Genomic DNA, 144,179 nt, shown 5'->3' with positions numbered 1-144,179 from the left:
AAAGTGTGTGCATAAAAAATGCAAACAGGATCCTAACAATGTGGTGCGGAAACAAACCGGTTTCAGCGTGGCGTAACATCAACTTAACGTTCTATAGATGGGTACATTTTAGATCTTTTGGACAGAGACGTGCGTGCTGTTTTTTTTTTTTCTGTCTCCTAGCTGTATACTAAGCTAAGCTATCTTGCTTTTGGTTCCATCTGAATATTTTAGCAGGTATCAGTATGTCCTTCAGACACTTTAGAGTATGCGCCTTGTTTGATGCGATCACTGGTGCTAAGGCCTCAAGCTGTTTACATAATGACTGGAAATGACTGAGGTCACGTGACTTATTAAATATCGTTTGATGAATTTTTGTCTGAATTAAGGTTACTTTTTGTTTTTTATTCAACGTTGCTGCAGTTTTCCGCTGGCCTTTGTGGCAACATATTATTTTCTTTTAAATAAATCGTAATTCCTATTGAAACTGAGCTGACAGACTCTTTGGTTAAAAAATTAAAACATGCATGCGTGTGTGCTGCAGGGTGACAAGAGCCTGCATGCAGTTCAGGGGACCAAACCAGCCATCATCACTGCCTCCAGGCCGATTACCAAGATGATCGTCACCCAGCCCAAAGGCATGAGCTGCGGATCCCAGTCCACCGCCACCAAGATCATCCCAACCAAGATCGTTTACGGCCAGCAGGGCAAGACCCAGGTGAGATCCGTTTCCACCCACAGCAGCGCTTCATCGGTTTAATTAAAGGGATAGTTCGCCTACAGACCGAGCTGTATATATCTTGACTGGGTAAATCCCATTGTGTAAGTTTTTTGCCATGTTTTTGTTTTTTTTTGTGGCCATGTTAGCACTTTGACCTAAAACGTTGAGGACTGAATGAAAACAAACACCTCTAGTAGTTGCAGATGTCATTGTTTCAATTTCGAACTCGTCACTCCTGTCTAAATATAATCTGAATTCAGTTTCAGTTTTCTCTCATCAAGGGGAAACTGAGGTCAGTGAGTCAGCTCGCTGTCTATATATGTACAGTGAATACTGTATGGGACGCCCACACATGATCCACTTTGCAGTTTCAGATTAATCTAAAGTAAATCTGGGTAAACTGAGAAATCACCTGATATTTTTAAGTCGGTCTGACTTGTAACCATAAAAAAAAAGAAAAAAACAATTTTTCCGATGACGAAAACGGCACCAATTTACCTCCTTTTGTTTGTAGGCTCTTAACTGTTTTCCACAGAGTTTTTTTCATTTTTATTTTTTCAGACTAGTTGACATTCATGCAGACAGAAATATGACTGTCGGCTTGCCTGAGTAAGAAACTTGTTATGTTGAAATGTATTTATCATCATTCAAACTGCATTTTTCCACAGGACTGTGACTCTGTGTGCCAGTTGGTTCCTACTTATGGTGAACTATCTGCAGAGCACAAAGCGTGACACTCATCAGTGTGGATCAACAACACTACAACACTGATGCTCACTATTGTTTTTCATTAAGCCTTAATTAATACTTAATAAAAATACTTAATACTACAAAAACGCAAACTTAATAAAAAATACTTAATACTGTGCAGTATTCGCTGTGTGTTATTTGAAAAAATGTATTGTTATTGTTACCATATTGTTATAAGCTACTATGCGAGTGCGAGCCGCCAATTAGAGCTGGAGGAGCCGCGCAGTGAGTATCTCTGCACTACAAAATGAACCCTATTGTCACTCCAGAAGTCACATTTGGAACATGACGCCTGGTGTTAGTGAAGGAGCACCTGCAAAAGAAAAGACACTGAATGCTCCTTTGGTTTCACCTCCAGGTTCTCATCAAGCCTAAGCCGGTCTTCCAGGCCGCGGTGGTGAGCGAACAGACGAGGCAGCTGGTGACCGAGACGCTGCAGCAGGTGACCCGCTCTGCAGAGATCAGTCAGGGTCAAACCTCGGGCCAGGACGGGTCCGCCAAGGACGAGGCCGCCAGCCTTCCAGAGGCCAGCAGCTTAACCGGCGACACCTCCCACAGCGGCAGTCAAGGTACGCCGCCGTTTACTTCTTCTGTGGTTTAAAGGCGATGCAAGACGAGGTCAGACAAATCAGTCATTGCTGCTTGTGTTTTTGTTTTTGTATGAAAAATCTCCTTTCAGGATGATTTATTATGGTCTTGGAAACAAACTTGCAAGAATGGTTCCAGCTAAACGCGTGGAATCATTTTCCCTCGTTGGTCTGCAGTTAGTGAGTTCGTTCAATCCTGAACTTGCGCCTGAAGTGAAGGCTTCATTTCCCAACCCTGCCCCATCCTGACACGGAGGCTGTAAAATTCCTAGTTTCTCTTTTCTCCCCAGAGCCGCAGCCTGCGGTGCAGACGGTGTCCTCCAGAGAGCGCGATTGGGCTGAACAGGAAGTAGCCGTGGAGTCCAGCCCTACTATTATCTACCAGGAGGGGACTGGGGGGGAATCCCAGTCTGCCACTTCCACCATAAAAGCCCTCTTTGAGCTCCAGCAGACAACAGGTGAGCTTTTATGTCACTGGGGGGAAAAAAAAAAGGAGGAGGGGGGGGGGGTCATAACCACCTGTATACATGCTGAGGACAGCAGTGTTGACAATACGCACAAAGGATTTCACCTAAAGAACAGCTGGAAAAAGCATCTCAGGTGCTGAAATGCGTGGACTCCACATCCCCTTTACTTTGCCACCAGATTCCAAGTTTCTTTGGAAACTCTCCCCCAAACGTACGTTTATGTCCTTTCATGAACTGCTGTGGCTCACAGAGCCGACGGCTCACGGTAAATAATGTTTTCCGCTCGAGGGCCCTTACTCCACAATGAGCTCACCGGACAGCAAACCTGAGGAGCAGGCTGGGGGAGTCCTCGACGGGGAAGATTTTCCTGTACGATTTGAAGGTCGAAACAAGTCTTCCACTTAAATGGCGTCATGCGTTAAAAAAAAACTGTCAGTGATGTTATCTACTCCTGACTGAAAATCCCCTAAAAGAGGTCATTACTATTTAGCTCATGAAACCACGGCTGTTTATCAGATCTACTTATTCCCAGAGCTGATGCCCAGCGTTGTTGTCCTCCGCCTTAAAAACACGTGATATCCAGATGTTTATACTAAAAATATTGTGATTTCTCAAATATTTGTCCTTAAGCGCAGGGGACCAGCCTTTTATTTAAAGCAGGCTCGTGTGAGAGAGGATTCATTTGACATGTTTTAGGCGAATCTCGTCATATTTAAAGATTAAAACATCTTTTTGATGTTGATGGTTGGAATATGAATAAACCTTTCATCGGCACATCAACAGTGGTCATAACTATCAAGTTCTTTCTACGAACTGTTCAAAAGATGCACGCCAGGATTAATAGATGTTTTTTTTTTTTCCCTCCCATCAGCGAAAGAGAAGGCAGAGTCCAAACTCAGGCAGCACACCATCGACCTCAGCCAGATGGCTGTGCCCATCCAACGGGCCCAGGAGAAGAAGCCCAGCCCCGAGTCCCCCAGACCCTCCACCTCAGAGGCGGAGCCCAGCACTGAGCACGCGTCCCCAGGTACACCTGCAGTCTGTCCGCGGCACACACCCAGGCACAATATCCACTGTCCACTTCCCTTTTCAGTTGGCCAGCCAACAGTTTCTCTGGAACAAAGAAACAAATCAACAAACTAAAATCTCCAATCTGGCACATGGTTCCCTTTTGTCCGACTCCCCTGTGTGAGTATGTGGATCCTGTCCTGCGTATTAATACTGCGATTCCACTGCAGGTAAAGCCAGCAGAGTGGGGGTTTCCTCGGAGGAAAATAACGTGGCCACGCCCTCCAATCGGCATCCGGGGAAGCCTTTTAACAACAGCAGCCAAGTTACCGTGGTAACCAAACCAGTGGCCGTCTCCTCTGCGGCGTGGCACACGGTGAGGGTTCCTCAGAGCAGGAAACGCTCTCTTGTTTACAGGGAAAGCGAAGTGGTTGGCAGGTCCAGGTTTATAACTAACTAAGTGGGCACTGTTTACTGAGGAAATACGAGGCCGAGCTTTTTTTCTCTCATGGATAAATACCTCTGAATGTGGTGCTGAGACAGTAAACGGTCGTCTCACCAAAGAAGACTTTCCAAATGAATGAACAAATTGAGCTAAATAAACGGTTCAAATATTTATTCATTTCCAATGACGCCTGTCTCTGAGACTGCTTTGACAACGGGGGCATCGGAGGTGTGCGAGTTCGTCGGTAGTAGTACGCTTCAGTCTGCTTTCACAGGAATTAATTCTCCGCTTGAAAGCACTGCAGTTTCAGCTGAAAGCGTTCTGAGAAAAGTCTGATTTGCTGCTAGATGTGCAATGTTTTTGACTCTTTTCCATAGTTGTCACCGCTTGGTGCCGTGAGCCCTTTTCAAATTTGAAATGCATGAAAGAATGTTTTTTTTATCAATCCCGTTAAAGCAACAGCGTTGGATCATTTAGACGCTGATCACTTAAACCAGAAGCCATGAGCCATGGCACTCATGCGATGGTGCTGTGTGTGAGACTGGACACTACAGCCAGAGCTCTGGTGGATTTAAGTTTTCGTGCACGTTGCCGTGCTGCTTTGGCACGTTACAACATTGCCATGTTGCTTAAGCATGACAAAATGTAAATGGAGAGAAGAACAGAGCTGAAGTGAAACTGAAAAGAAAACTTGCTATCACCTGTGCAGGTGGGAAACTCGATAGCTTATCGCTCTTTATGCGAGGACAAAACCGTTCCAGGGGGAAAAGTCCCTTCTACTTCTGCTTTGCCCTTTAACCAACCGAACATGGTTGAGTGTCCAGATGCTGGCTTAGCCGTGAAATGAACCAGTTCCCAGGCTTAGTCTTTCTCCGTGATTTACCCAACATTGAAAGCAGAAAATGTTCCCCCTAGAACATTTGATATTTGTCTCCTAACGGATACAGCAGAGGAGTTAAGGAATTACTGAGCCACAGCAGCCACGCTTCAAACACACAGTTCCTTCAACACTTTAATCTAGCCGGAGTGCGATAACGTCGGTGTATAATCTTTCCTTCGGCTCGTCTTGCATATTTCCCACAATCGGACAGAATATTTGAGCATTTTTCCCACATTGCAGAGATTTCTGCCATTCATTTGGCTCGGGTGACGGGATGAAATGCCAAGGCAACTGCATTTAACAGTGATAGGGGAACCTGTGTCAGAGGAAGATTTGGACAGCATTTATATTCATTCAATCACTCAGAAGCCTATCATAAGCCATATGACCCTATCGGCAAATAGGATTGAACAAAGTTAATACTTGTGATCCGTGAATATAAATAGGTCCAACCTGGTGAGATTTCTGTTGCAATGACATTGTGTACAAAGTGGTTTTTGTGAGTGTCTACATAAAGAGCTAAAAGAATGTGCTTAATGTCTCTTGCATTTCACTTGAATGCCATCAGATTGTCTTGTTTCTGTGCATAATTGTGCTGCTGCCCCTGCAGAGCCCCTCACAGCGCTCTGGGGATGAGTATAGTGCCCCTTTTATGTGCCAACATCCTTCAGCGCTCTTCTTTGTTTGGTTTTAGCCCTCGGACAGTAAAGGTAAAACCGAGGCCGTGTTAGAGGTGGGCGAGCTGGAGGGCGACACCTTGGACCCTCAGACAGGCTTGTTCTACCGCTCCAGCCAACCGGCGTGGGATCCCATCAAAGCGAGCGCTCACTCTGCCGCAGCTCAGCCGCCCCCCTCCAGCCAGGCAGAGGCCGAGCAGAAGCGGCACGGCTCTGCTCCCACCCAGCCGCCGCCGCCGCCACAGCTGCAGAGCAAACCTCAGATTAGCCCGTCTTCCTCCTCCTCCTCCTCGGCCGCTCCCCTGATGAAGAAAATCCCTAAACTACGGGAGCAGACTCAGCCCAAACCCCAGGCCTTAACCCAGAGCCCCAAGGACAGAGCCCTGGCTGCACCGCCCCAGGCCGCCGCAAAGATGGCATGGCCCGGCGCGCCCAGCAAGCCCTTGGTGACACCACAGCTCCCAAAGCTGCAGCACGCCCCCACTTCTCACCACAGGCCCCTGCACGCGCCCATGTCCCAACCTCCTCCACTGCAGGCGCACCACCCTGTCGGCACTGAGAAGGCCGCATCCAGCCAGGTGAGTGCTGCCCACCTGGAACCGATTCAGGCTGATAGTCCCAGATTCTGCTCCTCAGAGGCTAGCGCCTCAAAAATGGTCACTCGCGTTGAGCTTCTGACGAGTGTCACGCAGTAATTGTACGATGACGGCTGCAGCAGCTGCCGCTGCTCTTTTAGGCCTCGAACTACACAGGAGAATGTCACTGAAACATGGCTTTGACAGACATGAGCATGTGATGTGTGTTTTTTTTTCCTTTGAAATATCTTGACTACAGCAGCCAATCATCACGCAGAGTGCCACGGTCACCAAGATTACCTTTGGCAGTTCACAGCACCCGTCGCCGGTCTTCAGCAGCGGGGAGGCAGCTGCCAAACTGATCCCAGAGTCCAGCTCTGGCCCCTCGGGGGACGAGCCCTCCGTTTCGGACATCCTGAAGATCTCCATGATGGAGGCGGAGATCGATCCCAGCACGGAGCCCATGGTGGTCGATTCCTCCAGCGACTGCGGCCCTCTGGGAAAAGCCCTGGCGGTCCAGACCGCGTCGGGCATGCTGGACTCGGGCCAGTTGGTCAGCAGCTCGGAGGCCGGCACGCGTCACACGAAGCCCCAGCAGTTGGGCCGCATGCAGGGCCTCGCAGCGCAGAGGAGCAAAGACGACCTGGAAGTCATCGAGGTAAGTTTCTTGTTACAACATGATTGGGGTGATAAATCCCAAAGCCTGAGCCTGTCAGTCCTGTGCTGAAAGGCCATATGAATCAGTCTTTGCTAATAACAGTGAGTGGGATGATTGTCAGCAGATTAAACGTGCTGCACTGAGAGCAGAAGATGATTATGTTTCCAAATGGAAAGCTTTTTTGTAAATGTTGGACAACTCTCATTGTGAAATGTAGCACTATCTTTGGTCTTTAGCCCCTTCAGCAGAGTTCCACAGACTTGTAGATTCAATCCCGAGATGCTCTGAAACTTTGTTCATTTTTTTTCCTCTCTGTGAGCTCACAGAGGCTGTGTCAGTTTCTAATTTCACAGGCAAATTCTCAACAAACCAGGCAGTAAACACAAGAACATTTTTAGTTGGAGTAGTACTAGCGTTGCACCATGTGCGCAGCCTCCTGCTCTGCTCTACAACATGGAATGAGCAAACTCTGATGGGATACTTGGACGTGTATCCTGGAGAAGTTGAAGATGAAAGCAGCTCTGCCTCCTCACTACCTGGTTATCTCACCGGAGATGAATATCATTTCAGCTCCACCTCCTGCACATATGGTGGAATTAACTATACAATAAAAGCTGAGTCCAAAAATAGTAGCGTACATAGGAAAGAGCTTATTTGTTTCAAATGAAAAGGAGGAAGTGGTAAATTCGGCCTTTACCGGTTCAGAAAACGCCAATGATGCGTGACACTGAATTATTTTCCATTGTGATGTTTTTAATTGCGAGCTCATAGCACCAGCTCACCTGTTTACCCACACGTGTACGGGAAACTGGACTGACATCCTAATGTGATCCACGCAGGTGATCCCCCAGTTCTCCATCCTGCCGGACTCCAGCCAGTCCAACGTGGTGGTGGAGCCCAGCGGCTTCCTGGAGATCAGCAACTACACCAGCCAGCAGCTGGAGGAGGACAGCCCCACGGAGCAGGAGGTGGACAGCAGCAACGACGAGGCCGCGGCCGCCAGCCCCCCCGACCGGCCGTAGTCTGCCCAACTCAGGAGCGTGGCACTTTTTTCGCTTGGAACCAGCAGACCGATGATTTGTTTGAGCCGACAAAGACTTGCTTTTGTTTGTATGAGTCTGTATGTATGGGTGTGTGTGTGTGTAAAACATTAGTTTCTTTTCCTCTCCACAACTAATGGCACCATGTGTTTCTGATTGCCAAATGTGGGAGCGAGGTGAAAGGATTAGTTTTAGTCCCAGACAGTTGGAAAGCGGCCTCTCCAAACATGCAACGTTCCAGCGCGTTAACTCCGTTCCTCGCAGGACTCGGTGAGACATTTACACGCTGGTGATGCCGAGCATTTGGAATCATTTGGGCCCACTGTACATTTCAGAAGACGTACAGCGCATATGTACTGATGGCTGTCCCGAGCGGCTCCCCCTGGGTAACGGACCGCTGGTGTCATCAGACAAAGTGTGTTTTGTAACGGCAAACCCTCCAAAACTTTGGAGGCTTAAGTTTTCTGAAAAGGGAACAAAGCTGAAGCTGACTGAATTTTTTCTGCCAGGAGCATAAAGCAGAAGCAGAAGAGTCCTGGAGGACAGATTGAGTTCAACATATCTGCTACTGCGAATTGTATGGTCAAATGAAAACGATGTAGGCTATGTACTTTTTTTTTTTTTTTTTTCCTGTTGTAAGATATACTCTGGAGTTTAAAAAACAAAAAAAGCTACAGTGACAATTTCAAGAAATATGCATTTCTTTTGCATAGCGTGTTTAAAGCGTGTTTCTTTTTTACCTTTACAAACTAGACGACTAGTTGAAAGAAGTCATTTAATCTGCACAATAAAACAGCTGAGTAGAGCGTGTGTTGTAGTTTTTTTCTTTTTTGTTTATTTGTTTGTTTTTGGTGGCGACAAAAAGAAAAATCTTCCGAATAAATTTGTTTTTAAAAGTTCAAGTCATTAAGTCCATTCAGTGTTGAGTTGCTGGAGCAAAATTGCGTCCCCGACAGGAAGTTTGGAGGGTTTTTTTCTGCACTTTGTGTAAGCTCGATGAATCCTCTATGGTTGCTTGTTTTTAAGATGAGAGGCACAAGCTGTTTGTTTTCACAGATGAACTGGAGCCTTGCAAATTTGATACAAGAGCAGCCCCACACACGCAATGTCCTTTGCTCTCTTTATGTTTGGACGCAAACAATTTCTTTGCAACACTGGAACGTACGGAGCAATGGATCAGCAATGCTGCAATGAGATCATTTGCTTTGTAAAATTCATGACAACTAGAAACTTCCTTGTCGTGGAAAGACTTGCGTAACAGTGCGGTTGCTTAAAGTGAATCACCTGCTCACGTCATTGGGTGGAGGGAAGGAGTATCTCCCAACTTTGTTCCGAAAAAAGCAAAAGTCCATCACGACATCCTTAAATATGCCAACAACTGAAAATCTATAAACTGCGTGTTATGTTATACGGCTTTTTTCTGAGTCTAGGAGTCACTTGGAGAGAGGATGTTTTTTTTTTGTTTGTTTTTTTTTCAACAAGGAAACAGATGACGAGCTCAAAAAATGACTTCAAATTGAATAATACTGAAATCAGTCCCATCCGTTTTCTATACCCGCTTAATCCAGCTAAGGGTCACAGGAGGCCCCTCCCGGCTGCCCTGGGGTAAGAGGCAGGACGCACTCTGGATGGGTCACACAACAATGCACGCTCACACCTTGGGTTGAGTTTAGAATCGCCAAGTAACGTAACATGTATTTGGACAGCGGTAGGAAGCCGGAGGAGCCAAAGAAAACCCACACATACATGGGAAGAACATGCAAACTACACAAAAAGGCTGAGATTGGAACCAGGAACCCTCTTGCTGTGAGGCAACAGTGTTAAAGGGATAATCCGGAGTAAAATGCACTTTAGATCAATTTACGGGATGTTGGGAGTACATACGTTGAGTTGACATCAAAATCATGTCATTCGGATTTGTTTTGAGAATTTCGATTTGACCGTTTTTAGCCAAAAGTCGTTAGCCTGGAAGTCAGAGGGGCATCGAGTATCGCCGCTACAAAACGCTATTTTTATACCTCTTCTACAGCTCCAAACAACATAACACTTACGTGGTAGTGAGTAGAGGGTCCCTAAAGCCAAACCGAAGTGTCCCGAGGTCTTCATGTGGTCGGATAGAGAGTCCAGAATGAATTTAATCAAGCCAGTACCTTTCCGGAAATGTTGCTGCTACAGCTGCCGCTACAGACCGTGGTGAAGTTGGTTTGATATTGGATATTCGGCAGATATTCACAATAAGGAAATAAGGTGTCTTTTTTTTCAAACCAATATCAAACCAACTTCACCACGGTCTGTAGCGGAAGCTGCAGCAGACACATTTCCGGAAAGGTACTTATCACGTAAGTGTTATGTTGTTTGGAGCTGTAGAAGAGGTATAAAAATAGCGTTTTGTAGCGGCGATACTCGATGCCCCTCTGACTTCCAGGCTAATGACTTTTGGCTAAAAACGGTCAAATCGAAATTCTCAAAACACATCCGAATGACATGATTTTGATGTCAACTCAACGTATGTACTCCCAACATCCCGTAAATTGATCTAAAGTGCATTTTACTCCGGATTATCCCTTTAACCACCACACGCCCCTGCAGCCCTTTAATCAGTCCCAAAAAGGAAAAAAAATTCCGGCATCATAAAGGATCATTAATAGTAACTAGTAGGGGTGGGCGAAAAAAATCGATTCATGTACATATCGCAATTATTTTATGGGATGATTTTATAAAGAGATTTTTCTCCCCTGAATCGATTATATTCCGTCATATCCGTGTCCAGAACAACTTCATCAATTCATTACATTAAAGGTGGGGTAGGGGATCTTTTTCTGGAACATTTTTTACATATTGCTTGAAATATTCTTCACACCCCCATTGCAACCAATTAATTAAAAGTTTTGACACAAATATGAAAAGTTTTAGTGGCCTCTAGAATGTACAATCTAGGAAAAACAGTATCCAATCATACTGAACGGACCGTTCACAATGATTGGATACTGATGCCGTCTGTCAAACTGCAATCTGCTCCTCCCTCCCCCTCCTCCTTCCCCCTGTGCAGGTACCCTGCTCCGTGAACGAATTACACGTCCAGAAGCTTGGCATGAAGCTAAACTAGAGCCAGCTTGGCTAGCACCTAGCATTATTAAACGTATAGTTAGCATAAACTAAATACTAAATACGGCAACGATCGATGCTTGCTGTCAGAACAGCGCTCGTGCACCTTCGTGCTCGTTCATGTACTCTAGAGGCGTGGCTTCGGGGGGAAAGTGAAGAAAAGGGTTGGGACTTTTTACCTGTGTATTTTCAAAATGCAGCTTCGCTGGACTCAAAATCCAGGATCTCCTACCCTACCTTTAAGCTAGCCCACATTTGTGCTGTGTGGACATTTAAATTCATTTTGTAACTGTAAACTTTAAAAAAAAACTATTTTTGTCTCAGTTGAAATAAATGTCAGCTGCTGGACTGACTGACACAGACTGATGTGCATCGTTTATGGGAATGACATTCATTCTAGAAGTGTATGATTCAACTTGTTTGTTTTTTAATGAGGAAGAAAATTGCAATTACTGATTATATCGAATCGCAATACTAGTAGAAATCGCAATTATCAAGAATCGTGATACAATCAAATCGGCACCAAAGCATATCGTCCCACCCCTAGTAACTAGTCAATAGTCCTTCTGAAAAAATGTTTTCCTCCTATTCAACAACAGTTTTTTCCTGGTTCACTTCATATCTTTCCGGTCGTACCCATTCCATTCAGGCAAGGAACTATCAATCAGAACCCTCCCCAGTCAGCTATGGTGTACCCCAGGGCCCTGTCCTGGGGCCTCTCACTCTTGGCAATATTGTGAGAAAATATGGTGTCCATTTCCACTGTTAAAAGGATGATACCCAGCTCTACCTCTCCTCCAAAACCACCTCCACACTTCTTTCTTCTTCCCTCCTTGACTGTTTACAAGCTATTCAATCTTGGTTTTCCCACAATTTCCTCAAGCTCAGTAGCCTGGCTGACGCGTCCACATCTCGATGAGATGGTGGTCTGGGAACTAGGTGTGCATTTTCTCGTATTTGAGGCGTTTACGAATGCCTAGAGCCGTTTATTGGGCGCTACGAATGTCTATCAAATGGCGTCTGGTTCTTCCCATGCAGCGTTGCGCGCAATTCATAGCCAATTGTATCACTTATACCAGATGACGTATGTAGAGCGACAGAAATTCGACGAGGCAATGAAATCTTTCAATACCAAACGTTGCTCTTTTTTAAAAGTAAACTTGCGTTCTAAGCTACTCAAAATGCTTTCTAAGGCTGCATTGAACGGTAACGTTGTGTCCGCTGCCATGTTGGATTAACACTCTACAAGCTTCGGTGTCGCGCATAGACTTCGTCATCGTCTTGCTGCCCCCCCCCCCCCCCCCAATCAACCGCCTCTGGCCATCACTTTCCCCCTCCATCAATGTCAGCTGGTCCAGAACCTCCACACAACATATTACCCCTGTCCTCAAAGTACTTCATTGGTTGCGTATACATTTTAAAATCCTGCTCCTAAGCATTCACCGCTCTCCATAATCGTGCTCCTTCATATCTCATTGAACTTCATGAAATATATACACAGTGCCATATGCTCAGGTCCACCTCTGCCTCCCTCATCTCCACTCCTCCAGCTCCCTCTGCATATTCAACATCAACATCTCTGTCCACATTCAAGTCACGTCTGAAAACAATTATTTTCAGACAGGCTTACCACACATGATCCTTCCCTCCTCACTACCACTGCAGCACCTTTTACCCGTTTTGTGTATTTTCATTCTGGGGATTTATGGTATTTCATCTGGATCATTGTTTTTGTTTTATTTCTAACAATTTAGCTTTTATTTTATGTTAGTCATCATGTGAGGACCTTACGAGCCTTGAAAAGGCACCTATAAAAATATATATAAAATGTAATATATTATTTTTATTAAAACAGGCTGTAGTTCACAGTTTTGGTCAGTTTTATTAACACGATCACAACTAAGTGATGATGATTATGTTTATTTTAGGCATTCACATCAAATATTTTAGAACCGATTCCTTTTTATTCCCAGTTTTACAGCTTTGAAACAAACAGCTTTGTGAATTGTTCAAGTGTTCTTCATCTATTTACAGTGACGCTGCATTTGGAGGTTCTTTTTTTCTGATTTAGCAAGTAAAAGTGAAGGATATCTTTATGTTTCCAGATGCTATTCCAGCGAACTTCGACCTCATCTCCTCAATAAATTTAGATGAAAATCAGCAGTAATAGCAGTTCAATAGGCTGCAGTGACTTAACACAGAATAATGTGTCAGTTTCTGAAAGCCGAAACAGATGTGTGCTTAGAAGTACCGTTCAGTTTTAAAAGATTTTTAGAATCCTTATTGTAACAATAGTTTTTGTTGTTGTTTTAGTTTGCAGCTTGATGGAAAATGACAAAACAGGAACAGATAATGCAGTGTGTAGGACAGATTGTATCTTCTTGCTTCACATACACACACACACACACACACACACACACACACTCTGAGAAGTGATACTGAATGTGTTAAAAAAAAAAAGAAGGCTCTGCACAGTTGGATCCAAAGTTAGTAAAATGTCTGATTTGCTCTATTGTGTCATGAGAGAGCTGAGATTTGGAAAGCTAAATTCTGTGTGCTGACCTCAAAGACATGTGGATTAGCATTCACGCTCATGGTTATACTTATCTAAATAAGAAGTTTTATTCATGATGTTATTGTTTTCCCCCCCATCGTACTGATCTCTTAAAAACACAAAGATCAGGCTTTATAGATTATCTTAACCCATTTTTGGTCCAGAAACAACCATCATATATTCCCTTACACTGCATTAAATCTACTCACAAAATATATTGTGGCTCCTACAGGTAAATATAAAAACCTATTCGCCACATGCTAATGGTCTCCTGAGCCAGGATTAATGCTTATTGGACACTGTGCAGCTGTGTCGGAGGTTTTTCTGTTTGCTTGGCACACTTGCAAAAAGCCTTACTGCACGCTCGCTGTAGAATCCGGCCCCACACTGGCCCTTTCCCTCTTCATGTTGAAAGTGATCCAGTGGGCTCCTGGGGGCTCAGATCCAGCCTGCGATGTGTGATTGGTTGACCTCAACCCGAAGACATGTGGCTCTGGTTAAGAGCGTGCTGACTTATCGTCCCTCCACCCTGCACCCCCCGCAAGGATAACGGTGCCGGAGTCCCACAGGATATCGCAGTTTACATGCTCGGCTGACTCACCTGACTGAGTAACGGCTACGTGGAAGAAGTCTCTGACTCCTCTGAGCTCAGAAGGGACCACAGAAAAAAAATAATTTCTTTTCGTCTTCATGGTTCTTAGAAGATGAACATTGCTCTGGGCAGAATTATTGGCACCACTAATTTGTTGATACAAACGATACAAATTGACACAATGTTGTATAATCTTTTATCTGGTTAAATAAAGGTTAAATAAAAAAATAAAAAAATAAATAATCATGATATATTGTCTTGAAAGTTCTTGAATAGCAATTAAAAAAAAAAAAAAAAAAAAAAGAGGCTCTCCATGCTGGAAAATCAAAGTTAAAGATTTCAAATGTAACACAACTGATGGAGAATGAATGATTATTCAAATATCTCCTATGAGGAAAAACAAAAAGTTGCGGTCATGCGTACAAAAGACCGAAATCAAACCAAAGAATAATGATTTGGTTGCATATTGTAGAAATCAAATGATGGCTTCCAGTTTCTTTTTCACACTAGTGCCAATTTAAACACCTGGTGGAGATGCTGTTATCAAACGCATTTGTTCCTGAGGCTAAAAGCCAGATGCCAATTATGACATCCTTTCTTCAACAGTTTATGTAATCTCAAACATTCAAAGACATAATAAATATAAAGTATATATATATGTATATATATATATATTTAACCCTTGTGTGGTCTTAACATTGTGTTTACTCCCCTTGTCCTATGGGTAAAAAATGCCCCGCCCTACCAAAGCCCCAAAATAAAGCAACTTAATTTAATTTTAAATCCAAAATCTATTTTGTATGATGAAACCACCTGTTATTTATCTATTCAACTCAATTCAATACATTTTTTATCATATATTTTTTTGTTACACAATACAAAAAGACAATCACCAGTTTTCAGGATTACACTTTTTTTTTTTTTTTTACCACAAACCAACTGTCAGTTGGACCAACAGTTTTCTTGTTTTCTCAGTTTTCTTTTACATAATAAAGGTTTCTTATTGTTATTATATAAATGTGAAGTAATTACTTCTGAATTAATTATATTGAAAGGGAAAAAAACAGTGAACTTTTTTCTGATGTTTAAATGTTTTTATAATTCACGGGTCAAAAATGACCCATAAGACAATCTTTGTACCCTAGTGGTGTACAGCCCACATGGAGACATATATATATATATATATATATATACACACTTTAAGAATATAGTGCTTGGAAAAACTCTGAGAGAAGATTGACTGTTGGTGTTCATCTACATTTTTCAGAGCCTCAGACAGACCTGGAGTAATCTGGAGTGGTGCTTTCAGTCCATACCACACATGGAACGCTGAACAACCTAAAGAGTGAGGGCCGAGGAGGGCACAAAAAGACAAGCCTATACGTAAAAAGGATCTCTTTTTCACTAGATAAAAGCAAAGTGGGGTTCTTTGGGCACGCAGGGCATCAGTTTGTCTATGAGTGAAGTCAAATATGTTGGCGCTGCAGGGCTGCTTTGCTGCATGCAGTACTGGAGATGAATGAATAAACCAAAGGAACGATGAGATTTTAAAAATGTCTTTGTGGAATGTGTTACTTAGTATTAGAAAATGAAGTCGGAGGCAGAGGCGTTTCAGCAGGACAACACACCCAACGTCCCAAAGAATGACTGAAAAGGAACAGATGGATTGTTTTAAACTGTCCAGCAACGAGACCTGACCCGCTGAAAACTTTCTGAGAGCTGAAAACACGAGTCTCGCATGTGTGACCACAAAGCATGTGAATGACTGGCAGAAACTGATTTAAATTCAATTGAAATTTTGAAATTATGACTAAAGCACTTTAACGAGAGGGGATTTTTGCTTGATAACATTTTTTATTTTATTTTGCTTGATGTGATTTGATATGGCCGTAATAGGAAAAGCTGTTTAGCTTTATATACAAATGGAATCTGTGGGAGACAAAATTCTTCTTGTGTTTCATGTAAACCTGGCTTATTGTTTGGGTCTGTTGCGGATTCATACGTGGAGATAATACACTCAGGCTAAAAGCCCTGACACATTTCCCGTTTCTACTGAAATGATGACAGTCTCGCCTGAAAGGTTTCACCATTTCAGTTGAAAATCACTGATAAAACTTTTTAAATAAGGGATGAAACATCCACAAAGCCAAACGGAGCTGCCTCTGACTTGGTCACCAACCTGAGTAAGATGACTCCTGGCTTTATGTGTGTAATAGTCTGTTCGCATTGTTTTTAAACAATTTCCGACAGTTTAGCTCCGTAGTAAAGATTGCTGGTCTACAGAGGTCGGTAGAAGCTCCCTCCAACATGTCTGTCATTCATCATGGGGGCCAGGGCAGCATTCCTCGAGCTTTACTTTACTTGATTTAATTTCTTTTTGCCCTTTAGTCAGCGTAAGTGCAGGATTAGTCTCTCAGTTCTGCTTGGAAAACTCACACTGGGTAAAGGCTAAAGATGAGTGAATGCTAAACCAAACAGAGATTTGTTTAAGAAGAAATTATGGTATATTTACAGATATAATATACAAAGACATTTGTGGTGTTTAACAGGACTTTTGCAAGCAACTGGGGTTCTTCGTTGGGGCTGATAAACATCTTGCCAGGTTATTTTTCTTTGATGGAAACCTATAATTTATGAGAAATTATTCATTACTTCAGGCAAGAGCAGTAAGATGGAAAAAAACAACTTTGACATATCATCTCATTGACTTAATATGATGAACTTGTCAGTGAGCATCCACAGATACATTAAACAAAGTTACTCGTCCAGCCTTTTTTTTTTAGGGGAAATCCTAATGCATGAAAAGAATCACTGATACGTGGATCATGTGCTTTCACCCAGAAAGACCTTGGTACTAACTTCTAAACATTTTTTTACTACATTGTCAGATGACTCACATTACCTCATTTTTTCTCGGAATTTCAGAAATGAACATCCTGGACAAAATTACATCCAACAATAAAGTTCAAAGATTACACATGTATTTAAAGGCCGTCAGTTTCCTCTTATTTGTGCCATTTCTTTATATACTCATACATTTGGTTATACATTACTCACAAAAAATGTGCATACTGTGCATCATAATTTTTAAAAGATACTTGTAATGACTCTAAAGTCTTTTAACATTAATTAGCCACAAAGCTGAACAAAGTATTATTTTGAACTTAGAACTGTTTTTCAGGACATTGTAGTAACAGTTAGGTCTCGTGAAACTCTATTCAGTAACCGTTGAGCTATTTTAGTCTGGACTAATGTGGTGCAACAGTGCTTCTATCTCTTTTTTTCTAAAGCTAAACAATCTGGAGACCTCTGTGTCTCTAAAGTCCTGGCGCAACATTAACAGTCTGAGAGTTTTCTGTGGAGATCTGTCGACTTTTTCCTGGGCAGGACGCATGAAATATATTCGAATAAAAACAAAATGTATCTCTAAGAAACCAACACGCATAAGAATGTGGAACCATCCCTTCAGCATCGGTACATATCCAGATTATTTTACAGGAGAAAAAACTCTTAGTCCTGCCGAAGAGTTGAACAAACTTCCTCTGGCCTTGAGCTTAACTTTATCTCGGTCAATAAATGAACCCTTCAGCTTGTGCACAGCTAATAAAATGGCAGATTTGGCATTGCGTTGCGGTTATCTCACAACCGCATGCCCAAAATTTTGCTCACTGATCTTCTGCTTGTAAAAACGAAACAGCTGAGTCGAATCAGTTTAAAAAACACAATAAGAATGTTTTTTTGGAAAGACCACAAAGCAAGCTGAGTAAAAATGTTTGCTCTTTTTTGCAAAAACAGCAGATGCCGGATGTATGATAGCATTGTCCTGAATGTGTGTCCTGTTTGCATTTAGTCTGCTGCCCTCCGTAGTGTTTCAAAACAAATCAAGACATAAAAGCATAAAGCAATACAAAGAAATGAAAGTTTACAGCAAAATATATCGAGCCCATATTAAAATCCATGTATCCACGAGAAGTAGTCAACTCTGACCTATCTCCTGATAATAAATCAGGACAGTGAGCAAAGAGAGGGGATAGAGGGATTACTGCAGATGAATAATAGGATGCTGTCTGCTTCCAATCTGCCAGGCAATGAGGCCAGAGCTCATGGAGCAAGGCACAGGCAATCACTACAACCACAGAGAGGCCAACATGAATATTTATCTCCGCTGAGATTGCGCTCTAAAACAGATTCTTGACATGAAACAGACGGAAATAGAGCTGAATCACTGACACACTGTATTTACAATAGCATTTTCTGGTATGACTTGAATGCAGCAAAGATCCGCTCACATCCTGCAGAAACATGAAAGATTGGAGGATTTTCTTTTATGGAAGCTGTGGGATGGATGGATGGGGGAGAGACAGAGAGGATGGATGGATGGATGGATGCATGGATGGATGGATGGATGGATGGGTGGGTGGATGGGTGGGTGGATGGATGAGGGAGATAGACAGAGAGGATGGATGGATGGGTGGGTGGATGGGTGGATGGATGGATGGGTGGATGGGTGGATGGATGAGGGAGATAGACAGAGAGGATGGATGGGTGGGTGGATGGGTGGGTGGATGGATGGATGAGGGAGATAGACAGAGAGGATGGATGGATGGGTGGATGGGTGGATGGATGGATGAGGGAGATAGACAGAGAGGATGGATGGGTGGATGCATTGATGGATGGATGGGTGGATGGATGGATGGATGGATGAGGGAGATAGACAGAGAGGATGGATGGATGGATGCATGGATGGATGGATGGATGGGTGGGTGGATGGATGAGGGAGATAGACAGAGAGGATGGATGGATGGATGCATTGATGGATGGATGGGTGGATGGGTGGATGGATGGATGAGGGAGATAGACAGAGAGGATGGATGGATGGATGGATGGATGCATGGATGGATGGGTGGATGGAAGGGTGGATGGATGGATGAGGGAGATAGACAGAGAGGATGGATGGATGGGTGGGTGGATGGATGGATGGATGGATGGATGGATGGATGGATGAGGGAGATAGACAGAGAGGATGGATGGGTGGGTGGATGGGTGGGTGGATGGATGGATGAGGGAGATAGACAGAGAGGATGGATGGATGGGTGGATGGGTGGATGGATGGATGGATGAGGGAGATAGACAGAGAGGATGGATGGATGGATGCATTGATGGATGGATGGGTGGATGGGTGGATGGATGGATGGATGAGGGAGATAGACAGAGAGGATGGATGGATGGATGCATGGATGGATGGATGGATGGGTGGGTGGATGGATGAGGGAGATAGACAGAGAGGATGGATGGATGGATGCATTGATGGATGGATGGGTGGATGGGTGGGTGGATGGATGGATGGGTGGATGGATGAGGGAGATAGACAGAGAGGATGGATGGATGGATGGATGGATGGATGAGGGAGATAGACAGAGAGGATGGATGGATGGATGCATTGATGGATGGATGGGTGGATGGGTGGATGGATGGATGAGGGAGATAGACAGAGAGGATGGATGGATGGATGGATGCATTGATGGATGGATGGGTGGATGGATGGATGGGTGGGTGGATGGATGGATGAGGGAGATAGACAGAGAGGATGGATGGATGGATGGATGCATGGATGGATGGATGGGTGGATGGGTGGGTGGATGGATGGATGGATGGATGGATGAGGGAGATAGACAGAGAGGATGGATGGATGGATGCATTGATGGATGGATGGGTGGATGGGTGGGTGGATGGATGGATGGGTGGATGGATGGATGAGGGAGATAGACAGAGAGGATGGATGGATGGATGCATGGATGGATGGGTGGGTGGATGGGTGGATGGATGGATGGATGGATGAGGGAGATAGACAGAGAGGATGGATGGATGGATGCATTGATGGATGGATGGGTGGATGGGTGGGTGGATGGATGGATGGGTGGATGGATGGATGGATGAGGGAGATAGACAGAGAGGATGGATGGATGGATGCATTGATGGATGGATGGGTGGATGGGTGGGTGGATGGATGGATGGATGGGTGGATGGATGGATGAGGGAGATAGACAGAGAGGATGGATGGATGGATGGATGCATTGATGGATGGATGGGTGGATGGATGGATGGATGAGGGAGATAGACAGAGAGGATGGATGGATGGATGCATGGATGGATGGATGGGTGGATGGATGGATGGATGAGGGAGATAGACAGAGAGGATGGATGGATGGGTGGATGGGTGGGTGGATGGATGGATGGGTGGATGGATGGGTGGATGGATGGATGGATGAGGGAGATAGACAGAGAGGATGGATGGATGGATGCATGGATGGATGGGTGGGTGGATGGGTGGATGGATGAGGGAGATAGACAGAGAGGATGGATGGATGGATGGATGCATTGATGGATGGATGGGTGGATGGATGGATGGGTGGATGGATGAGGGAGATAGACAGAGAGGATGGATGGATGGATGGATGCATGGATGGATGGGTGGGTGGATGGATGGATGGATGGATGGATGGATGGATGAGGGAGATAGACAGAGAGGATGGATGGATGGATGTATGGATGGATGGGTGGGTGGATGGATGGATGGATGGATGGATGGATGGATGGATGGATGGATGGATGAGGGAGATAGACAGAGAGGATGGATGGATGGATGTATGGATGGATGGGTGGGTGGATGGATGGATGGATGAGGGAGATAGACAGAGGATGGATGGATGGATGCATTGATGGATGGATGGGTGGGTGGATGGATGGGTGGGTGGATGGATGGATGGATGAGGGAGATAGACAGAGAGGGTGGATGGATGGATGGGTGGATGGATGGATGGGTGGATGAGGGAGATAGAGAGGGTGGATGGATGGTTGGAGGCTGTTGAGAGAACATCACAAACAGAGCTCAGTTAGGTGCGTTTATATGGACACGTTTAATCTGATTAAATGCACGTTTAAATTGATTACAAGTGTAAAGAGATTAAATATGCGTCATGTAAACAGTCTAATAATCTCTTTAAATATAAACGGGTTAAATATTTAAACCGATTACAATAGGTGGTTGGGACCGTTCATATAATCTGATTGAAGGAGGAAACTCCCCATATATCCAGGCGCACCTGGATAAACCAATTATTAGAACACGTTTTGTGTTACTGCGCAAGTGTAAGGGCGCTAGATAACGTTAATAAAGACTGTGTAGTTTTAGTTAAACGGCAGATAACGGAAGATATCGAAGTTAAAGTGACGGCGACGGTGAAGAAGAACAAAAATCGGTCGGGGGAGGAAACGGTGTTTTTATTGAAAACGTTGCAAGAGCAAAATATAATGTCAAAACTGGACGGGAGGAAGATGAGGAACTCGGAAATCTTTAATGATGTCCACACAGCCTTGAAAGAGGCAGGGTTTGACCGGTCCGTTGACCAGATTAAGTCAAGATGGAAAGCACTGAAGGCCGCCTACTCCAATGCCAAAAGGCAAAATGGTATAAGCGGATCAAGCCCGGCCAATTTCGCGTACCAGACGGAAATGGACGACATACTAGGAGGCAGACCACTTTCGGACGTCAGCCATTGTGTCGATGTCGGATTTGAGGAGGAGATAAATGTTACTAGTAAGTAGCCAAAGATCTTTTTTCTATGTGTGTAGCACCAGTATGTAGGCTATAACAGCCTGTCTGACCAAGAGTGGAAGTTAGCCTGTGTCACCACAACCCGCTACATGTTTTAAGTTGTCCATACAATTAATACAATCAAACCCATTAAATCCAACTGTCCTACCTGAAATCGGTGTCTCGGTCACAGGAAAGCTCACAATTATGTCAAACTAATCCACTTGAGACTTAGGTGAAACTGACCATTTGTAGCATCTAGCTCCATTGGACCCCATTCATTCTGGTCTCCACCGACGCCCCCAGTGGAATTCTGGTGGAACTGCAGCCAAAGAGCCGGTACAATGGGGCTCAATACAGAGTGGCAAGGCTGTTCGTTATAATGGCTGTGGTTCTAGTCGGGATTTTAAATGTTATTTTATTTTTTTTAAAGAAAAAAAAAAGACAGAGCACCTCATTTTTTCATGTAACACAAAGCAAAAGAAACAGCTCAGACACTGCAACATTTGTTAAAACATCGTCCTATCGGATTAAATTGCTGTACAAGGATTACAGGAGTGGCTGAAGCTAACTTCATTTCATAATGAAGTCACAATGATCATGATAATTAATAACAATCACAATTTCACATAAATAACAAAGTCTCGTCTTTTTTTTGTTCTTTTTTTGTTTTTGTATGTAGGCTATAACAGCCTGTCTGACCAAGAGTGGAAGTTAGCCTGTGTCACCACAACCCGCTACATGTTTTAAGTTGTCCATACAATTAATAAAATCAAACCCATTAAATCCAACTGTCCTACCTGAAATCGGTGTCTCGGTCACAGGAAAGCTCACAATTATGTCAAACTAATCCACTTGGTTTACGAAGATGAAGCAACTGCAGACGTGCTAGCATCCTCATCAACTGAACAGTTGTGCACAATCATCTCAGTTTATCCGTTTCTTCGGCAGATGTCATTTTTAACGCATATTATGTTTTGTAAAGAAGAAGCGTTGTGTAACATAATTTAAAATCAAACAAAACTGAAATTAGATCCATATTTGCGATAAAACAAAGGAGGGCAGCTAATAAAACGTACGCGACCAAACTTGTGTATCCTAGGCTACTCCAGTTAGAAAACGGTTAGAAAAACAAACCGACAGCCTCGCGCGACCAAATAGACATCTTTGCGTGCGAGTTCTAGTCGGGATTTTAAATGTTATTTTATTTTTTTTTAAAGAAAAAAAAAGACAGAGCACCTCATTTTTTCATGTAACACAAAGCAAAGAAACAGCACAGACACTGCAACATTTGTTAAAACATCGTCCTATCGGATTAAATTGCTGTACAAGGATTACAGGAGTGGCTGAAGCTAACTTCATTTCATAATGAAGTCACAATGATCATGATAATTAATAACAATCACAATTTCACATAAATAACAAAGTCTCGTCTTTTTTTTGTTCTTTTTTTGTTTTTGTATGTAGGCTATAACAGCCTGTCTGACCAAGAGTGGAAGTTAGCCTGTGTCACCACAACCCGCTACAAGTTTTAAGTTGTCCATACAATTAATAAAATCAAACCCATTAAATCCAACTGTCCTACCTGAAATCGGTGTCTCGGTCACAAGAAAGCTCACAATTATGTCAAACTAATCCACTTGGTTTACGAAGATGAAGCAACCGCAGACGTGCTAGCATCCTCATCAACTGAACAGTTGTGCACAATCATCTCAGTTTATCCGTTTCTTCGGCAGATGTCATTTTTAACGCGTATTATGTTTTGTAAAGAAGAAGCGTTGTGTAACATAATTTAAAATCAAACAAAACTGAAACTAGATCCATATTTGCGATAAAACAAAGGAGGGCAACTAATAAAACGTACGCGACCAAACTTGTGTTTCCTAGGCTACTCCAGTTAGAAAACGGTTAGAAAAACAAACCGACAGCCTCGCGCGACCAAATAGACATCTTTGCGTGCGAGTTCTAGTCGGGATTTTAAATGTTATTTTATTTTTTTTAAAGAAAAAAAAAAGACAGAGCACCTCATTTTTTCATGTAACACAAAGCAAAGAAACAGCCCAGACACTGCAACATTTGTTAAAACATCGTCCTATCGGATTAAATTGCTGTACAAGGATTACAGGAGTGGCTGAAGCTAACTTCATTTCATAATGAAGTCACAATGATCATGATAATTAATAACAATCACAATTTCACATAAATAACAAAGTCTCGTCTTTTTTTTGTTCTTTTTTTGTTTTTGTATGTAGGCTATAACAGCCTGTCTGACCAAGAGTGGAAGTTAGCCTGTGTCACCACAACCCGCTACATGTTTTAAGTTGTCCATACAATTAATAAAATCAAACCCATTAAATCCAACTGTCCTACCTGAAATCGGTGTCTCGGTCACAGGAAAGCTCACAATTATGTCAAACTAATCCACTTGGTTTACGAAGATGAAGCAACTGCAGACGTGCTAGCATCCTCATCAACTGAACAGTTGTGCACAATCATCTCAGTTTATCCGTTTCTTCGGCAGATGTCATTTTTAACGCGTATTATGTTTTGTAAAGAAGAAGCGTTGTGTAACATAATTTAAACTCAAACAAAACTGAAATTAGATCCATATTTGCGATAAAACAAAGGAGGGCAGCTAATAAAACGTACGCGACCAAACTTGTGTATCCTAGGCTACTCCAGTTAGAAAACGGTTAGAAAAACAAACCGACAGCCTCGCGCGACCAAATAGACATCTTTGCGTGCGAGTTCTAGCACAGATTCTATAATAGGACAGATACGCCACTCACGGTGCATTTCCCGTTTCCAACGAGGCGATTTTGGTTGCAATTCCACCCTCTTTCCACGTGGGGCGCTCAATTTTGGAGACCAGAATGAATGGAGTCCTATGGAGCTATACGCCCTATCGTGCCCTTATCTCAAGATATAATTTTTTCTCTAGTAATTCGAATGTTGTTTTCGAAAGAGGGTGTTTAGAAAATACCCATGGCTGAGTTTTAGATTTTTAGAGCCACTCATTTGCTTAAAAAAAGGATTTGAAGTGTATATGACGTCATACATAGCTGGTCGACCAGCTGTCATTAGCACAATGCTAGCGCGTTGTGGACAACAAGAAGCCAACCTGTAAGAAATCAAAGGGATATATGTACTCGTTCAGTAGATTTTTGACTTGAAACCCATGTTGAGCTCTCAGAAACTACATTCAAATCTGAGCGCTCTTGAGGAGACTTATGTGAAACTGACCATTTGTAGCATCTAGCTCCATTGGACCCCATTCATTCTGGTCTCCACCGACGCCCCCAGTGGAATTCTGGTGGAACTGCAGCCAAAGAGCCGGTACAATGGGGCTTAATAGAGAGTGGCAAGGCTGTTCGTTATAATGGCTGTGGTTCTAGTCGGGATTTTAAATGTTATTTTATTTTTTTTAAAGAAAAAAAAACAGCACCTCATTTTTCATGTAACACAAAGCAAAGAAACAGCTCAGACACTGCAACATTTGTTAAAACATCGTCCTATCGGATTAAATTGCTGTACAAGGATTACAGGAGTGGCTGAAGCTAACTTCATTTCATAATGAAGTCACAATGATCATGATAATTAATAACAATCACAATTTCACATAAATAACAAAGTCTCGTCTTTTTTTTGTTCTTTTTTTGTTTCTTTTTTTTCTGAGAAGCACAGTAACAAAAGAAAAGCGTAAAAATTACAATAGATTTTGCTTAGTTTTTTTAAAAAGAAGATAGATAGATAGATAGATAGATAGATAGATAGATAGATAGATACTTTATTGATCCCGAAGGAAATTCAAGCATCCAGTAGCAGACATAATAAAGCAATAAAGCAACTTCTCAACAGCTTCTCAACAGCTCAACTTCTTCTGGTTCTGGAAGATGTTTCAGCGCTAATTTTGAAAAACTTCTACTATTGGCTGATTCAGTTTCAGGTTTATAAGCTGTTGTCGGGTTAATCACACTTAAAGGGATATGCCACCTCCAGGCCAAATTAAGTGTATCCCCGCATTCCCGAGACATAAATAAGTGTGTGGGAGCGTTTTCCTGGCGACCCAGGCATTGTCCGAATCTCACAGTACTGACCACTGCTTGGTTGCGTGTAATACATACATGCTAGCGTCGCCAATCGAAATATTTCGCTTAACGTGAATTAATTCACTTGATTTACCTTCTAATTACTGTGTGAGTGGTGTACTTTCACATCGAGTGCAAATGACTGTGTAAATCTACACGGAAGGCTTGGTTTGCTCATGTCGGTTTGGGAACTAGTTTCCAGTGCGGAAAACACAGCCGAAGCACACTCCCCGCTACGTCATTGGGAATCCCACTCACACAGTAATTAGAAGGTAAATCAAGTGAATTAATTCACGTTGGGCGAAATATTTCGATTGGCGACGCTGGCGACGCTAGCATGTATGTGTTACGCGCAACCAAGCAGTGGTCAGTGCTGTGAGATTCGGACAATGCCTGGGTCGCCAGGAAAACGCTCCCACACACTTATTTATGTCTCGGGAATGCGGGGATACACTTAATTTGGCCTGGGGGTGGCATATCCCTTTAAAGAGTCACAAAGGTCACTAATATTATCATCAACACACCCACCCATCATGCGAGTCAATTAGGTCATTGCCACCTATGACGCTTTACCAGCCTGACTGACATACTAGACGTTCGATGGTTAGATTAACGGTGTGAACTGTCCCTTCTCCTCCTACCTGCACTGAACTGCATTTACTACATCGCTCAGATATTGACATATGTATTACTTTGCTGGAAAGTAATACATATGTCAAGCTCTATTCCAACATTGCCTTTTTCTTTTTACTTTTCTTATCACTGTTAAAGTTACTGAAAATTCTATATAGAATTTTCTCTGTTGTATATGTGGATACAAAATCAAAGTATGGCCACATGCAAACTGAAACTTTAAAAAAAACAAAACTCCCTTCAAATGGACAGTTGATAATATACCGGTAATCTAATTAGTTATTTGTTGCAAAATGGTCCAACGTTTTCTCAATAATAGACTAATTATTTACAGAGAATGGGGGGATTATTTAGGGGCTTCCCCAAAAGGAAAACAAAGATGTCATATTTGCTTGTTTGCAGCTGCTGGTCCGGCTCGTTTTCTTTTTTCATTTTCTACTCTGGTTGTTCATCAGCGGCTAAGTGGCCTGCTGCTGCTTTGATCCAGCCCCCCTACGATACACGGCTCCTTTGATCTGAGCAGGACGCGGCCGTGACGAGTACAGGTTCAATTATGAGTCAGTGTGCGGTCACAGAGGAGAGGAAAAGTGACCCAGGTCTGCTTCCAGTTTAGGAACCACAAACATTTTCCACAGCCTTCCTTCGATTCTATCCCTGCTCATCCCAAACACAAGAAAAAAGAGACTGTGGAATTTTTACAAAAGGAGAACAGGAAAAGTGGGGCGGTACAGCTGCGAGAACCCATCAGAAGTTTGTTTAGTCTCGCTTTGGTGTGGGGATGAAGCTGCAATCCAGTGCATGCATGCCTATTTTGTAGATTTGATCTGAGAGAAGACAGTTTCCTTTCAGAGGGTGAACGATCATGACCTCTCCCAGAGGAAGAGAGACTTCTATTATTGTCTATTTTTTACGTCACCCTGGAGGGCTGATGCAGAGCTGGAAAAATAAACAGAGCTATAGAGCAGAAGTCTAATTCAGTCTCTCAGTAGTTCGCTTGTGTGGAACCATGTATGTAAGGGAAGAATTTTCTGTGTGCTTCTGTAATTCAGTCAGTTGCAATTAGTGTTCAATGATCCGTTAAGCCATTAGTTTGTGTTGTGCCTCACTGTTGTGCAGTTCATTAATCCTGCTGTCGCTACCTGATTTTAGATAAACACTGGAAAGATGAAACTGGCTGGCTGGGGTGCAGAGCAGGAATCGGACAGAGAAAATCAGGGGTCGGCTTTCAAAGGGTGTAAAGAAAAAACTAGCGCAGGCAAATTGTGTCATGATTGAATCCATAAAATGGCAGTGGAGTCAGGCAGAAAAACAGATCAGGGAAAAAGACATGTAGGGACGACAAGAAGTGGAAAAAAAACGATGCTCTGCTTTAGATTAGCCCCTCTCCCAACTTAGGACAAATAAAGAGAAATTAACATTGTGCTAATTTCACAATCTACCATGAGGCAGGAATGCAAAGTGTTTTCTGATCGTTTTCCATTGTTTGTAACCCCCATCCAAAGTATCACACAGTTTACTGACCTGTAATGCAAGTGTTGAGGCTGCAAAAACTAGAAAATATTGGAGAAAGACTGTGGTCATGAATGGCAGAAATCAGGTGCTGATTTGGTGCATTGAATACTGACATTAGGATATGATAAACAAGGCCCCCCTCCTGTGTCAGTTTACTTGTCTAGAAAACTGAATAATTGTGTTAACATGTTAGTCCAGATGAAACTGTACAAAACTGAAGCTCTCAAAACAGGAGTCACGCACCCAAAAATGGATTGTCGATCAAATCACTCCGGCATGACAGCGATTTGTAAATCATCACTCAACTACACTCAAAGGGGCCATCTTTTTGTAGCGTCTGTGTCTATACAGCCAAATAATAGCTACTCTCATTCAGATAGCTTTCTATTTCTATTTCATGTATCAAACCGCCAAGGAATGACACATTTTGACTAAAAGAATCAGCCGATTAAAGCTACATGCCAACTCGTGGTCACTTAAAACACTTCCAGACTGGAGGCTCCATTGAGATTCTGATTTTATAACTGCAGCTTCATCCGGCAAAAATCGCCATCCAAGTAAGTTAAAGACGATGTCTGTGCTGGGAATTTGGCGATATTTACATTGGACAGTGGCCCAACTGACAAGACACGTCGAGCTGTAACAGCAGATCAACTCATCTTTGTGTGTTACTGTGCCGACCATCCTGCAAACAATCAGGGATCTCAATTTATGCCGACCCGATTGGAGTTTATCACTTGAGCTTAAACATACGCTCTGCTGAAATGATCATACAAAAATTTCCCCATGAAATATCAAAATCTAGAGGGAACCATTATCGTGAACTTTTACATCCTCTGAGGACGCACTCTTTCCATTTTGGACTCTTCGTCAGCTTTAAGGCCAAAAACGTTAAACTTGCAAACCAGATCATGTAGAAAGCAGATTGTTCTGAGCACTGCCTGAATCCAGATCCGGTACCACAATGTTCGGATACAGTAATACTGATAAATATGATCATGGCAAGAGGCACCACAAAGATAAACAACAGGAGTCAATAGTCAAATATATTGTAACTAATTCAGTTTAAGTCATCTGTTTTGAAACTTGAATGAAAGGAACTGAGCTGCCTTTGTTAATTAAGGCAGCGACGAGACATCATTTTCACTCATATAAACACAGTCTAGATGGGTCCAGATTCCAGATAAAACGGATGTAGATTACTGCTGGGGTTTCCTGTAACTCCACACAGCGAAAGTTAAATAAGCGTAATCCAACCGAAACCACTACAGTTAAACATGTTAGACAGAGTCCTTTTCTTTTCCATGCTTCAAACAGCCCCACCGCGTGATTAAAGGCGGTATTTTGATTGAACACAAACACCTGAGAAGAATGCTGACAGCCACGCCAAGCTGGGAACATACCAGTTAATTAACCAATTAAGTGCTGCTTTATGAACACAAAAGCCCATTTCTAATTTAATACTTTGCAAGCAACTGTGACATTGTAATGTATGCCTTGACAGTGATAAAGAAGCTTTTCCCATTTTGACGTAAAACAGGATGGTCAGTGGACAACATCCTGGACCACCCGAGACAGTAAATTAACTCCGGCAGTTCTCCTGGGAGGGGGAGCGGGTGGAGAGTCTGAGTCACTGGCTGTAAAAGCCTTTCCTTTTTTTTTTTTTTTTTTACTGTTCAGATAAAGCTGTTCAACAGCACTTTGTCTCAGTCGCAATCCCAAGGTAAACACAGAGAGCGAAATGAAGTAGTAGGGCTTATTAAAGGCCACGGCTCAGGAGATGCAACAGCGAAAAGGGAAACAAGAGATAAACGGCCTTAATGGTTACTCTGGAAGGCCGATTGTTGAGCCTGCCTTCACAAACAGTTAAAGTTTGATATTGTTTAAAAACACTCACATCTTCAGACTGTCTATATGACATCAGCCTGAACACTACAGGCATCATAAACATAGACTTCACGGCAGAACAAATGTATAACCATGTATCAAAAAGCTCATGGCTGGCCAATAAATATTTTGAGGGGATTGCCCCTTTAAAGCAACAGTAATAAACAACTAGGCTGTCCAGAGATTTAGACACAGCCAGGGTTGCTGTTTCCATCTGCTCCCAGTCTTTATGCCAGTGTTGACACCCATCTCCTGCCGAAAGTAGCTGAAGCCTAACAGACTATAACATTTGTTTGCCTCTCGCTTAGTTTCTGTTTTCACCTATTCTGTATTTCAGTACAGCCAAAGGATATAGAAGAGAAGAGACATGGAATAGTCTTGTTTGATAAACCCATGGGCGTCTTACCCGTGTGGGATGGGGGTGTTTTGACACCCCCACTTTTACAGAAAGATGATTTCACCCCCCCCACATTTTCCAAAGGTAAACCCATTTGCTCCATGGATGTATTATATTAACGGTTTGCCCACCCTCGTAGTGCACCAACATACAATGTGCTTTAAAGACTCTGTACCCTCTTTAGAATAATTCCATCCAGATTTGAGCAGTGTAACTATTGTAGTTGCCGTACAGGACCTAGTTTAGGGTGATGAGAATACAAAAAAAAGCTGTAAAATGGCCCTGTTCTGCATTTTAACAAATCAGAAAAAGGTTTCACAAATCCCAAACAAAGTTTTAATGAATCTACAGCCTCTTTAGAATAATTCCATCCAGATTTGAGCAGTCTCACTAATGTAGTTTCCATACAGGAACTAGTTTAGGGCGATCAAAATGCAGGGAAATGGCCCTTTATGCCCATCCATTTAATTCACGAATCGGATGCCAACTTCAGCGACGTGTCTATGGGCTTGATGTGGGGAACACCCCCACATTTAAAATCACTGCTCCAGCCCTGGATAAACCCATCATATTTCCATGTATGTGGCCATAGCAGAAGTTTTGGTGTAATTGTGACACATATACCTTACTTGGCATGTTTTTTTTTGTTGTTGTTGTTTTTTTTCATGTAATTTAACAGCAAATCCTAGTCATCTTTGAACATGAACTGATCAAAAGTCTTTTTCTTAACCAATTCTGGACATCAGGACCAGTAAGAGCACCTTTTCTGAAACAGTTCCTGATGTCAGTTGACGTCCACGAGATCACCTATGGCGACGTCTTTTCTCAGTCCCATTAATTGACTGAGTCTGGTAGTCAAAAGACGTTTCAATACTGGCCCTGAACAACGGATATCAAACATCCTGCATGTCCATAGATGCCTATTCAGCCTCAGTAGCTTGAAGAGGAACGCTGAGAGGGAGCAGTTTTAACCCTTTGTGTGGTCTTAACATTGTGTTTACTTCCCTTGTCCTATGGGTCAAAAATGACCCGCCCTACCAAAGCCCCAAAATAAAGCCACTTAATTTAATTTGAAATCCAAAGTCTATTTTGTATGATGAAACCACCTGTTAGATAGATAAGTACTTTATTCATCCCAATTTGGGATGAATCAGCAGCATACAGTGAAAGATATGTAAACAATCAAAGTGAAAACAAGCAAATAGAATAAAATAAAATAAAAATAGTGAATAAACATTAGGTATATACAAATTGTATACAATTGATCAATGTTATTGATCTATTCAACTCAATTCAATACATTTTTTATCATGTATTTTTTGTTACACAATACAAAAAGACAATCACCAGTTTTCAGGATTACACTTTTTTTTTTTACCACAAACCAACTGTCAGTTGGACCAACAGTTTTCTTGTTTAATCAGTTTTCTTTTACATAATAAAGGTTTATTATTGCTATTATATAAATGTGAAGTAATTACTTCTGAATTAATTATATTGAAAGGGAAAAAAACTGTGAACTTTTTTCTGGTGTTTAAATGTTTTTATAATTCACGGGTCAAAAATGACCCATAAGACAATCTTTGTACCCTAGTGGTGTACAGCCCACATGGAAACATAAACAAAAATAAAGTGTGACTTTTTCTAATGATGGGGTCCCTTTGGGAAAAGTCATAACATTTCAAGTTGGAAAAAGATAGTTTAAGGTATTTTTTTCTACAGCTAAACATGGTAGTGGCTCACTTTTGACCCGCAAGACAACAGGAGGGTTTTAACAATTAAACACGCACACACAAAAGTTTGGCTCTGCAGTTTTTATGTAATTTTGTTTGCATGTTCTCCCCATGTTCTCTCCGGGTACTCTGGCTTCCTCCTACTGTCCAAAAACATGCATGTTAGGTTAATTGGTGTCCCTAAAATTGTCCTTAGGAGTGAGTGTGAGTAGAAAATGGATGGATGGATGGGTGGGTGTCACTGCTCTCTGGTTATTTACAATCATGGAATTAAAAGGCATAACTACTGTAGGATTATTTGCATACAGTTACGACGGCTGAAAGGAAGTTATCTATATATTTACCATCAACCGTGATCCTCATGTGTGCTGAAATATTACAGCTAGTATTATCATGCTTCTAAGTGGAATTCACCTCTCTGTTGGCTGTTAGGGAGCAACAAAATACGGGTAGATTTAGAAATTTCCCACTTCACAAAGGCCGCAGCTGTGCAGCCGCTGTAAAAGTACCCGCGTCATGTGTTTGTTGAACATTACCTTGCCTTAAGGGTTGTTTGAATAATGAAGGACAGCAGGCACCAGCGAGCTTAGTGTTTGGTGGTAAAAAAAAATGAAAATGTGTAGGGTTGCATCTTATCATTATCAAGTCCTTAAACAATTTGTCTGATACCAGAATACCAGAACAGATGCTGGTTGATGTCTTTCTTTATTCAGCCCTGACAGAAAAATGAAAGAATTTAATCATTTATAGGGAGGGCATTGTTCAGCTCTGTTACTCTACAACTTGATGGTTCTTGGTTGGAACCCGCAGGTCAGCTGGGGTTTCCCTGTTATAAATTAGCTTTATTCTTAGACTTTATGTATTCATATTCTGTAGTTCACTAAATAATCTATGTTCCTAGTTTGTACGTTTACACTCTGTTCATACAAACGAAATGTATGTCAGACAGGTCTGGTACAGTAGATACACGCCTGAAACAACACTCACACACACACACAATGGGCCTCATGCAAGAACCGTTTGTGCGCACAGATTTGTTCTTAAGTCGTGCGTACGAGTGATTTAAGAGAATTTGCGCATTCACCAATCTTTTCGTATTTTACGTTTTCTTTCAGGTACGAACAGAATTTACGAGTGATCCAGAGCTGTCGTAGGAGTTTCCTAAAACAGTCCGCTGTTATTCCAATCAAGGTTGCTTGACTAATGGATTGTATATTTAATTACTTTGAAGCAAACATAAATAAATATATACATTATACCCCATAATGATGCTGACATTATTCTGTTTGACTTAAATTATGCACTAATCGAAGGTTAATTTGAGTCTGTATATAACAAGGTCAATGGGAAGTGTAACCAGCGGCTGATTTTCTACTTTTGGATGCCTTAGCGCGTCAGGCTCTTGGAAGAGAGCGTGTAGATATCCTGCGGAGACAGACGAATGGCTGACATCGCGATTAAGATTCCCAGGGACTGTGCTGCTGCTTGCTAGAGCCACAACTCCAAAGAGAACCACGCCGATCAAACCCAATTCCACCACACGTCCAGGTCCTCAGCACGCTTGGATTTTTGGCCACTGGAACCTTTCAGAGGGAGATTGGAGACAGATCGGGGGTGTCCCAGTCCTCTGTGAGTTGTGCGCTCCCCTTGGTCATCAAAGCTCTCATCAGTTTATCACTCATGGTACAGTACATCAGATTCCCATACACCGCTGTCCAACAAGTACAAATGAAGAGGGACTTTCATGCCGTGGCTAGACTACGAATCATAATTGGAGCACTAGACTGCACACATATACGCATCAAAGCACCCGTGCTGTTGTGGAGCGCACTGAGCTGAAGGCCATGTGGGTGTGTCTCCATACAGCGGGGGGGGGGGCAAACTGCTCTATAGCCCAGAGAAAGCATGATTAATTTGCACAATATTGCCATGAACGAGGGTCTCCACCTGAACCAGCCCAGGCAGACCAGAAGGTGTGGTGCCAGAAGACCCCCCTCATGGACCGCCCCATCAAAGAGCCATCATGATGAGGCAACAGCTGAGAGCACGGCTTTAGTTGCAGTCATCGAGCGCCTGGCCACGGTGAGACGTTTTTTTTTCAAGCTATTTTCATATCAAACCATTTCTTTTTTATTTCGGTGACATTACGAACCACAGGTGACATTGAATTAACAGCACTCCTAATTGCTTCCCATTTCTTCGCTTTAGCAGGTCCCGTAATTCCACTGCTGACACTGCTAAAAATGACAGATTTTCCTTTTTGGATCTCTGAAAGCAGAACTTCAGTCTCAGAGCGCCTAAAGTTGTTCTTTATGCACCTTGATGCCATTTTCATGACTCAACACTCAACACTTCCTGGCACAGAAGAGAGGAAGCACAGCCTTATATGGTATCATTTTGGGCGTGGAGTATGCAAATTTACTATCCTCGTGCACGTGCAATTATATACGCACACGTGGGATTCATCATTTACGCAGGTCGTTTACACACTTTTTCCGAAGTTAAGAGCGTTTGTTGAATCTGACGTGGCGTGTTCGTACGAGACCTTACGAAAAAAGTGAGAGAAATTTAGAATAAAAATACAAAAATGTTCTTGCATGAGGCCCATTGTTTATCACATCCAAAGAACATGACAAAGACGGTGGATTGCCTGCTCACATCACTAGCAAATGTCCAAATTATACTTTGTCGAGTGTAAGTACAACCTCTGTGAGATAATGGTGGACATAAATATGAAATGTGTCCGGATATTGGGGCTCTCTCTGATGGAGGCCCTGCGAGGGCTCGGTCTCTCCGAGTTCAGCACGGCTAAACTTCACGTTACCACGAATAAATACTTTGTTTAACTTAAGATTTCTCCAGCTTGTTCTTGGGCTTCCAATAAAAGAATCGGGCTCACATCTCTCTACAAAGCCTGTGCATGTTCTCCCTGAGCCTCTGTAAGTTTTCCCTGCAACAAGTCCTCCAAGTGAAACAGTGACGTAAGTTATTTGGTGCTCCTGGTGCTTCCCACAGTCCAAAAAACATGGATGCTAAGATAACTTGGGATTCTGAATTGGCAGTAGGTGTGCACTGGTGTCTGCCTCTCTGTGTTGGCCTGGTGATCTGTCAAGTGTGCAGTCTATCGACAGTCAGACGGGTCAATTCTTGTATTTATAGTATACAAATATATATACAAATATATTTTATTTGTTTCTCTTTATGTTCTTTTATGTATTTTAATGCTTCTTCCACTCCCTGCTGCAATGCTTTTATTTTATGTAAAGCACTTTGAATAGTTTTTACATGAAATGTGCTATATAAATAAATTTGATTTGATTTATTCTGCAATGTAACAAAAAAGGTGTGCAATGTTCACCTCATTGTACTAACCTCAGTGAGATGCATCACATTTCGCAGATGTTTGTGGTTCAACTCAACAGCTGACACGTGTCCTGCTGCTCACTTATGTTCTATGCCATGTAGCCTATTCATCACTAGAAAAAGCAGCAATAAATATTCAGCCTGCATGTGGGATATTTCTTACACTAAGTTTTTCATGACTGATAAAGAGACAAGCGTTAGAAAGATAATTCAGTTTGATATCTTATCGACTGTCGCCACTTCCTTATCATTCTCCTTAAAACTTGTGTAATTTGTGTGCTAATAATCAAACGTTGGACATTGTTGCTGAGACGATGAGGAAACTGATGCCACAGCGGTTAGCACTGTCGCCTTCACAGCAGGAAGATTCCTGTTTCGAATCGCAGCCGGGGCCTTTCTCTGTGGTGTATGTATGTTCTCCACGTGTATGTGTGGGTTCTCTCCGGCTTCCTTCCACCGTCCAAAAACATGCAAGTGAGGTAATAGGTGATTCTTAATTGACCTAGGCAATGCCGGTTTGGCAATGGTATTATCCGGGACCAATCCCGGCCCAAACCATCGACCTAGGCTGCTTGGCCCATGGGGAAAATAGTTGTAACTAATTTTTGTCACTTATCTTATTCTTGCATTAATATCAATTCAACTGTAGTCTGCATAAATTCACCATTGCAGCGCAGCCGCCTGCTGCATCACAGCAGATTAAATAGGTTCTACCATGTAAGGGAATTCTCTCCTCCCAAATGTTTCAGATGGTTTGGCCCATGGCTCGTCTTTTAAATAACAATGGCGCGACACAGAGCGCGTCAGTGATGGAGGGTAGAAAGAGGCCAGGTGGAACAGAGAGGGCTAAGCTAAAAAAAAGACAGATGGCAGCCAAGTGTGCCAAATTGACAGATATCTTCTCAAGACAAGCTGGTAGGTTACTGAGAGATATGGATAATAGGCCTGGTTGTGAATTTGATCAAATAGGCTATAACGTGGCGAACGTTTGCAATGTCAACTCAACTGTCATCTGACAGCTTTTGTTGTTAAATATGTAAAATCTCACAATTTATGTGATTTAAAAGTGTATTCCTATATTCAAAGAAGAACCGAACAATTTCTTTACATTCCAGTTCTGATGAATAATTGCTTAACGCTTTATCTCCTCATCAACTGTAGCCCACATTCCCACAGGAGCGCACATGTGGTTACTAACGCAATATTAAATAGGGGCGATCACATTTGTTGTTTGATATTTGTTATTAAATGCATCTCAAACATGCAATTAAAATAAATATAATTATTTAGAAGGGCTGTATGCAAATATTGTTCATGGTTCGCGTGCGCAGTGACAGGGCAGTATGGCAGGGCAGGGGCAGCGCGAGCACGTTGGGGTGTTTAGTTGCCTTTTTTAATTACTGGAGAGTCTGCACGCGCGTTCTATCCGCGGGAATCAGCATCATGTTTCATGTTCAAGCCTTCCCCTCCTATTTATTATAATGTGAGGCGAGCCCGCTCACGCCCGTGCAAGGAATAGACTGTTCTATTTTCAAGTTGCAATGAGCACTTATCCGGACACCGCGCGGGCACGACGCTTTGATGTGAAAGGAAGAATCTGTTTTCTTGTTGATTTCTATCCATTTCGGACTGAACACGAATGTTTTTTGTTTGTTTTATCTTTTTTCATGGACTCAAATTCCTCCTCCATATCAGAGTGGCCTGAATTTGAATTAAATTCCCGGACTGAGAAAATGGCCCACCCCGGCCCTGGACCTAGGGGTGAGTGTGCACGGTTGTTTTATCCCAGTTTTGCCTGGGATAGGCTCCAGCACCCCAGTGACCCTGAATTGGATTATGTGGGTATAGAAAATGGATGGATAGATTAATGCTTGGACTGTTAGCCTGTTAGCTTAGCATAAAGACTGAAAATGTGAGAAACCACCAAGGGGGTGACTCAGGGAAACAACATTCACACAGGAACACCTCTAACACTCACAAAACTTAGACTGACACCTATTTATTTTTTGATTATCACAAAAGCCAGAAAATTAGCCTATGATTCAAGCCTTTGTTGTGTCTATGCATGAAATCTGCACGCTATCTTTTAACTTATCTAGACTGTTGATTGTTTTTAAATTTATTTAAATGATTTTATTTGTTTCTCTTTATATTCTTTTATGTATTTTTAATGCTTCTTCCACTCCCTGCTGCAATGCTTTTATTTTATGCAAAGCACTTTGAATTGTTTGTACATGAAATGTGCTATATAAATAAATTTGATTTAAGCTAAGCTAACTGGTTGTAGCATGATCTCTAGTGTTCAAACATGAAGGGGTCAGTATTCATCAAACTTCTGTTTGAACAATGTTCAGGGTTTACATGTTTGTGTAAAAAAAAAGAACAAAAAGTCAGTGTTTAGAAAATGGTATTAATTTGGTACAAAATGGATACTATTTGCAAAGTTACATGACATGACAAGGTCATTTACAAGTTAGACTTGTAGATAAAAATAACATTAAAATATCGCTTTTAAGATTAAACACAGTCACACAGATCATGTCAAACTGTCAATCCTGGTTCAGTCCACTAAATACAGTACAGGATTTAATATTCATTTATGTGTTGAAAAGGATATAGGCTACCATATATTTATAATTAACATATGAATCAGGGTATCACAGTTATTCACGTCAGAGCTTTGCCCAGCAAAATTAATCCATAACAGGACATTTATATTTTTATACCAGATCAACAGGGAGAGCACCAGGGCTTTGGTATCCACATGGGAAAAAAAACAAATTGCTTTAAAAAAAATGTCCATCTTAGCAAAATAAATTATATTGGCATATCTTCGGCATGGAATTCTAATATTATTCAGCTCTTAGTGTTAACAGTCACAAAATAAGATACAATCACACAAACACAAGGACGTTTAAAGTGCAAACTATATAAAGATTAATAGCTTGGATAAAAACCTTCATCTAACCATACTTAAAGAATAATATTCTGTTTCACAAACTTTAGTAGTGTTCTTCATTTCCAGACTACAGGAAATTCAATGTCACTGCAGATATCTGCATCAGCGTCAATGCTCCTTTCGATTCAACAGTCCCTCCGTCAACACTTAAAAGGTCTATTGTGGCATCATTATTCTAAGCATAAAGTTGGCCTGGTTCTCAGGTGACTAACTTCTACAAATGTGCTCTCCCAGGGTCCTATGTTTCCAAGGCTTCCCATCCTCAGATACTGGGAATGTAGTAGCGAACTAACGATCGTTGGAATTTGTGAACCTGAAAACTGTGGATGTTTGGAACATAGAACCATACAAACATAGGACCCTGAGAGGATAGGAACTTTGGAACATAGGAATGTTGTAAGGAGGATACCCTGGGGATATTCAAATTGTTTTACAGCGATCACGAGAAGAGTTTAGGTCCTCCTCTTCACAAGAGGTTGGCAAAACGATTTTAAAGCACTCCAGAGGTAACCAGCCAGCACCTCTATAACTAATTACAGAACATGTTATTGCTTTCAGGCCCAAATGTGAAATTGACACATGGAGAAAACTGTATTCATGCCGACTAAATCTGTACTTTTTTTCATGCCATCCTGCACCACTTTCAAAGTAATGTATTTCAAAAGGGTGTCTGCTTCGTAGGTCCAGCACGTCTGGTTTGTTTAGACGAAATGAAGCGAAAATTGTGTCGGCCGACATGAATAGATAGATTGAATTCACAGATATGGCAATTTCATATCTTTCCAAAAAAACCTGAGGGGGTGAAACAATGCAAAGGCATTATGTATGGCATAAACACATGAGGCATAACATTATCGAGTGAGCTTAGAGGTGCAGAGGCAGGTTTTTTTTTTCTTTCTACAGCGCTCCGTCTGATCGTTTTTTTCATAAACCGCAGTTTAAGATGGTCATAATCAGATTATTACGGTCCTTGTAAACAGTCACATTTGGCATGAAGTCGAGAGACGGCCATAAATCGATGCCTACAACAGAAAAGAAGCATGTCTGAAAATCCCGCTGAAATAATTCAGTCTGTTCCGTCGCTACTGTCCTGTAAAAAAGTTTTAGTGTCGATTCTTCATTTTACATTCAATAAACTGGTGTGAGGCAAGTGGCTCGGTACTGCATCCAAACATTTAACACTGCTGGGTTTGAAGGTGTATTCAGACAGAAAAAAAAACAGTTTTTTTCACTTAGTCTTTTACCAGCTGGTGATGAACTGATGTTCTTCTCATTTGAATTTATTCTCAGTTCTTTTTTTGTACGGTCTTTGATGTAAAGTCCCAAAGCCTTTTAAAAAGGCAAAACACATATTTTTTTTTTAAATTTAATTTCAAAACAGTGCAGACTAGCTTTCAAAATCTGTCCCATTCTGTCTGAGCACACCCGGGAGGTCGAATGCTGCAGTTCTATAAACTGTCACCAGATTCTGCATCAAACCTACATTTTAAAGTCCATTAAAAAAAGGCCAAACCCCTCTTCTAAGCAAATGAATATATATATTCTATAAGAAGTGCTGGTTTTATTATTTTCTCCATTTGACTTTTTCCTTCATCTGAGAGTTATTGAGGCTTGTGCTCGCCTGACTGACAGATGTTGTTGCCAATCAGTAGTTTCTTCATAGTTGGCTTTCAGATTGTCCACAAACAAGCCTCAGAGTGGAACGAGACTACACATTCACATTTGAATCCTTCAAGAGTCTCATCCACAGAAACCGGCGCGTTCATGCCGTTGCATGAGAAGTGTTCATTGGCACTATGCAGTAAAGCTCCTGTTGTGCTTTTTTTTCCTTAAATGGCAACATTTAACCAGCACCCCAAACAGGATCATCCCTAACAACAACGTCAAGACTAAAACAATGACGTAGTTTGGGACATCTGCTTGATGACACATTTCCTGGGTCACCTTTTCAATGTTGACCGGCTCTGAATAATCCTCGTGGATGCAGGTCACCGTCTCTATGTCGGGAACAACCACCGCCGAGTGCTGCACTATGTGGAGGAAGCCGAGGTTGTCGCAGCAGCTCAGAGGGTTGGTGCCCATGTAGAGAGTCTTTAGTGAGCGCTCCAGGGCGAGGATGGTGTTGTGATCCAGGGTGACGAGCTTGTTGTTCCGCAGGTTCAGGGACTCGATGGAGGAGTCCTTGTTCCACATCGGTAGAGTGTCGAGCTGGTTGGTGGAGAGGTCGACGTGTTTGAGACTCTTCAGTGAGGACAGGTCTGTGTTCAGGGAGGAAATGTTGTTTTCCCTCAAGAGCAGGTGAACCAGGGAATGTTCAAGGCCAGCGAGGGAGCCTTTGTGCATGTCCAAGCCGGGGTTCAGGGACAGGTCCAGCCACTTCAGAGGGGTGTCCACAAATGCGTTTTCGGGCAGTGTCCTCAAATTATTTTCAGAGAGGTACAGAAAGTGTAAGTTGCGAACAGAAGAAAAGGAGACACAACCCGGAGGATCCCAGTGGTTTTGCTCCATCAGCGGTTGCTCGTGCCGACTTTGCTCAGAGCCACAGATCTTCACGGCGTTCTGCTCGAGATGCAGGTATTTGATGCTCGAGACTCTCTGAAATATTTGAGGATCCAGAACTGTGAGGTCGTTTCCTTGTAAGAAGAGCCGCTTCAGCGATCGCAGAGTGCTTTCCCCAAAATTCAGACTCTGCAGGGAATTATAGCTGAGGTTGATAACCTTCACTGTCTTCAGAAGGCCTTTGTGAGTGACAGAAAACGAGCGGATGCAGTTATTACTCATATTCAGGACCTCAAGTGATCCCATGCACTTAAAGAAAAGATTTTCTGGTATACTTTTCAGTTGGTTGTAACTCATGTCCAGGTATTTCAAATGACTGAAGATCAAGTTTGTCTGTTTGTCCTGACTGCCCGAGACGTTGACGGTCTGAAGTTGGTTTCGGGAAACGTTCAGAAATTCGAGCATGTTGTTTTCGGAGATGTGAGGGAAGTAAAGCATTTTGTTTTCGCTCAGATCGAGAGAGCGAAGTCTAAACAGAATACGCGACTGTGCGCTTTGGAAAATCTCAATGCTGTTCTTGCTGAGGTTGAGAACCTTCAGGTTGTACAGATTGAAGTCATCGATGCACGTGATGGAATTCTTGGACAAATCGAGTTCAGTCAGATGATGCAAGGAGTCAAAAGCCCCGTCTTCGATCTCCAGGATGACGTTATTGTGGAGGCTGATTTTCCTTAAGAACAAGGATCCGCTGAAAGTGGTGTGTGCTATTTTTGTGATGCTATTACCATTCAGGGAAAGGTTTGCCAGCGACGGAGAGTCAGACAGAAAATAATCCGACATGCCCGTGTACAGCCCGTTGCTTGAAAGATCTAGTGACTCCACAGCTGTAAGAGGTCCAATGTTTATTTTGGAGTGTGCAAAAACATTCAGATGATTCATGGACAGGTCCAGCACTCTCAGATCCGACATGTTTTTAAAGAGTCCGGGCTGGATGAAATGTATTTTGTTGGAGTGAAGGTTAAGGCGACGGAAGCCGGTGTGGAACCCCAGAGTTTCCTGGGTGAGGTTTTGAACCTGGTTACGGGAAAGGTCCAGCATTTGGACATCGCGAGGGAGGTTGAGTGGTGCGCTTCTGAGGCTCAGATCACTGCAAATCACATCCATCTGGACCTACGACAAAAAAAAAAAAGACAAACACGCAAGTCTGATTATATCGGCATCCAGCCAGATTTCCTGACCATGACACAACACAGACCAAGTGTTTAAAGCTGAACAAGGAGGGTCAGTTTCTGAGTCTACGGCATGTTTTGGCAGCAAGACAGTCCCCTGAGGTTAACGCAGGACACTTGTTCAGACACAAAATCTTTACCTTTAAACGTTTACCTACGATTGTTTCTCTTTGAGTGCATTAAATGAGTTAGCTGAAATAAGAAAAAAAAGGCTAAAAACTTCTTCAGCAAAGAGGAAAAAACACCTAGCACTTTCATTAGCAATAACCTTCATTTTCTCCCTCTAATAAATTCAAGTATTTAAGTTATTAAGTGCAACGTAATAGAAACCATATGTCCATGAGACCCTGTGCCCAAAGACAGCTCATAAAACTCTCCTGCTCTGTTGTCCTTCTGAGGCAGAGTACATTTTGGCTTCTTGGCATATTTGTGGTTTCGTGAGAGAGGCATTCATTGTTGCTGACACGCTGGCTGTAAACACACTGATTTACTCATTGGAGGGCAAAACATCTTGTATCTGTTATCAGCACTAGGGCAGGAATCAGGAGCATATAAGAAAGGATCATTGAAAGTGGGATCTTTCCTCTTTGGGCTTGCATGTGTTATTAGTGATGCCTCCTTTGCCAGTTCCTGACAGTCATGTAAACGATCACAATCTGACTTTAGGTCTGTCTGAGTAACATCTGATTCAAGTGTGAGGTCTGTTACACAACATTTAGTCACAGTGCTGATATAATAGGTAAAAAAGGTTCATTTTCACTAATTCCTTGTCTCTGCACGGAACTGGGACTGAACTCTGATATAGAAATTACAACATATTAACCTAAGATGATATGAGGCACTGAAACTTGATCGGAGTTTGCTGGCCAACGTGTTTGTTACATTTTTTCTTAAGGTGGGCTAAGTCTAAAACATACCCTGCTTTATCATCTGTTTTACACTAAATAAGATCAGAATATACGAATTGAACATCATTCTCTAATGAGAAAGACTTGAAAGTAGTGACTGAGACCATGAACTATTGAAAAAGTCTTACTGAGATAACAAATAAGAGGGGCAGGATCGTTCTCAAGTAGACCTTTCCATGGAACCAGAGGTATCACCCCCTGTTGGCCAAGAGTTAGAAGGGACTTTAGCATTGGATCTGGGGGCTCCGTCAATCTTTTTTCCTACCTCACTGAGGTTTTTACACCAGTTTTGATCTAAATTACTGATCTTTTGGTGCCTGTAGTCAATGTAATGCGACAGACTCCCCAGACTGCCCTGCTTCCTCTGTACACGTAAAGAGCTGATTTGTAACTAATACAAATGACCAGAGAAGTTTCCCGTTTTCCACGCTGCCTCAGATAGATAAATGACCGGATAGGGAGGGAGAGCGAGACAGGAAATGACACGCAACAAAGTTCACCAGTCTGGACACAAAGCAGGGATGCTGGAGTTCATCCTGACGAGTGCCCGGGACCTTTTTTTTATGCACGTCATTCTCCATGTTTCACTTTCCTCATTTCCTCTGCTTTCAGTTCTCTCAAGAAAAACATGAAATGGCCCAAAATGCTTTTTAAAAAAAGACTTTGGAAGATACCCCGTTTTTCTTTTTTACCCTTTTAGGGTAAACTGATCCACTAAAAAGTGTCACGTCAGATACTAAATGTCACTGCGCCATAGAGCTGCAACACATCAGTGAGCTGTTACTGTTATATTAGGTGCCATGTGCCTTTATTATCATGAACGTGCGCATTCACACTATTGCTTATCACAAACTTATTGCGAAATATACCAACCACCTCCGCAAGCATCCACAGCTAAAGACAAATGTACTGTAAACAAATGACCATTCCCTGCTATTTGAATAACATTTGCAAAGGACGGCAGTGACGAGCTTTAGGAAACTACCAAGAAGTTTTTTGTTTTTTTAAACATTTGTTTACTTAAATGACAAAAAAAAAAGGGTTGGATCCAACAGCAAGTGTTCCCACATGAGATTTAAAAGTATTAAGAGATGTGATATGGTGCTGGTTTTGGTCATTTCTAATGGGATTTGGGCTGAATTCAATATGACTTATTCTAAATATTTCATCCTCTGCGCGACAAACTGGAAAAAACTATCAATCTGCTCCGGATTGTGTGCAAATGCTTGAATGAACTTTTGCTTTATTTTTCAATATGACTTTTTTAGCAGCAGTTTATCATACAAATCGTGTTATGGAGAGGGTAGACACTTTGATTTCATTCAAAAACATTACGCACAGTAAAATCTGTGCAGATGTGAACAGAGGATTTCCAACTGACATTTGAGCATTTATAGACGCAGTGACCAAGTGAGACTAAAGTGACACACTTTTACTTTCAATGTGGGGGCTCCTTGTAGAAAAGATCACTTGAATCAGAGTCTGATCTTGTTTCCCGTTCATGCTTTTATCTTTAATTCTTCCTCCACGAGTTTAACTTTTCTAAATCTCGTTAAGAACTCTGGAGCGTGACGACAACTGAACTCTGTAGACATTCAGTTTCACAAAGGCTCTTCAACACCCTTTCCTCGGAATGATGATCCACATTGCTGTTATCAAACAGTTTACAGCCAAATATTTAAGCACGCCACATCTAAAACATGAACTGCAAAAGATGTTTCACTTTCCAAGGGATCAAAGCCTAAAGTTGCGGAGCTCAAACTGTTCAAGCACCTTTGTTCAGTTCAAAAAACCTCTGAAGAAACTATCTTCAAGCACCTGAAGGATTCTGTGTTGCTGTGGGCAACCCATAAAAATAAAGGGATCACAGATGAGGGAAAAAGAGCACATTCTAAGTTTTCATTGAAATGAAAATCAAAGGAAAGATCCTATAAAACCTGAGAACCACTCAGAGGTTAAAAATGATCATTACTACAAGACATGTGTGTGCCAGGCTTTGTACTTACGACTTGGCATGGAGGGAGATGTCGGGGAGGACGCGCAGAAGCCGCCGCGCAGCTGACCAACAGCAGGAAGAGCAGCTGGATGGCTGCCATGGTGCTGCAGCACAGAGAGAGCCCAGAGCACACCAGTCAGAAAACATATGAATGCAGGAAGCATGTTGTAGATGATACCGTCCAAAAAGGGGAAGGAAGTATGTCTCTACCTACTGTGACATGCTGACCTTTGATGATACTATTAATGCCATGCACAAAAGGGGCTTTCTCTTTCCTAGCACATGCTCTGTCTGGCACAATAATAGCTATTAGATTTTTTTGGAATCAGCTGAACTGCTCCGACGAAGGATGACTAAGCAAACCGTGGGGTTTCGATCAGTTAAAAATATCTCAACTGTGAGTTATTGATTTGAAACAGAACAACAGGACGACTGTTTTGTCAGACGTCGGTGAGTCATCGTTTTTGAGAGAGACGGTCTGTGCCGCATTGTTTCCTGATCGGCTCATCTGAGCACAACAAAACAGCGTTGTCACAGTGCAGAGCAGACAATGTGGGAGTAATTAGTTTTGAGTAATGGCAAGTACACGTGGAGATGTGACGCCGACAGGCTCGTGGAAATTTCAGTGAAACAAAAGGTTTGCATTGTTGAAAAAAAGTCAACCACCGCACGTCAAAAACAGGTTCCCTGAGTCTGAGCGAGACCAAATCTAATTCATGAAGGCTGGCATGTGGCTGAGAGGCAGAGGAGCACACAGGCATCAGTGACTCGGCGCGACTCAAAAGTCTGCCGCTCTGGTTGTTTTTTGTTGTTTTTTTTTTTAAACGCTGGATGGTTTCTTTTTAACGACGTGGAAAACTAAAAGCAAGCTTATCCCATAATTTACTTTACAGAAAGCTTTTAAGCATTTACAGCAGTGGCGATTCTAGAGTCTGTGGGGGCCCTAACGACCAGTGATCGTCCCCAAAAACATCTGACACCAACGAAAAATGTATGAAATAAAACCTCTTTTTATTCCAAACATGAAAAACATTGTTATTTTTAAAATATACATGTAAAGAATAAATAAATAATTAAAAAAGACTACGTTGTCTACGTTGGCACTTGATATTCGCCTGTTGCTATTTATCTACCGGATGTAGCTGGCCATCCAATAATTATTATGTTCATTTAAAGATTCTTTGTGACAAGTAGAGCTGTTCATGATATCGATTTCATAAGGATGGTTTTTATTTTCCACTAGCCTTGAATTTCCGGCGAACGTTGCCAACAATCGCAAACACTCTGAGGGGCTAGTTCTCCGCGAACATAGCCTACAGTGGAACTTGACGTGAGTTTGACGAAGTCAACAATGCAATTATGGAATTATAGAATGGCATGTTAACTAGACAATCTTTGACTAAATCATTTAAATTTAACTGTTCAAAGAAAACATGTTCACCACGAACGTTTGCCACTGTTTGAGACAGTTTATAAAGTAACTAGATAATCTTTGATTGAATGCACCTCAGCTCTCGGGGGGCCCCCTAGTGGCTCGGGGCTCCAAGCAGTTGCCTGTTGACAAGGTGCGCCCCTGATTTACAGTCTGATAAAACACCAACAGTCAGTGAGATCGACACGCTTTCCCTGTGACGCCACTTTCGGAGGGAGAAAAAGCTTCTTTTTTCTCCCTCCCTCCGGGGGGGGCTCGTCACATGTCAGATCAATCAAAGAGACATTTCCCCTCAAAACCTCTCACATGGTTTCACTTATACAAACGTCTGAGGCCAACAGGATGTGCAATGATCCGATATTTCAACTTTAAGTTAAGAGAAAAGTCCAGAAAATGAATAGTTTTGTCTATATAGCTGTACATATAGAAGCTTGAAAGAGTGAGAACATTTTCAATTTGAGGTCAAAGATCCTGTTTACATGTCCTTTCTCACTGAGCACAAGCAGATAACATTTAAGCCTCCTACTTGCTGGTATTTTCTCACATATAACAGTTCTTCCTCGTCACGCAGGTGAAAGCATCTTTACGTTTGCAGAAAGGAGCAGAGGAAGAATTCAGACAGTTTACTTACAGATAAAGTGTTGCAGCACTCTTAACAAACAGAGATGTTATCTGTCATCCAGCACGGTGAGATTATGTACCTTTCCTGACATAAAGCTTTAAACAGTGACCGCTGAGTGCTTATCCTTGTTTGACAGAGCTGGCTGTTTCTGCAGCTTGTGACCAGCCATTCAAACGCCATGCAGCGCACTCAGAGGCTTCCAAACAAATCTAAACAATTGAACAAATAACGCAGTTCTACTCCAAAGTCTTCTCATAAAGCTGTACATTTACCTCACTTTCAGATGACGACTAGTCATCACAGAACCTCCTGACCATGTTGATTTCACATCCCCACACACCCACTCACAGATCGATAGCGACACCGCAAGCGAGACGCTCCTCTCAGCTGACTCCTGCCTCCACATCGCACAGCTCCGGCTGCTGTCCAGGCCATCACATCCTGTGAGAATATCCTGGATCGCTCGGCCTCTTGCCCCCTCCCACTGCTCGCTGGGAAACGCCATATAAGGGGGCTGGGAAGTCCAGTTTTTATGCGCCACGGTAAGGAGACACAACCCCCACAAACTCCTCCAACTCCAAAAATGCCATCCATTAGTCCTGAGCTGGAGCTGGATGAGTTCCTCAGAAAAAGCTGCCATGTTCACACACATCAATCATTCTCCACTTGGAATTTGGGGCATTTTACTCCAAGCAAAAAGCCCAGACTCTCCTTATTTTTCTGTTTATGTAAAGGTTGTGTGAAAGAAAGGAAGAATGTTGAGATGCTTCACGTCTCCACCCAGACAGAACAAAGAGTCAGCCAGCAGCTGGAAGAGAACTGGACGAAATGCGTTGCATCTCCCAGAGGAGTGTGGGTGTGTTGAAAAATCACACATCCTTTTCACGCCTGTGGGAGTCAGCTGAGTTTGTCGTGTGGCTTTTCTCTGGTTCGCCACACGATAAACAAACATCCCTGTAATCTAAATGAGTAACATCGGTTCACACACACACACAGACAATTAGTCTTAAATGACTGTAAGACTGTCTGGACGTCTCGTTTGGCCAGTTCTCCGGTTGAGCAATTACAGTTGTGATTCATATTCTTAATAGATTGGCCAGAACTTACAATCAATGTGAAAGATCTGTATCTTGTAATGTAGCAATAAAACTTTGCAAAGTGGCCTGTTCAGTAAAAGTGCTGCCTTTAGAATTAGGCTCAGTTTAAAGCACAGAAAGTTAATTTCACTCAATGTACTAAAGCAGCTAAAGATAATTAATAATGCTTCCTCTATATTATATTTATTATAGTCTAGAATTTTATTATCTTTTCGTGAAACCCAATTTTCCAACTTCTCTTCTTTGCAGAAAAAATGTCAAATAAGATAATAAGAGATTATAATATGTATATTTTTTGTAAATGCAACTTCCATTTTCAACCAGAATGGATGAAAACTGCTAAAAGCTTATGAGAGGAGCAGCTTTTGTGAATACACTCATTAACGGATCTGTCTACTGAAGAAAACAGTGCGATCAGGCTGAAAGCTCCACAGAAAGCCAGCAGGTGGATCCTGAGTTGAAAACGCTGAGTCATGATTAAAATCCAGATTTCCGAGTAGTAGCACGCCGAATGAAACACCTTCTAAACAAACTGAACATAACCCACGTACTGTAGTGTTTCTGAGAGGCTTCTTACCTGGTCTGTTGTCTGCTGGATGCCACACCGTTTCTGCAGCTTTGGTTTCATATTCACCATGTTTTATCTGCAGTGTCATGTGTTCCCTCATGTGGCAGCTCGGTGCATCATGTTACAAACACAGCGCATCTTTTATTTTCAGGGGTTTTACACACTTTTTGTTTCCTTTTCACTGGCAGCCAGGCTTTAATAACACTGACAGCTGAGAGGAGTTTCGTCTTTCCCAGGTTTTTTTGTTTCCTGGAAACATAGTGACATCAGCAGTGTAATTTACCTACATAAATCAGTCAGTAAAGCCAGGGGCCCGGTGGGGATGGCACAACAAAGGCGCAGCCAGAGGAGCACTCTGCCCCCTGCTGCTCACACTCTGACACTGCAGCTCTCCGGTGGGGGTCACAGTCTTATCTCTTCAGGACTTTTCATTTAGTTTCTGCCTAAATTGCTGCTTGAGGTTGAATATTTTACACAAATATATGAATAAATACGAAAACGTTTTTACAATTGCCTTTTTTCCTTCTTTCTTAGTCATTTTATTTATATAATATTGTATTGCTTTCACTGTTCTTTTATTGTTTTTCTCTTTATTTATTACCTGCTGTAAAGCACTTTGGTACATCGTAAGGATTGTCTGTAAAGGGCTGTATAAATAAAGTACATTTATATTTTGCAACCTTCTCAGATTCATCATGTGACCCTCTGTCCAAGAAAAAAATCTTAAAGTTTTGGTTCCAAAAAAAAAAAGAAAAAAAAAAGTTTAAGTTTCTTAATTTGTGGAACTATTTAATTCTTTATTTAGCACCTTGAACCAGGTGCTGGGCTGGTTCAACTTTAAAATATTGTTTGAGAGTCATCACGGAGCCATCTGTCATTACCTCAGCAGAAATGTGTGATTGAACCTCCGTCTAGCGCAGTGTTTCCCAATCCTGGTCCAAGCCCTGAAAAATGATGCTGTTTACACAGAAGTGCTACTCATGATTCTAATGAAGTGAGGAATCGGAATGCAAACACAATTGCAGTCAAAATACAGAACTTTTACTGTGCAAATTTCAAACATCTTTTATGAAAATCAATACAAAAAAGTAGTGCAACTTGCAATAATTATATATTGTATTATAAATAAATGAGGTGAGCAAACGCGTCTTGAAGTGACATTTGGCTCGACTTTTCTTTTGCTTTCCCCGTGTTACCTGCTGGTGTGGCGGGTGCTAACCTTAACTTCATGCATTCTTCATATTCTAAGACATGCTTACGGCTAAGGCGATGGAGCAAATTGCTCGTGTTGCCACCTCCAGCGACAACTGTAGCCCGACAACACTTGCATAAAATGGTTGTTTTGGTCGACGTGGGATTCTTTGAAACCAAAAAACTTCCAAACTACAGACACGGCTCCTTTTTTTTGTGCACAAGTTCTTCTGTGTCAGCGTGTTCTACTAGTTCTGAAGCTTTGATTTCGGAACTTTCCATGTCTATCCTGTCCACCTTCACCTTCGTGTAACGCAAGTGCTTATTACCACCTCGCACCCATAGACAGTAAACGTGCGTGTTTAGAAGCGCAACACTGAAAAGGGTCCCGTCTCAAACAATGTCGCGCGACGCAGCGTTCCCCCCGTTGTGTAATCAAATACACCGGTAAGGCGGTATATTAAAAATTCATATCATAACGAAATTATAAACCGGTATACCGCCCAGCACTAGTGTAATATGCATGTTACTATTGTATGCATGCATACCTGACATTGTAATCCATTTATTTTTTGTTACGTACGAATCTTACGGGGAAATTTAAGATGCAGAGTTTTAACACGGAAGGAATCCTGGATTTTGCAGAAGTTGGACCTGTCAGCCATCCCCATGTTCATAAACTTGAAAAGGAGGGATATTTTGGCGTAGTTGTTGCCTGAGAGCGATATATTGGTTGCAAGCATGAAGTCCCCGACCAACATCCCAAACTTGAACATGGGCTGTGAACTCCATCGCCACACCAAATGACCCTGAGAACACATCTGAAAACACAGACAAAAATTGGGTGGGGGGGGGTTAACAGAATACATAAAGCAGCCACTTCACCATATGACTGAAATAAAAAAATATATTAAATATGTGACAACTCACCCATTCAGCAACAGCCGCTGTGCCCTGGGATTTGATCCGGATTTCAAAAGGTGCCTTGGCAGAGCACTGTTTGTTTGTCATCGGGTCTTTTTCTGTACATTCGGTCATTGGCAAGGCAACGCACCCCGCGAGCTGCCTCAGACAATCGTGGTACACGATCGACGCAGGATGGCCGATAACATCATCTTCTACCACGACTTTCATCGCCTCTGGCAACGGTGTGTCTGTCCTTGCCGAATCACGGTTACAGTCCACATCATCAAGAACCGATTCTTCCGAGCCGACTGTCGGCAGCGTTTCCAAACGCAAGCTAGTTTTCAGAGCACCTCCTGTTCTGTAGTGCAAACAAGAAACAGAGAAAGTGTGATAACAGCAATAACAACAATACTCACGCTAAGGTAGTGCTACAGAATACAGCTTACCGCATATAATCAGCATCACTGTCGTCACTGTCTGTGTCCATTTCCCTGGTCACGTCTTCCTCCAAGGATGACACAGACTCTTTGTCCATGTCAGAGTCCCAGGTCTCATCGTCATCCCAGTCAATTCTAAAGAATAATGCACAGTATTCAAAGGACGGCTCATTTTTTTTCTTAGCTGTTCTGTCCATAAATTGTTTTGAGAACAACACTTACGTAGAATTTTGAATGTCATTGAACTGTTCCACGCTGACATCAACAAAAGCGTCCGATGTTGACAAACTAATCAGATGAATAAAGCAGAGGAGAGAACATCATGAACTTGTGTCATTAGTTTACAAGGTTCACAAGGTACGCAGTACATTTACATTGTGTGAATACAGGCTGTATGAAATTCATGGAAACGGTACAACATGGACATTGGAGGAAGCGTACACATTACTACCCAGGCTCCGCCCTCGCAGTCACACAACACCTTCGGCTCTGCTGCACTACCTCAGGCAAACTGCTCGTTCAGGTGGATTCGAGTTCCCCCTGGCAGGGGAACTCCACTCACTTTGTCGGGAAGCAATCAACTTTGAGCAGCGCCAACGGCCCAGGGTAGAGGCGTGTTCAAGGTAGTGACGTGGTTGAACTGCCACTCAACCCATGGATTGTACACGGAAGCGCTTCATTCAATATCAACATGGAGCAGCGTCAAGCTTTTGACACTGCTGTAGATGCTGTAATGAAAGTGTTCGACGGGAGATTCTCGTTTAAAATCGAGCAAAGAACAGCCCTTGAATCATTTCTTGACAGGAAAGACGTTGTCGCCTTGCTCCCTACTTGCTTTGGTAAGAGTTTAATCTACCAGTTAGCCCCGCTGGTAGCTAAATCATATGTCAGAGGAAAGAGTGGTGTGATTGGCTTAAGCTTAGGCACAGCCTTTTCTGGCCTCAACCAGTAGCAACCCGAGGGAGGCGGGTTGACCAGACCATTTCGAATCGTATTCGTTATGGTCTTGGTCAGACCAGAATCTTGAAGAGATTTGAAAGTCGATGTTAATCAGGCTAACACATTACTGCAGCAAAAATATTAAGTACCGTGTCATCATTTAGTCTCACAGAGACTTGATCTGCTATGTGGGTCAATTGCGTTTTTGGAGACTCTAATATCGGGTAGTACAACCACAGCTAATGCCCATAAATAAATCAGTATTAATCAGTAGGGCCGGCACAGTATTTGTATTCGTGCCGAACCGTCACGGTACGGGGGTCACGGTTCGGTACGCGCATTGCCACGCAGAATACACACGGTACGGAAGTTTTCTGAACGCGGAACTGTTATTTTGCAAGAGTTTCCTTCAGGACCCATTTAAACACTGCCACATGCAAGCTCTGATTGGTCCGTAGAGATATATATGCATGCCTGGATTGGTCTAGATTAGAGGTGCACCGAATATTCGGCAACCGAAAATATTCGGCCGAAAACGCAAAAAAAAACACATTCGGCTTTCGGCCGAAAGCCAAATGAGTGGCCGAATCGGAGGCCGAATAGTGGTGACGCAAAATTATCCACAGACGGCGGAGTCGACAGAACCAAACTCATCTGTAAACTCTGCCAATATGCCGCCCATTGATTCAATGTGAGACTCCGGTTCTTTTCACAAACGCCACATCAACACCGTAGAACTAAATGTTCGAGTAAACAAAATAAAAGACAACATTAGTTGTTGTAATCATTAAAGAAATAGCACTCTTAGCATTTTCGCTGGTACCAATAAATAATCAAAGTAATACTGGCCACTTTAGCTGCTTCTCAACCAGCGGCAGAGTCATTCCCCAGAGGCAATCTGCAGGGTCAGAACTGGGATTCTTTAACTTACACTTCTCCTCTGCATCACATTCACCCAGTTACAGCAAACACCACAAAGTATGGAGTGATGAAATAAAAATAAACTAGCAGGTAACATCACGCTACAGGTGCTCCTCGGTCTCTGTGTGAAGCTAACGGAGCTAACCGGCGCTACTTCCTGTTTTACTTGTTTCAACATAAAAGCATGTATTTCAAAATACATTTTTAAAAAACTCCTGCATTTACAGCCAAGTTGAATTGTCTTCTCACCGTAGTAGTTTCAGTCTAAAATATCACTAAAAGGCAAAACACACAAACTACAAAAAATGCTGCCACTGTTCCTGAAGGAGCAGGCTACCTAGACTCTATGCCAAAAAGGACACTCAGATAATTTGTTATATTGCATGTTTTTACATTTTTGTGTTGGAACGCGTTTATAATATGTTGTATTTTTTATTGTTGTATGAAATGAATGAAAAAAAACCCAGAATGAATTGAAAATGGGAATTAATTAAACTTATCTCTAGCTATTAGTAATAACTTTTGAAGATTTCAAATAAACATTTATTTTCTTTGAAAAACATGTCTAAACATTTATTGTAAGGCGTAGATTTAAGCAATGTTTAAAAATGGTGAAAAATCTAACTTTTGTTAACTTAACTGAACTGTAATATTCGGTTTCGGTTTCGGTATTCGGCCAAGTGATTAATTATTATTCGGTTTCGGTTTCGGCCACAAATTTTCATTTCGGTGCACCTCTAGTCTAGATAGCAAACTCCACCTTCAAATACAAACTGTACTCTGTGGGAAGGTACCGCTGTTGGGTTGATGTTGCGAGAGAGAGCTAACATAAGCCGCTTTCGGACAGAGTAGTTATAAGAACGCAGTTATCAGAACTGTCCTACTCGAATTTCGTTCTGATAACTGTCCTTCCCCAGCGGAACTGTTTCAGTCTGCATTCGCACATGAGTCGGGACCTGATAGGGACTGATGCGCCGCGCGCAGCCGTCCGCGTCAGTGACGTGTTACGTTAGCCGTTTAGCGCCACATTCAACAACAAAACAAAACCGGTAAAAGTAAGGAGAGTAGAAAAAACACCACAAAGAAGCTAATATGGAGAGCGGGGAGGACACCGTGTTCGTGGTCTGTATGATGGAGATATTAATCATGGACGACCACATCAGGCGCTAATATCGAGGCTGGAAGAGCTCACAGAGAGTCAGGAGATACTTTTTCATTTCATGAAGGAAGAAAGGAGAGCAGAGCGCTGCAGACAAATGAGACCAGTGTAAGTTTAACTTATTAAACACGCGCAGGTTCTGTCTGTGTGGTATGATGAAACATTTCAGCCGTGATAGCATGACATGGATACGAATACATGCAGAGCAAAAAAAATTACCGAAGCAATTGGAATTTACATCGCATCTGCTATGCGCCCATATTCCACTGTAGAAGAGGCAGGATTCAGATATCTATTACATGTGCTCAAACCTCGCTACACGCCTCCTTCGGCACTGTACCGAAAATGTACCGAACCGTAGGGTCCGTACCGAGGTACGTACCGAACCATGAGTTTTTTGTACCGTTCCACCCCTATTTATCAGTAATTAATGTACTGCAATGACTGATAAGCCACTAAAAACAAAATCATTTCATCCATAAAATAGTGGCATTGGCAACCGTGGTGAAGTTGGTTTGATATTGGATATTCGACAGATATTCACAATAAGGAAATAAGGTGTCTTTTTTTCCAATACCTCCCAAGCCATGTGACCTAGTGACTCCAAACCAATGCAGAATAGTTCTCCTATGTAGTACCAAGCACACACACATTTTTTAAAGCCAATTGTATGCACATTCTATTTTATAGAGACCATTCCCTATAGGAAACAATGGCTTTTCCTTAAAAAAAAAAAATCCTATAAAATAGCATGTGCATACAATTGATGTAAAAAAAAAAAAGGTGTGTGTGGTTGGTACTACATAGGAGAACTATTCTGCATTGGTTTGGAGTCACTAGGTCACATGGCTTGGGAGGTATTGGAAAAAAAAGACACCTTATTTCCTTTTTGTGAATATCTGTCGAATATCCGAATATCAAACCAACTTCACCACGGTGCATTGGCAGTGGTTGCACCCTGACCTGTGCCACTACTAAAACGTCACTGATCATCACATGCCACACAAAAAGTAAAAAAAATAAATGGTTTCTCAAGGGTAGAAATAATCGTTTTTCAAAACCCATAGTACTTACATGTCTGAGTCTAAAGACGATTCAGGACCGATGTTCGACAAGGAGGGAGGAGGAGGAGGGAGCTTGAAGACGCTGCTTTTCAATGGAGTCGAACTGGTGTGTGCCATGCTAGCATCATAGCTAACAAAAACAATAAGCAACAGTTATCAGTTTGTACACACTGCCCTTCGGAGTTTGTATAAAGCGTATCTTACAAAATGTTTAGAAGCATGGATTGAACAGGATAATACCTTATAGTGCCACACTAGCACACACAGAGCTACAGTTTTCAGGCGTTCCTTCAGGCAAATCACCAGGAATGGTAAGGGGTTAAGGCAGTTAAAATACAATCAGGTGCTACGTTTTTTTTTTTTTTAAACCTCCCCCCAGCGATGCCACCCCGGGCGCCTGCCCGGTCGGCCCGCCTCTAGGACCGCCCCTGAGCACACAGTAGTTCAGACTGTGCTAGTAAGTTAGCAAACATGCTGGGACATTGCATGTAGTCAATATCTTTAATTTTCTCACGGATAGGGTGAATAAGATACGCGTAACCAATTAGCATCTCAACATATAATAAAACATAATGTTATCTTACCTATCGAGTAGAAACTGGGCCAGCTTAGCATCCGTTTGTAGCCCATTTTCCTCTTTCAGTTGTCGCCAACGTTGGAAAGCCGTACCGATTACCACTCTCGTCTTGTTTCGCTCTTCTGTGGCCTTTATCCGAGCAGTTGCTTTTTCAAACACAGTTTTGCCTTTTCTTTTCGAACCCGCTGTTGTCGTCTTTTCTGCCATAGTCAATACTCTGGCTGCGCGAGATAAATCCGCGGCTTGGGCTTGATGCTTCTTCTTCTTCTTGGGTTATTATTGGCGGTTGGCAAACAACTTTTAGTAGCATTACCGCCACCTACTGATATGGAGTGTGGATCACATAACATTTATCTATATCCCTATATTTATATATACCCGTTCAATATATATTTATTTATATATATATATATATATATATATATATATATATATATATATATATATATATACATACATATACCTATACATCAACACTCATCTATACACCCATATATCTATTTATGCCTACACTTTTACATACTCCCTACTCATATACCCTCATTTATATACTTTATCTATACTATATTCTATTATATAACCTACACCGTTTTAAATAATAAAAAATTACCTGATAACATCTGTTTCCTGATTCTTTTTGCAATAAATCTACTATATCTAATTTAATTTTCATCCTACTAAGCTTTCTAATTAAATTATTTCTCTGAACCTGATAATTCCTACAATATATCATAACATGTTCTATTGTCTCATCTTCCCCACACTCACATTTCCCTGATTGATGTTTTCCTATCATATATAAGTTTTTATTTAATCCATTATGTCCAATTCTAAGTCTTGTTATAATGATCTCCTCTCTCCTACTTCTTTCTGTTCTTCTCATTTTCCCTATTTTCCTTTGTATTTTAAACAACCAACGTCCTTTTCTTTCTTCCTCCCATAACTTTTGCCATCTCTCTTCCATTTCTTGGGTTATTATTGGCGGTTGGCAGCTTAATGGAAAAGGTGCATTACCGCCACCTGCTGGACTGGGATATGGATGCAAGAGAGCCTACTCTAATGCTAGACTGGGGGGATAAAAAAAAATAAATTAAAAAAATTAAAAATTAAATTAAAAAAAATAAAAATAAAATTAAAATAATATAAAATAATATATAAAAAAGCTTGGGCTTGATAGCTAGGAAAAATTCACCTGAAGAAGTTCACTCTCTCTCTCTCTAGTTCGTTTTTTTTTTATTGGCGGTTGGCAAACAACTTATAGAAGCATTACCGCCACCAACTGGTAAGGAGTGTGGATCACATGACAATTATATATATCCCTATATTTATATATACTTATATATATACACCCATATCCACATACACCTGTAACCAACCTGCTCATCAGCATTGTATGGCGTTAAGCTATTAACTGTCTAGGGATGATTACTCACTTTACCAGAAGCCTGGGGTAAACAGTAGAAATGTTTACTGGTGACTGCTGTGCTTTCTAAGGTTGTGCTCTCGAGCCCCCACTCTGAATTACACCTCAGAGATTCATTTAACACACACTGCTCATATTTTAGCTGATCAATCACACAGAAATAATCCGATCCAGGTTTGGATTTGAGTGCCTTGGAGGAGAGGGTGGCTGGCCTGATCGGAGCTACGTCTTTTTTCCTTGAATAACAGAATGCTTAACAAAAGTCAGAATCGCTGAATAAGTTCCTCTCTCCTCCTGAGCGCTCTTGGCTGTGCAGGCTGGTGGAAGGGATCTCTGGGTGCGGGGTCCTCTGGATGTACATCTGGAAATGGCACTCCATTTTTTTGGGCAATGTTATGGAGATCCCCGCATGCAATAATAATATTGCATACCTTTTCGGGCGTATATAGAAGGGTTCCCCCCGCAGCCGAGAGACAGATCCACCTGCCCTTTAGGAGCCCTGTACACCTCTCCACAGTGGCACGCGTGCGCGTATGCGTTCGGTGTGAGGGTGCGCGGTTGAATAATGAGCCATCACTCTTCCAATTACGGAGTTGTACTTGTTTAATTTATTTAATTTGCGTTTATGTTTATTTTCATGTTGAAGTCAAATAAAACATGGGGCTTCTTTGAAGTGATAAGTCTGTAATTTTAACCTAGGGATTTGTTGCGACTCATGAGGCACGCACTAGTGACGCTGCTGTTTATGTATGCTATTGCAGTCACCGCAGGTCAAAATGGAAAAGTGCGTACACGGCTTCAGACCTGTCGTGGCGATTTCATCTTTCCTGCGCTCACGATGGATTTGATAAATGCCAACCTTTGCGCAGAAAAGAACGTACACACGACCTACGCATGTTTTTCGTCTTACGCAAGTTTGATAAATGAGGGCCATTGTGGGTACCCTGATGGCGCGCGATGGAGCTCATACCGTCCATTGACCTGAAGCGCTTACTCACAGACAGCCGACTCTGGCTGTGTTCGAAACCGCCTACTTCTCCTACTATTCCTACTAGTCATACTTTTTTAAGTTCCCGGATGTACACTAGATGCATACTATATTCGCTGAAATGTTGAGTATTCATCATGAGGTTACTTGTCACACTCAAACTACCCAAGATGCAACGTAACGTGACGTCGCCCCTCGCCATTTGAACGGTCAAATTCCGTTAACGGGACGAGAGCAGTCAAAACGGCATAACCGGAAGTGCGTTGCTCACTGCGGCTAGCTTTAGCGCCGAATTCGTGGGAACAAAATTGTAAATAGCCGGTATTTTGTCAGGTTTTCAACACGTTGGGGGTCTAAACGACTACTTTCTCGCCTGAAAATGTTTCAAATGTTGCTAAAGTTTACAGAGTTTAGAGCTTAAGAGAAATCAGCTTTTCAGGCGAGTAGCCCCTGACTGCAGACCGCAGATCGGGGCGGAGATCAACGTTGAGGGGGTGAAGCTCAATGACTCCTTTGCGGGTAACATCACAGCCCTTTTACAGACAGCCGTTCCACTTCCTATTCGCCCCATTATAAAAAATTTGGCTGCAGTTCAGTTGATTTTCTCTGGGGGCGCTGGCGAGCGAGTGCAGAATGACCATTTTCCATAGGGCTGGCGCTAATAACTCAAAAAATGTCCCCGCTAGCGACTGAAACCTGAAAATATTACTGTGATTTCTGACAGAGGGATGTAGATTTATATCAAAAGTACAATAACCTGGGAGTTATATCTTTCTGTTTTCTTACAGGTCTGGCATTTGCGAGTCAGTCTTCGCTAGCATTTAGTAAAATGGAATCTGAAGAACGCACGGCTGATTATGACCGGCTGCTTTACGGCACTCGTCCACTGTGCCAGAGTGCTAACCTGGTGCTGCTAACAACAACCAAAGCTAAACCAGAGGCTAGTCAGAGAGTATGTCAAAGGGCTGTGCTGAAATCTGTAACTATTTGAGCTAACACCTCTCTGCTAGCTCAGCGCTAGGACTGACCATGCCGTAAAGTGATGCCACATGCGTGACGTCACTCGGGATGCAATACTGACAATAAATGTGTATTTTAAAAAGATCTAGTGAGTCTAAAAAATCAAACCAAGTGCCGTTTGAAAGGATAATTTATCCTGCCTTTAGGAAAATTAAAATGAAAAAATTTAAAAAATTCTATCCAAAGCAATGGCTGGATCTAAGGTGGATTTCATAGTACCACCATTGAGTTCGGCGTGCATTGCACTGCTTCGTTGGCGCCCCTAGAGTGCAGTACCACCCGGAAATAGCCGCCAGCTTTCCCTCTCCTCATAATAGAGACTCTGTGGTGCCATCTGGTGGCGGTGCTCAACGTTGATGCTCAACATAGAACAACACATTGAACCACAGAAGAAGACTGTGTGGCGGAGAAGAAGTAGATTAGTTTTTTAATGTGCTGTTTTGCAATATTTGTGACAGACAAGGAAGAAAGTAAAACATTTTTCATTTTAAAATATGCTATGCTCTCAGTGACGATACACTCTCACACATTCTTACTTATTAGCTTAGTTATTATCTTACACCACGGAGACGACTGAGAAACTCAGCGCTAACTTTCAACAGCATGTGGTGACTTCCGGTTTTCAAAAATAAACGAGAACTGTCAATTTTTTATTTAAAAAAAGAAAGAGAGATGTGTGTCTCATAAAACAAGTTATAGGGCTCGGGCACACGCGTTGCATTCTGGGATATGGTCGCCATATTGGAGGCACAATCTCGTAAACAAACCCTGAGGCAAGACGGAGATCAAGGACCAAACAGTGAGAGAAAAGTGAGAGAAAAGCATGTTAAAATCGAAGAAAGGATGTGGGATATACCGGGATACATTACAGAAGGAAGCCAGAGATCGGTACCTCCAGAAGATTGGCGTTATAAACGGACTGGACCCTTATGAAATACCGAGCAAGGAATGGAGTGTCGACGAAGATTTACTGCCTAAGTTCACCCTTTCGGACATAATTGCGTATATAGTATGTGGTGTCAGTGCTTATACTTTGCAACAGTTTCAATTATAATGACACTTTACACTTTTGTCATGTTACTCTACTTGTAAATAAATAATGAAACACACACACTTGGCTGTATCTCAAAGCATATTTATTTCAGACGACTTCAACTTTGCACAACACTCCTGCTCATGGTGGTCAGAGTACAACACACAGACACAATCTTGTCAAAGAATGTTTTGTCTTCACCTTCGCACGGCAAAACTATGTTGATAGGTACTTTTGCTGACAAAAAGTTGTATTGTTTCTGACAGTTCCAATCGCCCTTTCCATGTGAATTTGGAGATGGGCAATTTTCCTTGTATTTTCCACATTAAATTAAGATTAAGATCAGATTTATTGTCATGTACACATGCATACACACGAAATTTGTCCTCCGCTTTTAACCCATTGAGACATCCCTTGCTTCCAACTGACAGTGTCCTCTTGTGAAGGCGGGGATCTTTACCTCAGCACACAAAAGTCTGTAACTTACCAGAATGAAAATGCAGAGAACACACTCTCATCGACACCGGGATTGAGTGGAAAGTTATGCTTGGTCGTCTTACAGCAGCGATCCATGCTAGTCGACGACGCTTTGTTATCTCGGACACTTGGTCTCCGTGGGTGCGCCTCCAAGCAGGAAACCGGTAAAAAGATAAACCATTTACGATTTCCCCCCCATTCCTGTCACTGCTTACGCTATTGCACCCCACGACACAGCAACGTGCGACCATAGTGGCAAAGACAATAAGTAAAATAGATAAACCAACGAAGAAAGTTCCGAGACCAGGCGGGAGTACGTCTGCGCGCAGTGGAAATCAATGTAAAGAAAATAGTTCTGAGCCTCCAGTATGGCCGCCGCTCACGTAGTGACGTCACGTGCCCGAGCCCTATAGTACTATGCCCCTACGCTCGTTTTTTTTTTAAATAAATAACACCGAAGCTTCGAAGCATGCTTCAAACTCGCTGGAGAAATTGTCTAAAAAAAAAAAAGAAACCGTTTGAGCCCTTCTACTGTGCAAAAACTACTTTTCTTGAATAAAAACACGTGAAGCAACACAAGCACCCTCTTTATTACACCAAGCACACTCCCAAAGAAAATATGAATGACAGACCAAAAATGTTCACATTGTTTTTAAATTATTGTGTTATTATATACAGAAGAGATGTATAATATTTGTTTTATTTGGTGCAACAATCGCTACTGCCAGTAGATGTAACCCAAGGGAATTGAATGAAGCTGCGGGTAGTGAACCACTTTATGACACAATGGTTCAAAATGATTCAATTTCCATCACCAGCTGCAGGTTTTCGTCCCAAACAGGCAACAGTAGGATAGTCTTGACTCAGATAATCAGGTGATGTCAGTCTGCAGATAGTTGATTGGTCAAACTGTGTGCTTAAATATATATATCTATATATATATATATATAGATATATATATTTCAAACTACAATTCAGCTAACCACAAAACAGTTTCCCTCTCTGCTTCTCTCTATTTTAAATCAGCTTTGGTCCGAATCAAATCAAAATCAAATTTATGTATATAGCACATTTCACGTACAAACAATTCAAAGTGCTTTACATAAAATAAAAGCATTGCAGCAGGGAGTGGAAGAAGCATTAAAAATACATAAAAGAATATAAAGAGAAACAAAGAAAATAATTTAAATGAATTTAAAAACAAGCAACAGTCCAGATAAGTTAAAAGATAGCGTGCAAATTTCATGCATAGACACATGAGAACAGAAATGTCGGATTTAAAAATGTCTCCATTTGGTGAAAGTTTAATCTCCACTGGCAGTTTGTTCCACTTGTTTGCAGCATAACAGCTAAATGCTGCTTCTCCATGTTTAGTCTGGACTCTGGACTGGACCAGCTGACCTGAGTCCTTGGATCTGAGAGCTCTGCTGGCTTTATATTCTCTGAACAGATCACAGATTGTAAACCATCAGCAGGCTTTTAAAATCTATTCTGTGACTGACTGGAAGCCAGAGTAAAGATTTTAAAGCTGCTGTGATGTGTTCAGATCTCTTAGTCCGGGTTAAAACTCCAGCAGCAGCGTTCTGGATGAGCTGCAGATGTTTAATTTAACTACAATTCAGCTAACCACAAAACAGTTTCCCACTCTGCTTCTCTCTATTTTAAATCAGCTTTGGTCCAAAGAAGACAGATTCTGGATCACGTTCATATATGACTTCTTTTTTGTATGAAAGAGTTGAACATTAGGGATGTCTCTAGATTTTCTTAATGTTTTGATAATATCAAACAATTGCATTCTGTTTTTATTTACATTTCACACACCATTCCAACTTTTGTATGGAATTAGGGTTGTGCAAGCTACCCACATACAATGGGTCTTGGAGTTGATTTTGAATTTGTCAAAGAGTTCCACTTATAAGGTCTGGTCTCAACGTCCTGCTCATTGTCAATACAGTCCATGAAATAATAATATCATGATGATTTAGGGATTATTGAACAGGTTTACTGGGATAAGGTGAAAGTAACATTTAACATCCAGACCACATACAGACCACCTTGCAATGGGAATACACCAGTTCGTATGCCAACATACTCCGGATTTACACCCATCTTCAGTTTTGGCCTTTAGTGTGATATTAGCTATTAGTTTTATGACTTCATTTTGGTTTCTGATGCTGTTATTTTGATCCAATCTGGCCACGGAAACACAAACATATGAACACCTGCCGGAGACATCGAAACCTCCTGGCATATTGCGGCTGTACCACACTTTGACATAATGACACACACGTAGAGGCACACAGGTAACACTGACTCATCTTAAAGTAATATGCAATTATATAACATCCACCGTACAAAACAAATGAATTCAGTTCAGCTTTCTTGCTCAACACTGTCATTAAACTGACTTCCATAATCACTGCATGCTTGGAGTGTCTAGTCACTCACAGGAGGAGGTTTTTTTGCTCATTTTTTTTTTTTAGAAGGAAAATCTTTTAATTCAGTTTAATACACAGTCAGTCAAATACAACAAGGATCCAGCTTTAAGAAACGTTTCATGATGGGCTCACTTCACATATTACACACTTATATTCAGTCAGATTTCTCCTACACAGTAAATTACTTAAACATGATTTGTCTCTTCAACATATCATTACCATATTATCTATGAGGTGGTGTAGTTAAAACATACAAATGAGTCGAAACAACTTGGCTATCAAATAATCAGTGTGTAGCAAGAGGCTAGAGTAAACAACCCCAGAGATTCAAAATAATCACCAAGGCATGCGAAAACATGTGAATAGAAAACTGGAAAAAATAACACAACCACCGAAAGTGCAAAGCCTCCCAATGATTATACATTATTGCAAACAACTACAAAAACAAACCCAGTGACCACTAAGAGACACATGTAAAAGAAAAATAAGAATTAGTTGTTAATACAGGAGGAGTACATCGTCGGCCCAATTAAACTACTTTTCTGTCTGAAGATAGGCCAAAAATGTTACAAATATATCTAATCTTCCAAAAGCATACTATTAGGAAAGGCAATTTTATTTATAGAGCACAATTCGTACACAAGGCAATTCAAAGTGCTTCACAGCAACATAAAATCACAAGAAGGCAATAAAATGATTAAAAAATATATATAATAATAATAATAATAAAAATTTATAATAATAATAATAAAAAAACATTAAAAATAATCATTAATTAATTAATTTAAAAGTGAAGAGTGCAGATAAAATACTTTCAGGTGTCATATGCACAGCTAGACAGAACTGTTTTCAGCCTGGATTTAAACATTGTCAGAGCTGAGGCCTGTCTCACATCTTCTGGAAGACTGTTCCAGATTTTAGGAGCATCAAACTGAAACGCAGCCTCACCTTGTTTAGTCCTGACTCAACAAATGCATCCTGATTAAAAAAACAACTGCATCAAAACTGTACTTAATGCAGTAGTTTTGTAGTAGTAGTAGTTGGCATGTGTGGGTGGGCAGTTAGCTCATCTGGGGGGGCAGAAAACAGTACCTGAAAAAATCGGGGGAAAACCACTACTACTTCAAGCATTATAATAATAATAATAATAATAATAATAATAATAGTATTAATTCAATTCAGTAATGAAAATATGGTCACACTAGCATAAATCATGACCGTCAATTTTGTAAACAGTGTGGAATTTTTTTATGAAGTTTTTTTTTTTTTTTTGAGGGTTTAAATTCAAGTAGATACTTGTCAAGACATCCAGCCAACTCCAGCTGTTTATTACCTTCATTAAGTCTACATTTCAGATCATTATATACAACAAAAAAAAAATTTTCAGCAGCAAGGGGTTAAGGTTGGGGGGGGGGGATAACAAAAAATAAATAAAGCTATAAACTTTGCAGAGATATGCTTTTTTAAAATCACCACCTGCATTTATTCTATCAATACAAGACACAAACAGAGATAATAAATCGTGGCCTTTTTTTCTGGCCAGTTTTCTTTGGATGGACAGGGCATTTCTCAGGGGGGCAGGACTTGTTCCTGGGGGGGCAGTGCCCCCCCCTCCAGTCCCCCTGTAGCCACGCCCCTGGGCACCGGTGAAACTCGTTGTAGTTGAACACAGTAGGGGTGATATAAGATTAATCTTTTCTCATTCTCATTCAACATCTATGATCAGCACAGCTAACGTGCCCCGGTGCAGAAAGAAATCCTATAAAAGCGCTTAATCAGCTTGAAGTCTCACGGTTTAGAAAACTTCGAGGAGCTCCTGAACGCTCTTTTCTCTGCTTTGGGGAGGGGGCGCAAAGCATTTCCTTTTCCCATTTCCATCACGCAGAGGAGCAACAATCAGGGCTGCTTGAGCAAATTGGCGAACATTAAAGTTGAACATATCTGCTGGAAACATCCGTCAGCGCGCAGGACTGAGCGGAAACCAGAGGAGAAAGTTCATTTTGCATTCAGAAGCCAATGTTTGACGCTATTTTTTTCCCCCGGACACCAGAAATAGACTGGAGAATCATCGTGGAAGTATTTCCTGGGGGTGAAAATGTTAGATGAGAATGTAAAAGTTAGGAGAAAAGTTTTCCAGATGTGATGCCAGCAGCGTCTGCTCTCTGAAACACATCCACACCCCGAAGAGAGAGTCCTCACTCTTCTTCCTTTCTGATGGATCTGAGGAAGCATTACCGTTTCTGAACACACATGTCCGCTCACTGTTGGGATTTAACAGGAAAACCATCCTTTCGTTGAGAATAACGGGACTGTTAAAAGCTTCATGTTGGATACCAGGACGCTTTGGGATGCGGACCGACCTCACGGAGTCAGAATAAAGCAGCTGTTTTTGGACAAATACTTTGGACGGGATGGAAGTGTTCTTCGGGTGAAGTGTTCACCAGGGAAGCCCAATGAGTGGCACACAGTCAACACTCACAGACAGGTAGGGGAAAACTTTCCTTCTCTCTCTGTGATTTCTTTTCCTTTTTCTTCGCTTTTCACTTTTATTAAACCCCCCAACTCGCTGTCTTGACACTTTACGCGGAGATAGAGCCGCTGAGCGCAAGGAAATGAGCAACTTTAGAACATTTAACACTTGGCCTCTTGAACTCTTGTGTTATTTTTTTTTAATGACTTTAACATCCAGCTGATAAACAAATCCAAGGCTAAAATTGCGAGAAAGTACAGCGGACAACCGTGGTGAAGTTGGTTTGATATTGGATATTCGGATATTCGACAGACATTCACAATAAGGAAATAAGTTGTCTTTTTTTCCCCAATACCTCCCAAGCCATGTGACCTAGTGACTCCAAACCAATGCAGAATAGTTCTCCTATGTAGTACCAACCACACACACACCTTTTTTTTTTTAAAAGCCAATTGTATGCAAATTTTATTTTATATGTTTTTTTTTTTTTTAAGGAAAAGCCATTATTTCATATAGGGAATGGTCTCTTTCCCTATAGGAAATAATGGCTTTTCCTTTAAAAAATCATATAAAATAGAATGTGCATACAATTGATGTAAAAAAAAAAAAAAGGTGTGTGTGGTTGGTACTACAGGAGAACTATTCTGCATTGGTTTGGAGTCACTAAGTCACATGGCTTGGGAGGTATTGGGGGGAAAAAAAAGACACCTTATTTCCTTATTGTGAATATCTGTCGAATATCCAATGTCAAACCAACTTCACCACGGTCAGCGGACAGTGTCTCCCTCCACCCACACACAGAAGGAGATTGGCAAACCGGAACCAGCAGGGGGCATCTTCTTGGGATGACTTTTTTGGAAAATTGAGTGAAATGTTCCTTTAGTCTTGGAGTTCCCCTATTGTGACTGAAGACTTCTATGTCTGAATACATACTGCACATTCCCCAAATAGGGGCTCTCCCCATAAAGACTTACCTCAGTGAGATTTTGTTCATCACCAAAACATGGACTGGACTGTGGATACCCCTAAAAAGTTTAGCTATCTCATGTCACATGACTTCAGGCTGGGAGTCTCATTGACAGCATGTACTGGAGCACTGAACATAACAGCCACATTAACCCTTAAAGTGCCCATAATGTGGCGTCTCTGATCAGAAAACTCAGGGTTGTTGGCACTGTTGAGCATTTTTTTCTCCTTCACTGTAGGAAATGGTGTGAGGTTAATGATTATAGAAACATTAAAGGTTGGCTTTGTGATTCAGATTCCATCCAACATGAGTCACTTGTATGTTTGTACTCTCAGCAAATCAGGAGCTTCCTTCGAGGAAACGCCAAAAATAAAGGCACACATGACTGCCTCAGAAAGTCAAACAAAAGTCATCTAAGTTCTTGACCTTCAGCCCACAGGTGGGACCGAGCCTGTCGTCTGCTCCACTGCTCTTTACAACAATGGGTCTCTTTCAATTTCCGCCACAAATTCCACGTAAAGATCATGCTCCGTTTTAAGATAACTGACTATAGAAGTGGAAGTCCTCTCTAAGCTGAGGGGGGATGTGGTAGAGATGATTAAGTTATTATACCAATGTTTTACACCTAAATGCAGGAAAGGTACAGCACATCTGGAAAAGAAAATGAAATGATTCAACTTAAATTGGCCTTAAAGTGAGGAGCAGGTGATGTAGTTAGCCTTAGTTTTTATTTAAAAAAAAAAAAAATGTCTCTTTCATGTATATGTTTCTATTTTACTGAGAGTGTTGGAATTATTTCTGGCTAAATTACTTGTTAAATCTTCAATATTTGTACTGTATGTTTTAAATGAATGGCAATTATACACATTAAAGACAAGTAACCTGTAGAAAAAAATGCCTTTTTTTTTTTTTTTTTACAAAACACGACAGTGGCTGTCAGGGAATTCATCAGACAATTATGCTTTTTAACATCACCGTATCACAATATGCCAAATAATTGCTAGCCTCCTGCCATACGGCCACTGCCTCATTGGCCATTTTAAAGAAAGAGATGCAGAAAATTCTCCTTATCAACTTTATGTAATCCAGCTGAAGGTCGAACAGATGGATAAATGGCACAGAAAACAGATGTCCATGTTGGCAGAAGAATACTAATTTTCTTGTAACAATCCCTGGGAACAACATTTCCACATGAATCCCAAACATTTTATGATCTCTCTCTGCCTCAGCTATACAGAACTGTGTGCAACACAGTAAAGGTGACACTGATTACATATTGTCATTCAGTTTTTATAGGTCACACCCATCATTAAACTGCAGAAAAACTGTACAGTGTATCTGAGGTTGTCTTTGTTGCAACTGTGTTTTTCTCTGAAAAACAATGAAGTACATTTCATCATACAAATGAGTTGTCTTTCATAGTGACGACTACCATCTAACTTTTTCCTCTTTCAATATTATGTTTAATACAACATGTTTATTGCAAATCATCTCACCTGTAATAGGAAAGACTCTTTGGGGGGTCCCTCTGAATCTGTAAATTGATCTCATACATATTTGATCTTGATTTTATGCAATATACTTTTTTTTGTTGGTTTGTTATCCAAGCTTGTGTTACAAAAATAGGGTGTTGTTGCTTGGTTACATTTAGTGGTTAGGTCACATCTTGGATGATGTTCAAGTGTCTCTTTGTGAGAATAACTCAGCTTGAGCTGCCTGCAAAGTTTCTGCTGACATTTGAGATATTTCGCTGTCTGGATGTGATGTGTTCTTCTGTCTGCTTTGCTTCAAAGCACCAACCAAATCCGTACTGTTTCTTTGAAGGTTATTGGCTTGGCCTCAAAGCACCTGAAGGCAAAGCAAACAAATTGCAAAAGTTAAAAAAGTAAATAACGATAATAATAATAAAAAAAATTACATTGGTTCATTGGAGGAATAAACTGTTATAAACTGTTTAGTCAGAGAAATCACAGTAAAAACTGTCTGTAAAAAAAACGCTGTATGGTTAAATACCCTCTGCTGAAATACTATGCTGGACACCGGTTGCGTGCACTCATAGTTTTCATGGGAAATTAGGTCTTTAGAGGATATGGACAAGCTGTGAGTTTGTTTGCAATGTTTCTCATCACCTGACTGCTTGTTTTTTTTTTGCTTGCTTGCACAAATCTTTATGGATGCCCTGTTTGTTATCATCTCATAAATCAAATAGCTGACGACAGAGTTAATCTTGTTTTTGTTGTTTTTGCATCTGAGAGCAGCACCACAAAGAATAGTGTTTGCTGTCAAGTCAGTTGAATCTTCTTGCAAACACAAAGGAACCTATTTTACAGAAGCTTGTGATTTTATTTGCATTCTGCAGACACTTTCCGTGTTCATTGAAGAGGTGTAAGTGACATCTAACGCGAGTGTTTGCAAGACGCTCTTCTTTCGCCGTGGCATATATAAAAAAGGACCATGAAAACAGAAAGTGGCAACATGTTCAATTCAATACCCTACCCTTGCCAATTAAAAGAAAGTAGCTTAGCGAAGGAAACCAAACCATTGCACCGAAACTTCAATCCAATCTCCTAATTTTGGCAATATTACGAAGGTGAAAGAAGGCAGTCCTTGAAACCTGTTTTATGTGCATCAATTGATAAATTCTGGTAAAAAAATATCTCCAAGGTTCCTCACAGTAGTACTAGAAGCCAAGGAAATTAGTAACTATATAGCTAGACAGTTTCTCCCTGAAGCGCTCAGGTCCAAAGACAACAACGTCAGTTTTGTCTGAATTTAGGAGAAGAAAATTTTGATTCATCCAGATCTTTTTTTTTAAGACATACTTGTAGTCTGACCAACCTATTGGTTTCATCTGGTTTCATAGATAAGTACAGCTAAGTGTCATCAGCATAGCAATGGAAATTCATGCCATGCTGTAATGAGATTACCTAATGGAATCATTTCTAAAGTGAATAGAATCGGTCCAAGCACAGAACCCTGTGGAACTCCATGGCTTACCCTGGTGTGCGAGGAAGATTCTTCGTTTACAAGAACAAACTGAAATCTTTCAGATAAAAATGACTTAAACCAACTTATGTTTAACGGGAAAATCTCCTTGAACAGTCTGGTTAGGATTGGGTCTAAAATACAAATTGATGGTTTAGATGAGACTGTTGCTGTTGTTGGCTCAGAAGGCTCGATTGGACAAACACATGTTAAATACAGTTCAGGTTCTAAACATACCTCTTAAACTGCTGTACTTGATGACACATCAGTGATAATAGTGGAAAGGATTCCATGAATCTTTGTAAAGAAGCTCATGAAATCATCACTACTGACAGTTAAAGGAATACCTGGCTCAACAGAGCTCAGACTCTATGTCAGCCTGGCCACAGTGCTGAAGAGAACCTGGGATTATTTTTATTCTCTTCAATTAATGATGAATAATAATCAGCTCTAGCTTTACGAAGGGCTTTCTCATATGCTATTAGACTATGTTTCCAGACTAATTGTGACTCCTCTAAATTAGAGGAACGGCATTATAACTTTCTTGCAGTCTGCTTTAAAGCATGTAGCCTAGATGTGAGTTATACCAGGGAGCCAGCTTCTTCTGAATGGTTATCTTCCGTTTCATCTTTAGAGGGGCAACATTGTCCAATGTTGTACGCATTGAAATTGTAGCACTGTTAACAAGTAAAGTTTAGGTAGCTGTCCTCTGTTGTTGCACATGGCAGTGAAGAAAGTGATAATATAATTATTTCCTTAGATCTGGTTACAGCATTCTCTGTTAGACAGCTACTAAAAATAGTTTTTTTCTCAGATGCTCTTTCAATGCCATGTCAGCACAACATCAAGGGTCTGATTAAGAGAAGTGAGTTGGTCTGAGAACACTTTCAGAAAATCCAGTTGAATCTAATATATAATTAAAGTTCATAATATATTCAATATTAATTTATGTTGATGTTAATTATGTTTGTAGATTAATAAGATGGCTCAATATGCCATTAATATTGATTAAATTTATGAAGGCTAAAGGCAAAGTTGCAATACAACCCCCATTGCAAGTTGGGACTTTGTCCAAATGATGTTATGCACTACATATGATGTAAGACGCCAATGTGGAGTATGTGCATCCAGGCAGATTTGGCTTCTAATTAATGTGATATGTGGCCTGTGTGTGAAGTTGTTTGTCTTGCCTGTCTCTCTGTGTGTTGGCCCTTTGATTGACTAGTGACCTGTCCAGAGTAAATTCTGCCTCTCGACAAATAGTAGCGGGGATTGACTTTAGTCCCCTTGCAACCCAGAATGGAAAATTAATGGATGGATGGATTATGTGAAGTCATGAGAGCACCGTGGCATCCATTGTAAAAATAATGTTTTTGTTATGTTTGTCTTGATTTCACAAAGGCTCATGGTTGAAACTGCCGCTTTATGGCTGGTTAAACGTTAGACTTTGACAATGAAGTGATGAATAAAGCTTATTTCCCTGAGAAAAATTGAAGTATAACTGCTTGGTGGGGGGGATACTTTACAGGATTAAATTATGAGTTGTATTTAAAGGTATGAACAAACAACAGAAAAGAGTGTGTTGAATCAATGGCAGTTTTCAGGCATTAGGCAATGTAAAACATTCATTGTACAGAGTTGTTGCTGCTGGCAGGAATGACGTTCCGTACCGATAATTTTTGCCGTGGAGCTGAAGAAGCCTGTGATTGTGACTTATTGTTTGATCACCATCATGTAGAGGTTGGCAGTAATGTCCATTATGTATAGTAACTTGTGCAGTTCAGAGTCTTTGAGTCTCTGGCCCTGATGCTGCTGCTCCAGATGGCTGCAGAACAGATTCCACTCTCCACCCAGGACTTATAGAAGATGTGTAACGTCTTTCTGCAAACATTGAAGTAGCTAAGCTTCCTTAAGTAGTGCATCAGTCTGTTGTCCAAGTAAATGCCCGGGTATCTGTAGTCCTCCATCACCTCTACCTCTTCTTCCTCTGTAGAAATAGTGTATTTCTTATTCATAGACCCCCATAAATCCACAATCATCTCCTTTGTCTTGTTTACATTAAAGATGAGGTGATTGTTCACGTTTTCTTCTCCATGTGGCTCACAAGGTGCATTCCAGTCTTTGGCTTCAAAGCAATCTAGAGTTTCTTGAGTTCCCTGAGACCATTTTCTCAAAGTGTTTTTGACCTTGTTTGCCGCTGAACAGTGAGTATATAAGTGGAGGTTGATTTTCCTAACAGAGTGCAGGCAGAGCAGCTGTCTGCATTGCTTACATTTGCATAGAATGAATATAACCTTTTATTTTTTTTCTTGTGGAACAGTTTACAAAGTGCACCATACTGCACCACTTCACTATGTCAGTGTGGCTTTGCCTCTGTGTACCTGAGTAATAACATATCAACACTCCCTCCCCCTAAGCAGCAGGACCTCGGCTGACATTACTGGAGGTCCCTCCTGGTCTAGTGTGGGAACTCATAATGTAATAAACACCAGAAGCAAAAAAAAAACATACAAACAAATATAAATCCACCCTGCTGAACTTATTTAGAGCACTTAGGAAAGCGGAGGGAAAGCATTCATGTGTAGTCTATAAAGACATTTTCTGAGGACATCATTTAAAGGCAGGCTGACATGCTCAGATGATTGTTTGATGAGATTGTTTATTTCTTTGAGGCCCCTCACACTCTGGTCAAGACAGGAAGTGGTGACATCACAGCTAAACAATGTCCAAAAGGGTCATCAGATCTCCAGCCCTTCCTGACTAACACTGCTGCTGGAGGCTATGACTGCAGCACAGAGGACTTTCTGTTCATGGAGGAGCTGCTTGATTTAACATATGCATTTATTGTATGGAGCATTTTAAGTGATGATTCAGAGTATGAATAGAAATCAACTTAATACATATATCAGACTTGTCGTAACTTACAAAGCATTGTTACACTTGTTTGATCGGGGGTAAACTGCGTGTATTACTTCCAGTCTGATTGTAGAGTTATTGTTTTCATGTGAAATCACCAAACATTTAAAACATACAGCTGAATGTAACATACTGCATTCAGTCCAGGAATTGTTTTTTTAAATTTTCTTTGACCTCTGGCAGTTTTTTAGAGCTCTTTTTCTTGGTTTAGCATGTCACCATTTTGTTTGCTCTGAACACAAAAAACATTTATTCACGTGCACGCAGCAGGCGGTAGAAACATCAAGAAATTCAAATAATCAAATAATCAACTAATTCAAGTAACGGCTTACCAAGATTTCATGCAACCCATAATCATCAACACACCGTGATTGTTGCAGAAATTCTATGTATGATTTTTCATGTTCATTTTTCTTGATTGTTAGAGAGAGGCAGAGAAGGGGCTGGCATGTAGTGAGGGGACGCCAGCCTGGACTCAGACCTGGGCCTCCTGCGACAGAGACTTTCAGCCTCTTTCAGTTGTTGAGCTGAACCATTTATAAGTGGATATATATGAGATGTGAAAGAGACAATAAACCTTCATTCAATACCAAGGTTTTAAGTATACTGACAAGCCCTAAAATTGAGTGAATACGACCTTTTAATGAAAAAAAAAAATGTATGAAATATCTGTGTCATCACTTTGTTCACCAAAACAAAGCCAAAATGTGTCCACCCTTACTGCTTCCATAGAAATGAAAAGGGTAATTAGCAGCCAGGTGTTGTTTGTCAAATGTTCTTCATTTACAGATGTTACTTTACACTTTATGATGATGAGTCCAGTCCCAGTTGCAATCCAAAGAGAGGCGGGGTACTAGCTGAACATGTCTATCAGAGGGCCAACACAGAGACGAATGAAACACAACCCTGCACGCTCAAGCCGGAGTTATAGTTGACGCGTCTGTCACGGCGGTGGCGGACCGTGACGTCAAAATGGCGTTTCAGGCCTGGCGCTTCCCTTGAAAAGACGGCGCAGCGCATTGTCGTGCACCAGACGATTTTTGTAACTTGGCGGCGCCAACAACGACAGACCGGATGGACCGATGTGAGACCAGGCTCAGTCAGGAGGTGCGTTTGTACAGCAGCTGTACGAAACTGCAGTGAAACAGCACAGGGAGCAACGTAAACTCCCAAAACTGGTGCACAGAGATGGGCAGAACTTTGGGGAAAGAGGGAGAGTTCTGTAAGAATGTGTGGAAGAAGCTACGGGACAGATACCTGAAGGAAAGAAGAGGGCAGAGACTCTGATGATGCTGGGGACTTCAAACCTTCACCTCTATTCACTGAATTAAAAAATTAAAATGATCCGAATACTGCAGCAGTATCATTAATTACAGTATTCCTGCTCTTGACAGCGGCATTGTTTTCTTCTCCACTTTTGTGGTTGTAGAGTAGAGGTAACCTTAACGTAGCAGCGCCACCTTTGTGACGGAGAAAATTGCAACTACTGGCGCATCGACTTGCGCCACTATATATAGCGGGCACGAAATCGTGACGTCATCAACACCGCTCGCGCTAGCAGACGCGGCAACCATGCTAGAGCCCTCACACTCACTCAATTCAACACGACCAGCTAACCTACGATGCAAACGTTGCCTCTTTCCTCTAAAAAGAACATGGCAACATGGCTGGGTTTTTTGAGGCTGCATGAACAAAACTACTAGACTTTAGGAACAGTGTCCTTTGGACAGAGGACACCAAAGCGGAGATGTTTGGTCATAATGCACAGCAGCACGTCTGGAGGAAACCAAACACAGCATATCAGCACAAACAACTCATACCAACTGTCAAGCACGGTGGTGGAGGGCTGATGATCTGGGCTTGTCTTGCAGCCACAGGACCTGGGCACCTAGCAGTCATTGAGTCCACCATTAAGCTCCTCTGTATACCAAAGTGTTCCAGAGTGTGAGGCCGTCTGTCCGGCAGCTAAAGCTTGGCTGAAACTGGGTCATCAACAGGACAATGATCCCAAACAATGTCTGAAAAAGAAAAGAATGAAGGTGTTGCAATGGTTCTGTCAAAATCCAGACCTCAACCTGATTTAATTGCTGTGGTGAGGCCTTAAGATAGATGTGCATAAACAAATGCCCACAAACCACAATGAAGTCAGACAGTCAGAATTCTTCCACAACATTGTGACAAGCAGATAACATCATTCAGAAAACAATTACTTCAAGTTATTGCAGCTAAAAGTAGTTCTTTAAGCTCATTAAATCATGGCGTGTGCTTAGTTTTTCACTCATTGCTTTTCTATTCAGTCTTAGTTTTTGTTAAATAATGTTGTACAGTATTTACATAATTTTGATGGACCAGATGATTTTCCATTATGTCATAATGTTTTTACATAAAACCTACAGATTGAAAGGGGACATAGTTTCTTATGGAGTTCCCCGGCCGAGGCTGATAGTTACAAGAAGATAGTTTTTTTTGCAGTACATAAGGCAGTGAGGACCATGTGTGCCGCGTTAATTTCCATGCGGATGTCGCCCAGGTGACCTGGTATACATTGTGTGGGCCAAGCAGGAACTCTATGTTGATAAGTCTTCACATACCTCAAGCCAGAACTTTTGTACCGGTGCCCAAAAACCACAAAGCATGCATGTAGTCATTGGTGTGTTATCAGTGTATGATAATAAGCAATACCATAACCATCACATGGTTGCTGAGATAGATTGCCAACTTGGCAATTTTGTTATAGCCCCCCACCCACACACATAAAAAAAAATAAAACACAAATTTAGACTTTAATTTTATGTGAATGAAGTGTATTTGACCTCAGCATTGGTTGTTGCATAATAATCACAGAAGACAAAAAACAAAGCTTTAGCATGACAGCCTAATAACCAAAGCCACAGATGAATTGAGTCAGACTTTGAAACTATGTTTGGGGGTGTTGTGCCATTATTCCGGGATAAATCAGCCCTGAAAAAAATCCTCCAAGAAGCTAGGGTAAGCTAATGAGCTGCACATAACAACCAATGTTCCTCTCAGTGTACATTTGATTTGAAAATGCAGTTCATGGAATATACCGATTAGCCCTCAATGATTGGCTCCATGAGCGGTCGACAAGATGTAAAGTTCGTGAAAGCTGCAGTCCATTCACCATTTGAACTTAATCAGTTTGTATCCACAGCCTCGTCCAGCTTTTTATTAGATCATTGCTTAGTTCACAAGCTTATATTGAATTTGGATGCTTGTGTTGGGAGCCAAGTGATGTCAGATGATTGAGCCAGCATGACAGCGTTCGTTGTTGAAAGCTCTAAGAATTATGCTGAGAAGTTATTGTTTACCTGTATGTCAGATAAATGGATCCTCCCAGTGATTATTATGTTTGCATTACAAGCCTTTTACATGTTATTCTTCTCACTTTATTTTTGTCCAAATACCGTTAGAAACTATTAAACACATTAAAAAAAAAAGCAATTTTTTTCAGGACCACAGGTCAACATAAGAAGCAGCTTTTAGCATCGATTTTCAGTGTAAACTACTTTTGTCTTCAGCCCCCCCAAACTGTCAGAAACCGGGTTGATTAGGAAGAGCAGAAATCTACTTCGAGATCAAGGTTATGCGCTCATGCCGAGGTCCTGAGCACACGTAGAAGGGTCTTGTATGCAGTAATTTGCATCCTTTCACAAAGCAGGATCTCGTTCACGTGTCCGAATGTGTTGCGCCAGACGGCTGCTTATTTCAAGTTGTAAATTTGTTTGTGTGAAAGATTTAACCTCCTTGTTAACATGTTTTATGGTGCTCTCCACTTATTACACATCTCCACCTTTCCTCCATCAGCCTTAAAGGTGATAGAGAAAGGTTGAATGGGATATGTAGCCCAAAAAAAATTGGTTGGGTCTGTAATGGCTCAGAACCTCCCTAAAAGGCTCTCTGAAACAGCTGTTACTATGCTGGGTTTAGAATGCGTCTTTTGCCCTTATTGGCGTCGTTTCAGAGCTTATCTGGCAACCTCATTATGAAATGCAGGTAGGTGTTGGCGCTATTCGGTTGCCGTTGCTTGATTGGCTGCCCTTGCTCTCACTGAAAAGAAAGCTCATTCCCTTTAGATGAACAAGCCAGAGCTAACGTCCAATTCTCACAACAGGAATATGGCACAACACACATTTAAAACAAATAAAATGTGATACTTACAGGCTGTACTGATTGCTGGGGTTGATTTTGTTGCAAAGTCGGAACTGAGCATTAAATTCCAACTGAAGCCTGCTCGGAATCGTGCAAGGTTTTTGAAACTGTACGCCGTGAAATGCGCAGCGCAAAGGAAAAGTCGGCGGTTGTATGTACTGGGGATGCTGTTAAAAATAAATAAAAGCCATTGATCGCGAACATTGCTTTCCGGGGGAAGAATATGTTACGACCGTAGTCCGCTTTCACAGCCTTGGAAGGCACACCTGTTTATGTTTCTCGCCGAAGGGGCGTGTCTGAAAGGGGGTGGCTGTGGATTTGGATGTGGGGGGGCGATTGCGCCAAAAGATACGTCACTTAATGCTCAAAAACGGATTTGCCCATTTTGTGGCGGCAAATCAGAAAAGGGGGAGTACTTGAAACTGAGGTTCTGACACTTGCTGGCACTTCGTGTGTACTCCCCACAGTGGGGAGACTCAGAACTAACACCAAAAACGTGAAAAAGACGATTTTGATTCTCTATCACCTTTAAGAGCACCTTGTTGCTTTTTGACAAGTAAACACCTCAGAGTGACGCAAGCCGTGTTTGCCGCTGGCCCCTTGAACATTGATATGGTCAATGCATCGGGAGAGGAAGCTGTATCACACGTGCTCATCTCAGGGTTGTGAGTGGCTTCGTCACAACGGCAGAATTTGGCACCTTGGGATTGAGAACGGATTGCAGAGGCAAACAATCAGTCATCCCCATGGCATCAGAATGTTATGCACATCTTTTAGGCCGTGGAGTTGAATTGTATTTCCAGCATCCATTTCTCCGAAAGATAATAAAAAGCAGGCTTAATTGAAATTTAAATGCGAGATAAGAATAAGACGATGCTGGGATTGAACCTGGACCTATAAGGCAAAAAGTTCTAAGACAGCTCTACCACCCCTCATCTCTTATTGTTTTTTTTCAAACAGGAAGTCCCTGGCGTGAGATCAGAGAGTTTTCTGCTGATGTCTGATATTGCAGAAGTCCGGTGTGTTACGGCATCAGCACCAAAGGACACCTGCTGTGTGTCTCAGTGACGCCGGCTGCTTTGATCAAACTGTATTTTTATGCCAGATTGAGTTGGTTGCACTAAATGAATTGCTCTGTTGTGTTGGACATGGATGTTGCTCTTTGCTGCGTCGTAATACACAATAATGATGGGACTGATGAAAACAACAAAACACAATGTAGATTATTAACATTGTTCTAAATCAGTTATCTATCTATACACTGGCATAAATTAAGGTTTATTATGCTGGGAAAATTCCAATTTGAAAGGAAGGAAGCCATACAAAGTCTGGGATTCAGTCTAATCTGAAATTAATTTTGTGTTGTTACTATTTAACTTTCTGTGTTTTTTTTACTCCTTACACAAACTCCTGAATGTACAAGAATAAAACTCAGTTACTAACCGTAATTACTTTGTCTTTAGATTTATTGCTGCTTTCATAATAGATGGTGAACTTTTACTATATTTGGTGTTTTAGCTCCAATGGACGTCCAGTTCTGGAGCCGTTCTGGAGCTTAGTCCTTTGCTGTTATCATCCCAGAGGAATTTTCTGGTATTTTTGGCATCTGATGCTGTGAGCAAATAAAGGGAGTCAGAGCTGCATAATACACAGCTGACTTACACCACAAATATTGATTCTTCTTTGATCAAAGTGGCCGGTAAACTGATCTCAATGAACACTTTTCTTCTGTTTAAGACAAAGGCATCGGCTTTTTGCACAGACTCTCTGTCTTGTTAATCTGAGAGCCCGAGAAGAAATCTCCTGAGCGTGTGTTTTTGGTTCTTGACATTTGGCCTCTAATCCAAAGAGGCTCCCCCTCAGTCCTGACAAAAGTAAATAAACGAATAAAGATGTCCAGCCTCTTTCTAATTAAACTCTTTAATCCTTTTTCCGCCCTGCGCCTCCCGGAGGTGTCAGTTCATCTGTTATTGAAACGTAGTCCTGCTAACCCTTCTTGTAGAGTTCTGGAGAATACAACTGATACCACTATGACTAAAAAGCATATGACTTTAGTGTTCCAGAAGTTTCTGTGATCCATGGAGCCCGGTCTTGTTCAATCTGGGCTGACAGTTGTGCAGCTGTTACTGTGCGACTTTGGGATTTTTTTTTTTGTTTTGTTTTGTTCTGGTAGCCATACTGTTACACAGCTGGTGACTTGGCAAACAGTTGTGACATTTAGGAACAAAGACTTCTCAGTAGAGCCCTGCTGGTTGATTGGAATGGTTATATAATATAAGATAGTCCACTCAGTTTTCCAGTTCATAACTACATTCAGGTCTCAATGTTCAAGAGAAATTACACAAGTGGAAAAAAAACTATTCAAGGTATAGTTTCCTTTATGCTACAAAAGGTCACAAGAGAATTTACCGTGACATCAGAAATGATTGTTGTGGATTCAGCCGTCTCACAGGCTGGGGACAGGACTTTCTCAGAAGTCTGGCGGTGCAACAGATGGTTCGCTTCTGTTGCCGGACAGCATCAGGGTGAGCAGGCTGTGGCGGGAGTTTTTTACTCTTATTAATCTTTTTTTTTATTTGTTTTACCTTTCCTATCCTTTAGGTTCTGTGCAGACTCTTCACCGATGTCACTGTTTTAATCATTTGCTGCAAAGCCGTCCTGTCTTGGCTGGTTTGTGATGTTTTCCAGTTAGAATGCTCTCCGTGCATCCTCTTTAAAAGTTTACAATAACGTGAGTAATGCTGGCTGAAATTGGCCCAAGAGTGTCGGATTTCTTAGATTTCCTTAGGAAGTGCACGCAGTGAGTTTATTTCTGAGTGTTCTCATCAGATGTTAGATGAACACGACATCTCTGTGATATTCAAGCACAGGAACTGAGAACTGTTCACCTGCTCTGCCTCAGCTTTGCAGATGCAGTGAGAGGTGGTCATCTTAACAGCAAAACCATCAGCTGGTTCTGTCGGCTTTAAGCTGCACGTTGTTTTCTTCGCACCGTGTTGCAAGATTTATGACATCCCCTGATATGCAATCTCATCATTGAGCTGGAACTATTACATACTGGGCATACGGACAAACATATTTTACCATTTCTGGTGAGACTAGACTGTAATCCTGTAAATTCTTGTTCATCTGGCAAAAGGAAATAAACTACAAGCGGAGGCTTTTTTAAATAACACAAAACTGTGTTTATGTCACGTCAGCCGTTTCTTACTGTGTTCAACAAATAAAACTGACATTTTTAAATGACTTGCTCTCGTCTGAGTGATTTCATTCCGAGCCAGCCAGTTATGCCTGTATGTTCTGGATTAAATGTTGTGCACTACATTACTGGATTAAGGAATCCAGAAATGGGCCTATCCTATAGAAGATAAGTTCTGTTTTTCTGTTTAGACAGCTTGAATTATATCAGGAGAAAGGTGTTGAACGTGTTATTTGTACCTAAGCGTTACACTAGTCGTGGAGTCTTTGATTCAGATGTACAAGATGCACATTTGAGGTGTAAAAATGAGCTTGTTTCTTTTTTGTTTTCTTATTTCTCTGCTCCTAACTTTAGAGGGTTTCAAAGCCCCGGACCCGAAGATACCCAAAGACGTGTTTGTCTTTTGAATATTAAATGAATTAGATCATTATTATAATGAATATGTCTCACATGAAAAAGTTAAAAACTGGGTACCTCCCTCTTATTCAACACCACTTTAGCTGCCACCCGCTGAGCGGGATGCTGTCTGCCTTCATATCTCCGGTTCTTATCAACTACTAATCTGTTCCAGCCACAGTGTGGAGGCTCCCTAAGTGGGCCTTGAATTTTCAAGGCTCCCACTTTATTATCCTCCTATTAAACATGACTCTAAAGTTGTGTGTTTTTTGTCTGTAATTGTGAAACTAAGGTACAGACTAAACATATACAGCATGTTTAGTCTTAACGGGAAGAAAAATCCTTCTAATTCCCTTCATCTGATATGTCAGCATTTAGTCTATTTCCTCCTCTCTGCTACTTTTGGATTGGACGGTTAACTCTGGAAGCTCAGTGGAAACGTCCCCATTGTAGTCTTCTGTCTTCCCTCACAGACGCCTCCTTCTTCCTCCTCCTTCACATCTCCCTCCTGCTACTTTCCCAGCCTTCTCCCACATTCAGGAAGCTGAAGCCAAGCCAAAAGCCCTAGTCTCTGTTTCCGGGAATCTGTCCCACCAACCCGCCGTATAGTAAGTTAGCTCTGACGTGGGAGCCATTGTTAAAAGCCCAGGGCCCCCATTGTCCAGGGCGGAACAACGGCACAAACAAAATCCCCCTCTTGTGGAACGAGGAGGAGGAGCTGAGCCCGGGGGGGGGGGGGGGGGGGTACCCTCTGCTATTAATAAATGAACTACCACGTTCAACAAACACCAAGAAAAGGGGAGTGCATGGAGAATGCTGTGGCGTATTTATGGGCAGTTTACTTTTAACATGAGCAACTCAGTGGACAGGACTGCATTTTGCAAACAGTGAATCAGCTCAGAGTCAAACAAATTTTCCTTAAACATTTAGTCACGAACATTATGAGTGCAAATTGGCATTGTTCCAGTTCAAGTGTGTTGTAGTTATGTTTATCTATTGGCAGAAATGTACTAAGACAGGGATGCAAAGCTGGTTGCGACTTACAGCTGTGTCACTAAATGTCACCAAAGCCAACACACAAAAGTCCAAGTTTAAACCTCTTTCTACACATTTATTGGACTTTATCATATTACTACCATAATCATTTAGGCTTGAATGTTCAGTGTCAAGGATTCTGACCAACGATAAAAAGAAAGCTGCTTCTGGTAATCATGTGAATAAGGGAGAGCAGGGGCTCAGCATGTGTTGATTTTAACTTAGTCTTGTAACCTAAACACAACCATATAAGAGACTGAAAACAATAGTCAAACAGCTGTTCCATGTAGTCTTCTTTGTCAGACATGAGTCAGGCATCTGACATATCATATCAGCTCCTAAAGTAGACTTTCTTTCTGCATTTTGATAACAGCCCACTGAGCCTGTTAGTTGAGGAGGGCATTTATGGCCATATCTTTGGGAGTGATAACAACTGAAAGCAGCAACTTAACAGGATGATAACATTCAAAGCAGAGGATATTTATAGCCCCTTAAAATGGCTTTAGCTTCTAAAATTCGTTCATAGTTTCATTTGGTTTACAGCTTGATTTAAAATCCTCATCGTTCATCCAGGAAGGATTTTAACTTGGAATAATTCATCGGTTGAATTTAACTTTAGATTTTGAAGTTTTCACTGATTCTTACCTGTCGTTATGTCTCCACAGGACCCCTAGCATTCTCAACAAGGACCCCACAGACAAAAAACCAAAGAATGAGAAATGCTCCGTCTCCCTCAAACATGAGTTTGACCCAACAGGTGAGACTCAGATGCTCTTTGCTCTCTGGTTTAAACGCATTTTAAATGTTCTATCATCAACTTGTGACATGTTTTGTATTTTTTATCCTGAATCTTGTTCTCGTGCGCTCTGTGGTAAAAGCCACGGTGTGAGCGTAGGCAGCACTCGGAAAGAAGTTGTGAGGGTGGTTGCCCGGGTTACAGGGTTGACATTAATCCTTCCTGTCCTTTTGTTCACACTGGAGTCTTGAGGCTCTTCATAGAGTCCAGTAGACAACCAATTATCCACTCAGCTCTCTCAGATGATTCTTTTGAAGTGTGAGAAGGACGAGGAGCTCCAATGCGGACAGATTGTGAATCACTGAACTTTCTGAGTCGCTGCAGGAAGAACATGGAGTTCTCTCAATTAGGCAGATATTTCTTGTTGATTTCACCAAGTTGCTTGCGTCAGTGCAGAAGTGCTGTGGCATGAAAGCTGTAGATACTGAGTGAGTTGAGCATAAAAATCTTCTCTTGTGGTTCCAGCTATTCTGTTTCTCCAAAAAGCTCCATTCAGCAAGTGTTTTACTTTTAAATGTTGATGCACCTTTGGCTCATTTGGATATTTGGTTGGAGGAGTTTTTGACTAGAAGCTGTTATCACACTCGCATCGTTGGTAGTTTTAGGAAACTCTCCACCATTAAAGACAAGAAGAAAATACTTGAGCTATTGATGCATAGCTGCTCAAATTAAAGAGAATGGGGAAAACAAACAAAAAAAACAGCTGCAGTGTGACATGGAACTGGGAAAAAAAATCATCAAGGCAGTGAGGTCAGTGTTATGTTGATTTTCCCTGATGTTCGATGCTCAACGCTGATAGTTACACACACCATTTATTTTTTAGCATTCACAAAAGTAACTGCAAAAACGCAACTTGTGTTTTTAAGAAAATACAGTCACTGCATTTGCATGATGTTAGAAAAAAACATTGTCTTAGTCAACCTAAAACCAGACTTTTATGATGTAAACATGTTATTCTGACTGAAATTCGGACCAACACATCCACATAAACGCGGGTGGGAGTCAAATAACTCCAGCATCAATATGTTCGATTGGACTTAGACTGTTCCAGTCTTTGACAGCCCAAAAAAAACCAAAAAAACAGTAGAACAGCAGAGAATAACCACACGGGATAGCATGCATTTAATTTGTAATAAAGGTAAAGCATACAGCACATTGGAAACGCATAGAGCTGTGAAGCTGTTTGATTCACTGTTGGACAGAGTACCAATTTGCTGGCAGATAAATTGTTTGTCAGAAGTTTTGATCTTTATGGCAATATGTAAATGGAAAAAGCCCAATTGGACGAGGACAGTAGTCCTATTAAATGGTCTAGTCGAGCTACATCCTTAGCCTGACTTAACTGCGCGTGGAAACAAATTGACTGACATATGCTGAGCTGATGGAAAAGTAAATCAGTTGGTGCTCAAGATGACTAAGCTCTGAACTGACACTACTCAGAATCAGGACCCTGTTGGCATCAGCTGGAAGAGTTTCTATGATAAGCTGATGGCTGATGTAAATCTGAGAAATCTACTTTCTTTGTTTAAAACCTGCCAAACAGAGGCATGCCGATGGGGGGAAAAAAAAAAAAAACACATCAGGAACCAGTATTCCAAACAAGTAAAAATGTCAATTTATTTTCCTGTTGCATCCCTTCTAGTTTTCTACCGGCTGACTTTGCCTTTGGGAGAATGTTTTGACTTTTCCAGTTCAGATAGCAGATATCCAGATATTGAGTAACGGATATCCAGGCAAAGGCTTCCTGTTTTTTTGTGGTGTTCATTGTTTGAATACTGATAATTTAACCTCTTCAACCCGGTAACAGGGGTGGGAGGGGAACATGCAATTTGATCTGGCTCTGATGAAGTCTCACAAGTGTTGGCCTTATTATTATTATTATTATTTTGATGCCATGACGATTTACACAGAGTTTGCAATTGAAGAGAAATACTCGATTCATTTTGGGCAAGTCATTTTCGAGCAGGAAACCCCAGAAAGACTTTTGGGGCTGAACAGGTCCAAATTAAATTGTAGGATAGTGGATGGTTTCAAGAGTCCATTCGTAACAAAACATTGTACGTATTACCATGTTTTGTACACATAATGTACATGCAAAACTTAAACGTTCCTGAATTTCTCACAAACTCCATGTCTCCCACACGGTTGCAGTGAGTACAGTTCTCACCAAGGAGAGCAGACTGCTATTTATGAAGCAGTTTCTGTTCAGACTGTTGATTTGTCATTTCCTGTGTAGGAACTTTTTTCCCATCAGTGATTACACCAAACTATTTAAAGGAATGAAAATCAACTTAACATTTCCTCTTGTGATGCAAATCACATATAGAGGAATATGTTCTGAAACTGAATTTAAAAAAAATAAAAAATAAATAATAATAGTAATTTATCTAAAGAAATTCTTTGTGTTGGAAAATGGCAGGTCTGGTCCAGCGCTGTGTGATCATTCAGAGAGATGAAAATGGCTTTGGTCTGACAGTCAGTGGAGACAACCCCGTGTTTGTGCAGCTGGTCAAAGAAGGTGAGCCTCTCTCTGTCGCACACACGCACACACACGCACACACGCACACACGCACGCACGCACGCACGCACGCACGCACGCACGCACGCACGCACGCACGCACGCACACACACACACACACACACACACACTTGTATAAGCAACATCTCTGACGTAACGCTCTTCTGTGTTTGCAGATGGAGCTGCAATGCGAGCTGGTGTCCAGACAGGAGATAGGATCATCAAGGTCAGCCTAATTTTTAAAAAATGTTTTACTTCCCAGTCTTAGCCTAGGCTATAGTATCCGAAAGCCTAGAAATGGGTTACAGGATGACCTGATCAGATTAGTATCATATATTTTACTTTGTGTCAGGATGCACCATTTTTCTTTGACTTCAGAGAGCCTTCCTGAACTCAGATAATCTACTGATGCCAGGTATCAACCAAGTCGTTATTCGTTAGAATACCTTTGTTTAAGATGGGTAAATTGTAACTAATGCCTGACATGCTCACCGCAGTCGGTATCTAGCTGATAGTTACAAACTTGTGACTTATTAGACTACATAGTATTGCCAGAGGGTAGCGGTATAGGCTACGTTGCTTGTGGTTGTAATTCTGTAGAAGAAGTAGTTCTAAAAACACGCCTTGAGAAGGAAATGAACAACAACTGTGGTGGATTTCCACAGGAAGAAAATGAAAATGAAAATGAGAATCAGAAACTATAGGGAACATGGAAAAACTAAAAGCTAGACCTGGACTTGAAAACTAAGACATGTGAGAAAGCTAAAACATGGCAAAACTAAACAGGAACTAAAATCATGACAAAAAACTCAAGAGACATGACAAATGGGAACCAGAACCAGGAAGGGCGGCCATCTGCCGGGGGAAAGAGGGGACGACAAACACCATGACACCAGCGATACTTGCTGAGAAAGAGAAACACAAGTTAATGACAACGATAATGTCATATGTACATGGAGAGTAAAGAAAGCAGAGGTGCATCATGGGAGATCCCCCAGCAGTCTAAACCTATAGCAGCATAAATATGGGATTATTTCAGGGCCTGATAACTACTTTTAGAAACTCTGGGAACCACAAGTAAAGCGGCAGTTTAAGAGTGCTCTGTTGCTCTCAGAAAGCAAACAATGAGATCTTTAAGATTGGTGGAGCTTGGTCATTTAGAGCTTTATATGTGAGGAGAATACAGCTAAAACTGAAGAAATTGTATATTCTATATAAATATTAATATCTCTCCTGTTAGATCTCATCAGAACTCTGGCTGTAGCATTTTGGATCAGTAGGAGACTTTTCAGAGAATTGGTGGGGCAGCCCAATAATACAGAATTACAGTAGTCCAATCTTGAAGTAACAAATGCATGGAGCAGTTTTTCTGCATCACTCTCAGACCGGATCTTCCTGATTTTGGCAATATTTCGGAGGTGAAAGAAGGCAGTCCCAGAAACCTGTTTTGTATGCGAGTCAAATGATAAATTCTGGTAAAAAAATAACACCAAGTTTCCTCACTGTAGAACTAGAAGCCAAGGAAATGCAAGATTAAGTATAGATCTAGAGAGTTTCTTCCTGAAGACAAGGACTTTACTTTTATCTGAATTTAGAAGCTAAAAATTCAGAGTTATCCAGGTCCTAATGTCTTTAAAACATGCCTGTAGTCTCACCAACTCATTTGCTTAATTTGGTGTCATGGAAAGTACAGCATAGCAATGCAAATGTATGACGCACTGTCCGATGTTACAGAATGGAGGCGCGTAAAATGAAAATAAAAGAATCGGTCCAAACACATAACCCTGTGGAACTCCTTGACTAACTCAGGTGTGTGAGGAATATTGCTCATTTACATGAACAAACTGGATTCTATTAAGCAAAGCCTATTGCAGTTCCTTTAACTCCAATAACAGGTTTGAGTCTCTGTAATAGAATGCTGTGATCAATCGTATCAAATTCACCTCTGTATATAGTAGTATAATATTCAGGTTATTTGGAGGCTTCTGTACCCCTGGCCTGGTTTTATGATTTGGTCACCTTATGAATTGGACTAATTAGGATTTTAATCAATTTGATTTAATTGGATTAAAACAGTATTGAAGTGGACTGTATTTGTAAGTTACCTTGAGATTACTTTTGTTGTAAATTGGCTCCATGTAAGTAAAACTTCAATGAATTCAACTGATCTGACTGGAAGAAGGTTGCAGAGTGGAAACAGTGGGCTGTGCAGCGGGTCAGAGAGGAACTTTCTGCAGATGATCTTTTCGTCTGATTGTGTTACACCAGTTCTGAACATTCCATCCATTGATTTAAATGGGGATTATTTAAATAATAAATTGTTGATTTATTTAAAAAAAAAAAAAGAGACACTGCATATGCAAGTGAGACTGTTGTTTTGTTGTTGCTGTGAAATGCTGTTTCTGTGGCCCGTGTTAGAGGATTAGTTAGGGGGGGGGGGGTTCTTTCATCTCAGTTCCCCCAAAAACTGACAGCCTTTCTCTTTCAGCAACATGCCAGGGTCTGCCAGTAAAATTCCTTTGCCCTTCTCTGTGTCTTCTTACAGGTTAACGGGACCTTAGTTACACATTCAAACCACATGGAGGTTGTGAAGTTGATCAAATGTAAGTAAGCAGTTTTGTTACATAACAATATTTGATATAGGTATGTCAACTTAAGCTCTGAATGACAGATTAAAAATATAACATCTTATGACATCATCGTGACATAATGAGGGTGTTGTTTTTGAAGGCCAAGGAAATGACATATTTCTCCTTTTAATTCCTTTAATTTAGTGTGACAGATCTCACTCTCTGAGCTGTTTTTGATGGCTGCCTCTTGTCATCACCTTGATTCCTTTCCCTGTTTTTGTATCCTGTCTGGCAGCGGGTTCATATGTGGCCCTGACAGTACTGGGAAGGCCTCCGGGGCTTGTTCAGATCCCCCTGGAAGAGGAGAAGGAAGGGCAGGAGGACAGGGAAGATGCCAGCACGCCCCCCTCTCTCTCAGCACCCCACTCGCCTACTCTGTCAGGTGGGGAGCAGAGCAGCGGCCCACCCTGCAGCCCCCAGTACAACATCTCCTGCACTCTGCCCGATGGGGTAAGACCAATAAGAAAATAGTTATACTGGGATTATGTGAAGTACTTAAGAGCAGTCTCTCATCCAAGAAACATTTCAAGTGCAATTTTGTTTTTTAACAGAAATTGGTGTTTACCTCATATACACTAGTATTTAAAGGGTTAATTTTTTGAAAATAATTGAAAACTTGGTGGTTATGATCAGAACTGAAGTGGAAGAAAAGATTTCTGGAAAAAAAAGTGGAAAAAAATATTAACATATGGTATTTTGGGGATCATTTTAGAAGGGGACAAAAATTAAGGAGTTTTTTTTTTTTAAATCAGACACAGCCTAAAAATCAATGTTGTTGCTGATCATTGACATATCCCAGACCATAATTATCCCCCCTCAACAATTCCACTTTGCATTCTATATATTGAAAATATAGCAGTTTTTTTTTTTTTTTTTTTTTTTTTTTTTACAGAAATTGGCGTTTACATCATTTAAACCAGTATTTAAAGGGTTACATTTTTGAAAATAATTGAAAACTTGGTAGTTATGATCAGAACTGAAGTGGAATAAAAGATTTATGGAAAAAAAGTGGAAAAAAATATTAATATATGATGTTTTTAGGTGGTTTAAGGGGACAAAAAGGTCCCTTTTCACAAATTAAGTTGTGTTTTAAATCAGGTATGAGGGTTAAAGAAAAAAAATCAATGAGATTGCATGGATGTTGTCAAAATATGACAAATTTTCACACCATTCTTGTATTATAGAAGCAGTAAGGGGGAACTTTCTGGGGCGGCTGTGTCTCAGTGGGTGGGGTGGTTGTTATTGAACTTAAAGGTTGGTTAAAGGCGAAGAAGTTTCTAAATGTATACTACGTAAGTGCGAAACGTTCACACACAGCTTCAACTTTTTGTCTTAGTTTTTGATAAAACTGTTTTTGACACAGAGTGAGATGCCATGTGTTGTTTGTCTGAGGTTGTAATGTCATTTTAAGACTTGGTGATGTCCTGATATGTAAGAAGTTAGAATTGAGAGGGGGTGAACTTTCTGTTCATCATTCATCGCGTGGTTGGGCAATGTCTTCTCCTGCAGGTAAAGTACATGACAATCGGCAGTAGCAGTGTGTGTTCATGTTTCCCTGGCATATCATCTCCCCTCCCTGCCTTCTAGTTTGTGTTATGAATTTGATAAAATCCTTAAAAAATAAGCAAGATTGGGTTATTTAATTTCTATTTAATCTGGTTTCTCCACAGCTATACAGTCAAAACTCATTTTCAGTGATTTATGTGTTGTGGAAGATGATGGCGTGAAATTGTAGATTTGAAAGTTGTTCCACTCTCTTTGGGCTCTTTGGAGCATCATTGTTGATATGACACATTAACAAGAAACATACGATACAAAGGATGTGACCATTTGGTCCAGCTGGGTGGCTATACAGTTTATTTTCCCCCACTTGACTGAGGGACGTGAAAGACTTCTCTGAAACTCAAGAAAAGACTCGACATCCATGTAACTCATGTATGTAGCCTCAAAAGTGACTGTCTACATGAAGACATATTTGCTTTGGAGACCAATTACCATTGCTTCAAATCGCAGTGAAAGTTCTCCAAGGTGACTTTACACAGAGAGCATCCCAATAAGGAGGCGTTTGGCAGATGTGGCTATGGGAAACCGGCTATAGTTTTATGGGGTGTTGTATCCTGCGTCTGTCCTTTGACTCATTGCTATTTCTCTTGTTGGAACAAATATTTAGTTGTCTATTAAAGTTCCGTGGCTCACTTGTCATCCTAAAAGTCTACTTTATGAAGCCGCTTTATGAAGAGTTCTTGAGACAGGAACACTGTCATTTAGATAAACTTCCTTTTATCCGCCCTGACTTCTCTAGCAGGAGCTCACTCTGCTGTAGGTTGGCTCGGTCTCACACACTCCCGCCAAGCACTGTCTGCACCAGTTGATCTGAATCTGATGCCAATCTTGCTCCATCCATCCATCCGTCCAGACTTTTAAGAGAATAAAACTGTTTAAAAACTGTCTGAATTTTAGTAGACGCCTGAGGAAAAGTTGGACGACACTCTTGACTGACGTACAGAACGAGCGCAGGTCACTGCACTCTGGTGCAGCCTCTGTGTAATTGTAACTGATCACGGGGTGAAAATAATCTTGTTTCAGGACAGAGCGTCCGGGTCCAGGAATGGTGAGGGTGAGGAGGGAGATGGCGGTCCTCCCCTCAGGGAACAGACCTCGCCCTCGCGGTGTGAAGGGGGTCCCTTGATCAACAACAATGCTGTGAGTGTAGTTCCACATCAGAACAGTTGATGTGGTATGCTGTGATGAGAGATTTTTAGTTTTCATTTGAGAGATAATTGAATTAACAACATAAACATTAGTTACATTCAGTTAAAACATCTGAGTTGTTGTCATGTACCCCTATAAGAAGAAATATCAAATGTTCCCTGGTTCCAGCTTTTTTTTTTTTTTTGTTCTATCAGCATAAATTGAATATCTTCAGCTTTTGGACCATTGGTTGGCAGGTTTGGTTTTAAAAGAGCCACTGTTTGGTTTGTAGAAAACCAAAACTAGAAATTCTAAGAACATGAGATAATGACTGAATGCGTCTCAGATGACTGTAACATCCCTTTTATCAACTGCTCTTTCATCATATGTCGTGTCAAAGTTCAGCCAGACTTATTGAAGCTTTTTCCTCAAGTATTTCAATAAATATTGAAACAGTTTTTCTGACTATTTACAGATTTAAGAATGTGTCAGAAATCAACTTTTCACTCTGTGAAAAGCTCGGGGGGGTTTGAGGACCACAAGAAAAAGTTATTTACAGGTGCCGCAGCTGACCAGGGATCGTTTTCGATATATTGTAACGACAGCCACAGCTTAATGTTAAATACAACACAAAGCCTTCTCTGAGGGCAGTGCTTACACAGACTCTTTTGTAATAACAATCCTTTTATCACAACTTCTATAAATAGGGATGAAATGGTTCTACTTTGCAATCTCTGGGGGATTTCCCAGTATTCAGCACTAGACTAAACAATCAATTTGGTTTAAGTGTTGTGTGTGTGTTTTTGCACGTGTAGTAACGTGGATGCATGTGTGTGTGCGCCCATCTACGTGTGTGTGTGTCTGTCTGTGCGTGTGTGTGTTAGATGTCCAGCAGCCCTGTTATAGAGAGTTTGGGAAAAAAAGAAACGCCCTGTCAGAGCCCGGACGTCAATCGAAGAGACGGTCTGAATTTCTGCCCGTCTCCTGATGCCGAAGACACCCCTGACACAGTGAGGCACTCGCACACACATGTACACACACCTCATTTTTACTCCTTTCTTTTGTTGTGTAATGTTACTATGAAATGACTTTGAAGCGACAATGAAATGATCTGTTATTGCCATACATCACTGATCACCTGACCTGTCACAAAGCCCCTCCCATCCTTGTTTACTCTTGCTATCAGTCTGTCAAGTTCCTCAGTTTTGTGCAGTTTCTTATAAAAATGATCATGAAAATGTTTTGCTTCCCAAAGTATATAGTTGAATCAAGACTTAGAGTCCACAGTGATGGTAGCAGCCAGGGTGGCCGCGGGTCCTTAAAAAGTCTTAAAAAGTATTAAATTGTCTTAAATTCAGTTCGCATGGGTCTTAAATATTTGTGTATTTTTCTTTTTGCTCTAAAGGAACAGTATTTTTTAAAAAAATATATTTACTTGATTTTATAAGCATTTGTTCATGGGACTTAAATGTTCTGAAAATATTGTAATAATTTAATTTAGGACAGTGATGACATTTTTTGTGATCTTTTCGCATTACACACATTTAGCGATGTTCTTAAACTCAACCGTCATTTGTCATTTTACCATACTGTCAGTGTGTTTACTTGGAAATACTTGGTATATCCATCGTACTTTTGGTCTTAAATTTCATTTAGAAGTGGTATTAAAAGGTCTTAAAAAGTCTTAAATTTAACTTGTTTGTACCTGTATACACCCTGGCAGCTCTGACGTCTCATTTAGGCTGAATATCAATTGAATGCTTTGCCAGAGTACCTATGTTTAGCAAGTATGAGGCTCACCATATAAACCCTCATCGTTTAGTGTTTTCTCATGCAGCATTAGTCATGCTTGACATCTGGAAGAGCCTTAGACTGTGCAGCTGTTTTTAGCTAACCTGCTATCGCAGAAATATGCGATATGACCAAGATTCCGTAACACTATAATAGGTGGTATTGGCATCTAATTCAGCACACACACTCCCAAAGGGCACTAGTGTTCAATTACCGTGTTGAACAGTTGATGTTTTTCTTTGTTTTTAGGCTTTGCTAACGTCTGGTTTTCAGTTGCAGTTGGGCAAGGTTTAGGTTCCAGAAGGACTTGGTTAGATTTAGGAAAAGATAATTGCTTTGGTGCCTTCACATCAGCAGGGAAACAACAAGCCTGATTGATTTTTTTTTGCGGTTGTGTGACTGAAATGCATCGCTCTGGTAAGATGAGGCAGAAGATGCTTGCTGCTGTTCATGATAACAACGGATATTTTTCAAAACCATTACTACAGCCATCATATAATGTGTTGCTAAGATGTCTTTTTTTTATTTTATATTTCTGCGACACCAGTCTGGATTTGGTATAGTGGCCAAACTGCATTACTGATAAAGGAGAAACTGCCAAACAGAAAAGGATTTTTTTTTTCCACAAACCCTGAGAACTTTTTTTCATGCTGTCAAAATTCAATTCAGTGTGGAAAAGCCCCTAATAATTTCATTCAGTTGATTTATATGTATGGGGCTAACAGGGAATCAGTAGGTTCAGCCTGTTTGAGATCTGGTTGTACATCATTTCTGTCAGTTGGACTAAAAAGGATGTTAATGCACATCATTAACAAACATCTGGGCATCAAATGCATAGGTTCTTAGGTTTCATAGGCACTGAGCAACTGTCATGTGCAATGTTACAAAGAGGTTAATGATATAAAACTGGAGAAAAAATTTGGGAAAGACTGTATATGAAATATCAGGAAGTTCAGAGTTCCCATGAAAAGTCAAGGGAAGTGTTATTTGCCTCAGCATATTTAGACATTTCCTGTAAAAGCAGAAGCCAGGGAGGCTACTCCCCTTCCGAAAAGCCAACTGTCTGCTCCAGCTTAGTTGGTTTCAATGAAATGATCAGACACAGCCCACGGTGCCACAACAAAAATGGCAGCTCTCTTATACAAGGCCACTCCTCAAGAAGTCACGAGAATTGACCAGAAGAACAACAACAAGATAACATCATGCTTAACATACATTTAAACACATTCAACAGAGAGATCTAAATGATCAATAAGCCTAGAAGTTTATAAACGGTCAGCTGGACAATGACTGGCTGCAGGTTACTTGATTGGAAGAAGAACACGAAGATTTCAGAACCTATGGAGCAACACATTAGCAATTTTTGGAATGACTATTTCTTTATAAGAAATCTTTTGGGGACCATAATGAATGCTGCAGGCAGTTGCTGCCCAATCTCGCCCTTGTAAAAACACTGATAGACTTCAAACATGTGGAGAAATTAAGTTTGACCTGCTGGTTTTCAGTATGGGATAGTTTGAAATATTCAAAATTAGGGATGGGAATTGATAAGATTTTTACGATTCCAATTCCATTTTCGATTCTGCTTAACGATTCGGTTCTTTGTCGGTTCCCTTATCGATTCTCATTTGGAGAAAAAGGACAACAAACCGGTCGATTAGCATCAACTTTGTTTAGTTTAGAAGTAACACGAGTCATGACCTCACAAACCCAACAACGGTGAGGTCCACATTGGTCTATCCTGGCCTGGGTAATTTAACTCTTCCTGCTCTGGTGAAAGGAGAAGCTGGAGGTAGAGGTGAACTGGGGGTAGTACCACCAGCCTCTGGCTCTGAGCCAGTCAGGCTCTGCCTCTCATGATTTCATCTAAATGTAATGCCTGAGAAGGCATTCATTTAACCTTAACTGTTACTAACAGCAGCTTTTACAATGAGGCAAATGGCGCTAACATGATAGGCAGTGTTTGTTAGTTAGTTACCTGCAGTGTTAGCCGAGGACATGCTAACGTTGCTAACGTTGCTGGGTTCAAATTCACCAACGTTAGTCTGGAGCAGATCGAAAACACGACATTCATTCATAGTTATTGCATGTTGGTAGTATTTCCTCCCTTTGGTGAAATATTCACTTTGCAAGTTGCCCTGTTGTCGTCTTTTTTAGGGATGTGTAACCAAACTTTCGAGCGTTTGTACCGCTTGGGCGCCATGTTTACTGTTGGCTGCTGGCTGCGCTGGACTCGCCACACAACGTTGCGTGGTGACATCATTCGCGCCCACTGGAATCAATAAGGGAATCGTTTGCAAAATTGCCAAACGATTCCAAGGAATTGAAACACTGGGAACCGGTTCTCAACAAGAACCGGTTCTCGATTCCCATCCCTATTCAAAATGTTGTCTTTATTTTTATTTTCAGATCGGTCTGTTTTATATTTGGCTGTAAGTCAAAGCATAGTCATATGAAACTCTTTATTAATCTCAAAGGACTCCGGTGCCCAGGCCATTGTGGTTTGTCCTCCCTACCCCCTGAACCTCCAGATTATTGGAGCAGAGGACGACTACTTTGATTCTCAGCAAGAGCAGGTATTTTAAGAACTGCCTCTCAGCTACTTTATTGGCTACTTGGCGAAGAATTAACCCCAGTTTCCTCGTCTGATGAACTGATCTGTATCCTCAGATCAATGGACAGTGCAGCTGTTTCGAGAGTGTTGACTTGCTGAAGTCTCGACCGGCTCACCTCGCAGTCTTCCTCCACCACGTGGTCTCCCAGTTTGACCCTGCTCCTCTGGTACGCACAAGCACACACAGCACAGACAGACAGACATTGACAAAGACCCTCAAAGAAACAAAAGTGCATCTCTTAAAACTTTCCTGTTATCATACGTATACATACAGTATGCAAACATAAGTACTGAACCTTTGTTGGTAAGGTGGATGCAGTGTGATGCTTTGGTTAAGCATACAAGAATTAAACGAGCTGCTACCTGATACCACAGGACAACTTCAGTAGTTGATTAATATTTCAGTGGCACGAGGTAAACTTAGATGATCAACCCCAACATTATCAACATTGTCAATAAATAACTAGAAAGAATGAATCCATTATCGAACCAGAAATAGCTTTATAAGTAAAAACCTGTCGGGTTAATATTGTATTCATAGCAGGGTGGAGTAAAACACGGTTGCTATTGGAAGAACTGTGCATACATTGGCCTGTAATAATATATGTTTACCAGATAAAATCCGAACATTCATTTTCTTTGATTGTTTAAGACATGGCAGTTTGGTGTTTTAACTGTCGACATGTAAAAAAAATGTGTTCATCATAGATTTATCAATAGGTGTGCAATGCATTAGTTAAAAACAAGAGTATATAGAACTATATGGGGAAATTCTATTTTATTATAAATGAAAGTGGACCAAGGATGGACCCTTGTGGAACGCCATTGCTGATCAATTAAAAGCTAACATGTATTCTTAACTGTTTAAAGCAATGAAACACTAAACGAGATGCGGAACTAGAAATGACAGTGACATGGAGCTCTTATAGTCCTTCTCCCTCCCTCAGCTGTGCTATCTCTATGCTGACATGCACAAGCAAACCAACTCCAAAGAAAGTCGACGCTTCTTTATGGAATTCCACTCGCTCTTCTTAGACCGAACAGCCGTAAGTTTGTCTCCCTCCTTCGCCTCAGTTGGTGACCATTCTCTTACACCTTTGCCGATTGGCTTGACTTTTTGTCGATGTTATTTTTACTCTTCATCTGGCTGTTTTTTCTTTTTCTTTCTCCAGAATCTTAAAGTACCAGTGCCGGAAACACTTGCAGCCGAACTGGGTAAGGCGTAGAAAGGCTGAAAAATGTACCTGAAGATTTCTGCTGCGGGCTAGAAAATGTGACATTTAATGATTAAAGATGTTAAATTAAACTATCTATTTATCCTTATTATTCCCATTTTGTAACCAATCTGTGACTAACTGCCATTCTTCAGTAGACACTGTCACAAAACAATATACGGAATGCTTCATCAAGAGAAATCAAAAGAAAAATGTACTCGCTCATAAGTTAGTGTGATGATTGGTGAGACAGATGGATGACTCGTTCAGATCTTTTACTGTGCTCTTGTGTCGCTGGTGACTTGTAGATGATTCACTGTGATAAGCACAAGCTGATGACTAGAGCCTGTCAAGGAAGACTGGTCCAAAACTATAGTGTCATGTATTTTTCTATGAGCAAGCTTTTGTTTAAGTTTTGCAAAAAACTTTTCAGATGCGCAGCTGAGATTGAAATGAAGGGCAAGTTTGAAAATAGGTGATGTGTGACCATGGGCGTTGCACCCGTGGGGGATGGGGGTGTTTCGACACTCCCACTTTTACAGCAAGATGATTTCACCTTTTTGAATTTTCAATGACCAAATAAAGTTTTAACAAATCATAAAATGTGTTTTAAAGACCCTGTACCCTCTTTAGAATAATTCCATCCGGACTTGAGCAGTGTAACTATTGTAGTTTCCATACAGGACCTAGTTTAGGGCGATCAAAATGCAAAAAAAATGCAGTGAAATGGCCCTGTTCTGCATTTGTACAAATCAGAAAAAGGTTTCACAAATCCCAAACAAGGTTTGAATTAATTTATAGCCTCTTTAGAATAATTCTATCCAGATTTGAGCAGTCTAACTATTGTAGTTTCCATACAGGACCGAGTTTAGCGTGATCAAAATGCAAAAAACAATGCAGTGAAATGGCCCTTTATGCCCATCCATTTAATTCGCAAATCGAATGTTCATGTAACACCTCCACATTTAAAATCACTGCTCCACCCCTGTGTGTGACGCATGGTTACTGAGCCATATTTAACAGTCCCTGTCCCACACAGTTTTAATTTGTGCGTTTGTACGTCCCAATTTGAAGGATCGGGAACATAACACACAGTATCTTTAGTTATTTTCTGTCTTTGTAGCATAAATATGTCAAGCAGTGATGATAAGAGTTTGTGTTTAAAGGGGTTAAAAATGTTATCAGTTTGCTGGGTTTTGACAGGAAGCCAGTAAAACCATCTCTAATGATGATTTAGATGTGCGGTTAAAATGTGGTTGAAAGTTCCTCGACTTATATCATTATTTGACACTTAAACTTAAGATATCTGCAAATGTCTTTGTCATTCTGACATCAGTGCTTTCTTTGAGCTAAAGTACAAATCTATGTACGTCACATGACAAGAGATTGATTGCAGTGGAGCTAAAAAAAAACAACTAACTGTGAGGTCACTGATCAACATTGACCATTTACTATTATTGTGTGTGTTAGAGAAGCGGAGGCTGGAGTTGATACCAGAGGACTTATGTAAGCAGTACACTCAGGCATTACAGGACTCCCTTTTATCAGACCTGCACAAGAACCTGGAAGACTTTAGGTAAAAGCACCTCAGCTGTCTCTAATATTTGTGTACTCATCATTTGACTTTTAAGACAAAAGTTAGTCAGAGGACAACACGTCATGATGTCTGTGTGCAGACAGAAGCGCAGCATGGGTCTCACGCTGGCTGAAGACGAGCTGTCCAAGCTGGATTCGGATCAAGGAAAAGACCAGCAGGCACCGGAGAAGGAATGCTCCTGTGCTGAACACATCCTCTGCAAGATTGAGGATATCCTGTGAGTCTCTGAGTGCACACATCAGCCCAGACATGCATGTGTGTTTTCACCTCCTTATGTGATTCTGTGCGTGTGTGTGTGTGTGTGTGTGTGTGTGTGTGTGTGTGTGTGTGTGTGTGTGTGCTGCTGCAGGTTGGCGTCTCAGCCCTCAGAAGAGGAGAAGTGGTAAGAAAAGGGAGTTTTTGTTTTGTATTTAACATCATTCCTCAGCTGCAGGGCAGTCAGATGAATCTCTTTTATGGAAGTATTTTAGTTTCTGTTCTGCTATTTTACAGCTATTTATAACTGGATGAGTGGGAGCCAGAATTTTTATCTCGTTCATCAGGAAATGCCTCATCAGATGACAGTGTTGTGGTTTTAGCTACTTGTATGTGATTTTTTTTTTTTCTGTGTAGAATAAAACTGGTAAATTCTGTAGAGCTTGATAATATTACGTTCTATTGTTACCTTTATTCTTATCAGCAGTATTAATGTTAGGATTGTTAGCTATCTATAATTTTATGGACCACATTAAATTAGAGATATTGGCATTCGTTAGATAAGAATATAGTTTTCCTTACTTTTTCGTCTCATGTGCAGCCAAACTATGCAGTATGTGATTCTCACGTATATGAAGCACCTTGGGGTGAAAGTGAAGGAACCTCGCGGGCTTGAACACAAACGTGCACGTATCAATTTTCTCCCCAAGATTAAGGTACGACCCCTTCCTTTTATCATTTCCATTCACACACACACAGATAGTAGTGTCAGCATAATAAAATTGCCATGATTCCACTGGAAGTCATTGATTTTTAGGTTGATTTAATGGTCTAAAATCTTCCTGAAAGAAATGTGCTTTATTTTTCAAAAAAGGTGAAAAGAGAGAATCTGTTTTCCAACATCCTCGGTCCTCCTCGGCGTCTGAGCAGAGCAGAGTCCACGTCAGGTGAGGAGAAAATTCCACTTTAACCCTTCCGTGTGGATTGTTTCACACAGACACATTTCATGCAGAGTGAGGTCTGCTTTACTGCAGCTGGAAAGAAGAAAATTCTACCTTTAAGCACAAAACTATGGAGGGACACAGATATATTTGTGCATATTGAATCAGACAGCGCGCACATGTAAAATCAGTGTCTTCTATGCATACGTTACTGTTCTACACTTGTGTTCATGTGCTTTTGCGCCCGTGGCTTTGTGTGCAGCTGGTAAACCTGTAGAGTTGAACAAGCAGCGGTCATCGAAGCCCTCCCAGCCGGCCTCCGGCGCTCCTGACCCGTCTGACTCGTCTGCGTTGGGTTCTGGACGGAGTCGTGCAAATCACCTCAGTGAGGGGTCAGACACCAGCACCCAGTCTGTGTCCTCCACCACCTCCCTGGCTCACAGCTCCCCCAACACTCAGGCCTTGGATAGTAGTGGACAAGAGTCAGACCCTAGTAAGATATTTCGGTTTTCTATTCCACTTTTAAAGTCTTTCTCTGGGTATTGATTCAACCACTAAAACGAACAGACGCACTCAGCCACAATATTAAGATTGCTCTAGCAAAGCAGTGTCAAAGTGCTAATTGTACACTTTCTGTGAAATATATCGCGAATGCAACAGAAGAATATTGTCGGAATGTTCACGTCAGAGCTCCACTCTAGTCTTTATTTCTTTTCGCCTCTTCATTCTACAGATGTCTCTCCGTTCTGCATCCAGCCCAGACTGGGTGAAGGTCTGCAGCCTGGCGACAGCCACGACGTCCTCTCCAGTCCGACCAGCACTCAGTTTGACTTCAGCCCCTCCAACCTCGAGCAGCAGCAGGAGGAAGATCAGGAAGCCTTCAGGTATTTAAAGTTTGGATTTGCTCTCAGCAGCCCTGGTGGATCAGGCATGCAGGAATGCATTTAAAGTCTGGGGCACACAGAGCACGTAATTAATAATGTTGTATTAAACACTGCATGAACACTTGTCTTATGCAGACATGAAACTTCTAGAATCTTCTCTTTCTCATTGAGGTCCTGAATGAGAAGGAAAATAACTTCTTCTCTTATTTATTTATCCTAAAGGTGACCTTATTTGTTTTTAGTATGTTTATTTCTGCGACTGTTACTGCAGTAATATAGCGGGGCTATATTATAATAAAGGTTATCTAAGATACAGAATGTCTGCTCTCAGGATTTGTTCATTAATGGTTATGGATATGTTGATTATTGCTCATCGGGCAATAGCTTCCAATGGCTTTTTAAAAAAAGATACAGCAACTTGAACTCCAAATCCAAATTGAATTAGATTCAGTGCTGTAAATTATATTTAAACTACAAAGGTTGATCGTAACAGTTTATAAACACCCGTCCTCCATGTGGGGCATTTAATTCTAACAAAGTAATCTTTTAAAGTCGGATGGAGGTGCAGTGTTCGGTGAATTCAGCCGACATCCCGAGTGAAGATGACCAGGGAGCTGAGGCGGAGAGTGAGGAAGACCCTCTGAACTGGCAGAGTCTGGTCAGCCGAGGCGTGCTGGCAAGCTTAACGCCGAAGGAAATCAAACGGCAGGAAGTTATCAATGGTGAGTCTTCGGCATTTTACACTTTGCAAATGGGATCAAATATAGATTCAGTTTATTCCCTAAATGAGTTTCTTTTTTTTCTTCTCCATCCTTAAGAGCTGTTCTACACTGAGCGTGCTCATCTGCGCATGCTGAAGGTGCTGGACTGTGTTTTCTGCCAGAGGCTGAACAGAGACAGCATCCTTCCACCAGAGGACATCAGACACATCTTCATTAATCTGGAGGAAATCATTCAGCTGCACGGTAACTTCATTGTCACCCACTGAAAGCCGTCGGGTGACTCAGCGATAACGATAAATCGCACAATTCAGATAACTTTTCAAATAACCGTTTGTTTAAAGAACGACTTGAAACTTTAAAAAGATAATAACACATTTTGACGTGATCCTGATAGAACTCTTATGGAGAGATTTCCATGTCTTGTTTCTTCTGTTCTCATTGAGCCATTCCTCTTTGAATGCCTGTGTGCTGGCATGCCCGTAATGTAGTAGTCCCAAAAGGTAGTCTATGAAAGCTGGAAGTGTGGCTCGACATTTGGCTGCCATATTTTGGAAGAACTAAATCGTGAACTGCTGTTTGTTTTTTTTAGAAAGCTGAGGTGCTTTTTACACCTCCCTCCTTCACTCTGGACTTTTAAACCTTTCTGCTTGGTCTGGACTAAAATTAGATTTGGACTCGCATTTGGATTCGGCTCAGACTGCATTGTGGTTTGATTAATTTCTTGCGTGAAAACATTTTAAGGATTGTTTATTTGCTTTAGTAACAATTGCACAAAGCATGGCGGGTTCTTACCAAAAAGTGGAAAATGAGCTGGGATGGGATTTGGGGAGAGGAGACCAGGTTTATTTGGGCTTCTTTATATAGACTCTCGCTCACTGTAGAAGGTTCTCTGAACAGTTTCAGAGGCCTGCAGGACGTCTAGCAGTCATAAGAAGTGCAGCGTGACACCGCATTAACTGCATCAAATGTATACAACGTAACAAAAAGACACAAACCTTGGTTTGGACCTCGGTGCTGACTTTGTTATTCTGTAAAGTCACTGCGCTCACTCTCTGCTCTCACTGATCCGTTGACTCACCTCCCAAAACATTTCAGAGTGAGACTTTTTTTCCTTCAGCAACACTCCCGGAGAGTCTTTCCATAATGTTGTCAGACAGTTCCAACGATATGAGCCCACAACTGCCCCGTGTTACTGTGTTGGTGCCGTCAACATGATACCAGTCATAGTGCACACACTTTTGTGCCGATTAACAATTTGCATTTAATTACATTAATCAGAAAGAACTGGGGGAAAAAAAAGCCATATAGATACAAAACGTTTGAGTATGAGCTTCATAATTTCTGTTTTCTAACTAAACGTGGATTGGTTTAAGCCACTGAGTTTGTTCTAAGGTTCTTAACAACTTAAGAAAAACACTGATTCAGTTTTTTTTTTTGTTTTTGTCACCAGCATCCTTTTTACTCGTTAACAGCCCCAAAAGAAAAAAAAGCTCATTCTACCCATGAAAGACGGGAAGGAAAGACCCCTCTGTATGACTCGCTACACCGTGGCCTTTAAAGACTGACATTTTATCCCATATTTTTTTTTAATTTGTGCATAAGCATCCGAGAACTTGTGTGACTGAATTTTTCATCAATGAGAGCTTCGAATTAAAGCACATCTTCTAGCTGCTATTGTGAATTGGACAGTTTATCAGAAGTGTCTGTCTCTAATAGTTCAGTTGAGACATTGTAAGACTTGTGTTTTTTTGTTAGAATTTATTTGTTTGACTGAGCAGCTGCAGTTTGTCTGCAGTTCAACTAAAAAAAAACAAACACTTCTGTTGTCATACCCACTTATGATATTATCTTCACACATACCCACATAAAATCAAGCCCCCAGTATTTGGCAGGAAGTTTATTAAAAAGGATCTGCACTGGAAAAAATCAAAGTCTTACCAAGTATATTTGTCTCATTTCTAGTCAAAATATCTCATTATACTTAATATAAGACACAACTGCCTAACAAGTACTATATCAGCCAGATATAGGGACTGGTTTGAAGACAATACATCTGGAATATCTTGTTAAGTGAAAAAGTCTTGAAAACAAATTGTTTTGAGTCACATATCACATGAAACAAGCTTTTTTGACATTTGAAGAGGTTTTTAAGCTAATTTCAAGATCACTTTTAAGAGAAAAGTCCTAAATATCACATCTTATTTCAAGAAATCTTGACAAGCCGATTTTCACTAGTTCCACTGGCAGATTTATTTTGCTTATTTCAAGCAAAAGTTCTTGTATTTGTTGGTTTTTTTTACTTATTTTTGGAGGGGCATTTTTTCCAGTGTGGGATCCTTCATACTTCATATCAACCCCTTTCTCTTACATACGGTAACGTTCAGAAGAACTTTAGACAAATAAGTCAGAACAGTAGTTCAAAGGCTCACACTGAGGGAATAAAAGGCAGTGCCAGAGTGAAACGATTTAGCAACAATCAGTGACAGAAAGCAGGCTTGTTTTGGAGAGTCTGAGAGCAGGGACAGGACAGCTTAGCTCTGAAGTGGTTCAGAGAAAGTGCAGCTTCCACAACAGCAGGGTCTTTAGGCCTTTTGATTTGGCGTTATATCACTAAATGTCAGTGCATGTGCAACTTGCAAGATGTAAAGAGTGAAAATGTGTGAACCACCACTGACAGCGAGGTTTCCTCTCACTGTGCTCCACAGTTTCTGTAACGGAACAAATGACAGCAATCAGGAAGAGGAGCGAGACGTCAGTGATCGGTCAGATCGGAGATGATCTCTTGGCTTGGGTAAGACTGGCTTCCACTGATGCACGAGGCAGATTAGAGGACATGTTTCCACAGAGGCTGCATTCACCAAACTGCAGAATATTTGTTTTTGTGTTGTACAAGAGACAGAACAATGTGATACCAGCAAGGTTAGACATCTGAGAGGCAAAACTGTCATCAAAACACAAAAACAGTTTTACAAGTTTTTCACATCCACATTGAAATAAATATCTTTGCAGCCATTGAATGTATTATCATGGAATTTAGCTGCATCAACGTACCTCAAACGAGGATTTTTCTTTCGTCTTTACGCTGATTTCAGTTCAGCGGGGAGGAAGAGGAGAAGATAAAAAGAGCGGTGGGAACTTTCTGCAGCAACCAGCCGTCTGCGCTGGAGCTCATCAAGACCAGGAAGAGGAAAGACCAGAGGTTCAACCTGTTCATGCAGGTCAGGACAAGACCCTCACTGCAGGACCCTCGTTATAGCTGCTCACTCAGAACAGCTATGATTTCGTAATTTAGTTTCCAAATTCATTTGAATTTATCTTCATGAGATAATGAGCCGCTGTATTCTCTTGTCACGTGTCACAGATGTTTTTATTGACCCTCGTAATTTCACATGCTTCTCCATTGTTGTTCCCTCAGGGAGCTGAGAGCAACCGTTTGTGCCGCAGGCTGCAACTGAAAGACATCATTCCTGTAGAAATGCAAAGAGTCACCAAGTACCCACTACTACTGGACAATATCGCTAAATACACAGGTATGAGTATGAGTGCTTTTGCCAGGGAAAGTAGTTTTCGTGCTCTATCCTCGTGGAGCTGTTAACCACTTTGGTTCTTCCCACAGAGGATGGCGAGGAAAGGGAGATGGTGAAGAAAGCTGGCGAGTGTTGCAAAAAGATACTCAACCATGTCAATCAGGCTGTAAAAGAGGCTGAAAACAAACAGGTGCACGCATAGTATATATGTCGTTAGGTTTTATAACCCCAGTTGAATTAAGAGTGTTTCATGGGTCGAGTTCTGTCCCAACAGAGGCTCGAAGAGTATCAGCGAAGGTTGGACTTCTCGTCTCTCAAACCGAGCGAAAACCCCGTGATCCTGGAGCTGAGGGTGAGAGACGGCAGTGTTTGTTTTCTCTGATGCTCTTAATGTGGAGCTCAGCGTCACGGCTTATCATACTACCCTTCGTTGCTCCGGGCACCAGACGCTGATTTAGTCGGAGATTGTAATGAAGCTGCGCTGTTTGTTGTGTGGAGAATGAAAGTTGACTGTTCTCATGCAGAATCTGGATCTGACCAAGAGGAAGATGGTGCATGAGGGACCTCTCTCTTGGAAAGTCAATAAAGACAAGACAATTGGTACACACACACACGCGCGCGCGCGCACACACACACATCGGTGTATGAGAATTACTTTTAAGATGCAGTTTAAATTCCAGAGCTCTACACAATCCTCCTGGAGGACATCATGGTTTTACTGCAGAAGCAGGACGAGCGTCTGGTCCTCAAGTTTCACGGCAAGAATCTGGCCAGCGTTGCCGACACCAAGAACATCTTCAGCCCCATCATCAAACTCAACACTGTCCTGGTTCGCCCTGTGGCCACTGGTAAGACCTGCACTCACCGTCAAGTGTTTTCCCCACAATACTCTGAACCATTTTTGCTTGCTAAATCAGCAAGTACTTCATGGGGGAAGCCTGTGACACAACGCTAGATATTTTTGCAGGAGTTTGCGGAGAAGGGGTTTGTTAGTAAGGAGCCACGCAGCCAATGAGTGTGAGAGAAGGGTGTCTGCATGATAAAGATAAGTCGGATGAATCAGGGTTTAAGAAGAAGAAGAAAAACTCTGCGGCTACGGCCAAGCCGGAGAGAAACATTGCAATCCAGTTAAGTGAATGAACGAAGGAAGAGTTGCAGAAAGGATTGTGGACATCTTCTGAGGACAACACTTACATCACCCCACATGAGTCTGTCACACCGGCAGACATGGAGTCATAACATCCGTTTTAGGATGAGGGCTGTGCTCATGGAGCTGTTTTTCAGTCTTGTTCCCATAAAAAAACTAAATGAGGTAAAATTTTTGAATGGCATTACAATTAGGCACAGCCAGTAGGTTAAGGTTAAGGTTTTTTTTTTAAGTTTTAGTAAATTTTTAACATATTTTATTGTAAACGTGTATAGTGCAGTATGCTAACATTGGCATGTCAGCGCTCTAAAGCTGAGTCCAGCCTCCCGGAGCATCCGGCTCCCTCTTAATGTTCAAAGCATACATAGATTATTTCTGTGTAAACGGGGAACACCGTGTATTGTGTTTGTTTTTCATCTCCTGTTTACAATTTTCACCTCATCAGACAACAAGTCTTTCTTCGTTCTGTCCATGTCGGATAACGGTGCTCAGATCTACGAGCTGATGGCTCAGACGGTTTCCGACCAGAGAACGTGAGTGTGTCGTTGAAAGCCCATCACACCAGCCTCGCGTTGTTTTCACGTGTCTCTCACTCCTGCCATTGTGTGTCACCTCTGTCCATCCAGGTGGCAATGCCTGATCACGCAGTGCGCCGACGCCGTGAAGGCCAAACCTCACCGCAGCAACACACCTCCAGCTCAGTCCGAGTGAGTCCGCTCATGCCGCCCCTGTGCTCACTGCCGGCATTTTTAGTTTATTTTTGACATTTCTCTTACAGTGTGAGTGTGTTTCAGAGCTGAGCGGGATGCTATTGAGATTATGAACCATGAGATACCCAAACAGAGCATTGAGCCCGCCAGGACGTCAAGTGGAAGCATCCATTCTTCAGGTATCTCAATTTGAACACAAGTTTTACCTCTCCATTTTCACTCTCTCCACTCGTTTCTTAATTTGTAGTTGACGAATTTGTTTAATTATTCAACTCTGAATATGGAACTCTGAATATTCAACTGTATCTTTTACTCACCGTGACTACCTGAATGTACTTTCAATTTTGCACAACCACCTTACTGCTGACTACTGCACATTATGTACACAGGCTAGATTTCTATATTTCTATATTTTTATTTCTATTTTTATATTTTATTTAAGAATCCTGTTATAATATTGTTGTTGCATGCTTATTTTATCTTATCTTTTATTATTATATTTGGACATCCAGTGCGGGCAACAAAGCAAAAAATTTCATTGTACAGGGAAACACGTTTCTAACTGCACATATGACAATAAACCTTTGAATCTTTGAATCTTGAATCTATGGAACATTTTACATCTGATTGAAAACTGACTAAAATATGTCTTGAGAATGTCTTGATTGACACCATGTGAATTCCAATCTTTTTTTTTTTGGTTCCAGTTGCTCCTTCTCCTGACGTCCCAGCTCCCATTAACCCCTTTGATGGCTTGAAATCAGAAGACGAGGAGGAGGAGGAGGAGCTGGCTGTTTCAGGCAGACCGGCGGAGGACGAGGAGGAGGTGGATGAAGCGGAACTGGAGGCCTTCCTTGACGGGCAGCTTGCGGACAGACTGCTGCAGGAAGGATCTCGTCAGGGCATTGCGCTCGAAAACGAGGAGCACACTGTGTTTGACATCCCTTCCTCCAAGGCTGAAGAGGCTCTTCGAACGTGTAAGCTTTTGTATTTTCTCATACCTCCCCCTGTTGAATCTCACAGGCACTTTTCGCTGGTTTTGTGTTTGCCTTAATGTGGTGACTTCTTCATGCATAAATGAAGCCTTTCTTTTATTCTGTTTCAGTGGCAGTGCTGAAACAAGCTCTTTTCACCCACTTGATGAGCAGAGAGGCAGAGGAGACGGAGGAGAATAAGCAGAGCACCTCTTCTGGAAACCAGCTGAGTCTCTCTTTGCCTGCGAGCCCCGAGGGGCCCTCTGCTCCATGTGATGAGAGCAACGCATCGGAGAGTTTAGGAAAAGACGACCCTCAGGTGTCTCCTGCTCTCACAGGGCTGTCTGAGGCAACTGAACGTAATGGTAAGGGAGTGCTATAGGGCTGAACGATCCATCGTTTTCGACCGAAAATCGCGATCTCAGACAACACGATTTTGCGATCGTCAACGCTGCGTTTTTTTTTTGGTCCTTAATTTTTATTTATTTATTTATTTTTTTGAAAAGCTGCCGTCGGCAGGTTTTCAAAATTGCGAGTCTAAAGTCGGAAAATCCGAACTGATACAACTTTCAGGTCCCTCCCCCAACCTCTACCAAGCTCCGAATCGCCCCCCCAAACCCCTCCCCCTCTGTGGACGAGGTTGTGCACGTGAGTTCACACCAGTGTGAGCGCACACAAGCTGGGGCAGACTCACGCTCAGCAGCGTGTGCACAAGCTGTGATTGACAGGTAGGATTCCTCCACCCTAACTTGATTGGTTAAAAACAGCCGGGAGCGCTCGGTTTTTGCAAGCATGATTACAGGCTTCAGAGGGAGCTACAGATTTCGTTATTTTTCCTAAACGGCCTATTTAATATTCTACTTCCAGAATCCCATGACAGTTCAAGCTAATATGACTAAAAAAAAGTTGCCGACCGCAGCTATTTTTTGGGGCTTTTTATGCCTTTAATGTTAGGACAGTTTGAGAGAGACAGGAAGCAGGGGGCAGAGAGAGGGGAAAGACACGCAGCACAGGGCCGCCCGGTGCGGGAGTCGAACCGGGGCCAGCCGCATTGAATTCATTTACACTGAAACTTGATTTAAAGAAAATAAATCGTGGTTGAAATGGAAATCGCAATCTCTGCCAGAAAAATCGCAATTTCAATTTTTTCTTAAAATCGTTCAGCCCTAGAGTGCTATACCGAGGCGCTGACATGTCTGATAGAGTTTCAGAACTCAACCTGCTTTTCGTCTTCAACCAGGTGGTTTTGTGGTTCTGGATTTTGGAGGCGCCTCTGAGGAGAGCAGTGCTGATGATGATATCGCAGCTGATATCGGGATCGACATGAGGAAGCTGCTGTCCTCCTCCTCACAGGCAGGGAGCGGTGGCCCCAACCTCAGCAGGCAGCTGATGACCCACCTGCGCCTCCTGCAGGCGGACCTGCAGTATCTGAAGGTACTGCAGGGGGTGAACTCCCAGCTGGTGCCGCTTTTTAAAGCCGCTTTCTACGGTGGCCCTGAAGTGCAAATCACAACGGCAAAAGAACTTCATACCAATATTGTTCCATATGTAGTATCTATGTGGGGAATAAATCTTTTTGTAGATCAATGACCAAGAAAGAAGCATCTGTTTATGAAAGAAGGATAGTTTTGAGGGGATTTTTTCCAACATTATAATTACAAAGTAAAAAGAAATTTAGGCCTTCTAATTTAGAGAAAATAACATTTAGAATGAAGTTCCAAATTGAAGATGGGTTCTTGATAAATTGATTAAACCAATTTATTTTGAAGGTATTATTTGAAGTGTAAAAGTCTAAAAAGTTAAGGCCACCATCATCATATGAGTTCATTATTACTGATTTTTTTAATATAATATTCTTTAATAGCAGTGTGTACGTTGTCACTAGCAGCGCTTTTATTTTGAAAACATGTAAACCATAGTCTTTCCGGTTTAAAGTACGGACGACCACCAGTCCAATCAGCGACGATTCATTTCGCCCGAGGGTACCTACCTTTTCCGTTTTGGTGAATGTCGTTGTCGTTTCTCTGTTGCTGTTGTGATTTGCACTTCAGGGCCACCGTAGCTTTCTCATTGAAACGCGCACATTGAGGAAACTTACATGTAGTGGGAATTCTTTTTTTTTTTTTAAACATCTCTTTATTGTATTTTCAAGATAAGACATTTGTATTGACAGACATAATGGACAAGAACATCGTAAATAATGGGTAAAAACAAACAAAAAAACAAAAACAAAAAAACACAGCCGTTTGTACTCTATTCAGTTCATCATTCGAAGCATCAATTTGTATCTCATTCTGTTCCAAATAACTGTAAAAAATATATACCAAATTTTCCAAAGCTTATCCAGTTTATTTTTGGTAAAATAACTTATCTTTTCAAGGGCAAAATTAAAGGACATTCCCTTCAACCACTGAGAAATTCCACCCATCGATGGATTCTTCCATGAGCGGGCAATACACCTCCTGGCTTCAACTGAACAAATATTCAGCAGGGTCTTTACAATTTATGTGAAATAACTAAATCATCTGGATATATATATTTAGAATGCACATTTTAGGGTTACGCGGTACCTCTTTACCAATAATACGACTGATTGGACCCAGAACCTTTCCCCAAAAACCAATAATCTGAAAGCATTCCCACATGTAATGAATCTTTGACCCCTTCTGAAGATTACATTTAATACACGTGTCAGGAATATTGGGATTAAAGCGGTGTAATCTAGCCGGAGTAATATAACATAAGTGGTTAAGCAGACATGCTTAACCACTTATGTTTTTGTGATTTGGAGAGTGTGTTTACTGTTTGGGTTTGGACTAAAGAGCATGCCTCTGTCCATTCCTCTACAGTTAAATTCTCTGTTCAGTCCATCCTTCGGGCCTGTAGGATATTGGTTGAAGATTCTTTACACTTGCTGACAAATAGATTATATAATATGGTCACCTGCCCCCTGTGTTCAAGAGGCTTTAAAATGATGTCTTCCAGTGTAGATAAAGAACAGCATCAATTTAAAGAGAAAAAAATAGAATTAAAATTAAAACACAGTTAAAAGCAATCAAAGAAGAGGGGAAAAGAAAAATATAAACTCAACCATAAGCACACCGAAAGAGAAATGTTTTTAACCTGGATTTAAAAGTGCTCACAGTTGGGGCTCATTTCAGTTAAAGGTGGTAGCTCCATACTATTACCCCTTTTAGACATTACAATAACTTTGTAATTGGCGATATTTGAATAAGTGCTTTGTGGGGATATCATATGTGGCTTTTAAGTTCTTCGAATGACATGAATTTATTTCCGTTGTAGAGGTCAGACACCTTAGATATGCCTTGAGTGGACCAGAGTTTAAAGCCTGGATCTGCTCTGCATGGTTGGATGTAATCGTTCCCAAAAATAGGTAAAAAATCTCGATGGTTAGTGGGAATTCTTAGCTGGAGGTCATCAGTCCTGTGATCCTGAATATAAATATGACACAGCTTGCTCGGTCAGATCCTTGTAAACCTCCACGAGATGAATGAGATGAACTGATATTTATGCTCCAAGCATCGCTAATCTATTACTGCACTGTGTTTTTCAAAATATGCCCCACTGCTGTTCTGCTCATTGAACACCGAGACGAGGATAAAATGTGAGGCACTATTTAGCATGCATGTGCCTCCGTGGTCTATTTAAAACTTAAACGCTTTCAGATTCAAACAAAGCTAACTTTGTTTAACACAAAGCTAACTTTATGGGACATATTTAGTGATCCATGTGCCGGGCTTATCAAAATGTTCCCTTTGGTCATTGATATTTCTGAATGTTTTTCTCATCCCATTTGACCCTGTGAGGCTCCATAGTTTATAGTTCAGCTGTGCAGCTGTGTGCCTCCACTGTCTCTCGTAGGAGAGAGATATTTCATCTCAAACCATTTAACCTTTATCTCACAGCTGGGTTTTTACAGATATACTTTCAACGTATATACATCTGAATAAATGATACATGTCAAAGAAGGCCACATTTAAGAGACAGATTGTTAGTTTCCAGGTAAAATGTCCCACTGAATACAGAACGCGTGCAGTAAATCCGCATTAAGAGAGCATGTTTCCCTTTTCCCTCTGTGCTTTGGGCGTGCGGACTGCTGAGTTTTGTTGTTATGATTGTGCTTCCAGGACGTGGAGATCAAATACAAGGAACTGCGACAGATGCACAGCGATGCAGCTACTGATTCAGATGACAACAATGGTGCGTTTCAGCCCTCTCACTCATCTGATTTTCATCCACGCTGCGTGCACTTTAATCCTTTTCTATTATGTTCTCTGCTGTGTTTCAGATGGGATCCAGTGATGACAGACATTCCGCTCTCCCGGCTGGATTTCACATTTCTGCATCATCACCGTCATCTTTCTTTAAATACTGATGCCGGCCAATAATGGTGGCTTAATGATTTCCCACTTCAGGCACGTATCAGTGGAAGGTGTAATTGTCACCATGGGGATTATCCTACTGCAAACTCACTCTGTTGACCAGCTGGAGCAGAAGAGAAACATTATGGATTACCCATTGGAGACTTTTTTTGCTGTAATAATAATCAACTGCATGAAACGATCTGAAACACTGGATGAAACTAAAAAAAAGGGGGAAATATTTGATGTCACACAGATGCACGACGCTCATCTCCAGGTTTTTGGGGTTGGAAGGCTTCTCTGTCATATCTCTGGTCATAAGCTCCCTTCACACGTTCTGTTGAATTCAGGTGTGAATTCCTGCTATGTTTCTCCAAAACGTTGATATAGATCGATTCTTCTCTTCGGCTCAATCATTTGGAGAATTTGTTTTTTGTCTCCAAGAATCTTAAAAAACATTTTTAAAAGCTACATAGGAATCTGTGAGCCTTCTTTGATTGTTTTGATAGTGGATTGACCTATAGCTGAGAAGCAAATGATTCAATTGCATAACTGTTGGAATAACGGTTTAACTTACTTTAGCACCCCCTAGTGGCCAAATGTGGTCAAATACCTCACTTTGCAAGTTTAGGTAAACTTTGATGAATAAAAGTGGAAAAATCCGCATGATGATATTTGTGGAGCTCAGTCTGAGGATCTGTGTCAGTTATACCGAAGCGCGGGGAAAAAAAAGTGAAATTATTTAGATTTCTTTCTCATGAAATTCAACAGGAAGGAAATGACCTTGGACTTCTCCAAGACACCTAAAGGCACTCTTTGACACACTTGCAGCTTAGTTTTTTTTTTTTTTTTACAAAATCAAGCTAAAAGAAAAACAAACTGCAATGAAAACACAACCTCAAGACAGAGGTAATAATTAACAGGTTTAGGAGATAATAATAAATCCGTTTTGGATGAATAAGTTCTGATGGATGAATTGGAAAGATTTAGGTTTGCAGTGTAGCAGCAGACTGATGCACAAGTATCAAATAATCCTGCATCAACACGTGAAACAGCAGAAACACTCGATAAAGGTGTTCAGAGCGTCACACCATTTAAATATCAGTTTATTTTAAATGACTTTGTTGTTGTTGTTTTAGGTGCTGTAACTGTAGCATGTTGATGAGACAAAAACAAAGACAAAAAAAACTTTTAAAACGACCCTAACCAATCATATTGGTTCTAATACTGGATCTTCTTTTTTTTTTTTAGCTTTGAACTCTTTGCAGCCACAATTTATCGAAAGCCTCCCGATGTCCCAAACGCCGAATCACAATTTCTCAGAACACAGACGTTTGTATTCCCATTTTATTTTAGATAAACATAGTTTCTGGAGAGGTGAGCCTCAGATTTTCATCAGAATTTCCCCCTGTTGTTTTTGTATAGGTTTAATTGTTTTACGCAAATAACATTCTGTACAATTGCAATGCTGTTTAGCAGCCGCCTTAAAGGTCCAGCTGCATAAACCTCCTGAAAGCGCATGAATGTAGCATTATAATGCAGTCAAATAAACTGGTCTGATGAGCAAAAACATACATTTAGATCACTGGAAAGATCTTAGTTTGCCAATTCCATTAGGTTTTAGCAGTTTCAACATAAAAACAGTACAGATGGGGGATAAAACAGAAGCAGGCAGACATTGCAGACTCTTTAACTGTAGAGGCTTCTGTGTCCACTCGTCTCGAATGAGTATGCCACTCGGAGCACTTCCACCACATCATTGTGTGAATCGAACTGAACTGTATAGTTATAAAAATCCATTTGAAAAAGGTTTAACTTGAGCATAGTTTAAAAAAAAAAAAACTTGACTCATTATGCTGCACACGAAAAAGATCCTCTTTTAGATGTGTGCACTTCACTTTTCATGGCTGGACCGAAGAGACTCACAGGCCATAAGACTGCACCAATCACACTGTGGCTTTCATTGTTGGATGAATTATGAGAAGATTCTAAAACGGATATACTGACAAAGGACTGAAATAGACTGTGTTTAAAGTAAAGCCCTAATGTGTAATGACTGCAAAAAGCTGCAACTGTTTTGTTTGTGGTTTCATGCATTTCTTTTTACACCATGTAATCATGTAATGTTTCAACACAAACTACTTAAAACAAAAACAACAAAAAAAGGATAAAGTATCCAGCTGCATTAATCTGTTTTATGAATGTTTTCTTAAATGTTGTATTTTTATTCCATTGTTATTAACCATGTTTAAGTGTTTGCTGACAAAAGACGAAGGAAATGAATGAAGACGGTGAGAAAAAGTGTCGATTTTGTGCATAAAATGGGGTTTTTACGGCATCTATAAATGCACGATAAGAGTTTACAATAAGTACAACAAAAAGTAAGAGTTTCTTTTAAAAGTCTGAAAGAACCAGAAGGCAGTTTCCTCCACAAAGACCTGAGGAGGTTTTAAAAATCACTTAATTTAGGCGACAACATTTTTGAAAGTTTTATTTGCTTTGGCACCTGTAGGCTGTCTGGAGATGTTACAGACCTTTAGCAGAATAATGAGGAAGCTCAAGTTTTTATGCAATAGACAAGAGTCAGTTTTTGCACAAACTTTAATCAAATGTAATTCATGAGTGACATATTGATCAAGAAATTTGAAAAAAAAAAAAAAATTATACATAAAAAACATGCTTTTCAGAATAGTGTAGATGGTGCATAAAGGGACTGTTTCAGGTATGGTCTCAATATAAAAAATCTCACTTTAATGGATAGTTGATGAAACGTAATACAATGCAAACAAAAAACAGAAGTTGAGTAGGTTTGACCTCATTCTCTATCAAAACATTTTTTTCGTTGTGGCCTTTTCTGATTTAAAAAAAAAAAAAAAAATCGTTATTTTATTGCCTTCTGTGGCAGTGCTTGATGTGGAAAATCAGGTTGTTGCTCTTTCTCTGCCATTACTTTGCAGTCTGCTAGCTGCTCTTGCTCTTTTATCTATTCAGCGCTCTGTAGACGGGTGACGCTACATTAATGCGCAGAGTGCAGCAGGAGGGGAAACAAACAGGAAGAGGAGCTGATAGGCCATCCAATCTGACCTTTTCACATGCCTGTGACAGACATTTCCTCCTATTTTGTCCCTGCAAATTTATTGACTTAGAGAACGTCAACACTTCTGACAAAAAGTGCAGTTGGAGAGGATTAGATACGGCACCTCTAAGGCACTGCCTCCTTGGATTTGCAATTCAGTCCCTGTGGCAAAATATGTCTTTTATACAGTTTAATTTAGTTGCTTCTTTAAATCACCCCGAGTTATGGTTTCTTTGGTTACGCATATGTATTTTGGGCCATATAGTAATGTCCAGAGGTTCCATGAATTGCCTGCCAAATACATGCTAAATACATTTAGCATGTATTTGGCCTTCCATACCAAATATTAGAAAGGGAAAAATCAGTCAAAACTACAGGCAACAAAAGAGTCCTATTATGTTTTTGTAGTTGTTGCTGTCTTGTGTTTGATAAAAATCTCCTACTGTTTATTGCTATTACAACCATGGCAGCTACTACATGGATATAAATTCATATGAATAATTTTAGAAAGAAGTTTTCCGTTAAAAAAATGTGTCACCAACGACGTAAACTTTAATGGGGATAGGTACATTACTCAATCCATGCATATACATTAAATGGTAATGTCTTATTCGGTCAAAGCCAACAACCATAGTTCTGCGATGAGGCATCGAACAGAGGTTTGTACAAACTGGTGGAAATAGTCAGAACAGCCACAGCAGAAAACAAGCTAAATCGGTTTCTGTTTGCAAATAAATCTTAATTTATATTTATGAAGCACAAATCTCTGCATTTAATATCATTTATAATGTCACCTTTTCTCAGCCAAACCCTTCTGTCACCGTGTCTACATTGATCTGTAGAGCATTTTCTTGATGAATAATTTGGGAATAGTGCTGCACAGCGGTGTGGTGGTTAGCACTGCCGCCTCACAGCAGGAGGGTTCCTGCTTTGAATCCCAGCTGGGGCCCTTCTCTGTGTTTGCATGCTCTTCCCGTGTATGCGTGGGTTCTCTGGCTTCCTCCCACTGTCCAAAAACATGTATGTAAGGTTGATTGATGTCTCCAAATTGTCCTTAGGAGTGAGTGTGAGCGTGGATGGTTGTTTGTCTCCGTGTGGCCCCTGCCATAGAGACCTGGACCTGTCCAGGGTGTACTCTGCCTCTCGCCCAATGACAGCTGGGATAGGCTCCAGCGATCCCTGATATAGACTCAGCAGGTATAGAAACTGGATGGATAATTTGAAATAAATGTACCCTTTGAGATTGAAAAACATTAATTGACACTAAGTGTTTTTTTTTGTTTTTTTTTTTAAAGATGTTTTGCTGCAGTTGGACAATCCAACTCTGCCCATCCAGCAGAGCCCACCATGCTGTTAGCATCATGTAGGTGGGTTAACAAAGCCCATCCTTTCCAAGTGAGCCACCTTGTTGCCGAGAGGCAACATGTGCTGAAGCTTTCATTTATGCCCACTTTATGTGGTGTAACTAAGTCTTCTGCTTTGTTTTTTATCATTTCCAATATAAAATCTTGGCCAGCTAGATGTCACGTTCCCTCCTCTGCAAAACTGCTGTCATATAAAAAAAAACAATGATTCCATTCAATTGAATTTGTCTTTGATAAATCTTATGACTCTCAATAAGTATCCATGACGACATGGCTGGCTATCCGACAAGTTTGTGCTGAGTTAGAAAACCCCCAAATGATGATGGAATACTGTTTGACCTACCACATAGATATGAATTTCAAGAGAGATTAAAACTAAACTATTGGACTTTGCTACAGTTCGTTTGTAAGACGAACATGTAATGTGGATTTTTATGCTCTCCATGCTTTAAATGTCACCTCTGCCCCTGCCTGTGAAAACATGCTACTTTGCACTATTGATGTGGATACATTTGGGATTTGTAGGTAGCTCATTACATCTCTTATTGCTGTCAAAGATAAACATCCTGCGTCTATTTTGTGCGGTAAAGCAGCAGAGAGGATTCAAAAGTAAGCAACTTGAACACAGATAAGGTGAAATCTGGCAGAAAGGTCTGCACAATATAGTTTTAAGCAACCATGATAAATGCCTCATTTAACACAGGTAAATAACAGGCAAAATATGACGCCATAGCATTTTTAAGGTTCAGCAGTCTTTGTAAAGATACAGGACATGTGCACAGAAAACCTTTGAGCTTACAATGATTTTTTTTTTTTTTTCAGTCTCTCTTGTCTGAAAGTCCAACCAGTTTTTCTGAGTTGATTTCTTCCAGCTTGTGGTTCTCAATCCACTTTCTGTATTTGGCTCTACTCTTCTTATAGCCAAATCTGGCTATGTCTACCATGAACACCCACGCCAGTATGTACATGACGCCGCCACCGAGCTTCATTATCAGCGACGTTCTGGGAGAGGTGAGCTCACAGTAAAACATTAAAGTGCCCACGCCCACACGCGCAGTGGCAAAGAGGAGAATGAAAAGGAGGTCCACCGTGTCGCCCAGCAGGCTGTTGTACAGACCCAGCTGTCGGAGGAACCAGCGGGTTTGCAGCAGGGGGTTGGTGATCTCACTGCCGAAGATTACCCCGCAGGTTTCGCAACCCGACACTCCCATGAAGAGTGCCAGCAGGATACCCGTCATGCTGGCAATATGATGTGCCAGCATGACGGGGCCTTCGGTGCGGTAGCACACGCACCAACCCATGTCGAAGAAGAAGTACCCGAGGCAGACGGCTAGGGCGAATGTCTGGAGCTCAGTGTTTTCTGTACCTAGGCGGGAGATGGGTACACAGTCATTCAAGAGTTGTGTATTATGACTTGTCAAAAAAAGGAAAAAACTTGTTGTTTTGAATTTGTCCATTTGACAAAAATAAACTTCCCTTTTAGCTCAAGTTTATTTCTCTGCCAATTTTTGAGACACATACTTTGCTCTTTGGCTGCTAAAATTAAAAACAAAAACAAAGACTTATCTTGCACTTTGCTAGACCGTGGTGAAGTTGGTTTGATATTGGGATATTCGACAGATATTCACAAAAAGGAAATAAGGTGTCTTTTTTTTCCAATACCTCCCAAGCCATGTGACCTAGTGACTCCAAACCAATGCAGAATAGTTCTCCTGTGTAGTACCAACCACACACACCTTCTTTTTTTTTTACATCAATTGTATGCACACAATATTTTATATGATTTATGTACTCCAAAACCACTGGAGTCACTAGGTCACAAGGCTTGGGAGGTATTGAAAAAAAGAGACCATTCCCTATAGGAAATAATGGGTTTTCCTTTAAAAAATCATATAAAATAGCGTGTGCATACAATTGATGTAAAAAAAAAAAAAAAGGTGTGTGTGGTTGGTACTACATAGGAGAACTATTCTGCATTGGTTTGGAGTCACTAGGTCACAAGGCTTGGGAGGTATTGGAAAAAAAGACACCTTATTTCCTTTTTGTGAATATCTGTCGAATATCCGAATATCCAATATCAAACCAACTTCACCACGGTCTTTGGTAGTATGTGCTGATTTTGCTTCGAATGGAAAAAAAACCCAAAGACATTGTGAGCCTGCTCAGGCCTCTGGGCCTCACCAGTGAGAGCAGACTCGGCTTTTTTTTGGGAGCGGGTGGCCGTCTCGGCTTCCGTCTTCAGTGGAGAAGTATAATTTTTTTTTACAGAATACATGGAATCTAAAGTAAATATACAGAGGAAATTTGCACTTCCTCACAATTTCATGGAAACAGGAAACTAAAAGCAAAAAAATGACCCAAAAATGCTAAAGGGAGGCAAATTGCAGATTTGAGTCCTAATTTCTGTGTCATATGTCACGCATAATCATTTGACTCAATGTTAACACCAATATTTCTTAGTTGTATTCTAATGCACACCTCATGTATTTATCAGTAGGTATCAGTTCTGTATATGTTACATACAGTATATAATACTGTATGTAACATGATAGGCTACTGATAAATAGTAAACTACGGTATGGATAAACTTTTAAATCTAAGATCAAACATTCATGCATGAAATCTGCACGATATCTTTTAACTTATCTGGACTGTTGCTTGTTTTTAAATTCATTTAAATGATTTTTATTTGTTTCTCTTTATATTCTTTTATGTATTTTTAATGCTTCTTCCACTCCCTGCTGCAATGCTTTTATTTTATGTAAAGCACTTTGAATTGTTTGTACATGAAATGTGCTATATAAATAAATTTGATTTGATTCAAATAGATGTAAAACCGAGGCACAGTGATGAATATATCAACAGGACTACAGCATCTTTTTATGTATTTTACAGGACCATGTATTTATTTAAATACAATTGTTATGATGTTTTCATTTTATATGTTGCATATCCTTACCTACGCTGTATAGAAATGCATACTTGTGGTTTAAAACTCATGCTAAATTTCATTAATTCAAGTTTCATAAATTGAAACCATTCTTGGCAACATGCTTGGACATTTTCCAGTGCAAAGCTCTGTGCCTGGTTTCTTTGTTGACTGATTACATTAATACAGACCATGACTCAACGGTGGATAAAAACTTTTTAATGGAATGAATTGAATCGGTGTAACTTTCAGTAAACAGTTGTGCTTTGTGTGTACTCTCAGCTCTATTACCTGCCAAACTGGTTTGTTATTGCACTTATTATTGTTTCTTGTCCTTTTTAACCCTCAAATAAGGGAAGCAGGCCACTAGATTTAGCTCCAATGTACATGGTCAGCTTTTAAAACCACTTTCAGACAACACTTGAATTCAAAGAAACATGTATATTAAGTCTTAGTAAAATTTCTCTAATTTTTTAACATATTTCTGGATGTACTTATATTTAAAAACAGTTGAGCAAGATAGATTGCAGCACACCAAACATATCCTGTTATCTAACGCTTCATTACACAGACCTGCATGTGTGAAGGGCCAGGGTCCATCAACAAAGACAACATATGCTGTCAGCAGCACGATGAGGACCCCGTGGGACAATGTGACAAGGCGGCAGTTCCACTCGGGGCCCCGCTGATAGAAGGTGCAGCAGAACAACAGGTAGAGACACAACCAGCCAATCAGGCTGCAGATCACCTCAAGTACCGGCATGGCCGTCTGGATGGGAAGAAGTAACAGACGTGACCACCATAGACTGAGATTGTATCCTCTTTAAGACAGCACGTTAAGAAAACTCTCTGTTATATCCTTAAAGTCTGTAACAAAAGGCCGACACAGAGCTAAATGCCTCAGATTCCCCCAAAAAAACAGTCTGCTCTGATTGGTGAGCTCCGGTGGCCTGATCAGACTCCGCCCACCACTGTGCATCATTTCTGAAATGTTTCATTTGATACTAAATTAGCTGACTCCCCTATGAGTGCAGGATGAGCCTCGAAAATCTTGAAAATTGTTCACCAGAAAGAAAAACAAAGCAATTACAAAATACATTTGGGAATAAGTGAAAAAAATTGGTCCTTGTCATTTTGGACCAAATGCTGGTGTATTGGTGACAATGTGAGGTCAGTCACACAGCCTTACAGATAAAAAAAGAAAAGAATTAACATCCATATTGTTTGTCACTATGTCCTTCTGATGTTGTTCTGTTGTTGTTCTGATACAATTTAGTGGTATCAAACCAGACATGAATGAGAATCTAAACTGTGCTTTATAAGCAGATATGAGTGTTGATAATCAACACATTTGCCAAGAACACATTATTCCTCTTGTTGAAGTTGGTATATGAACAGATAAGGAATAATAATATATCATAATAAAGATGTGATGCACTACAGGTTGTTATAAATGACACGAAATGCTAAACCAAATTTCCTGAAACTAAGAGCTGCTAACCCAAATATGTTTGACTTGACTGCAAAATGATAAAAGCCAATGGGTGCACCACCTCAAACTCTCATTCTGTGACTTACCTTAACTGCTCCCCCTCTCAGTGGTCCTCACATTCATCCTTCAGGTAGAAAACCATTCCATCGCTTTCAGGCAGCCTCAGCCTGCATCACGGTTTACGTTCCATAATGGCATAAATATTCCACCAAACCGCGCACACCTCAGCACATTTCAGCCAGACACTTACTTTGCCAAGTTGACAGAATACCACGCGCATGCCACCATGGACAGTTAGTGGATCCTGAATTCCTTCCCCCCCCTGGATCTCACACTTGATCCTCTTAAAGGATTATAGTCTCTACTTCTCTGCAGATACCTGGTTTTAAACGGGACGGGTAATACGAGCCTGCTTATGCCCATTCAACAAAGAAACCTTCCGGCTGATGGAGCCTTGCTCATTAATCATCCGTCTTCAGGATAAAGTTTTTCCTCTTCACAGTGTTCCTGTCCAGTTCGAGTGGAAATATCCACAGATCTCGGCTCTCAGACCTATTTGAGTCACTTCTACTCTCAAGCACTTTTACATGAACTCAGTTATGTTGCTTCATGGAAACATTTTCACCTGTGGCTCTGTGATGGACTGCACTGGACTTTGTTGGTTTTGAGAGATAATAAATAAAAAAAAATGGATGGATGGATAGTCACACCAATAAAGCAGAATTTATCGACTTATTCTAGAATGAATGATCATTTTTTCTAAAATCACAATAGCACGTGATAACGATGGTTAAGTGCAGACATCTGAAGGGTCTCATGAGACATCTTGAGGATCTGCAGTCAAAATGAGCAAATTAGGCTTTCAAACACACACCAGACCTCCAGCTGTGTCTGTCAGTTGATACGATCACTATAATGTGTTGGCCTGAGGTCAGATTGTAGGCTTTCACTGCATGTCTTAGTGTTATTTATCTGGAATTTAGTAACAGCAAGCACATGTATGACACTAGACATGCAGTGGGAAAGTATTTTACATTACCTAAAATGAGGTCAAATGCTTTAAAAAGAACAGTGATTTATAGGGGCGTGCAGGAATGGAATCAGCTTCCAAAACCCATTTCACAAATTGATGGTAAATCTTTGTTTAAAAAGACCTTAAAAAAGTAGCTGTGTAATGGTAAGGGCCTTGTGGACTGAGTTAGTATGTATGGAACTATCATGACTGGATTTGATGGAAGGAAACTGTGTGTTTATGTTCTGGATTTCATGTAATTTGTAATGGAATTGTGAATTTTGATTAATGCATTATATAATGTACTCAATGTCATGAAATTATTTTTTGTAAAGTACTTTATTTGTAATGTATTTTGATCTGGTCCCCAGGAAGAATAGCGGCAGCTTGCTGCAGCTAATGGGGCTCCTAATAAACAAATAATCAAAGTTTTCATCATAAAATAAGACTGAATGACATAAAGAAAACATACACACAAAGTTTGGTGCAATCTGTTGGTTTCCTTAGTTTGAATTGGCTCTGTATGTATGAATTGGACTCAAGTTGAATTTAATTATTGGATTTGATAGGATTATGATTACAATGAATTGGACTCTAATTGGGTTGAATTGGACTGTATCATTGAAGTGCCTTGAGATGACATTGTGATTTGGCGCTATATAAATAAACTGAATCGAATTGAATTGAATATAAAACTGCAGTCAAACGCAATGTCAAATTTTTCAGGTAGGCCTGGAGGAGGCAAAAAATTACATCAGCGTTGCATACAGACAACAATACACGGCACAGCATCTGGAGCTGAATCAGGTGAGACGTTTTCCCATGTGACTCAGGAGGTGGTCCGTCCACCTCGGCTACTGCAGGGTGATAACCTGAGAGGCGAAGGTCAGACGCTCACCTGACAATCCTGCAGCATTAACCCATTTCCAGATCACCTCTAATCCATCACGAGAGCAGACAGTTAGCCAATCATGCAAAGCTGAAGCCAACATAGATATATTCAATCTGCATTCTATTGCTGCCTCATAAGCATTAAATGTATGAAAAAAGACTTAAAGGCCTATACTTAAATTAATAATAATAATAATAATAATAATAATAATAATAATAATAATAATAATAATAATAATAATAAAGTGTAGAAATAATAATGTTGCAGTGTGCTGCCTTGCTTTACCGGGGTGTCGCTTTTATGTGTGTTCATCTTGCATCCCTTTGTTTTTTCTTTTTCTTTCTATCAATCTGTTTTGTCTTTTTTTTTTGATGGTCCATTTGTGTTTTTTTTTTTTTTATATATATCTACTCCCCATTAGTGGTTTTCATCTCATCGGTTTTCATGTCTGTTCAGGCTTGCTTGTAACTCTTTCTGGTTATTTTTCTATTGATTGAGGCCATTTTGCATTGCCTAGTAGTCATTTTTGCAACTCTTTAAAGAAATGCTAATGTAATTATACTGTGTGGTGGTCTGGGGCTTTTTTTGTTTCTGTTATTCATGTGGATTTGCACTGCTGCATCTTCATTAATAGATAGATAGATAGAAAGATAGATAGATAGATAGATAGATAGATAGATAGATAGATAGATAGATAGATAGATAGATAGATAGATAGATAGATAGATAGATAGATAGATAGATAAATACTTTATTCATCCCAATTTGGGAAATTGTTTTGTTGCAGCAGCATACACGAAAAGATATGAAAACAATTAAAGTAAAAACAAGCAAATAGAATAGAATAAAATAAATAAAATAAATAAAATAAATAAAATAAATAAAATAAAATAAAATAAAATAAAATAAAATAAAATAAATAAAATAAATAAAATAAAATAAATAAAATAAATAAAATAAATAAAATAAAATAAAATAAAATAAAATAAAAATAGTGAATAAACATTCGCTGTATACAAATTTTGCATAATAAAGACTGTATGACAATAACAAGAAAATACTTGAAAGCTGCAAGCAGCTGTGAGCGGACCAAGGTGTGCGTACGTTGGGATGTGTGCACGTTGGGATGTGTGCACGTTGGGCATGCGCTGGACGCTGGAGCTGCAGCTCTGCCCACACGCACGATACCCTTTACATACATACGAGGTCGTCAGGGTGGGCGTGTGTGCCAAGTTTCATGACTTTGCGATGATGATAAGGCTTTCAAACCACAAACGCCATCACACGATTTTCACCGCCTGGCTACGCCCACACCGTTCAGAGTTTGGAAAAGTTTCTCCATGAATTCCCCCCCCCCCCCCCCCCCCCCATGTCTTAAGACTAACCTGGCCAAGTTTGAAGCTTGTAGCTTTAAATCTGTAGGAGGAGTTCGATGAAATGCGAGGTGTGGGAAAAAAAAGACTTTTCCAACCACCAGCAGGTGGCGCTATAGGTGGATGTCACTATGTTAAATGTGTGCGTTCAGGCTGGGTCCAGCATTCAGCGTATGAAGTTTGGGACATATTGGATAATGTATGTGGGAGTTATAAGCGACCCAATTTTTTGAGGTGAGTGATGGCGAGTCATCAAACTTTGAGGCGTCGCCACGGCCACGCCCTTTAAGTTTTGAAAAAGTTTCTCCATGATTCCCCCCCCCCCATGTCTTAAGAGTAACCTGGCCAAGTTTCAAGTCTGTAGCATGAAATCTGTAGGACAAGTTCGATCTTAAGCAAGGCGTGGAATCGGTCAAAAATGGCACGAAAACTCACTTTCCATCCAAAATGGCTGACTTCCTGTGGACGTGGGACCATGGCGATCTGAGATTTTTTTGTGCGTCTGGGCATGATGAATGAGTGTACCAAATTTCGTCGTCCCACGCGAAACTAATCCTATTGCAGGGACCATTTTTAAGCATCAAAGGGGGGGCTACAGAGTCAATGAGCGACTCCCAAAAATATAAAGTTTAGATTCTTTCATGTCGTCGACTGGCAGGTGGCGCTCGCAAAATTTCCTGAGTTTTCGAGCACCTTTTGCAAAGAATCGGAAAGAATAATAACGGAGAAAAATCCTTACAGATACAATAGGGTCCTTGCAGTTTCACTGCTCGGTCCCTAATTAACAGAAATATTGTTTGGTGGCTCCTTAGCCGTTTTGGCTCATGAGCATTGTGACTTTAGACCAATCCAACCTTAAAAATGTCAAAGAATTATGTCCTTGCACACTCCACTCCAACAGGGGGCGCTGTGCCTTTTTGTTGCGACTAATGTTTACAGTGAGCAACAATACCGGAAGAATGTGTATTTTCCTTCCTGGTTAACTAAAGGTAAACAAATGCTCATAAGTGACATTGAAATATCTTAATATCACTTCAACCGGATCACACCAGTTAGTAAAGAGCTCAGGTTAGTGATTCAGACTGTGAAGCAATAAAACACCCTTTCAGCACAAAGTGAAGGTACGTTTATCCGAGCTTATTAGCTGCATGTCGAGAACACGAGGTGAAACTCCATTCATCCTGCTGACAATTTCCTTCTAAATTAAAAAATCTCAACAACAAAGTGTTTACTATAACACATTTAATGACTTTATAACGATGAATATGAGTCGCTTTATAATTCGGCATTGAGGCAACAGATTAAACATCACCTGTTTGAAGGATAATGTCAAAAACGTTTAAGTATAAAACTGTCGGATTCACGTTAAGATGTTACATCATTACATTAAGCACATACATACATAAGCACAATGTAGACATTTTTAAATCCAGGTTAAAAACATTTCTGTTCTCATGTGTCTATGCATGAAATCTGCACGATATCGTTTAACTTATCTTGACTGTTGCTTGTTTGTAAATTCATTTAAATGATTTTATTTGTTTATGTATTTTAATGCTTCTTCCACTCCCTGCTGCAATGCTTTTATTTTATGTTAAGCACTTTGAATTGTTTAAACATGAAATGTGCTATATAAATAAATTTGATCTGATTTGATTTGACATAAGCACATTTATTACTGAGGATTGAAGTTCAGCTACAATCGTAACTGAAGATACTAAATGTATGCACAGAAATGTGTTTCTGATTCATATAATTTAATAACAATATCTGATGTAATTTATGCAAGGGCAGTTTAAAGGTATTTGCAAGCTTGTGTCTAACTTTTTTTGTCTGTCACACTGATTCTAAAGGACTATTTCAAGGAACACCTGTAAAAGATGTAATGAAATCCATTAAAAGGGTCATTATCAGTTCATATGATTTAATGTTGTTAAAAGAATAAAGACCTCTCGATTAAAACAGCTTCTCTCAATGACATTTTCCAGTACAGAAGTGATAATGTTTTGAATTTCTGAATTTTGAGTTACCGAATTTCCTCCTCCAGACTGTGTGTTAATCTGCTGCCACCATTTTATTAACATTTCTCTGTCCTATTTCATTCCACAGGATGGCTTTCCCATGTGTGCGACTGTGCACTCGACATGTGAGCCCAGGCCTACGCATGTGTGCTTATGCCACCCTCAGTAAAGCATCCAGACCCCAGGAGAAGAGCAGCGGTGGTCCGGTTTTTCAGTATGTTGGCCAGCACAAAAAAACCACCCGCAAAGTGTTTGTGTGGGGCTTTAGCTTCACCGGGGCCCTTGGGATCCCCAGCTTTGTGGTACCAGACAGTGGCAGGAAAAGGCCCCGTAAATACCAGTTCACTCCTTACCGCCTGGATACAGCAGAGCAGGTAAACCTTGCTGTTTCCAGCCTTGTATCAATTTGTTATGGAAAGTGTCATTTCATCAAGCTACAAAGTGATGTACTGTATATTCACTTTTGAGGTATTAGTCTGCACACTATTGTTAGAGCTGTTTTATAGCTTAGCTTATGCCCTGTTTGGTATAGAGTTGTTTCTGAAAGATGGATTAGTGATTTAGGTCTAAATTATAATCACTTAAACTGTAGTTTTAATCTTTTTTCAGGTCCATATGCAACTAATTTTGACACTTTGCCAGCTTGATATTTACAATTGATTATGGACCACATGAGGAAGGAACAAAAAAGTTATTAGGGATGATTAGAATGCTGTCGTGAAGATTACAGACATCACATGGGTGACGTTCTGTTGTTTTACCGAACCAGTTCCATTCTCCTCTGCGATCTTAGACACTGAAATAAATTGCAGTGCAACCGGGTGAGGATTTTATTACTCATCCTCCCCTGTGATAGGTCTACTGTCTATAAGGGCTTCAGTAATCAGTCACAGATGAGCAAACCTTATGTGCAGGATGTAATTAAGGATAATTAGAAAACATGTGACGCACACTCTGGTGCAAAACAAGAGAGACCAAGGTCACCATCTCCCTTGGTCTCTTTTAGATTTGATGTTGTTTTTTTTTTTTAGGCTGAACTCACTGTGTGCTGCTGTTCTGTTGCAGATCTCTTCTGCTGCTTGTGGTTACGGCTTCACTCTCATGGCATCCTCGACCAAAGATGTGTCCAAACTCTGGGGGATGGGCCTGAACAAGGACTCTCAGCTGGGCTTCCAGCGCACACAGCACAGCCGCCGTGAGACACAAATTAGGCAGATGTTCTGTGCTTATAGTCTTAGCTTAACCAGCGAATATTTCTACGGAGGTGGCAACTTTGTGTTCTACCAGAATCCGCTCAATTGGTCAAACATAAATAGACTCTGGTCTATACCTTTTATAATTTTATCTTAAAGTTGTCATAACAAATACTGTATGAATCTAGGCTGATTTGAATATTATTGTTGTTTTTCAAATATTGAGATGTTGAACACTTAGATGAGCACGTTCGTCTCACGTTTCCCCTGCGTATTCTGGTGTGTCCTCTCCGTGCAGAACACAGCTACGAATACGTTTTGGAGCCGTCCCCAGTGGCTCTGCCTCTTGTGGAGCCTCTGCAGACCCGGGTGGTTCAGGTCGCATGTGGCAGAGCTCACTCCCTAGTCCTCACCGACCAAGAGGGAGGTAAGAGACGTACACCACACCTATAAACTGCTACATGCTGTCCCCATAGTACAGAAGAGAGAGAAGCTCAAACTAAATACCTGGGGATGTGTTGGTTGCAGCCACCTGTCACGCTGTGTGTCCTTTTACATCATCCACCCACCACTCATTGAAAATGAATGATTGTCAGGCAGCTGGTACATCTCATCCAAAAAGCCCATTAAAGTCCTCTGGTACATTCAGCAAATTGCTGTACTGTTGTTCTAACAAGCACCGTTTTCCATCTCTCTAATCTTAATTAGCTGCGGCTTTTGCCACTTTTGCTGCCAAGCACAATGTTTGAATGTCAAACTGAAAACGGGTCTGCTGTGACGTGTTAAAAGCGTCCGCTGTTTTACATTTAATTAGATTTCTCAATTTAGAAAAAGAGATTGAAGAGTCGCGTCCAACCCACGGAGTGCTCTGCTAAAGCTGCTCCTTTAATGGACGTTTTAATTTTTCTCTTTATGGAAGCACGATGCACTTTCTTCACCTGCAACATGAAAGGCGCTCATCAGCTCTCATGGTTGCAGTTTATGAAGTCATTTCTTTCTTTTTCTTTTTTTATGTTGCTTCAAATATGAACAAAGGGGGATGAAGAATAGAACTAATAAAATTCTGGGGCTTCATGTGTTCCAGTCAGGGATTAGATCAAGCATGTTAGTCCTGAAATAATTTTTTTTCTTCCTTTAAATCCTGTTATATTATACAGGGATCAAACTCTGGACAATTTGAGATGTACGTGGAGTAATGCAGTTGGTGTCAGAGTTCATACAGCCCTGCAACGTATCTACCAGTTTGGTTCTTCTGACTGAAACGTGGAGCGCCCAACTGGAGTTGCCACGAGAACAAAACGTACACGAACTCAGCTGCATCGACTAATTCATCGTGATTTATGTTTCTTTCTGTCCTCTTTTTTTCCTCGCAGTTTTCAGCATGGGCAACAATGCCTATGGCCAGTGTGGTCGGCAAATAGTCGAAGAGGAAGTCTACAGGTGTGTCCTCGTGCACTTTACAGACAGCCTTTGAGGGGTGAACGTTCCACATTATGTTGACTCAGCTTGTTCACGTCACAGAGAAAAGCAGGCGATTCTGCAGGGCTTGTTTTTTTTGTTTTTTGGGAAGCATTTTCAGTCTCAGTTTCCACATTTGTTATACACTCCAGTTTAAGGGAATTCCATTCTTCTCATATGTAATGTTATAGATGGTCCATTGCTTTTCCCAGATGTTATCACTCTGTGACGTCTCCCCAGGGAAATCTCTCACTTATTTTTGGTCTGGACAATCTAAAGTTTCATTAAAAAAAAAAAAAAAAAAAAGAACGTGTTGACTTTAAATGTCTAGACACCCGTTAAAAGTGTCATTCTCCTCTAAGGCCGTTTGCCTTTGATTCACAATGTATTCTCCACACGAGGTGTAACTAGGGATGTCGAAATCTAAAAAAAGTCTTGACCGACCACTGAGCCTCATTAGTCGATTAAAGTCGGTCACCGAAAATTCTATAAGTGCCATTTATGATATCTGTGTCCTGTCGCGCGTCTTTCTCTGCCGCGTGGAACAAGTTATGCCCCCATTTTAGACTGGTTAGGCTCCCACCACACAATCAATGTTAGTTCGTGCCCTTGGTATTATACATTTTCCCCAATCATTGACCACTAGTTCTAGGCGTACTTGTGGAGGAATAAGGGTTTTGGGTAGAAAAATAATTGCTGTGCCTGCGCAGACACGCACAGCCACACATTACGCGCAGCGGCGCCCTTCCAGTCACGGTACTTTTTAAACACGAATCAAACGCGGCACCGAACTCGGGCTGTTAAAAGCCCCCGTTACAAAGTCACAAACAGAGAACGGTGCATTTGGCGGTGTTACAGGAAAGTAGGTTAACCAATGACTTTGTTAAAAAAAAAACTTACCGAATGCCAACAGCCTCTGTGGCGTAGCTAGATGCTGCACAAAATCCTTTGCAATAAGTTCCTGTCGTCTTGCTATTTAAGTACAGATGAATATATCACAACAAGTAGGCTAAGTTAGTCTTGTGTCTTTTGCCATTACAATGTTACAATTATCATTATGTTGTAGTCCACACGCAGCTACATTGGCTTTATTTAGGTTAATAGTGGCGATTTTTTTTTAAACTGCGCAGACAGGACCCGTCATGTACGGCGTACAAGTTGCAACCGGTGTAAGACAGGACCTCTGAGGAGGGCGCTACGTGAGCTCTGCTGCGGTTGTTCTTCCATCGTGGGATGGCTCATGCTCACATAACATTTCTAAAGATATAGTGATTTTTTTATTTTTTATTTATTTATTTTTTTTAAACCCACGGCAGAAAAATTCTAACCGGACGACGTTGATTCGGTCAACCATCGGTCATACGTCATCGGTTAACATCCCTAGGTGTAACATAGATATAATGTTAGCAGTGAGGTCAAAGCAAGGCTGAGACTCTACTGTGACCTCTTTGAGATGCCGCTGTGTCTCAGTGATGGATCGGTTGTTTGTCTTTCTCATGTTCCATCAGCGGCAGCCACATCATTCACAAGATAGAAGGCTTCAGCAGCAGGGTCATCCAGGTGAGTGCCTGAGCAGCGATGACAGACGGTTGCTGCTCCCGTGCATTAGTTTCCTCCTCTGTACCAAACCTCTGCTGCTTTCCCACCCACACCTGCTGAAGTACACAACAGCACCGCTTCTCGTATATCTATTTAGCAAAGGCTTGATATTTTATGCTTGGCATTAATTCAGTCGGATTTTATTTTCTAACAAAAGTCGTTATTTGAATCTCGTCTGATATATCAGGTTTGCATGTAAACATATGCGCCTGATGTTTTGATTGTTTTTTCTTTCTTTCTTGCTTTCCGTCCAGGTGGCGTGTGGGCAGGACCACAGCCTGTTCCTCACTGAGGCGGGCAAAGTGTTTGCCTGCGGATGGGGCGCTGATGGACAGACAGGTCAGTGCACCTCACGGCTCTTTAACCCCGACAGCCGAACAAAGAGACGTGGTTTTGTACCTCAGGAACAATTTTCTGGTGCTCCGGGATTGATTGGGCTGAAATGACTCGGGCTATATGTGCAGCCTAATCTGTGAAGGATAATTCTCATTTATTATTTCATCCTGTAATTCCATTAACTGTGTTTCCATCAAACTGTTTTCATGTGCATTTTCAATTTCAACACAAGAGCGCCGAATCCAAAAACACTGAAAATGCAGAAATATCGCAAAGAAATGTTAATGCTTTGCAGAGGTAGAAAACTAGAAGTGGAAACGAGCTCAACAATAAGATGTTTTCATGGTCATGTGACTTACAAATGCACATTTGCTTGTTCCCAGAACGAATCAAAGAGCAGCTCAAAAGTGTTGATTCCATGGTGCTCTCTGCCGCCATGTTGTATCGTTCATTGTTTTCCAAGATTTGAGGTTTCGCCGGTGAACTTTTCATTTGCATCATCTCATGTCACCTTCTTTGTCTGCAGTTCTGGGGAGGCAATCTGCTTATCAGGTGGACCCTTAAAAACTGCAGTAGTTGGTAGAAAAACACACGCGGGTGCACATTTTATTTTGTTGATATTCTGAAAATTCAGGAAAAAAGTCACATTGGATTGAAACTCCGCTGATGTGTTTGCGATGCTTCGTAGACCCGACAGGAGGAGTAATGGCTCAGATAAGACACACACACACACACACACACACACACACACACACACACACACACACACACACACAACAATCAGGCACATCTTAGCTATTTAAAGTTCGGTAAAGGTTCACTAAAGGCAGTTTGTACCAAAACAAAATGGGGTCACAAGTTCTATCTTTGTGTGTTTGGTTTTAGCTGTTCAGCAGCTAATACCATGATTTAAAAGAGTTTTTTTCTGCTTCCCGGTTCATTAAATCGTATCCACCTGTGTTTGTGATTGATCAGCTGGCTTTTCGTCCCTGGTTTTGCACATTCACGTACGTTTGACTGACGTGTTTGGGAGCCGGTATAAAAAACCTGTCTCCTGTTCGCCCCTGCTTTAAAGTTATGCTACCTCATAAGAGCAAGGTTACAGGGCTCGAACTGAAAACCAGAGTGAGACTTGAGATGCACAGACAGATCGACCTAACAGTATCAGCTGATATTCGTCTTGTTGAATGCAATCAACAAATAGGATAACAGATGTTCCCTGGTTGGGTCACACAGAATTTCCATTTGATTTTGCACTTTTGAGTCATGTTAGAACTGAAATATCATTGAGTTGGCATTGGTTTAACTTACTAAAAAGCCTTTTGAAACTGTTAATGTTTATTTTTGCACAGTTGATATTGTCATGCTCACAGAGTGATAGTGTGCTGAAGCCCTGAAATGGTTTCCAGGTATCTTCCACTCTGCATACGTAATTGTTCGGCTGGCATTAAAGGCAGGACGAAAGACAGAAAACATCCTCACCGAATCAGTAGTGTTCATTTGCCAAATTGTTATCTTTAATACCAATATCCGTGAGGAACTTGACAATCACTGCATCTCCGGGTCTAATACCCGTGAGATACTTTCATAAGAAAAGCCTTGATGATCAAAAGTACTTTCAAATGAGGTAAAAGTAAAGCCAAGAATTTAAGCTCCACTTCTGTGTGAGATTTAATTTTTTAACAAAGTCTCATAAACTCCATACACGTTGTTTTTTCTAAGTCTTATTTCAGTTAATATCAACTAAAGCCGTGAGAGAAATGAAGTGGGGCTGAGAGTACATTCATTTGCTGTAAAAAACAAAACAAAAAAACCCCCCAAAAAACAGACGGTTACAAGGAAGAGTAGTAACGTTACATTCTGTTGCAGTGGTTCGTTAACGAGTTTCCCTAAAATTCAGAGAGCTCCACATAAGGGCCTATCTGGATTTTGTTTTAGGTAGATGGGAGCATGACTGCGACACCTAACAGCATATTGAAGCTCACAGATGGGTGAAAAGATGTGAAACGTGGAAGGTTCCGAGGTTTTTTTTTTCTTTCGAGAACTCTCGAGTTTTGGCTCTGATCTGATGAGCTGAAGTTTAAATATGAGAAGTGATGGGAATTACAGAGGCAGCTCCTCTTGCTGCCAGTACGAGGCAGCCAACTTAGATTCGTATGTGATTGGTAAGAAATGTTTCCCCCTCTAATGACACTTGAATCAAGCTGCTGTGAAGTGGAACAAGCAGATGTGACAGTGAAGCACAGATGAGAGGGCTGATTGTGCGGTGCTTTGTCCGTCTTCGGAGGGAAAACGTGCTTTGTTTCTGTGCAAGGAAACTCACTTACATTTTCAGATTGTGCCACGTGAGATTTAAAGGGATAGTTCGCCTCTTTTGACATGAAGCTGTGTGACATCCCATAATAGCAATATCGTTTATGAACATTGACTTACCCCCCGCTGCGTCCTGTGAGCCGAGTTCCAGCCTCGTTTTGGCGTTTTACAAAAGTAGTCCGGCTAGTTGGCTGGGGTTTAAAAAATAAAGTGTTTTGCCTTCGAAAGAGTACTGTAATACATTTGCATCACTAAATCGTTCTTCAGGAAAAGTCAGACCTCACAATCGCTCGGCGCTATTTTCTCTCCCTTCGTATCACTGCCTGCTGTGCAGACCGAGCAGCAAACACCGTAACAGGCGCAGCTGTCGGCAGGCGGCAGCACGCAGTGATACGAAGGGAGAGAAAACAGCGACACCAAGCGATTGTGAGGTGTGACTTTTTCCTGCACAACGATTTTGTGATGCAAATGTATTACTCTGTTGAACGCATATTGTTTTGAGAAGCAAAACACTTTATTTTTTAAACCCCAGCCAACTAGCCGGACTACCTTCATCAACACCAAAACGAGGCTGGAACTCTGCTCACAGGACGCAGCAGGGGGTAAGAAGATGTTCAGAAATGATGTTGCTGATATGGGATGTCATACAGCTTCATGTCAAAAGAGGCGAACTATCCCTTTAATAACTTGAATTTAAGTGACATTATATGTATCGATGACAAGAAGCTGTGTTGTGGAATAGAATTATGGGGTTATCAAAAGTGAATCTGAGAAACATCTTAGAAAATTCGAATTTGGAGGATTTTATCCCAGACAAGATGGGTGGAAAATGTTTCAGTCAAAAGTGAATTATACTTTGGCGTATTCTCAAGGTTGCAGTTGGGATTAAAAGTGAGCGCTTGGTGTAATTGTTAGTTTGTCTCATATTTCAGGTCTGGGGCACCACAACATCAGCTCCAGCCCAGTGGAAGTTGGAGGCGATTTGGCCGGCGTGGAGGTGCAGCAGATCAGCACGTACGGAGACTGCAGCCTGGCCGTCTCCAGAGATGGACAGCTGTTCGGCTGGGGAAACTCCGAATACAGGCAGCTGGCCTCGGTCACCGAGTCCACACAGGTGAGGCCAGCTAAACGTCGAGCCTCTTGAGTTCTATTTCCAAACTGTCACTCATAATTACAGGCTGCAAGGAAGCCTTTCTGATAGCTTCTCCCTTCATAGCAGCAGCCACCACACGAGATATGAGGATTATCAACCAGAACGTAGACACAAAAACAATTTATTGGGCTCGGTTTGGATTTTGTTTTTCTTATCCTTAAACTCTTAAATGATTTTTTTGATTTTTTTTTTTTCTTCAAATCAGTCTCACACAAAAATCTCTTTAAATGCAGAAAGTGGTAGAAATTGCTTGTTACCCCTCGATGAGTTCTGTCTGTCCATGAGTAAGCATTCATGAGATTTAATCATCAGCTTTACCGGTTCCCAGAATCTGTTTGGCTCTGTGTGTGAGCAGGAAAAAAAAAAAAAAAGGAGATCAAAGAAAAAATTCTCAGTGAAGCAGACTTCAAGTCAGCAAATCAAGAAAGATCAAGAAAAAAACAGCTGTTCGCCATAGAAGGATTTAGTGATGTCTTAATGTTTTTAGCAGAAACGGCCCCTTTTTGTGAGACACGAGCTCATGTTGTGTCCCGGCTGCCTGTGCGTGTCGGGGATAGTGAATTCATTTCCATGCATTTCTTCTCAGATTAAACCATGGTAATTGGCTAAAAAAAAAAAAAAAAAAAAAAGCCTCTCTGCTCTGTAACAACCTGAAATATTATTTCCTACTTTACTCTTCTGAATTTCCTCAGCCAAATGAAGTGAGCCGGGGGGTTGCGAAACGTGGCTCCTAGCTGCGTGTCGGAGCTTCCCGGCTGGTCACGCAGCAGCCTACAGTAACACCAGGACGTGGTCCCAGCTGCGTTAACCTTGTAGCACCCAAGCATATGAATAATCATTGAAAAAAATCATTTAGGCTCTTCTAGGATCTTTTTGGGTGGGAATAAACCAATATTTTTGGAATGTTTGGAATTGGGCTATTTTTGATCATTTTAGACAATGTTGCATATTTGCAACTGTGGGCTTTCCTGATTAATTTTGTAATAAAACAATTTGGAGACCTGACCTCCCATTAGCGCTGTGAAAGGTGGACAAAGCAGACCACACCAAACGAGAGCAGAACCAACTAGAACAGACCACCGCAAAGCAGAGTGTAATTCACTGACCCAAGAAAATGATTGCTGTGACAACTGTCGGCACATAAAATGTAATGTAAAAAAATATTACACATGAATGTAAATAATGTATGTAAATTTAAAAAATCAAATAATGTAATGTAAATAAAAATATAATGTAAATAAAAAATGTAAATAAATAAAAAGCTTGTTGCATTTCTGCAACTGTGGGTGCTACAAGGTTAACTCAGAAATCTGTCCACATTTCGGTAGGCTGAGTGTTTCAGGCTCATTTCCCACCCCAGCTCGCAGTGCACGCTGGGGGCTTCTCAGCTGACTGAGGCTCCATCAGTCGTGTTTGTAATCTGTGAGGTAAAACTTCAAGATAAAAGGTTTGATGAACTATGAGGATTATCAGACTCGCAGACTGAGACAGTAAGGCGAACAGAAAAATCAGAAATGATAAGAATCTTCAAAGGAACAAATTACAGATGAGCACGAAACCTTCATGTCTGATAATAAGGTTTGTTTTAAAGGAATAAAGGTGTATTTCTGGTATTTCCTTTTAACATTTTGACTGTAAGGCTTATTTAGGCCACATGACTGAACTCCGGCATACAGCGATAGTCCTGGCAGTTAAACTCTCTCCCTTGCACTGATTAAACTCTAAAAGCTGCATATTAAAAGCAGCTTTTCCTTCATGTGTTACCATGACGTTAAATGTAATTCTGCACCTTTGCCTCGTTTCACATGTGCGGAGGTGCAGACGAACTCCACCTCCATCACCACTGCTTGCCCGGTCGCAGCTGATCACACACCCTTATCTCAAACACTCCATTCATCACTTTGACTTTTGTGTCAGGCTATGTTAAATAAACCTTTCCTCCGTTCGCCAGCTCTGTTGAGCTGATGGGTTTGTTTACGTGACGTATATGAAGTCTTAACTGTTTGAATTCGTTTTGGGGAATTCATGATATGCCTTCAACCGTTTAGAAACACCATATGGGGGACACTGATTAAGTTAAAAGCTTGTTAAACACAGGGAGTTTCTTGTATCTCAGAAGAATTTCTAAATATGAGAAAGCTGGTGAATGTGACATGTTATCTTAGATCTTTGTGATTTTTAGCTTGAAGCCAAATTACTGGATGCATCAAAAGAAAGATGGTCACCATATTATAGAAAGATTAGGGAAAAAACAAATCCTCCCTGCGCAAGATAAGGGAAATGGAGCAAATGATTATTCACTGTCACTACTGAACCCGTGCTTATATTCTCTTCATCCTTCAGATCAACTCTCCTCGTCACCTTCCTCTGAAAGGCTGCGGGAAGCTGGTCCAGGCGGCGTGCGGAGGCACACAGGTGGCCATTCTCAACGGTCAGTTCACACAAAGACGTGCGGAAACACAATTTATATCAATGAAAAACAGAGCGTGTTCAAAAAGTGAGTGTGACCGGGTCACGGGCAGTTTAAATTTCCTTCCTATTGAAGCGTTTGCATGCATCACAGTGTCTTTTCTATCCGGAAGGCTTAGGAAAATAACCTCAAACAGTTCAAAGGAATCACTCCACATGTGGCCTCTTGGTGGCATCAAACATCACAATGTGATTCTAGTCTACAAGCAGGCTCATTATTTTTATTTCTTAAACTATAGCACAGTTTTTTCCAGCAGTTTGGGGAATATATCAGCATACTCATCTGGACATTTACTGATGAGCCACACAGACCTATGTTTATCTCATTGCACATTTGTGGTTATGTTTCAATTCAATTCATTTTTATTTATATAGCGCCAAATACAACAAATGTCATCTCAAGGCACTTAAATAATATAGTCCAATTCAAGCTAATTGGAATTCAATTCATTGTAATCATAATTATTTACAAAATAATCCAATTCATTCATATAGAGCCAATTCAAAAACAATTTCCTAGCTAAGGAAACCAACAGATTGCACCGAAACTTGTCTTCAGTCCAATTTCACAGTTTGATGTATGATTATTTTGTCAACTTTCTTTACGTAGGAATTCACTCCGGTACTATTGTGCATTTTTTTGCCTGTGAGGTTGTATCACTGCATACAGTCACATGAGAAATAAAGTATGTCCTCCTTCAATTCTAAGGTTTCATGATGGGGAAAAAAAAAAAACAGTCCTTAGAATTAGGTAAATACAACCTCAGGTGGCCAACAACAGCTGACTTTATTCAAGATGCCGCTCATCAAATGCACTGCATAAATGGATCTTCAGAGAGCGTGCTCATTTCTATAAAAGCAGAAGTTCCTGCCAAGGAGGAAAGACATCAGCAATGATCTTGGAGACGCAATTATTGCTGCCCATCAATCTGGGAAGGGTTAGAAGGTTATTTCCAAACTATTTGAAGTCCCATCATTCTGCAGAGAGAACGAAAACCAAACGCAGCATATCAGCACAAACACCTCAAACCAACTGTCAATCTCGAAGGCGGAGGGCTGATGGTTTGGTCTTCTTCTGCAGCCACAGGACGTGGACACCTCACAGTCACTCCTCTGTATACCAAAGCAAAGTCAAATGTCCGACAGCTAAAACTTGGCTAAAATTGGGTCCTGCAACAAAATGACTGAAAAAGAAAAGAATAAAGATGTATCAATAAGTCATATGTTGGTATTCATCAACAACACGACATAAAAACTCATTTTCAACTCAACTCAAACTTTATTTATAGAGCACATTTAAAAAAACAAGCGAGGTTGACCAAAGTGCTGTACAGGATAAAAGCTCCATTAAAGGTAAAAGTGACTCAGATAACGCCACCGTTCCAAGCAGTTAAAGTCAATAGATACTAAAACACAGTGCAATAAAATAGAATAAAATAAGTTCAAATAAAATACATTAAAATAAATAAAATAAAGATATAAAACAAATCAAGGTTATCAGCCAAGACTCTACATAAATATGATTAAAAGCCAGGGAGAAAAAGTGTGTTTTTAAGGCCTTTAGAACCAAATGCTGGCGGTGCCGTCTTCATCTCCATTTGACACATAACTTTAGACCGACGGGCTCACGCTAACATTTCACAGCTCAGAGCTGGCTGCTGTCACAACATACAGTGAGCTGGAAATGGTTTTTATAGTTTAAAAGGCTTCAAACTGTGATCACTTGGTTGCATTTTGGCACGTCAAGATTTTGCTCCTCCTTTTTTTATTTTTAAATCATCATTGTGCATCCTGTGTAATGCCAGGAGGGAGCACAATGTGTGTGTGCGTGTGTGTGTGTGTGTGTGTGTGTGTGTGCTCTGTATGATTGAGCGACTGGACAGCTTCATCGTAGCTCAAACACTTTAAAAAAAAAAAGGAAAACGTTGCGGGTCACCTGGCCGAACTGTCTGCTCACTTAGCAGCTTAGTCGCTCCTGCTTCACTCGGCCTTTTGCTCACTTTTTAAAAGGAGAACGTAGAGAGACCGAATTAACGATGAGGAACCCGGCAGGCAGAGACTTCCTCCTTCCAGCATGAAGCGGCCACAGCAGCTCACTGGAAGTGTCAACCATTCATTCATTCATTCATCTGCTCATCCATTTATTCGTTTTTGCCTTTTATGTTTGAAACTTGGGACATTTCAGCTTTAACGTATAATTTTGTATTATTTGTGAAATTTTCTATTTATGACCAAATTTACGATTTATGTTGGAAGTGCCTTGAGATGACATTTGCTATATAAATAAAACAGACTATAAAGCAGACAGGATTAAAAATAAATGTTGCATCACAGCAACAGCAGCGTGTCTGTGTGCCTTTGCATTTATGTACGTATGTACATGGTGAAGGTGAAGGTATGTGATCACTGTTGTTTGCTTGTTTGGTAGACAGATTATGCCGGAACAACCATGATGAATTATATTAAACTTGGTGTAGAGTTTGGGGCATGAGCAAAGGGAGAATTTTGGTGTGGATAAAGATCACTTTTGTTAAATCTGATGGGAAAAAAAACCCTACACAAAACCATTAGCTTTGGCCTTCAGGACCAGTTCTGCCCTTGGTGCTCATCTATGTATCTCTATGTGCTTTACTTTTTTCCAGAAAAAGGAGAGGTGTTTGTTTGGGGCTACGGAATTCTGGGAAAGGGCCCAAATCTCTCAGAATCTTCAACCCCGGAGAAGATTCCCTCCACACTGTTCGGACGCTCCGAGTTCAACCCTTCAGTGGCCGTCGCCAAGATCCGGTGTGGCCTCAGCCACTTTGCTGCCGTTACAGGTAAGACTGTTGAGGCGTATACAGGAAGAGGGGAAACTTTACGAGCTTTCAGGCGCCTGCAAAGTCAGATCTGCATTTTAAATGTGCGTTACATGATGAGATGTAAAGTGATGTCAGTTTACAAGACTTCTGCTTCGCTGTTTCCCTCTTTGGGGCGATGAAGTAAGGCAGAAAGGCTTTGTGAAACAGTTGCTTTATTGTTTTTCTATGACGCTGAATGAAAAGGTCCAGGCTGTGGCCTTTGAGCCAGCTTTAATCAGCCTGTCTTTGAAACCATCCAACACCTATAGAAATGTTTGTTTTCAGCACTGATTGTTTTTGGGGTTTTTAAAAAAAAAAAGCCAGAGGGAAACTCCAATGAATTTATGCTGACACGTTTGTTTTTTTTCTTTGAGCCTTTTGTGGCTTCAAAGAGAGGTTTGTCAAAAGTACTCGGCTGAAGAAGTGAATCTGCGAACCTCCACAGCTCCTCCTCGTCTCTGAGGCTGCGTGTGAACTCTAACATATTCACTTTGCTGTGCAGAATATAAAAAGGATATTTCTGGTTCTACGAAATTGATATTGATTTTTAAATTTCTTTTACAATGTTTATTCCAACTGTCTGATTGACAAATGAAACACGTGCCCTACTGATTTGGAGTCAAACTCATCAAACGCCAGCAAAACCAACTGGGTCACTGTCTGATCAGACAAGCTGGGTTACTGTGGAGGACAATCGAGTCTCAAGTTCTGTTTTTTGTTGTTCAAAAATGCACTTTGTTACTGATTCTTTTGGCTTGGTGGTTCAAAGTGTCCTTAAAAGTGAACGTTTTCCGTGCCTTTTTTTTTTCACTTCAATTCAATTCAGTTTTATTTAAATAGCGCCAAATTACAACAAACTTCTCACTCAAGTTTTCAGAAAATTCCACGGACCTTTAGTCTCCCACGAATCCTCCATGCGGATTTCTTTCTTACCTCGACACAACAGAACAATACGGCCTTAAAGGGATAGTTTGCCTCTTTTGACATGAAGCTGTGTGACATCCCATATTAGCAACATCATTTATGAACATCTTCTTACCCCCTGCTGCGTCCTGTGAGCAGAGTTCCAGCCTCGTTTTGGTGTTGATGAAGGTAGTCCGGCTAGTTGGCTGGGGCCACAAAAATAAAGCGTCTTGCTTCTCAAAACAATATGCGTTCAAAAGAGTAATACATTTGCATCACAAAATCGTTCTCGATGGAAAAAGTTAGACCTCACATCGCTTGGCGCTATTTTTGCCTCCCTTGATATCAATGCGTCCGATGTAAACTGTGCAGACCGAAGAGCAGACCGAGCAGCAAACACCGTAACAGGTGCAGCTGTCGCTAGGCGGCTGTACGCATTGATATAAAGGGAGGCAAAAATAGCGCCAAGCGAAGTGAGGTCTGACTTTTTCCATCGAGAACGATTTTGTGATGCAAATGTATTACCACTACCCATAGAAATATGTAACATGAATAGATAAGAGTTAATGCAACTGAAGCACATTTCCACGTTTTGCTTCCCTATATTGGCTGATCTGGCCTGGACTGTAGGCACCAAGTGATGTCTCATATTTCAACTGACTTCATTTGCCTAATGTACCCCGTACCTTCAAATTAATTGCATTATAACTGCATGTCTCACCAGACCAAAAAATGGCTAATTTGTCTGAAATTGCTGACGTTTGATGCTCTTTCTCAGATGGAGGCGAGCTCTTCGTTTGGGGGAAGAATGTGAGAGGTTGCCTGGGCATCGGGAAGAAAGACGACCAGTACTTCCCGTGGAGAGTAAGACGACACTGATTCAATATTAGCCGTGCAAAGAGCAAAAAACTCCTGACGGACCACTTTTTTTTTTTTTTCTTTTTGTCCCCACTTCTTTCTTCTTCGTCTCAAAATTTGCACGTCAACTTTCTTCATACTTGTGTGGCCGCATTAGTCATCCGTGATACTGTATGAGCTGTTCTGAGACGCAAGTATCCGTCTGTGCGTTTTGTCTTTCATCGCTGAAAAGAATGTCCTGATAAAATGTGTACGGAGGTGTTATAAATCTCTCCACCTGTGTGTATCCCCCTGGGGAGATTTTCAATTTAAGTCCACAGATGTACATTTGCATTTAAACAGGATTTGAGTGTGCCCGGCGCTCTGTATTAAACAGTGTGGAGTCTCTGCATCGCTCAAGCAGAGTAAGAAAATAAATATCCTCTCTAGCCTTGCTGTATGTACTGTGGAACTACAGAAAATTCCCTATTTTTTTTTAATTCCTCTGTTAATCCACAACTAAACCAATGTATGATATGAACATTTTCTAAAATTTTTAATTATTTTTTTTAATTTAAATTTATTTAAAAAATAATTAAAATTTTTGAATTTATTTAGTCATTTATTATTATTATTATTAGTTAGTAGTAGTATTTTTATTAGAATTGGTATTATTATTGTTGTTAATATACAATCATTGTAAATATTAATAATTTTTTGAGCTAATGATCCCCCATTGGGGGATGAATAAAGTATTTTTCTATTCTATTGTATTTGTTCTGATAATTCTGCATCTCTGTGTGACGCTGTCAGGTGACCGTGCCGGGTCAAGTGGTGGACGTAGCGTGCGGTGTTGACCACATGGTGGCGCTGGCGAAGTCCCTCCTGTGAGCTCCCGTCTTCCTCCCAGTGTGGAGGGAGAGACTGGACGTTCGGCCGAGCCCTCCCACCGACCTCTGGGCGCCTCGGGGAGCTGATTGGAGCTGGTCTGGAGTCTCAAAGCCCAGCTGCTCTCCGCAGGCGACGGACCTCCGTGTCCTCCGGTCGCGTGGTGACGTCAAGCCGAGTGCAGGGCAGTCGACTCTGCAGCAAAACTGTCAGCGATGCACGAAGGTGTCACTGGAAAGACATCTATGGCTAGTTTTTTTTTTGCTGAGATTATCAGTCAGTTTATCACTTTTTTTTGCCAATCGATTAATTGCTTCTACCATTTTTTTTCAAACCAAGCAGCAAAGAACAGTTACTTGTTATCTGGTTGGAGCTTCATCAGTGTTAAGGTTTATTGTTTTTCCATCACCATAAAGTCTTTGGCTTTTGGACAAAACTAAACCTTTGACACTATAAGCAGTAAACTGATATGTTATCTATTTGTCACCACACACACACACACACACAAAAACAAACAAAAAAAAAGGTGGCATCAGCGGAGTCTCGTAGAGTTGGATTATCTGTTACAGTGAATTAGTCTGCGGGCCCGTGAAGTGTTTTTGTAAAACAGTGTAACACTTGAAAAAGAGGCGATAGCAAAAAATAAACAATCCCCAAAAGTTCTAATCGCTTTGCTCTCTGCAAATAGAGGTGAGAGCACTCTGCCGGGAGAGGAGACAGGTTTTTGATAAATCAATTATAACAACCCATCAGCAGTGTGTTTGCATAATGTCGGGGAGAGCTGCAGAGGACAACGCTGAGAGGTTGTTGATCATTAAACTGACTCGGTTTAGCTGTTTATGTCATGTCATCAAATTAAATGCATTTTTGTTTACCACATGAATTGATAGTAGAGTTCATTTTGCACGTCTTATCACTGGCCAGCAGACCTACATGCATTCATTTCTGACCACTCTGTGAAGATCTTTGTAATCATATTCGGACTTTTTTAAGTCTTCAGGTTACGTTCTGATTGTGTTTGTGGGCTAATAAACCCCAACTGTAGCAATCCTTTTCTAACAATTAATAATCAGGTGGAAAATAAAGATAAACTTTTTAGTTTACTCTGTGCCAGTTAACAGATTTCGTCTGGAAATGATTTTTATTTATTCATTTTTTTTGTTTCTTAGCAAAAGAAAGCAAAAATCAGCCATTTGCTCTCAACAGCTCCAGCAACGGCTCTCGATTTAACTCGAGTCTGCTTTACCCAAGTTAAATTAGTAGCTGCTTAGGAGCTCCTAGATTAACTAGCACTTAATTTTATACACTTTCATACACTTGATTGTTTGGAACTTTGAACATGCCTAATATGAACAGCTGGCACTGACAATCTGTCGGCAGCAAAGCAATATATCTTTACATCTTCGTTTTTCATCAAACGAAGCATCGCCTCGTTATTTCAACCTATTTGTCAGCAGCTGTTTGAAGATGAAACGCACAACATATAATCCGTCTTCAAGACGTTAAGTGAGAACACTAACTTTGAAAGGTTTATTCAGTATGTCAGCAACGTTCTCTCTGCCTGTTTCGTCTCATTTTGAATACCTGAGAATGAGACGCGTGCCTCCTTTTTCCTCTCTGATGGCTACTTTCTATGCTCTGACCACATCTGGTATTTAGGGGAGTTATTATTTGACAGATGCACCTGCAAGATGAGAATGATACGCATGCCCAACTGAACGTGGGATCTAACAAACATGAAAGTCAGTCCCAATCACACATCTGCCCAGTCATTAATGATTCACTAAAGTCAATGAAGATGCCGAACTGAGGGGAGTCCAGTGGCTGTTATGTCTTTATTGTCGGTACTTTAAGGACTCGGTGACTTATACTACTGATTTTAATGCCTTTTTTTTACTTATTTATTTATGTATGACCAAATTTAGGCAGTGGACATGTCATATTTAAGTTCTCAGTTGTGTTTCAGGTGAGGAGAAATGTTTGGTGTTTTTGCTAAATTGGGGCGGCTGTAGCTCAGGAGGAAGTGGCGTCACCTACCGATCAGAAGGGTGGCGGTTCGATGCCTGGCTTCTCTGGACCATATGTCAAAGAAAGCACTGTACACTGGAAAAAATGCCCCTCCAAAAATAAGTTAAAAAAACAACAAATACAAGACATTTTTGCTTGAGATAAGCAAAACAATCTGCCAATGGAACTAGTGAAAATCGGCTTGTCAAGATTTCTTGAAATAAGATGTGATATTTAGGACTTTTGGGATAAAAGTGATCTTGAAATTAGCTTAAAAACCTCTTCAAATGTCAAAAAAAGCTTGTTTCATATGAAATCCGACTCAAAACAATTTGTTTTCAAGACTTTTTCACTTAACAAGATATTCCAGATGTATTGTATTAAAACAAGTCCCTATATCTGGCTGAAATAGTACTTGTTAGGTAGTTGTGTCTTATATTAAGTGCAATGAGACAAATATACTTGGTAAGACTTTGATTTTTTTCCAGTGTATTGATATATGTGCTGTGTGACTGAAGGGATGAATGTGGCATGCAGTGTGAAAGCACTTTGAGTGGTCAGCAAGTACAGACCGTTTTACTGAATGCTTTTCTTCATGGTAAAGTTGAGCTGATAAGAAACGAGGGGGGTGAAGGTAAATAAAATCAATCTGAGTTGGGATTATTGTGTGTCAAACTGCTCTTTTCAATTACTGAGACTGAATGTACACTGGAAAAAAATTGTCCAATTTCTAGTCAAAATATCTCATTACACTTAATATAAGACACAACTGCCTAACAAGTGCTATTTCAGCCAGATATAGGGACTTGTTTGAAGACAATACATCTGGAATATCTTGTTAAATGAAAAAGTCTTGAAAACAAATTGTTTGGAGTCGGATTTCAGATTAAACAAGCTTTCTTTGACATTTGAAGAGGTTTTTAAGCTAATTTCAAGATCACTTTTACTCAAAAGTCCTAAATATCACATTTTATTTCAAGAAATCTTGAGAAGCCGATTTTCATTAGTTCCATTGGCAGATTATTTTTTGCTTATTTCAAGCAAAAACGTCTTGTATTTGTTGTTTTTTTTACTTATTTTTGGAGGGGCATTTTTTTGCAGTGTAGATGTCACGGTTTGGGATTCGACGCTCCACGTTTCAAGACGATACTAAAGAAAAGTTTGAAATTTAATTTCCAGCAGGCCTGAAAGGTGATACCAGACAGAATGAATATTTCATGTGCAACACAAGAAAACATGTTTTGCACTTCAGTCGTACATTTCAGTTGGCAACAATGAGAGACTCCGCTTGAGTTGTGGCTCATGGGAACTCAAGGCCGTCACTGACGAGTCAATGAACCATGCAGAATTATGTAAGGAGTAAGCGGATCATGATGAGAGAACACTAACGTACCATGTCGGTGCTGCAAGTGAGGGTCTCTGCAGCTG

The 144,179-nt window shown here is 41.0% G+C and overlaps 6 protein-coding genes across 11 annotated transcripts in view; 3 read left to right on the top strand and 3 right to left on the bottom strand.

The window, feature by feature from the left end:
* emsy (EMSY transcriptional repressor, BRCA2 interacting) overlaps positions 1-8,593 on the top strand; it is a 20,847-nt gene extending 12,254 nt beyond the window's left edge. For 3 of the 4 annotated variants that reach the window (XM_075487448.1, XM_075487445.1, XM_075487447.1), the window contains 8 exons: positions 524-697; positions 1,809-2,019; positions 2,328-2,495; positions 3,376-3,531; positions 3,743-3,888; positions 5,532-6,092; positions 6,349-6,747; positions 7,587-8,593. In XM_075487448.1, coding sequence (XP_075343563.1) covers positions 524-697; positions 1,809-2,019; positions 2,328-2,495; positions 3,376-3,531; positions 3,743-3,888; positions 5,532-6,092; positions 6,349-6,747; positions 7,587-7,769 — 1,998 coding nt within the window. In that variant the 3' untranslated portion in view covers positions 7,770-8,593. The remainder of the gene's footprint in view (positions 1-523; positions 698-1,808; positions 2,020-2,327; positions 2,496-3,375; positions 3,532-3,742; positions 3,889-5,531; positions 6,093-6,348; positions 6,748-7,586) is intronic. The other variant, XM_075487446.1, reaches the window with a different exon arrangement.
* A 29,048-nt stretch (positions 8,594-37,641) lies between these two features.
* On the bottom strand, positions 37,642-47,478 carry lrrc32 (leucine rich repeat containing 32). 2 transcript variants are annotated; one of them, XM_075487443.1, is made up of 3 exons: positions 47,163-47,478; positions 44,847-44,940; positions 37,642-41,873 (listed from the first exon to the last, which is right to left on the bottom strand). In XM_075487443.1, the coding sequence occupies exons 1-3, from the start codon at positions 47,393-47,395 to the stop codon at positions 39,999-40,001; spliced, it is 2,202 nt and encodes a 733-aa protein (XP_075343558.1). In that variant the 5' UTR covers positions 47,396-47,478; the 3' UTR covers positions 37,642-39,998. The 2 variants fall into 2 exon arrangements, with proteins under 2 accessions (XP_075343558.1, XP_075343559.1); XM_075487444.1 differs by having other exon boundaries at positions 47,239-47,311.
* A 2,080-nt stretch (positions 47,479-49,558) lies between these two features.
* Positions 49,559-56,013, bottom strand: LOC142401632 (uncharacterized). The gene is made up of 6 exons (XM_075487099.1): positions 55,757-56,013; positions 55,183-55,302; positions 51,312-51,377; positions 51,099-51,224; positions 50,677-51,010; positions 49,559-50,567 (listed from the first exon to the last, which is right to left on the bottom strand). Exons 1-6 carry the CDS (start codon positions 55,954-55,956, stop codon positions 50,322-50,324), a joined length of 1,092 nt encoding a protein of 363 aa, XP_075343214.1. The 5' UTR covers positions 55,957-56,013; the 3' UTR covers positions 49,559-50,321.
* An 8,983-nt stretch (positions 56,014-64,996) lies between these two features.
* arhgef12b (Rho guanine nucleotide exchange factor (GEF) 12b) lies at positions 64,997-112,900 on the top strand. The gene is made up of 36 exons (XM_075487442.1): positions 64,997-65,613; positions 81,932-82,023; positions 84,482-84,580; positions 84,757-84,806; positions 87,126-87,183; positions 87,446-87,660; positions 89,797-89,913; positions 90,786-90,911; positions 94,170-94,268; positions 94,363-94,473; positions 95,254-95,352; positions 95,479-95,521; positions 96,991-97,096; positions 97,197-97,334; positions 97,467-97,499; positions 97,914-98,028; positions 98,187-98,259; positions 98,516-98,746; positions 98,987-99,137; positions 99,690-99,859; positions 99,956-100,102; positions 102,565-102,650; positions 102,952-103,077; positions 103,275-103,389; positions 103,476-103,576; positions 103,661-103,738; positions 103,911-103,986; positions 104,067-104,234; positions 104,979-105,066; positions 105,160-105,240; positions 105,328-105,422; positions 105,951-106,220; positions 106,349-106,582; positions 107,458-107,651; positions 110,366-110,438; positions 110,527-112,900. The coding sequence occupies exons 1-36, from the start codon at positions 65,582-65,584 to the stop codon at positions 110,538-110,540; spliced, it is 4,104 nt and encodes a 1,367-aa protein (XP_075343557.1). The 5' UTR covers positions 64,997-65,581; the 3' UTR covers positions 110,541-112,900.
* A 2,957-nt stretch (positions 112,901-115,857) lies between these two features.
* Positions 115,858-118,731, bottom strand: tlcd5b (TLC domain containing 5b). Its single transcript, XM_075487440.1, has 2 exons — positions 118,542-118,731; positions 115,858-116,405 (listed from the first exon to the last, which is right to left on the bottom strand). The coding sequence occupies exons 1-2, from the start codon at positions 118,729-118,731 to the stop codon at positions 115,858-115,860; spliced, it is 738 nt and encodes a 245-aa protein (XP_075343555.1).
* A 4,964-nt stretch (positions 118,732-123,695) lies between these two features.
* Positions 123,696-141,889, top strand: rcc1l (RCC1 like). 2 transcript variants are annotated; one of them, XM_075487439.1, is made up of 12 exons: positions 123,696-123,805; positions 124,847-125,132; positions 125,824-125,953; positions 126,250-126,378; positions 127,325-127,391; positions 128,918-128,969; positions 129,263-129,347; positions 132,590-132,771; positions 135,154-135,241; positions 137,922-138,095; positions 139,798-139,883; positions 140,670-141,889. In XM_075487439.1, exons 2-12 carry the CDS (start codon positions 124,848-124,850, stop codon positions 140,745-140,747), a joined length of 1,356 nt encoding a protein of 451 aa, XP_075343554.1. In that variant the 5' UTR covers positions 123,696-123,805; position 124,847; the 3' UTR covers positions 140,748-141,889. The 2 variants fall into 2 exon arrangements, with proteins under 2 accessions (XP_075343554.1, XP_075343553.1); XM_075487438.1 differs by having other exon boundaries at positions 123,696-123,858.
* The last annotated feature ends 2,290 nt before the right edge of the window (positions 141,890-144,179 follow it).

Source organism: Odontesthes bonariensis, chromosome 16 (assembly GCF_027942865.1).
Source record: "Odontesthes bonariensis isolate fOdoBon6 chromosome 16, fOdoBon6.hap1, whole genome shotgun sequence".
NCBI classification, from domain to species: Eukaryota; Metazoa; Chordata; class Actinopteri; order Atheriniformes; family Atherinopsidae; genus Odontesthes; species Odontesthes bonariensis.
The sequence above is the reverse complement of the archived record's forward strand: the minus strand, read 5'-3'. Positions and strand labels throughout refer to the sequence as shown.

What these genes read in the sequence shown, in the direction of transcription:
- lrrc32 (XM_075487443.1), bottom strand. Translation starts at nt 47,395, where the DNA reads ATGGCGTTTCCCAGCGAGCAGTGGGAGGGGGCAAGAGGCCGAGCGATC. An exon ending in AGTCGTCATCTGAAAGTGAG is followed by an intron (nt 44,941 to 47,162) that starts GTAAATGTACAG and finishes TCTGTGCTGCAG; the next exon opens with CACCATGGCAGCCATCCAGC. An exon ending in ATCTCCCTCCATGCCAAGTC is followed by an intron (nt 41,874 to 44,846) that starts GTAAGTACAAAG and finishes TTTTTGTCGTAG; the next exon opens with GTCCAGATGGATGTGATTTG.
- LOC142401632 (XM_075487099.1), bottom strand. Translation starts at nt 55,956, where the DNA reads ATGGCAGAAAAGACGACAACAGCGGGTTCGAAAAGAAAAGGCAAAACT. An exon ending in AATGACATTCAAAATTCTAC is followed by an intron (nt 51,225 to 51,311) that starts GTAAGTGTTGTT and finishes ATTATTCTTTAG; the next exon opens with AATTGACTGGGATGACGATG. An exon ending in CAGCGGCTGTTGCTGAATGG is followed by an intron (nt 50,568 to 50,676) that starts GTGAGTTGTCAC and finishes CTGTGTTTTCAG; the next exon opens with ATGTGTTCTCAGGGTCATTT.
- arhgef12b (XM_075487442.1), top strand. Translation starts at nt 65,582, where the DNA reads ATGAGTGGCACACAGTCAACACTCACAGACAG. An exon ending in AAGAACCTGGAAGACTTTAG is followed by an intron (nt 97,097 to 97,196) that starts GTAAAAGCACCT and finishes GTCTGTGTGCAG; the next exon opens with ACAGAAGCGCAGCATGGGTC. An exon ending in GAGATGATCTCTTGGCTTGG is followed by an intron (nt 102,651 to 102,951) that starts GTAAGACTGGCT and finishes CGCTGATTTCAG; the next exon opens with TTCAGCGGGGAGGAAGAGGA.
- tlcd5b (XM_075487440.1), bottom strand. Translation starts at nt 118,731, where the DNA reads ATGCCGGTACTTGAGGTGATCTGCAGCCTGATTGGCTGGTTGTGTCTC. An exon ending in CTGGCCCTTCACACATGCAG is followed by an intron (nt 116,406 to 118,541) that starts GTCTGTGTAATG and finishes TCTCCCGCCTAG; the next exon opens with GTACAGAAAACACTGAGCTC.
- rcc1l (XM_075487439.1), top strand. Translation starts at nt 124,848, where the DNA reads ATGGCTTTCCCATGTGTGCGACTGTGCACTCGACATGTGAGCCCAGGC. An exon ending in GCGCACACAGCACAGCCGCC is followed by an intron (nt 125,954 to 126,249) that starts GTGAGACACAAA and finishes CTCTCCGTGCAG; the next exon opens with AACACAGCTACGAATACGTT. An exon ending in ACAGGTGGCCATTCTCAACG is followed by an intron (nt 135,242 to 137,921) that starts GTCAGTTCACAC and finishes ACTTTTTTCCAG; the next exon opens with AAAAAGGAGAGGTGTTTGTT.